The sequence below is a fragment of the Macaca fascicularis genome, chromosome 8 (genome assembly GCF_037993035.2).
Source record: "Macaca fascicularis isolate 582-1 chromosome 8, T2T-MFA8v1.1".
Taxonomy (NCBI): domain Eukaryota; kingdom Metazoa; phylum Chordata; class Mammalia; order Primates; family Cercopithecidae; genus Macaca; species Macaca fascicularis.
Window position 1 is genome coordinate 91,329,281 of NC_088382.1, and position 144,179 is coordinate 91,473,459.

Consider the following 144,179-nt stretch of genomic DNA (forward strand, 5'->3'; position numbering starts at 1 on the left):
CCGTTGTAATCTAAGGTCACTTTGTTATGGTTGTAAGGTTAATAACTGGGCAACATAGATTCTAGTTCTAATTCTTCCTGAAACCATCTGAGTGATAGTAAAGTGTACAGTTAACTGACTTGGGCCTGTTCCCCCATCCACAAAAAAGGTGTTCAGTCCACACAGTTTCTAAAATCCCTCTTAAGCCTAATAGTACGTGAGATTTTGTGCTAATAAAACAGAATATTATTTGTAGTGGCTTTCAGTGATGTTGGTAGTGGATATGGTGTTCTCTGTCATAACAGTTTGGTATTACATTAGAATGTCAATTACTGCCTTAGTTCTAGATATGTTTCTTATCTTTTCATATATAACTGAGGTGTACCTATGAGGTGTGCTGTATTCTATTTATTAAAAAATATTATTTTCCCAATAAAGTACAGATTATGTTGAATTTAGAGGGTGGACATAAAATGCATAATAAGAAAAAAAATCAACATGAAGTGCCTCTCTGAAAATATTATCCCAGCCTTGAATTGAACAGGATATATCATCCTGGATTCTCATGGCTGTCAATGCCAAAGTACTACATGATACAGGCATGTGCAACTTGGTAAGCAAAATTATTGATGCTTGTGCAAAGAAAGGTTCTCTCATATTAACAGTTTTAATATTTTACTTTGGAGTTTTATTTAAACAACCTCAGTAGTTTGGAGGACAGCTTGAGAAAGCCTTAAGAGTTTGAGACTGAATTTGATGATACTTTCTCATATGTTCGTGTACAGATAACACCGTTCACAGCGCTTTCCTACAAGACAAAAGAAAGATGAGGTATTTCAGTATAGTTGGAGAAACTAACATTTGGAAAAGTGCGAACTAAGTACTATCTACACATACATTCCTTAAAAATATTGAAAGAGAGGCTGGGCGCGGTGGCTCACACCTATAATCCCAGCACTTTGGGAGGCCAAGGTGGGTGCATCACCTGAGGTCAGGAGTTTAAGACTAGCTTGGCCAACATGGTGAAACCCTGTCTCTACTAAAAATACAAAAATTAGCCGGGGATGGTGGCACGCACCTGTAGTCCCAGCTACTCAGAAGGCTGAGGCAGGAGAAACACCTGAACCCGGGAGGTGGATGTTGCAGTGAGCCAAGATTGCACCACTGCACTCCAGCCAGGGTGACAAAGCAAGACTCTGTCTCAAAAAAAAAAAAAAAAAAAAAAAAAAATATATATATATATATATATATATATATATATATATATATAAAATATATATGAGATCTATATAGACTATAGATAGGACCTATCTGTTAGCTGGTTTTGCCATATTCTATATAACCTATATGTAGCAAATCACATATATGTGATATATTTAGAGTATATATAATGTTTATATATGTATAAAGCTAGGTATACAATTTGGAATTTGAAGTTTTTATTTAAATATTTTAAATGCCAACATTGATGCATTTTGCTATTTTTACATACTCTACATTTTGTAAATGATAATACTAGCTTACATTGATGGAGTATTTTATGGTTTTAGGGCACTAATATACACATGACAATCCTGAATTCTCTCAGAAAACCTTTGACAAAGACACTGCCTACATCTTGAAGGCAAGGAATCTGAATCTTGAAGAGATTTAATGAATTGTCCAAAGCCACATAAGTACTGGATGGCAGGGGTGGAAATCCACATCCTTGGATTCTGAGTGTAGTGTTCTTCCTAATGAACTCTAAAAGCTTTCTGTTTATTGGCTTATGTCATTATAAACAGCAATAAAATCAATCATCCTTGGTCTTCCCCTTGTGACTTTATAAGGAATAAAATGTACCCTTCATTGTAGAAAGAAAAAAAATCACTGTATTAAGAAATGAGTTTAGATTTTTGTAACCTACACACGAATCTTGCATATTCCCTTAGAACTATTTTATATTATGTAGAAAGTCACCTTTTTATTCCTTTTGGTAGAGGTGGGGGTTTGGGAGGAGGAAAATCATGAACACACATCCTTCTACTCTGGAGAGTGGGGAAGGTGACCTGGGAAACCATCTGAAAGGGAGCAGGATGGATTCCACAAAATATAGATTGTCCAATGAAAACAACCTGACTGCTCATCCCAGTACCACCACATTTTTCTAGCTGCATATCCTTAGGTAAGTCAATGTCTGAATTTCAGTTTCCTCACTGGTAAATGGGATAATAAGCCTTACCTTACAGGATGATTGTGGAAGTTGGGGAAATAATATTAATATATGAAAACATAGGGACATGGTAGTGACATGTAACTCATTCATACACCAAAAAAACACCACTTCAGCTTCTTATCCCCGGTCTAGATTTCCTTTTCATGTTTTTGTTTGGTGTTGAGATGGAAAAACAGTGAGAAGTTAATCCTGGAGTGGAGTAATGGCAACAACCCTCAACCCCTGCTAATATCTTCATTGCACAAATACATGCTTGCTTTGGTTTACCTGTAGAGCAAAGGATTAGGCTGCATAGTATTTTCTTTCTCTTTAGTTTTTTAGTTCCTCAATCCACACACATTTTATATAATACTTGTGATGATACATTTATCTCATAATTTTTTTCTCATTCTTTTAAACTATGAGAACAAGGAAAATGGCATTCATTTTCATTGTTTTAGAACAAGTTATCTGGGTGATTTTATATTAGTTGTGCAGAAGGTGGGAAGATAGAGAGGACCAGCTCACTCACCACCACCATTTTCCCATCCACCAGCTTTCTTGTTATGGTGGTTTCTTTGCCATCCCAGTTCTGAACTTGAATCAGGGACTCCTTATCTAAGGTTACTTTACTCTGAAAAACAGAAAAAACTAAATTCAGATCAGCTTGTCGTATTTCAACCCTAAAATTTTATCAGGTGGCAAATTCTTTTTAGCTGTTGTAATACTCTCAGGTACTTTTAGAATGGTGTTGACAACCCTATTTATTTATTTATTTATTTATTTTTAATTTATTTTTAATTAATTTATTTTTTAAATTATACTTTAAGTTCTAGGGTACATGTGCATAACGTGCAGGTTTGTTACATATGTATACTTGTGCCATGTTGTTGTGCTGCACCCATCAACTCGTCAGCACCCATTGACTCGTCATTTACATCAGGTATAATTCCCAATGCAATCCCCCCCCCCCCCATAATAGGCCCCGGTGAATGATGTTCCCCTTCCCGAGTCCAAGTGATCTCATTGGTCAGTTTCCACCTATGAGTGAGAACATGCGGTGTTTGGTTTTCTGTTCCTGCAATAGTTTGCTGAGAATGATGGTTTCCAGCTGCATCCATGTCCCTACAAAGGACACAAACTCATCCTTTTTTATGGCTGCATAGTATTCCATGGTGTATATGTGCCACATTTTCTTAATCCAGTCTGTCACTGATGGACATTTGGGACAACCCTATTTATTTTAAGACTTTGTCAGCAGTAAATTTGTTGGCTGATTCTGCTGAAGAAAACAGGTTTTACAATAGTAAAACTGTAATATTATCTTGAAGAACAAGTAAAATGTTCTTTCTTTCTTTCTTTCGTTTTTTTTTTTTTGAGACAGAGTTTCGCTCTCATCACCTAGGCTAGAGTGCAATGGCGAGATCTCGGCTCACTGCAACCTCTGACTCCCTGGTTCGAGCAATTCTCCTGCCTCAGCCTCCCAAATAGCTGGGATTACAGGCACGTACCACCACGCCCAGCTAATTTTTGTATTTTTAGTAAAGACGGTGTTTCACCATGTTGGCCAGGATGGTCTCAATCTCCTGACTTTGTGATCTACCCACATTGGCCTCCAAAAGCGCTGGGATCACAGGCATGAGCCACTGCACCTGGCCATGAAATGTTTGTTTTATCTTTGACTGAGTAAGCAGAGTATTATCTTTCTGCATAAAGAATTACAAATACATTTTAACTTTCAAAATAAGTGTGAAACTTCAGCCTGGACAACACAGTGAGACTCCCATGTCTATAAAAAATAAAAAATTAGCCAGGTGTGGTGCCACATGCCTGTAGTCCCAGCTACACGTGAGGTTGAAGTGGGAGAATCACTTGAGCCAGGGTAGTTGAGGTTAGAGTGAGCCAAGATTGTACCATAGCACTCCAGCCTGGGCAACAGAGACCCTGTCTCAATAAAAAATAATACTAATAATAATACATGGGAAATGAATTCAAACTCCCATTATATGAGCTTACTTAAAAGAAAGAAGGCCTCTTTCCTCTTCTTATCCCAATAATATTTTCTAGTTTTTTGTTGTTGTTGCTGTTGTTATTTTTGGAGATAGGGTATCACTGTGTCATCCAGGCTGGAATGCGGTGGTGCAATCATGGCTAACTGCAGCTTCAACCTCCTGTGCTCCAGCAATCCTCCCACCTTAGCCTCCTGAGTAGCTGGAGCTATAGGCATGCACCACCACAGTAGCTAATCTTTGTGTTTTTTGTAGAGGCGGGATCTCACTATGTTGCTCAGGCTGGTCTCAGACTCCTGGCATCAAGCAGTCCTCCTGCTTTGGCCTCCCAAAGTGCTGGGATTATAGGCATGAGCTACTGCACCCAACCTAGCTTTTTTATTCTAGTAGATTGCTAAGAATTTAGCATAGAAATCCATATTAGGCATTTAAGTCAAAAATTTTCTTCCATTTTATATGGTATAAGAATTTAAACTCATATTCATTTAGTAACCGACTATTACAGTGGCATGATAGTTCCTTTTATCAGGATATTACCCTCCATATAGTTTAACAATCCTCTATTGAGTTAATTCATTCAAATAATAAATATTTATTGAACAACTATCATGACCAAGCACGGGGTTCTGTGAAACAGACAGGAAATCCTGTTTTGGATGAGCTTACCTTCTGATGTAGGGAAAAAGACTGTAAACGATAAGTATAGAAGTAAATTAAATATTATAAATAAATAATATATTCCTGAGATATGTGCCCCTGAGATATGAATGAAAACTCTGTGTGGCACTTTCAGGGTGAGACAATGAAAAGCCCATGTCTCTTTGTCTACCTTGGTGTTGGAGAAGACCACAATGTCCACAGGTGCAGCTACAAGGTAGTTGAACCTCTTTTGGCCTGGATCCCTGAGAGATTAGGAGGAGCAGATTTCCTGATTACTCCACTACACACACACAAACTTCCCCAACGCCACCCAACACTATGTATATACTGTAAGTTAGAAATAAATCCCCATTGTGTTAACTCACTCCAGGCTTGTGGTTCGTTGTTATAGTGGCATAACCTTACCTATACCAGCTAATATGAGGTTTATTCACTGCAATTCTATGTGTGGAAAACTGCTACAAAATGGGTAAGGAAAACTTTTGTTTCTGAGAGGACTAAACAGTAATCTAGGGAAATTATTCTCAAAATGTGGTCTGCTAAGCATCTGCATCAGATTCATTAAGAGTGCAATTTTCAGGGCCTCTGGGGATGGCAGTGAGCAGGAGGCATTTTTCACAAGCATCCCAGAAGATTTCTGTCTTCACATATGACATCCTTAGACCTATGTTTTAGACAAAAGTTTCTCTTAAGGACTTTAGATATGTTTGTTAGAATTGCTTACTTACCTAGGATGGTATCTAATATTCTTATGAAATGTGTCTGAAAGACTGTTGGAGGCCTCACCTTTGTTTTGTGGCCGCCTGGTGTGATTTCCTCAAACTCTTCTCCCAGCTTAAAGGAGATCTCACTATTTTTAAAGATGCTTTTGGTTTTTATTGTGATGACATCTCCATCTGTACTGATGGTCACAGTGGGTTTTGCCAAACAGCCCAGTTTCCTGCTGGCTCTTCCTATACCTGGAAACCAGATAAAAGGAGTATTATCTTTTCATATAAAGAATTACAAATGCATTACATTACAATACAATACTTAAATCTGTTGTTGACTCCAAAAACTCAACATTCTCTGTATAATTCTTTGCTAACTAAACTAGGAGATCTGTGAGTTGAACCCATTTAATGCTGCATGAGTTCACATATCCCAAGCTAGCAGCTCCACCATTACATATTAAAATAGACTATTTTTGCAGAAAAAAAATCTGTCTCTAGTTTTTGTTTAGTGATTATTCTTTTTTCACTAGTCCAGTAGTTATTAATCTTGTTGATTTTGGGACCTCTTTGAAAATCTGATTAAAGCTATCAACCATCTCCCTACTTTTAATTATATCCACTCACATACAAACAAAATACTTTGGTACAGATTTTGCCAGACATTTAGCTCTTCACTTATATTCTTACATGTATACATATATGGGTTTTTTTCCTCAATGATGTATGTTTTTATTGTGGTAAAATATTCATAACATAAATTTACCGTTTGAAGTTACAGTTCAGTGGCATTGAGTACATCACAATGTTGTGCAACCATCACCATTATTTATAGGATTTTAAAAAAGATAAATGTTGTATCTATTGTTTTTCAACTTGCTTTTTCCCCTTATCTGTATGTCTTGAAAATTTTCCATGCCACTACTTATAGATATATACTTTTTCATAGTACATAACATTCCACAGTGTGCAGAGACCAAAACTTATTTTGTCTGTCTCCCTGTTGATGAGAAATTCATTTGTTTCAGTTTTTGTTATTATAAATAACTATGCAGTGAACATCCTTGTATATACAGTTCTGTGCAGCACATGTAGGAGTATTTTCAGTAGAAATAGCATTACATATGCTGCAATACCTAAGTTAAAATTCTAAGGGAAGATATATTGGGAAAATACTACAATGCAGTTCATAGGATTCATATTATAAAACACGATCACAGGATGTGACAGATTGGATGTGGTTCCTGAAGATAGTCACATCCTAATCCCTCGAACCTGTGAATGTTACCTTTACATGTTAGGGGACTTTGCAGATGTGGTTAATTTAAGGATCTTGAGATGGGGAGTTTATCCTGGATTATCAGAGCAGACCTCAAACATAATCATAAGTTCCCTTTTAAGAGGGAGGAAGAGGGATGCTAAACTACAGAAGAAGAGAGAGCAGAGTGAAAATGGGAGCAAAGTTTGGAGCATTGCAGTCACACACTAAGGAAAGCCAGCAGCCACCAGAGGCTGAAAAACAAGATCTATTCTGAACTCTATTCTGAAGATCCCTTAAAGCTTAGAGCAAATGTTTACAAAATAATCATTTTTAAAAATAGTTGTATTTTTTTGCTTTAAAATATTTATCAAAATCACTTGCTGTTTAGTATATGATACATGCTTGCTTTGTTTCTGTAAATTCATGGTAACTTATATGAGGGATGATTGTCACCTCCAACGTAGTTTTGCACAGAACTATATCTTGGTACTGAATCAATATTTATTTTTTCCTATGTGAAAAATTAGGGAGTCCAAGATTAATATTATTTTATACAGAGCAAGTTCTGTGCTACCAAAATGCCCATTTTTACTGGATATGATATGCAAGTAAACATAGCTCACCCAGCTCCTTCAAGTATTCTTCGAAATTTTCACAAGAAACGGACTTCCATGTTCCTTGGAGCTGGTCAACCATTCTGTCTGAGATAAGTTGATCTCAGAGAAAAGTAGTTTCAGGTGTATGTTGGTATACCCTGAAGTAGTATGGGAACTTATTTTTAATACAATTCTGGGTAGAGAATGAAATGAGAAAAGTCAGGAAATAAAATAAGGAACTCTAACCCTTGCAATGTTCCTTGAATATCATCTAAAGTAGAAAAGCGTTCTTAAATGTAAATAAATCAGGATGAAAATGGAAACATGGTAGAGTGTTTAGCAGAACTAGATATACCTTTTCCAACACTAATTTAGAATCAAAACTAAATGTTACTCCCCTTTCCTAGGACCTGCCAGGCACAAAGCAAGGTGTAAGGGCTGGGTCTGGACAGCTGTGTTTATGCCATGGAACTTTTGTGACCAGGTCTCTCTCTTTCTCTGTCCGAATATGATTCAGAAAAAGCCAATTTATTGGCTGTTTGAAGATCATTCTCATTCTTGATAGTTTGAACTAAACACCAGAGAGACTTCATAGATGGTACTTGACATTTGAAGTAAAAAGTTAAGTTTAGTAAGGGCTAGAACAACCATCTTAAGTCATGTGCACAATGAAAAAAGAGAATGGGACAGAGAAAACAGAGATCATGTTACACACACAACACATGCACACACACACACACACAGCCCTGTTACTGACACTTTTCCAGGTGCCAGCTCAACTTCCCAAAAGCTTAGAGAGCCGTCATTGCCATGAGAACACCAAATATCTTCTAAATCCTCTTTAATTTAGGCTAGTTTCTGTTCCTTTCAACCCTGACTGTAACATCTCAGTGTCCACTGATATCTGTAAGTCAGAAGAGGGGTCAACGAATATAATAGCAAATCCATCAGCTAAAGAAGAGGGGACTCCAAATGCTAAGGAAAGGACAAACATGCCCTTATACATTCCATCAGCCCCTGCGGACATCATCGCTAATTCTAGGCAGAGCTTGATGTCCATCGGTTGACACAAAGTTATTAAGAAATACTGAAGTTATAAAATTATTTTAAGACAGGAATGGGGACATGGCATTTTATAATTCCCATTAAAATGTTAAATTTCCAACTTCTAATATATTATCCAGGCCAATAGTCTTATTGATAATTATTCAACATTTGTAAAGCAACTAGCATTGTATGCCTAATATGAGGCTAAAAATTTTGCTACACTATTGATTTAATGTTCCAGATATGGTTGGTAAAGATACCATTGTTTGGCTGGGTGCGGTGGCTCACGCCTGTAATCCCAGCACTTTGGGAGGCCCAGGCAGGCAGATCACGAGGTCAGTTCGAGACCAGGCTGGCCAATATGGTGAAACCCTGTCTCTACTAAAAATACAAAAATTAGCTGGGCATGGTGGGGTGCACCTGTAGTCCCAGCTACTTGGGAGGCTGAGGCAAAAGAATCGCTTGAACCCGGGAGGCAGAGGTTGCAGTGAGCTGAGATCGTGCCACTGCACTCCACTGCACTCCAGCCTGGGTGACAGAGCAAGACTCTGTGTCAAAAAAGCAAAACAAAACAAAACAAATAAACCAAGTTCATTGGTTGGTTTTCCTGAGTAATTTGTGTGACTATGCTCATTCAACTTAACAGGTATAAGGCTGAAGCCAGGAAATGACCCAACATTGAGGGTAATTTGGGTACTAAGAGTAGGCACTGAAGGCACTAAAATTCCCAGGATTTTTCAAGAAAATGTCAAATGTGCTGCCACATATGTTGGATGCACATTGATTCCCCTCCCACAAGGAAAATTATGATTGAAGATCACCTCCTGGAAGAAGATGTATTGAGAGCGGTGTTTTTCCCCGTTGCTGACAGGTTAGACTTGCAGAAGTGTCAGTACTGAGATGTGAGACAGAACCCATGTATGGCTTCTATCTCTCAACTGTGGCTCCACCATTCATGTGTCTATCACATCAGCTCAAAGACTGCCTAATGTCAACTGGCCTAGTCATTTTGTCTACTCTGTTGTTCAGTGCCTCTTCTGTGATTGATGCTTTCTAGTGTTCATTAATATGAGAGCCAAAAATCTTCACATATTTTGCCCACTCCTATAAGTTCACACACATTCCCCTCCACCAAACATTCTTGTCTGCAGTTTTTCAGTCCTTGTCCTTCCAGGTCCCTGACCAACTTTTCAGATGATTCGCCTCCACCCATAAGTATGTATATATTCCTATCCCAAGCCATTGTGTCCTCCACATGGCATAGGGAACAGGTGTACAACTCTGAGCTTTGTCCATTGATATGATTTTCCTTACGAGTTCCTCAAGTCCCCCCCACACCCCAAGTGTCATGAAACCACTGCCCATTTTTAACTTGCCTCCACACCCTGAGCTGACTAGTACATTAAACATGCTCAGGCTTTTTCTCCTCCTTTAGTTGGTCACATGGGACCCACATACTGTCTGGAGCATGATCTGAAGGAGGGGTGCTCGTGCTGTGGTGGTGGGTGACATGGGGATCTGCACCACCTGCTCATGCAGTTACCTTAGGACTTCTGGTCTTGTTTAGGCTTTAATCCAGATATGCAGTTTGATCTTATGATGGACTTCTGCTGGACATACCTGACTTGATGACTCTGTGGGTCTGACAGAACCTGGCTCATAATGGATAGTTCCAGATACATTGTTACTTGATATTCTATAGTCAAGAATTCTGTCTCTATGGGGCCCCAGTAACACATTAGGCACTCTGTTTTAATAGGTGTATAAGTCTCTGTTACAGATGGCATGATCTTTCTTCACAACCCCAGACATTGGTGCTATGATGCACACACACACACATACACACACACACACTCTCTCTCTCTCTCTCACACACACACACACCATACACATTATACTGCATATTTTCCTCTCACCAATACCTCCAGCATTGTGGAGTTTACCAATCACATGACCCGAGAATCAGGGTAGCTCATATCAGTGCCCTTCCTTCCTGCAGACCATTTCCTGCTCTAGGCTCCACTCAAAGCAGAGAGCCTGTCATGCCAGCCAGTACATGGACTGCAGCACATTCCTAAATGCGCAGTATGTTGCCACCATAAGCCAAAGAGTCCCACAAGAATTTTGATAGAAGAGGCAAAATGTAGCAATTTATCTTTTGGAAAATATATCCTTACATGCCCTTGGCCAAGCTGGACCCCTAAGAACTTTACAAAAGTAGGAGTTGCCTCAATCATCACCAACTTTAACTCCCATATTCTGTGTCAAATGTGTCTTACCAAGGCCTCCAGTATACTGGCCACTTCTTGTTCATCCTGCCTGATAACATGATATTGTGCCAAATATCCAGACAGCCTAGATCTCATCTGATTATATTACAATAAAGAGTAGGAGTTAACATAGCCACAGGACAAAATCGGTGGCTCACAGCTGTAATCCCAGTACTTTGAGAGCCCAAGGTGTGCGGATCACCTGAGGTCAGGAGTTTGAGACCATCTTAGCCAACATGGCGAAACCCCATCTCTACTAAAAATTACAAAAATTAGCTGGGTGTGGTGGTGGGCACCTGTAATCCAAGGTACTCGGGAGGCTGAGGCAGGATAATCACTTGAACCCGGGAGGTGGAGGTTGCAGTGAGCCGAGATCACGCCACTGCACTCCAGCCTGGGCAACAGAGTGGGACTCTAACTCAAAAAAAAAAAAAAAAAAAAGTGTAAACGTATATCATTGTCTGTTCCATGCAAATGCAAATAGTTTCTGATCTTTCCCAATTGAGGTAGGAAAGAATGTGAAATATGGTCTGACTGAACACCATGTACCTGACAGTGTATTAATCTGTACTAACAAAGATAACACATCAAGTGCAGTAGCCACCATTGGGGTTATTAGATGATTTTTCACTAGGCTAGAAATACTCTTAAGATTCATTTGGATTTTGCAGTGATCAGACTCATGAATCAAATGGTGCTTTGATATGAACCACCACCTTCTGCAGTCTTAAAGTCATTTTGAGTAGCCCCGATTTCTGTCATTCCTTACTCCTCCCCTGCCACCAAATACAATATTTTTTATTCACCATCTTATCTAGGGCTGGAGAGAGGATAGCAGTGAAGAAGGTAGGAGTGTGGGGGTGCAGTTTCAGAAGCTTCCATTTTTCCTTCCAGACTATGATAATTCTTGTTTGAATTAGAAAATGAGAAAGGGGGAGCTTACTCCAACAGCCAAAGAGTCAATCCCAATTAGCATTCAGGCCCTAGGAAAATTACTTTTGGAGGAATCCAAAGACCTACCGGACCTACTGAGACCTAGACTTTGGCCAGGGTTCTGTTTATTATCTAGCTGCTGTGTGCCTTCACTCTAACATAAGGATTTGCAACTTGGTGAATCAACAATAATTCAGACCAAAGTCTATCAGAATATCTGGATATTCCTCTTTCCTCATTGCATATTTTCTCAAGTAAATGATAACAGATCTCCTTTGAGGAAAATGGGGGAGATTAACAGTTTATGATATTTCAGGGTTCTTCCTTCTGTGGGCTTGTCACCTATTGAGACAAAGGTATCCGGGTCTGAAAATTGGCTCAGATCTGGAATCTGGGCAGAGGATCATGACTTTCTACTGGGGTGCCTGTCCTTAGTCTGCTGCCCATCCATTCTTGCCTTCTTTTGATTGTGTATATGAAGCAGCACCCTTGTTGGCTAAACATCTATTTTGCCTCTATGGATTCAGTGTTATTTTAATAATCTCCATAACCCCTTCCAGGTCAAACACCCTTAGCTGTGCCTTCAACCTTGCCCCATTTTATGGTGGAGTGCAATCAATCCCCTGGTTTCTGGCAGTAAAAGTGCTGCCATCTGGCCCAGATTGCATCAAATTCTCCTCGTTCCCATCGCTACCAATAAGCTGAACTCTGACAACCCAACAAGAGCAACTACTGAAACTCTTAATGACGCTGTGGCCCCTCTCACCAGTGCATTCCTGATGGCCCAGTAAACATGAAAGAATCTTCTGGATTCTCTTACGGAACATAATTATCTGATTGCTTTTCCGACATATGTACACATATATATGCACACACACACTTTTTCTTTCTATAGAAAAGTATTGTGACTATATTTATCCATAACAGAAGTACAGATCTCATAACTTTCCTACGAAGCAGGAGAGGAAAGCCCCACCATGCAAGATTTTCCAGCCTTTTGGCATATTAAACTTGAATTATTTCAACGAAGCAATTTGAAGTGTCTTGGAGCTGGACAAGACATAGTGGGCACTCTGTAGATATTGGCATGCAGGAGAACTCAGGCCTTACTCATTCAATAAACACTTGAGTGCCTACTAAAGGAAAGATCCCTAGGATAGGTCTTTCCTACCACTGAGTATGTAATGGGGATTGAAAGAGACATCCAAAATATTTCCAACTCTGTGAAAGAGAATCTGAAACTATAGTAAATTCCTTAATGTTTCCATGTGGATATCTAGCGATACAGTAGACACCTGGAGAACAAGTTGATATTTTAGGTCAGGGGTTGGCAAACTATGACCCATATACTAAATCCAGCTGCCACATGTAGATAAAGTTTTATTAGAAGACAACCACACTTATTCCTTTACATATTATCTATGGTTGCTTTTGTGCTGCAATAGTGAGGTTGAGTAGTTATAAAAAACGTATGACCAGCAAATATTTTTTCTGGCTCTTCACAGAAAAAATGTTTGTCAACCCCTGTTTTAGAGTCTCAAGTTTGAATTTTTAAAACTGGGGATCATAACTTAACAACTACCATAGGCTTTCTTTTTTTGGGATAGAAGAATGGTGGATACCATTTTTAATTTAACAGATTTTTCATCAAAAGACATTTTTATAATTGTGTCATGGATAATGCCAACAGAAAAATTAATATAAGGAGCCAAACTCTGGCATTTTATAATAGTAACATGAGATGGTTATTAGTCAAATATACATGGAATCTTTAAAAAATCACTCTACATGCCGTAGGCAGAACGATACAAGAATCAAACTTTAGTTGTGTAAGGAAATCGAGGAAAAAAACCTAGTTTAAAAAGCTATCCTGCTCTCTGCTTCTTCTTGAGTCTAAACTCAAGTGGTTAATGAGCCTGTTAAATTATAAAGTTTCTTCAGAAATAGCCCTCAGTATCCATAAAATTCTACTTTTTTCATCACTTTAGCAATGTTAAGCCTTCAAATTTTCCATGCTGTTCTAATGCACTTGGATTAAAACCATTCTGTAAGGAAAAAAAATTTACAGTGGCTTTTTAAAGTAAAATTTATTGAAAATGGAGAAAGTTCACTAGAAAAATTTCAGTGCTGTGGCAAACAAAAAATAGCAACCTAAATATCCGCATGATTCTCTTCTTATATTGGGTGGACTTTGTAGGCAGGGCATTAAGGGAACCAGGTCATCTCTTAGTATTTTCTGGCTAAGAACATCAGGAAACTTGGCCATTCATGAGGCTCAGGGTGTTTCTGCCTTGGTGCTACTACTCAAATGCACACCTGGAGGTGGGCAGCAGACAGGAAGCTGAGCTGAATGGCTGGGATGAGGCACATGGTCTTCCAAGCAACCAGTAACGTGGCACTGCTCGATGCCAATGTTCTTCACACACTTAACCAACATTTCTTAATAGGGCTGGGAATTGTGTTAGACCATTTTTGCATTGCTATAAAGGAATACCTGAGACTGGTAACTTATAAAGAAAAGAGGTTTAATTGGTTCATGGTTCTGCAGACTGTACAGGAAGCATGGTGCCAGCATTTGCTTCTGGTGAGGGCCTCAGGAAGCTTACAATCATGGCAAAAGGCAAATGGGGAGCTGGTGTATCGCATGGCAAGAGCTAGAGCAAGGGACAGAGATGGGGAGGTGCCACATTATTTTAAACAACCAGATCTTGTGTGAGCTCAGAGTGAGAACTTACTCATTATTACAAGGGCAGCACCAAGCCATACATGAAGGATCTGCCCCCATGACCTAAATGCCTCCCAGTGGGCCTCACCTCCAACACTGGGGATTATGACATCTCAGCATGAGATTTGGAGGGTGTAAGCACCTAAACTATATCTGAAATTGTAGTGGGTTGAACTGTGTCCCCCACAAAAGATATATTCAAGCCTTAACCCCCAGTACACTTGTAAGTGTGACCTTCTTTAGAAATGGAATCTTTGCAGATGTTAATTAAGGATCTCAGGATGAGACTGTATTGGATTTAGGCAAACTCTAAATTCAGTGACATATGTTCTTACAAGAGAAAGGAGAGGGAGATTTAAGACATATGGAGACAAAGTAAAAGGTCACATGAAGATAGCATTTGAAGAGTTGCCGTAAGCCTAGGGACACCATGAATTGCCAGCAGTCACCAGAAGCTGGAAGGGAGGCACAAAAAAGATTCTCCCCCAGAGCCTTCTAGAAGCTACCAACACCTTAGTTTCCATCTCTGGCCTCCAAATCTGTAGGAGAACACATTTCTGTTGTTTTAAGCCTCTCAGTTTGTGGCAATTTGTTGTGGCAGCCCCAGGAAAGTAATACAGAGAAAAACCTCATTTTAAAGAATCTTAGGGACCTTTATGTTTTATTTTAACTTTTAATTTTTTTATTGTTTTTGAGATGGGGTCTCTCTCTGTCACTCAGGTAGGAGTGCAGTGTGCAATATCGGCTCACTACAACCTCCACCTCCTGGGTTCAAGAGATTCTCATACCTCAGCCTCCCGAGTAGCTGGGATTACAGGTGTGCACCACCACACCCAGCTAATTTTTATATTTTTGATAGAGACGGGATTTTGCCATGTTTGCCAGGCTGGTCTTGAATTTCTGACCTCAAGTTATCCGCCCACCTCAGCCTCCCAAAGTGCTGAGATTACAGGGGTGAGCCACCAAGCCTGGCCACCTTTATGTTTTAAATAAAAAGTTTATTTATTAGTAAAATACCATTTAAACTTTTTTGAAATTGTCTTTATTACACGGAATTTTTTTTGTCATTTAAAAATGATAATACTTTTCATCATATTCACCAAGGATAAAGGTAATTTTTATAAGTAATAGTAAGTTATTATGATAAAGGCTGAATAATAATGACTAAACATATGATAAAATTATATAAATTAAATTTTTTCTGAAGTTTATGTAAGCAAAACATTTTCCTTACTTCTTTAGTGTTTTTTTTTGTTTGTTTGTTTGTTTGTTTTTTTAAATCTCTCCCTCCTTTATCACCCCCTCCTGCCAATTTTCTTTTGGAATCTTTGTAATCATACAACATCTTTTGCGTGAATATTGAAGAACTTAAGATTTAGGCAATAAAATAAACTAGTTGATGCTGGTAAACAGTACCATGCTAACGCCTTACGCTGCTTTAGAATTTCAGCAGACTGCTCACTGAAGGCTGGTCTTAGGGTTGAGTGCTGGCTCGCTGGTGCTGTCTGCTTCTGAGCAATCATGTGATTCAGACAAATCAAAACAATAGAGAGACTTCCTGGAGCGATGAATAAAGACAGCAAGGTCAAACCCAGGCAGCCTGAAGGCCTATGATTCAGACCCTGCTGGGTTCCCAGGCTCTCCCACCCTTTGTTTCCTACAGCTGGAGCTGTTGGGACCCCACCTGCTGCCTGAGCACTTGCCCCCAGGCTCTCGGCCAATTACACTTTAATCAGATTATTGCAGAGTAGCAGTAACCTCATGGTTCTCAAGCCTGACTTGCATTTGTAAAAATGCCAACTCCTATGAGCCGGCATAGGTCAGAACTGCCAAGGACAAAGCCTGGGAATATATATTTCTAAAATTATTCCCAGGCAATTCTGATTCAAGTCTAAGGCTCAGCAACTAAGGACAAATGTTCTAGACCAGTAGTTCTCCAAGTGTGGCCTTTGGACTAGGCAGCATCACCATCACCAAATAACATTTTAGAAATGCACGTTCTGGGCCCCAGCCCCAGGCCTGCTGAATCAGAAATGAAAAAAGAGCCTAGTTTTAATAAGTCCTCCAAGTGATTCTGATGCAGGCTTAAATTTGAGAACCATAGACCACACTTAGACTCACTTCCAAAGAACAGAGTATGAAAAGGGAAAAATAATAGCTTTAGCAACCTGGTAAATATCACATTAACCACGGGATCAAGTTAATATCCCCAGTGTAAAGTCATGCTGACATCACGTACCCTCTGCTAGGATGCAGTGAGAAGGCATTTCACTTCTGTGGTCTTCCTAAACTCTCATAACCCAAATTTAATCTTCATGTAATCTCAAATATGTGCAGACAAAATTGAGGGATAGTCTACAAAATACTCTTCAAACTGTCAAGGTTGTGAGTAACAAGGAAAACCTGGGAAATTGTGACAGATCTGTAGAAACTAAGGAAACATAATGAGCAAATGCAATGTGGGATCCTGTCAGGCCAAAACCCAGCCACATCTCTGGCACACAACTCCAAAAGCCTGAACCGCAGCTACCAGGGGTTCCTCCAGAACCTCCTCCCCCAGGAGCTTGCTACAAGTGCCGGAAATCTGACCACTGGGCCAAGGAATGCCCACAGCCTGGGATTCCTCCTAAGCCGTGTGGGACCCCACTGGAAATCAAACTGTCCAACTCATCCCGCAGCCACTCCCAAAGCCCCTGGAGCTCTGGCCCAAGGCTCTCTGACTGACTCCTTTCCACACCTTCCCCACTTAGCGGCTGAAGATTGACGCTACCCCATTGCCTCGGAAGCCTCCTGGACCATCACAGACGCTTTGGGTAACTCTTACAGTGGAGGGTAAGTCCGTCCCCTTCTTAATCGATACGGAGGCTACCCACTCCACATTACCTTCTTTCCAAGGGCCTGTTTCCCTTGCCTCCATAACTGTTGTGGGTACTGACAGCCAGGCTTCTAAACCTCTTAAAACTTCCCAACTCTGGTGCCAACTTGGACAACATTCTTTCATGCATTCTTTTTTAGTTATCCCCACCTGCCCAGTTCCCTTATTAGGCCAAGACATTTTAACCAAATTATCTGCTTCCCTGACTATTCCTAGGCTACAGTCACACCTCATTGCTGCCTTTTCCCCCAGTTCAAAACCTCCTTCACATCCTCCCCTTGTATCCCTCCACCTTAACCCACAAGTATAGGATACCTCTACTCCCTCCTTGGCAACTGATCATGCACCCCTTACCATCTCATTAAAACCTAATCACCCTTACCCCACTCAACGTCAATATCCCATCCCGCAGCACGCTTTAAAAGGATTAAAGCCTGTTATCACTCGCCTGCTACAGCATGGCCTTTTAAACCCTGTAAACTCCCCTTGCAATTCCCCCATTTTACCTGTCCTAAAACCAGACAAGGCTTACAAGTTAGTTCAGGATCTGCGCCTAATCAACCATAATGTTTTGCCTATCCACCCCATGGTGCCAAAGCCATATACTCTCCTATCCTCAATACCTCCCTCCACAACCCATTATTCTGTTCTAGATCTCAAACACACTCTTTACTATTCCTTTGCACCCTTCGTCCCAGCCTCTCTTCGCTTTCACTTGGACTGACCCTGACACCCATCAGGCTCAACAAATCACCTAGGCTGTACTGCTGCAAGGCTTCACAGACAGCCCCTATTACTTCAGTCAAGCCCAAATTTCTTCCTCATCTGTTACCTATCTCGGCATAATTCTCATAGATACACACTTACTCTCTGTACTGATCGTGTCCAGCTAATCTCCCAAACCCCAATCCCTTCTACAAAACAACAACTCCTTTCCTTCCTAGGCATGGTTAGTGCGGACAGAATTCTTACACAAGAGCTGGGACCGCGTCCCGTAGCCTTTCTGTCCGAACAACTTAACCTTACTGTTTTAGCCTCGCGCTCATGTCTGCACGCAGCAGCTGTCGCTGCTTTAACACTGTTAGAGGCCCTAAAAATCACAAACTATGCTCAACTCTCTACAGTTCTCATAACTTCCCAAATCTATTTTCTTCCCTCAACCATTGCTCAGGACAATGCTTAAGCTGATAAATTAGCTAAAAAAGCAACTAGTGTTCCAACTTCTGTCCCTCACAGCAGTTTTCCTCCTTCACATCGCCCACTCCCACCTACTCCCTCGCTGAAACTTCCACCTATCAATCTCTTCCCACACAAGGAAAATAGTTCTTAGACCAAGGAAAATATCTCCTTCCAGCCTTACAGGCCCATTCTATTCTGTTGTCATTTCATAACCTCTTCCATGTAGGTTACAAGCCACTAGCCCACCTCTTAGAACCTCTCATTTCCTTTCCATCATGGAAATCTATCCTCAAGGAGATCACTTCTCAGTGTTCCATCTGCTATTTTACTACCCCTCAGGGATTGTTCAGGCCCCCTCCCTTTCCTACACATCAAGCTCGGGGATTTGCCCCTGCCCAGGACTGGCAAATTGACTTTACTCATATGCCCCTAATTAGAAAACTAAAATACCTCTTGGTCCGGGTAGACACTTTCGCTGCATGGGTAGAGGCCTTTCCCACAGGGTCTGAGAAGGCCACCGTGGTCATTTCTTCCCTTCTGTCAGACATAATTCCTCGGTTTGGCCTTCACACCTCTATACAATCTGATAACGGACCAGCCTTTACTAGTCAAATCACCCAAGCAGTTTCTTAGGCTCTTGGTATTCAGTGAAACCTTTATATCCTTTACCATCCTCAATCTTCAGGAAAGGCAGAACGGACTAATGGTCTTTTAAAAACACACCTCACCAAGCTCAGTCACTAACTTAAAAAGGACTAGATAATACTTTTACCACTTTCCCCTCTCAGAATTCAGGCCAGTCCTCAAAATGCTACAGGTTCCACCCCATTTGAGCTCCTGTGTGGACACTCCTTTTTATTAGGTCCCAGTCTCATTCCAGACACCAGCCCAACTTAGACTGCACCTCAAAAACTTAAAGCCTAAAAACCACCAACCAAGCAAGTAATTATCCTGAACCCCCTTAAGCTCTCTCTGATTAGATGTCCTAGCTCCTCCCAATTCTTAGTCCTTTAATACCTGTTTTTTCTCCTTCTCTTATTCAGATCTTGTGTCTTCCATTTAGATTTTCAATTCATACAAAACCGCATCCAGACCATCACCAATCATTCCATGCAACAAATGCTCCTTCTAACAACCCCACAATATCTCCTCTTAAAACAAGATCTCCCTTCAGCTTAATCTCTCCCACTCTAGGTTCCCACGCCGCCCCTAATCCCACTTGAAGCAGCCCTGAGAAACATCGCCCATTCTCTCTCCATACCATCCCCCCAAAATTTTCGCCACCCCAACATTTCAACACTATTTTGTTGTATTTTTCTTATTAATATAAGAAGGCAGGAATATCAGGCCTCTGAGCCCAAGCCAAGCCATCGCATCCCCTGTGACTTGCACGTATACGCCCAGATGGCCTGAAGTAACTGAAGAATCACCAAAGAAGTGAAAATGCCCTGCCCCGCCTTAACTGATGATATTCCACCACGAAAGGAGTGAAAATGGCCGGTCCTTGCCTTAAGTGATGATATTACCTTGTGAAAGTCCTTTTCCTGGCTCATCCTGGCTCAAAAACCTCCCCCACTGAGCACCTTGTGACCCCCACTCCTGCCCACCAGAGAACAACCCCCCTTTGACTGTAATTTTCCTTTACCTACCCAAATCCTATAAAATGGCCCCACCCCCATCTCCCTTTGCTGACTCTCTTTTCGGACTCAGCCCGCCTGCACCCAGGTGATTAAAAAGCTTTATTGCTGACACAAAGCCTGTTTGGTGGTCTCTTCACACGGATGCACATGACAGATCCCAAATTGGATCCTGGAACAGAAAGAAACACTAGTAGAACAAATGGAGAAATCCAAATAAAGTCTATAGTTTAGTTGCTAGTATTGTAGCAATGTTCATTTATTGGTTTTGACAAATGTACACATTAGATGTTAACATTAGGGGAAGCAGGATGAAGGGTGTGTAGGAGCTCTGTACTGTATTTGCAACTTCTCCGTAAAGCCAAAATTATTTCAACATTTAAAAACAAATCAAGGCCAGGCACGGTGGCTCACACCTGTAATCCCAGCACTTTGGGAGGCCAAGGTGGGTGGATCACGAGGTCAGAAGTTCAAGACCAGCCTGGCCAAGATAGTGAAACCCCATCTCTACTAAAAATACAAAAAATTAGCCAGGTTTGGTGGTGGATGCCTGGATGTCTGTAATCCCAGCTACTCGGGAGGCTGAGATAGAGAATTGCTTGAACCCGGTAGGTGGAGGTTGCAGTGAGCTGAGATCATGCCACTGCACTCCAGCCTGGGTGACAGAGAGAGACTCTGTCTCCAAAAAAAAAAAAAAAAAAAAAAAAAAAAAATCAACAAATATAAAAAGACACACACACAAAGTGTGTATCACAGATCTGCAGTATCTGCATCACCTGGAAGCTTGTTAGCATTGCAGATGATCAGAACCAACTCCAGATTTACTGAATCAAAAATGTGCATTTTTCAAAAGATTTCTTTGGTGAATTGTTTAAACATACAATAAAAATTTGAGAAGTTCTGCTGTTTACCATCACCCTGGGAATTAACATGAGCTCAATCTTGTCTGGACCTGAAATACATATCAGTTTTGATTGTTGAGCATCTGTGTACTTTTGAGACCCCCACGCTCAGTTTGCAAACTAACTCTGACTGCTAAGTTGCTGAGCAATTCCCTTGGCCTCAGTCCTTGAATGGTAACACCCCTGATGAGGCTCAGATCATATCTTGTGTTTGTGAGGCTTTTTCTTTTTTAACAGAATGGAGTTTTGCCTTTGAGCTCTTACTCTGTGGACCTGCTATCTGCCACAGACTTCCCTTGCTGACGGTCAATCTGCCTGGTATTTTAAGTACTGCCTTCTAGAAGTCTCCATGTATCTCCCATGCTGACTAGTATTGGGATTTCTATCTACTGTTACTATAACCTCAGACGTTGTGCTTTACTTGCCACATCCAACCATGACTTGGAAGTATCCAGAGATAGGACAGCGTGTAGAAAACACTTCCCAATTAACATCTCAACAAATAGGACTGGACTTCCGGGATCCCCAGTGTTTCAAAAAAAAAGAAAGAAAGAAAGAAAAGAAAAAGAAAATATTTCAACAGGATCTGAGCATAGAAGTAATGTCTAGGAGACACTAGAGGCCTGGGAATAAAACTAGAAAGGTAAACGATTTCCTCTAGGGCCAGACTTTCTTTACTTTTGTGTCAATGAAGTCTCAAAAACAAGAACCCACTGACTCTGTAAAGACAATTTGCTGATGGAGTGTTATAAAATCCCAGCCAGAATGGAGAAAATGGAAATTTCCTGGGAGCTGCTGGCCTTGACCTTCTTTTCTTGGGGAAAGGGAATGAAGTGAAATGCTGACAGTTAAACATCAGGAGAACTTACTCTTAAAAATCAGGAGAACTTACTCCTTAAAAATGTTCCTGGCCCAATCTGTTGTAAGGGAGCCTGGGGGTTCTTGCTTTATATAGGGTAACATTGGACACTCACCTTGGGGCATCTTGGCAACTATCATCTTTGGGAAACATTGTCTGAATGGGACCATGGCACAGGGATTTTTCAGGGAACAGGAAGACCAGCACTCAAGTGAGTTGGAGGTAATTGAGGCAACCCTACAATGACCTGAAAGCTAGAACCAACCTGGTGAGAGGACATAGGGAGAAGCTTATGGGATTCCACATCTCTCTGAGTCATGAATGAGCTCTGAATGGGGCTGGATACTCCCACGAGTCTACAGGTGGGGGATAGGTCATGGATAACCAATACGCAACTCTCTGGGAGTGCAGAGTGTACTCAAGTGGCAGTGATCTGCAGACAAGCCATTGGGTCACTAATTCATATTTATGCATGCACCCATTTCTAAATTTTATGTGTCTGATTTTTAATGTCCTCTTTTGAAAAGGTCTAATCTTGTTGCTGATGAACTGAGAAAAGATTTTCCCACATTTTGAGCAGAATAGAGATGAGATTAATATCTTTCACAACATCAGTGATTAAAACAGTTGCAAAATTTGGTGAGTCATGACAGCTGACAGGAGTGGGAGGTGATGAGGACAAAGGCTACCTGAGAGCATTGACCCCTTGCTGCTGTGGAAAAGGCAACCTGTGCTCTAAGGGTTGACTTCAGTGAAAACTGTAGGAAGAAAATCCACTGTTCTATCAAAAACCTTATTAAATATTCTGATATAATATCCAATTTAGGACCTTTAAGCTTAATATTTTGACACTTCAGAGTCTAAAAATTACAATGAAATATCCAGTAGTAAAAGACATTGTCATTGAAGGCAGAGCACTTCCATCTCTGGCTTTGTGATCATACATGTGCTTACGAAACTAATTAGGTTCAGGCTAGGCAGTACGTGAGTAATTTATCCCTCCCATATTAACATCAACTGTGAAATCTAAACTGAATGATGACATTCCAGCAACAATTGCATATGATAATTCTTCAGCAGGTTTGGGCAGTGTAGAGTAGCTTTCATAAGAGACTATGTCATCTCACGCTATTTTAATGATTATGGCTCTACTGGAAAGGAACACAAGGTGGAAAACTAGTTTAGTGCCTGGGCTCTGGTTCAAGTCAAAGTGAAGATGATGAGCAAGCACTATTTTAAAATTAATTTAGGAGATCATTGGTAACAGATGAGAAGTTATGTTTCAGAGATGCCTAAAACAAACACAATTCTGAAAACAAGTGAGATGTTCTCATTAGTCTATAGGTATATAAATATACCCTGATTGCAAATATGAAAAAAATTGTATAACAAAATGACTGGAATGAAGTGTACTCAGTGGTTAATGGTGATTGTCTTAGAAGGTGAGGTTATGAGTAAGTTGTTTTTGTTTCTATTTTTCAATAATTTCAGTTTACCTAAAATTGTTCTATAGACGAATAAATTCTGTCTTAAAAAATATGTTCAACAAGGACTTTTGATGCTGATAGGATTAAGAGTTCATATCAGAAATTATTGTAAAGTGCCCTCCCAATGGTACCAGGCAGAAAATAGGCCATCCAAAAGGAGTTTTATAGGAAAGAGAGAGAAAGAGACAGAGACAGAGACAGAGAGATGAGTGTATTTTGAATAACCTACAGGTTAGTACATTTACAGTGTCTAATAGGAAGTTGGTTAAACAGATATAGAGCACAGAAAATAAAGATCTGGATCAGAAAAATATGTGGTGGTCTGGAGTAGGTAAGTTCACTCTAGGTTACAGTGTAAAGTAAGAGGAGCAGATACAGAGCTATGGGGGAAACTACCATATAAGGAGGCATCAGAATAACAAATAATGGGGGCAACTGAAAAAGGGAGAAGTTTATTAGATTCCTGGAGCTGTTGTAATAAATTACCATTAACTGGGTGGCTTACGACAACGGAAATATGTTCTCTAGAAGTTCTGGAGGGTACTCTAGACGTTCTGGAGGGTAGAAGTCTGAAAACAAGATGTTGGTAGGGACAACATCTTGAAGTTTCTAGAGGAAAATTCGTCCTTGCCTCTTCCAGATTCTGGTTGTTCCAGGTTCCCCTACTTGTGACTGGATCACTCCAATCTCTGCTTCCATCTTTAAAGTTGCTTCTCCTCTTTTATTTCTTATAAGGAAACTTGTCATTAGATTTAGGGCTTAAATCACACTCCTAGGTTCCTCCCATTAGAATGTGGACATATTTTTTTGAGGGTGACCATTCAATCTATTACTGAGGGAGAGTGATCAGACAATTTGTGAGAACTATGAGGAACAAGGTCTCTTAATATCTTTGTGTGAGTCAGGCAATGAGAAGGTCTGCAGTTAAAAAGAAAAAGAAAAAAAAAACCCTGCTTAATTGTGGGTAACATACCTTTCTCCAAATGCACTTGGCACTCTTTTCTCCCAGAGTAAATACAAAGATGAATAAGACCCAATCCCAGATCTCATGGGATCCGTCCGGTGGGAGAGAGAAGTATGTAATCAAAATAACTGCAATGACCTGTTCAAGTGCTAAAATAGAAAAATACCTTAAGTATAATGGAAGCCCAGTGAGAGGTAAATGTGATTTTCTTCAGGATCAAAGAAGAGTTTACTGAGTGGAAACCCTGATTTTAAAATGACATTGTGTAATTCCAGGAAGAGATTTTATGGCCAATGGCTTAGAGGCCAGGAAGTACATACAGAGTGTTTAGGAGACTGAGAGATTGGATAACTCTTATTTTTTATTTATCTATTTTTTTGAGACAGAGTTTCATTCTTGTTGCCCAGGCTGGAGCACAATGGCACAGTCTTGGCTCACTGCAACCTCCGCCTCCCAGGTTCAAGCGATTATCTTGCCTCAGCCTCCCAAGTAGCTGGGATTACAGGCACCTGCCACCATGCCCGGCTAGAGGTTGGGTAACTCTTGGGCATATGTGAACAAGAAGTTGTGGCAGATACTAGGACTGTCAGTGGAACATAAAGGGCCTCATGCTCCATTCTAATCTAGATCTGGAAAACTAAAGGGAATCACTGGGAAGCAAAGGGATTTTTTCAAATAGAGAGGGACATGATTGGACTTCTGTTTCAGAAAGATTACATTATGTGAATGACTGATTAAAATGACAACTAAAGTCTGAAAGACTAATCAGTTTAAATTAATGAGTGTTTTTAAAATAAATTCATTAAAAATTAGTCCAGTGAAAGAGCTGGAATTAGTCTAGCTTTTTGAAAAGATTTGTGTTCAAATACATTGAAAATGGATAAAGGCTATAAATAATCCTGCCATTTTGTTTTTTATTTCAATAAGGGCTTGCTTAATTTTATGCACTTTTCTCCAAATGCATTCAACAGTCACCTCTCACAATGTAAAAAGATGACCCAGATTATTTCTCTTTTCTTTTTGAATTGTTAGAAAGTTGTTTCTAATTACTTCAAAAACTGGTCTTCTATTTTACAAGATTCCAAATAGTGTTTTAAAAGATTTTTGGACTTAAAGGACTATATTATAGGAATGTTGTCAATCCAGAGATTCATTCAGGGTCACTCATTCTCCCCACATATTCCTTATCTCTAGCTTCAAGTTCATGGGCTGCTGAATCAATCCACTTGGGAATCTTCTTTAGAAAGAAAGTCATAGGCCCACTGTCTACCTGAATGCAGCCCACTCTCATCCCTGGAGTTTTTCCTTTAGTCTGGATACACAATTAGTAAGATACCAAGATCTCACAATTTAGTGGAAGACTGAAATGTCATGAGTATCCTAGGGCTCTTGCTTTGAACCTTCATCAGTTAATGACTTCATCATACACTGTCCCCTGCAAAAAGTTACTGTACTTAGTGGGGGTATATATAGATAATTTATTGGAATGACAGTGGTTCTTAGAAGTAGCCTAATGCTTTTGCTTATGTCTCTGTTATCAAGCCAGTCACAACGTGATCTGTTTCCTGTCAATCAATTTCAGAAAAGAGATGAAAACCTGAACGTTTTGTTTATGACAAGTGATTTCTATTTTCTTTACCAAACTAGTACAGTAAATGCAGCACTGGAGTTTAGTTTCTGCCTTGACATTATAGGACTCTTAACTATTGTGTTATAAATTTCAAAATGGCCAGGTGTGGTGGCTCACACCTGTAATCCCAGCACTTTGGGAGGCCAAGGCGGGTGGATCATGAGATCAGGAGATTGAGACCATCCTGGCTAACACGGTGAAACCCCGTCTCCACTAAAAATACAAAAAAAAAATTAGCCAGGCGTGATGGTGGGTGCTTGTAGTTCCAGCTACTCGGGAGGCTGAGGTAGGAGAATGGTGTCAACCTGGGAGGTGGAGTGAGCCGAGATTGCGTCACTGCACTCCAGCCTGGGTGACAGACCAACACTCCATCTCAAAATAAAATAAAATAAAATAATACATTTCAAAATATAATTTAAGTTTTAATGTATATAGTAGCCCCACATACACATTTTCCTGTGTCATTTTTTTCACCCAAGCAAACTTCTGTGAGAAAATGTCAACCAGTAACCCTTGCATACTTTGTTTCGATGTCTTCACTGTTACTGAATCAAATTAGCCCAACATGGAGAGCCTCTTGTCTTCACATGCTCACCTCAAGTCACAGAACACCCAGGTTTCGTTTGAAGCTAGACCCTTGGCATATAGCGTTTTTCCTCAGGCTGTTATTACTTGCTCAAGCAGGTTCCTGAGAGTTCTTTGCAAAAACTCACTTGTTACTTTTATGTTTATTTTCTGAGTAACATGAGGAAGAAAGAAAGAAAAAAGTCAGAAGTTCCCACGCTTACAGCTAGAGAGAAGAAGAAAAGTGGAAGTTGAATAGCTAGTGACAATTTAGAAATAAAAGTAGCCCTTCACCAGCTCACAGAGTCCTGACACACAGACCAAGTTTAATTCAACATTGTGTATTGCAAAGTGCATTTCACCAAACTACGTGTGTTTGTGTGAACACAGGCACACCACCAGCAAATGTGGAGTTCACACATACACACCACAGACAAATGAAGGGACAATTGAAAAGTGTGCTTCTCTCTTCATTTCCCTATGTAGTCCTAGCATTACACAATGACCTTTAAGGTCTCTGAGAGTCAATGAAAATTAAGCATGTTATTGCAAGTAAGGTTTGGGACCAAATGAGTTCATTTGATCACATTCCAGTTCCTTAATTACTATGCCTTTATTTTAATAAGAGAAATTTCACATAAACTATAACTGCTCTTCTTTTTAGCAGGTACTGGCAGAAATATAGCATAAATAATTGCAACATATCCTGTGATTAATATTTACTGTCTTATCTCTTCCCTGGAGTGGGACAGTGGAATCCACAAAGCCAACAATTAAAAGGAGACATTATCACATTTTAGTCCCACATAATGTATCTATCATTTAATTTTTCATAACTCATTCATTCAATACACATTTCATATGTATGTAAGTTTTGTGCCCACAGAATTCCTGCCAGTGTCAGAAATAGGATGAGAACACCAACTTTTGAAGGAAAGGGAGTTCACTTTTGATGAGCATCTGCTATGTGACAAATAACTTGTCATCTCATTTAGTCTTCAAAACCATCATTATTGATATAGGTATTGTTATTCCCATTTTATAAACACAGTGAACTGAGGCTTAGAGAAGTGAAAGAACTTTTACAGAATTCATACAGAAAAGAAAATGGTCAAATATTTGACCCATTCAATCAAATATTTGACCTACTACACATCTGGCACTGCCCTGGGTACCCGGGATATACCATGATACCAAAAGGACAAAGATTCCTTCCTCTCATCTCTTTTCACAGTAACTGTGATTCTCAGTCCTGGTTGAGAATACACTGGAATTACTTGGAGAAGTTCTAAAACATACTGGTGCCCAATGTCCACCTCTGGTAATTAAATCAGAATCTCTGGAAATGAAACCTGAGCATAAGGATTTTCAAAAATCCACCAAGTGATTCTAAAGTGAATTCAAGATTTAGAATCTTTTCATGTATTAGATTACACTGTATGCTGTATACACTTTGAGGTCACTATCCTCAAAACACACTGTACAGAAATGCATCCAAATAGAACACATTAGAAAACTATTTTAAGGGTACATAAAAGGAAATTTGAAATTGTGTGAGATACATTCAAAGTGTTGGAGTTTACAAAAGGAAAAAATTACTTTTGGATTGGGATGAGATCATGCAAATATAACTTTTTAATAAAGGGAATGTCGAGGGGCCACTTGAATATAGGATTTACTTTTGAGTAAAGAAATGTTTCTCAAACTTTGGTATGTATCAGAATCATTCATGAAACTTGGCAAAATGCAGATACCCAGGCCCTGTGTTACTCCCACAAGGTTGGGCCTCTCTATTCTTTGCTAGCTCTGAGGATTATAACACGCACTACAGTCTGGTAATCATCAGGAAAGAATTTTGAAGACATTCTTGGCAGATAAGAAAGTGGTTGTTACTGGGAGACAAAGAAAGGCTAGAATGAGTATAGCAGGTAGTGGGGGTGGGGCTGATAATGTTAAGGAAATCTACATAATTTAGATAGAAGATGTGATGATTAATTTTATGTGTCATTGTAGCTGGGCCACAGTGCCTTGATATTTGGTCAAATATTGTTCTGAATGTTTCTGTGAAAATACTTTTTGCATGAGATTAACACTTAAACAGACAGATTTTGACTAAAGCAGATTACCCTTCAAAATGAGGATGAGCCTCATCCAATCAGTTGAGGATCTTAATAGAACAAACACTGACCTCTCCCAAACAAGAAGGAATTGTCAGCAAACTGCCTATAGGACTCAGACTACAATACTTTCCTGGGTCTCTACTGCCAGCTTCACCTGAAGATTTTGACTTGACCCTCCATGATCGTGTGACCCAGTTCATCTCTTTCAGTCTCTCTCTCTTTCCCCTCTACACACACACACACACACACACACACACACACACACACACCCTGGTTGGTTGTGTTTCTCTGGAAATCCCTAATAGAAAAGGAGAAATTAGAATAATCACAGAATACATTGACAGAGGTCTTGATGAACACAGTAAAGAACTTGGTCTTTATCTGATTGGAACCCTGGAAGTTTTCAAATAAACCAGGGGAGCCTTCAGAGTCCAGGTGTTGCCTTTGGCACTCACAGAAAGAGCAAACACCAGTTTATAGCATCAGTCAATCCCGGCTGTTGTTTTCTTGTTAAAACTGGCACCACAGAAAGAGAAGCAGCTAAGTAGAAACATGTAATTTACAGAGCAAGATTAAGAAGTTTGCTAAACTGTGAGTTTTCTTAATTGGTGTTCTAAGGAACCAGTAAGACATTCACAGGGATAAAGTGCAATGGAAGTGAAATAGGGTGCTGAAGAATGAGGCTATAGATTTCAAATCCTTCACACAGGTACCAACCTCATGTTCTGCTGTCATTTTGTGAGATGTTAAATCTGTACTTTTTGATGCAGTAACCATGAAAAATTGCGTAGTGTTTTTAAAAAATAAATCAGGTTAGAGTTCAAATGATTTAAACAACACTAGAAATTTTATAACTACATTCTTAACTTTATTTTCAAAACTTTTTGCTCACTTGTGTCCCCAGTGCCACTAGAAAGATAGGAAGAGCTGCTGAATATGAATTTGTTTTAAAATGTTGCTGAAATTATCTATGCTTATTATACTCTGTTATAGCTATGTAGTTAAGCACATTTTCTCGTTCTAGACCTGTAAAGATTTTCTTCTGAATTTGTCTAAAATCTGTCCATTTTCTTTCCAGTATATACTAGGCTGTGTTGAAATGCTACTTCATTCATTCATATACCCACTTATCCTATTCAGCATTTATTAAAGAAATATGTATTGAGTACCTACCTTAAATACCACACAGTGCCAACTACCGGGGATACAATATTGATCAAAACAAAAGATACAACCTTGTTCTCATTATAGTCTTATAATACTTTTAAATGATGTCTCAAAATGAAAAGGTAAATAAGGTGAAATGTTCCAAATGATGCTGACCCAGTGACCTGATGAAGCTGCATTGGCTTTGCAAACATGTTGAGGTTTTCTTTGTTGGTGCATGATTTCTAGAAACTTCATGGAGCAGAACTCTCATGAGTAGAGATTCTAATAGACAGAAAATACTTTTCCAGGAGACATGTAATGTGAAGTAGTTTAAAGCTTTCTTCCTTCCTCGCTTCTCCAACCTCTCCTCTCTTTCATTTAATGAGTATGTTCGAATCTCTACTAAGAACAAGGTTGGGTAAGGATACGGTGAGTGAAAACACAGTCTTTCCACTCCTAGAGTTTACAGTAAAGTAGGGGAATAGGTAGGAATTTTTTTTTTAAAATCATACAAATCAATGTAAGCTCTATTAAAAGTATGATTATTGAAAGGCACATATAGAAATGACAGAGGGAGCTCACTTAGTCTGGAGAATCAGAAAAATTACCAAACATAGGTACCTTTATTTCTATTTACAGAAAATTATCAAGTACTACTCATGCAATTGCTCAGTTCACTTAGTCTCGATCAGTGCCAGGAATAACATGATTCTTTTCTCTGAAATGCTTTATAAAATGTCTGCTATTAAATATCCCAGAAGAGGTTACTTTTCTTATTTGTATGGCCAGACAAGTCTATTACATAATTGTGAGGATGGTTAATTTTCCTTCTGAGTGGGTAAATAGTATCTGAGCTGAAAATGGATTCCCCCATAGGGCAAAAATAGAGACAACCAGAGCACTCTCTGCTATAATAACATTAAACTTCCCTTCTGGATGTACAAGTCCAAGCGGCTGTTATTTCATCATTATATGTATATTTGTCTTATGGGATACAGAAATGGTTCTCTTTAGGATCACCTGGAGAGCTGAAATACTGACTCCTGAGGTCCATCCCTAGACATGTTGATGGGTTTGATTTAACTGTGCTTTTAGAAGCTAAGTTATTCTAATGTGAAGCTATGATTTAAAACCATCAGGCAACAGTGATCTCAAACCTCAGGTCACTGTTATTCTAAATATGACCTATATTCTCTGGTGTTTGGAACAGTCTTACCTATTATTCTCAAAGTTTTGCACTCTACCCGTGTTTTGACTCCGGGAAGAGAGATCCCAGCATTCTCAGAATTGAAGAAGTATTCTGTGCCAATCACATGTTATTGATCATTATTGCTTAATACATTTCAGAGATGAAATACTTGTTTTACACAAAGTCTTAAGGCAGGGAATGTTTGGGGTACAATATGAAAAACTATGTGTGGGTTTGGAAATCCATCTAAAGACTGAACCTTGTGACACAAAGTCTAGTGGGGATGTACATTGAAGTATATTTAGCTCAAGAGACACTTAAACCAAAACAAAAATGTGCAGTTATAGTAACCATAAATTACAGTAACTGGAATGCTGAGAAAAATTTCTATCCAAATTCAACTAGACTTAAACTATAGTAATGATTCTTAAGGCTAGACAGTGATGTGTGTGTCATGCTGGACCCCTAGTGACTTCAATAGGGATGACACTATGTTAGAGAGGCCTAATAGTTCTGGGTGTCTGCTGCTCCAAGTGTTCATCTCATTCATTCATTCATGTATTAATCATTCATTGATGTAATAAATATTTAAGTATCTAGTCTGGGTCACATACTGTGCTAGCTTCTAGGATGTAGCAGAGAACAAGGCAAACGAGGTCCTTGTAATACAATGCTTGTCAGCTAATTTGGACCACAGACTAGCAAACAAGCAACAACAGGAATCTGTGACTAATGCAAGCAGAGGTCTGACATTGGGTGCGAGGGAAACTCAACACAGGGGCAGCTCACCAAACTATGGGAAGCAGAAAGGGCTTCCCTGAGAAAGTGACATTTAGGAATAGCTTGAAGAATGAACAGGAACAGTAAGAAAAAATAGAAAGTGGGGAAGCACATTCCAAGCAGAGATAACAACAATTACAAATGCACAGGGTGTGAGAAAGAGAGCAAGGTCCTTTAGGGCAGTTGGAAGAAGTTCAGTATAGTAGGAGCAGGTAGTGCCAAAGTGGGAAGTGTTACAACAGGAAACCAGAAGGGAAGAAGGGTCAGGTCACAAATACTTAAAAGAGATTAAATGATACCCTAGGGTGTTGGAAGCTGTTGAAGAGATTTACACTGGGGAGTGATTTGATCAGATTTGGATTTTAACATGTTCACTCAGGCTACTGTATGGCAAGAGAGTTGGAGGCGAGATGAAAGGAGACTTGTTTGACTGTCAGAGGAAGTAGGAGTGGAAAATGCTTGGAAGTAGGGTAGTAATGACAGTGAGGTAAATAACACTGGATGAATTTGTGAGGAATTTAAGAAGAATCGGGGGCACCAACCACAGAGGAAAGTAACTTTTTTTTTGGTCTATTTTGTTCACTGATAAATCTCAAAAGCTTTGACCAGGCCCTGGCACACAGCAGAAGATAATGAATATTTGAAGAATTAATTGGATATAGTAGGTAATTTAGAAGAATGGATTAAGAATATTATCCAGGTTTTGGGCTTGGGAAACTGAGAAGCTTGTAGTTCCATTTACTGAGCGAGGAAGGAAAAAAGGGGATGTCCAGGGGGAACAATGGGACCAGTCATGTTTTAGATATGTTTTGTTTGACAAAACTTGGAAACATGGAAATGTGAAGTAGGGAGTGAGAACTCAGGAGAAAGTTCTGGGCTGGGGATTTGTGAATCTTTAATGCAATTTTTATTTCATCAATGGAACATTTAATGTGACCATGGTGGAGATGGCTATGTAAGGTATGCAGAGGAAAAACAGAGGAGTATCTAAGATGCACCCCAAGGAACTCTAACATTAAAGTGACCTAGAGAAGAAGAGATTTCCTCTCTTTCTCCAGATACCTATTTTCCACCTTCTTCATAATATGCCGCTAGACCTATCTCTTCCAGAAGCTCTTATCTATTAACCTTGACTCAAGAAGAGAGAACCTTAATATCTACAATTTCTCAAAATTCCTTGGTGTTCTAAAATTTATGGCTAGGTGATCACTTCTTCATTTTCTACCTTAAATCTTGTTTACAACCTAACAAAGATTTTGGACACAGTGCTATTGTATTAATTTACACTATATTTTCACAGTGCTATTGTACCAATTTATACTATATTTTCACTTGATTTGGTAAAGTCATAGTCACAGACATCCAATTTAATTGTAGTTATTATCATTTTTTTTTTCCAGCAGAGCAGAATTATCAAATTCAGAAATGGGAGAACCTAGAGAAAGCATCTAGTGTCAGGCTTTTATTTTACACAGGAATTTGTACTTACTCAAGATTATTTGGCAGCAAAATGGAGATTCGAACACAGATTTTCTAGCTCGCAGTTCAGGTTTATTCCACTATTCCACCTTGTGTCTCATACTTTCATAAGTTTTAGTTTCTGTGCTTATTTAGGTTAAAATCCCTTGAAGGCAAAGACCATGTTACTTTTGTAGTGTTTCTTCATCCTCGACGTACGTAGTACAGTGCTCAGATGTAGGGAAGGGGAAAAGGAGCCCTGGGGCTGATGTTCTGGATGCTACAGGGTCACTGTTCAAAATGATCAGACAATTTCCTTGCAACATAGCAAGAGTTTCTTTCACTCATGTAACCTTGGTGTCAAAGATGCAGCATGCAGAGAATCTAAGTACTTCATTAAGGTGTCCCATTCCTTCGGCTCCAGAAGACTTCTTAACTGACCTATCCTGTAGGCTAAATCCACCTGCTTCCACCTGCAACCACACAGTGTATCAAAATCAAGTATTATTTTAAAAATCAGTAATATATGCATGTAATGCCAGTTTATGATGCAGCTATCGTGAGGGTGTCATTCTCTTTGCTCAGTTGTGCAAGGCACCTAAATTTATCAAGGACACCAAAGATAATGGCAAGGGAGTGTTGGGTTATACACACAATACCATCTGTATTTTCCGACTGGATATTAAAATAACAATAGAAGCCACATTGGAAGGCCTACTATGCAAAGCTCTGTACTAGATACCTTGCATACATAAACTTATTTTAATCCCCTCAAAAACTGTAAGGTGCAGAAACCAAGAATCAGAGATTGTGGAGGATTTTCTCAAGGATATACAGTCCCTAAATGGCAAAGTCAGGATTTGAACTCAGATCTGATTCCAAAACCCATTCCCTTCTCATTATGATACATTGAAATAACTGAAATTCAACCTTCTGTTTATCGCTCAATCATAATGAAGAATATTATTTTTATTCTATAGGAACCACATCTTACTTGTGTGGGAACTGCAACAGTAACCAACTCATCCTGCCTTACTCACAGTAGAGCATCTTTAGGCATTGACTACAATCAGCCTAGTCACTGGCTGAGGGGAAGATCAAGAACCAACCTTGAACTATGATCTAAGACAGGGAACATTCTTTCGGCTTCCCTGGGCCACATTGAAAGAATTGTCTTGGGCTACACATAAAATACACCAACACTAACGATAACTGATGAGCTTAAAACAAAATCACAAACACACAAATCTCATAAGGTTCTAAGAAAGTTTACAAATTTGTGTTGGGCGGCATTCAAAGCCACGCTAGGTCGCGTGTGGCCCCCAGGCCACAGGTTGAACAAACTTGATCTAAGATAAAGTGGTTCTGACCTTCAGCCTAAATTCCTCTCACTAGTGTTTGAGATGGAATGAGGTCAGGGCACACACTTTCATGTTTTCTTGCTACAAATTACTTGGATGAGAAATTTCCCTCTCAAAATACTAAAAAAGTGAAGAGGAAAACAGCTACTTCACCCTTAATTCTGACCAAGAAGAGAAAATTGTGAGCTAAAGGCAGTCACATGTTCCTTGGGAAAGAAACAAACATATGATCTTCGTTTAATTAGCCAGATAATAAAACCATGGATTAGTTAGTCAAAATGTATTTGACTACTCTGTGCCAAACATTGTTCTAAGCACAGGAGAGAAAAAGACAAAGGCCCAGAGCCTCAGACTGCTGACATTTCTATGTACAGAGAAAAATAGACAAATAAACATTAAGATTTCAACATTTATCCTAGAGTTTAGAAAATCTAACTTTAATTATTTTTAGAAAATTTTAAAATCCAAAGTCCTAATACTAGAAAAATGGTTCCAATTTTTCTTTTTGATTTTAAAAAAATTTACAATAAGATACTTTGAAAATGGAAACCTGGTTTTAAAGTGAAAATGTATTCAGTGACTAATGAAATTTCCATGGGAACAGTGGAAAGAATACCATCACAAAGGATAGTTGCCATCTTTTGATGGTTATTTAAAGTCTTAGATATGTTAGAAAATGTACTGCAGTTTAAAAATCAGTATTCTTTGTTACTTTGTATCAATTCAATTAAGGCAATATCCTATTCCATAGTGAAAATATAGCTATTCTGTTAAACTCCAGCTTGGAATACATTTTAAAGTGCATTCTTAATAAAAAATTTTAAAGAAGAGAACATGGAACAAAATTAAAAGTATTCAGGAAAATAATTTTATACCTAGAGACATAGAGAAGAGGGTTAACTCAAGAGTGACCAAAGACTTTAGATGTTCCAGTATTTTTTTTTCTTTTTAGAAATTAGACAAATTTAATTTGTGGAAAACTGCTAGGATGAATTCTTGAATATAGTTTGTGAGCATGTAGGAAATGAAATGGTGATTTTTAGGGGATCGTGGGTATCTTGGTAACAAATCGTGCTTTCTTAATAAGCGGAACAAAATGTGCCACAAACACAGTGCCTTGGTTTTGTAAATCATTTTTGAAAATTTTTCACAATATCTATATAAACAGGATTTTTAAAATTGTATGTATAACACTATAGTTGGCAAGTTTCATTCCTGGTTCCACAATAACACTGATTAGTGGTTGGATGGAAAGCCAGCAGGAATGCGTTGTGTCTGTTCCTGTTTAACATTTCTACAAGTGATTTGGTGAAGATATGGAAGGCATGTTATTGAATGTGTAGATGCACAAAGTGTAAGGTAAAAGTTAATGCGTTTGAAAACAGAGGTTATATTAAAAATATCTTCATTGACTGGAACGATTGGAAGGACATACTTGTCTGGCTACAGGGACAGAAAACTCATTACCATGGTGGCCTTTTCATTGGGTTTGCTAGGGCCAGAATCCAGAACTCATTGAGTGCCTGTTTTTATAGCATATATTGCAATTCATTAACATTGGGGAATAATAATAATACAATAGTCATTGTCCAGAAAGGACTAACTTTAACGGTAAAAGATAGGCCTTTTTTGTCATCATTTTCTTCAAACGAATAAAAATATAAAATATTAAAGTAGGGAAATATCCCATAGAAATAATGTAATTTAACTTTTGTCTTTCAATACAAAGATCTTTTATAACATCACACATATGTGGCTATCAAATCTTATTTATATAGATATAAATATCTATATAAATATATTTTTATATATTTACATATAAATTATTGTTTTATTTTAAATATATTTATATAAAAATTATATATATATAAATTATTTTATATATATAATGCTTAAAACCGTGCCTAGAACTTAATTACTCTAAAAATATTTGTTGATTGAATGATTTTATGGAAGGGAAGTACACATCTTTTTTTTTTTTTTTTTTTTTTTTTTTTTGAGATGGAGTCTTGCTCTGTCGCCCAGGCTGGAGTGCAGTGGTCCGATCTTGGCTCACTGCAACCTCTGCCTCCCAGGTTCAAGCTCCTGCCTCAGCCTCCTGGGTAGCTGGGATTATAGGCATTTACCACCATTTCCAGCTAATTTTTGTATTTTCAGTAGAGATGGAGTTTCACCATGTTGGTCAGGCTGGTCTCAAATTCCTGACCTCAGGTGATCCACCCACCTCGGCCTCCCAAAGTGCTGGGATTACAGGTGTGAGCCACCACACCTGGTCAAGCTCACACCTCTCTTAAGTACCACATTTCATTTCTAGAAGCTACTAATTTTTGAAATAGTCTTCCTCATACTGAGTCAAACCCATTTTTCTGTAACTCTTTACTTATAAGACACAATTATGCTTTCCTGATATGGACAAAGTAAATCCAGCTGTCTTCCAAATATTTTAAGACAGTTGACATTTTCCCTTTAAGTATTTGTTATTTTTTCCAGGTGGAAGTTAACTAATTCCTGAACCTTCTTCATATAATATGGTTTCCTATCCCTTCATCATTCTTGTCATTTTCCTCTGAATGTGTGTCAGATTTTCAAAGATTTTCTTAAAATGTGGTGCCCTGAACTAAAGAACTTTTCAGATGAAAGTTGATCTGAACACCACAGCACATTATTGTTAAGATATTAGCTGTCATAGACAGCTATATAAGCAGTAATTATTTCAGTCTGAAATCAATCAAAATCTTTAAGTGTTTTCTTAAACTACAGGGAACTCCTAGCTGACATCTGAGTTAAACATGTTAACTTTTTTCCAAAGTAAAATTATACTTTAGTTTTGTTTCTTATAGCAAGTCTTTTAGTTTCTTATTTTCTTAGTAGTAGGATAAAAATGAAGCATTTATTATAAGAAAAAGCTTTTTTTTCCTGTAAAATCATTTAAATTTGGTTTTAACATCTCATACAGGCCTATCAGATGACACTCATTTTTCTCTGTGTTCAGTCCTGAGCTTCGAAAGCAACACCCTGGTACTCATGGCCTTGGCTCTCCCTAGGCAGGAAGCCTGCAGAGGCCCTAGGTCGGCATGGGCACTCGGTGAGGGAGATGCAGGAGGCCAGCTAGGGAAGAGGCCACTGGAGCATAGCAGAGGCAGATTGCCCAAGTTTCCCTCTAGGTCAAACAGACATGAAGATTGCATGAGCATTATGATTGGCAAATTGGGAACCTTGCTTCTCTACCGCGTGCTCTGAAAGGAGGAAGAATGCTAAAGTTTTTCCCTGGAAGGGAGAAAAGAGTAAACAGACAAAAAAGCACATCAGGACACATTCCTCCCAGTCCTCCCCACGTACTGAGGCTGGAATGAATATGAGTCAGAGGGGAGTCTCTTCCGTATGGACCTAAGAGGGTGCATTGCAATTCGAGTAAGAATTCTGTTCATTCATCCTTAGGTAATGGATTTTGAGCAATTTGCAGGTCTAGGAAAGGTAACAGTAGATGTGAGGAAGACCCAGTCTCTACTTGCAGGAGCCCCCTCCTCCACCTTTCCTGCACCACAGTTAGCCAGCCCTGCCTACCCACTCTCTCTTCCGGGCTGCTGCAGGCCCTGAGCCTGCTCCATGTGAAGGCAGCCATGGCCAAGCAAAACCTGTCTGCCCTCAGGGGTCACATAGCCGAGATACTCTTGGCATTTTAGTGCATAGAAGTTGGATGAGGGCAGAGCACAGTGGCTCATGCCTGTAATTCCAGCACTTTGGGAGGCCGACGGGGGCGGATTGCGAGGTCAGAAGTTCGAGACCAGCCTGGCCACCATAGTGAAACCCCGTCTCTACTAAAAATACAAAAATTATCTGGGCATGGTGGCACGCGCCTGTAATCCCAGCTACTTAGGAGGCTGAGGCAGGAGAATCGCTTGAACCCGGGAAGCAGCAGTTGTAGTGAGCCAAGATCACGTCATTGCACTCCAGCCTGGGGGACAAAGTGAGGCTCCGTCAAAAAAAAAAAAAAAAAAAAAGAAGTTGGATGAGTACTTCCAGGGGAAGGACAGAGAAGGAGGACCTACTAGTGACAGGGGAATCTTTCTAAGGTCCTGACAATTCCACTCCACCTCCAAACTTACACACTATACTCAGCCAAACACAAACTTGATCTGAGAAGACTCTTTCTCCTTAGAAGAGAGGTTAGCTACCATAGCTTGTTCTCTGAGCATTCCCCTTTGGAGTCTTATCCCAAATTTCACCCATTTCAAGCCACTTATCAATGTATTCCTTTAAACCCCTAACAGTTCTCTCCCTGAGGGGAGTTCCAGTGATAAAATTTTCTCCATTCCAAAGAGGGACGTGACTTGGCAAGTCTAGACCAACATGCAGTTGGCTGCAGAGTAGCATTCCCAGTGACGTTTTACGCTCCCCCTAGAGTTGTTAGGATGTAAAACAACTTTTCTGAGGCAAATAAAACAAGGCTATTTAAGAGTGGTACCTTGGAAAATGCCCTGCTGGCCAACTGCTCAAATATGGGATTGTCCAAGGCTAGATCTTATGCTCTTTTTAGTTAAGGGTCTAGGCCCCACTTCCTTTTCTAGGCCAGGATGATCGGGGGCTGGTCCAAATGGAGCCAACAGTGATGTGATAGGAATGAGCTCTTTCTGCCTTGCCATGTAGCTTCTTTTCCTTGCCATGAGTCTAGTTGTCTGCAACTATAATAAATCTGGAATGGCAGATCCTTGATCTACACTTTTCTGAGACTTCAAAGGATGAGTCTTCCCCAGTAACACTGACTATCTCTTTGCAGAAATTTCCATGTCTGAGGCTCTGTTCCTAAGAGTTTAAGAAAGACCTGGGTGAGCATTGCAACACTACTGCTCCCTAGACTGGGGAGAGGTTCAAGCCATTGGATACAATAAAAGCTTATAATTTGTCTGTAGGATGAAGTGATCAACCTCTAGAGTCTAGTTCAGGAGGAAGCAATTTCATTTCTGAACTACTGAACCATAATTCACAAGCGGAAAAGATTCCCACATAGTTCAAACCATTCTTTGTAGGAAAGCAATGTTCACATAGCACTATATGGGAAAATAATGTGTTCTGTTTATTTATTTGTTCTTTCTGTCCTTCCATCGTCATCCCCAGCCAAACCACAATCTTTTATTATAAATTCATTTTGAGAAAAAAGTAATTAAAAATATTTTCCCAACAAAATAGTTTCTCACCATTCCCTCAGCTATATTTACATATGGCTGCTGCAATGGTCTCCGGACACAATGAGACAAAGACTTACAATAAAGAATATCAGCTGAAGGAAATGAAGAAATAACTAACCAGGCATAATTGCTCCCCACTGTCCTCCCCCTTGGCAGATAATCACTTCTATTCTCTAATGTCCTCATACCTTTTTATGCTGAGGTGACAGGATTTGGAGAGACTTACCCTACCTCTAAACTCAAGAGAAGATGCTGGAACAAAGCTCTAATTCACAAATTGAAGGAAAAATTTAAATGCAACACCATCTTTAAATTATAGTCAAGGCATTTCTCATCTTATTTTCCTTTTTTTTTTTTTTTTTTTTTGCTTTTTGTGAACAAATAGCCTTGCTTTATTGGCCTCAAAAAAGTTGTTTTACATTCTAAATACTGGAAGGGCCATCCTTCTGTCAGCCAGACAAAACACATTAGTGGATTGTAGTCAGTCAGAGGAACACAACTTTGACAGTCTAGACCATACATGCAATTTACTGCAGATTTTTAAAAATCTCATCTTTTATTTATTCCAAGTTCCTCAAGAATGCTGTAGGAGATCCTGAACTAGGTTTCATTAGCATCATTATCCCATTTAGTCTCCTCAGCAACAAATAAGAGAAATAGTATCTCCATTTTACAGGAGCACAGACTGCAGAGAGATTGAGTTCCCCCAAGAGCATACAAGCTGGTAGGTGGTAGAGCTAGGCAAGGACTCTGTGACATTAAAGTCCATGCTCTTAATCCTTAGGCTATGCTGCTTTTAGGTAGTAAGTGAGGAAAGCAAAAGTAACCTCCTTGTTGAACTGACATTTGGCTGCTGTATCTTCAGGGTGTTACTGTGGCCTGAGGAGCCACAATGCTACGGGGCAAAGGAGGGAAGGGGACCTGGCTACCCTTCCCTGCACACAACTTCTCTTCCCACTCTATGTTTGTATCACTTGTCTTTTCTAAGAACCTCTCACTCTCTTTTTCCAGCCCCTAGAAGCAACAGGATTTGGTGGAAAACTGGCAGAATTTTTTCTTCCTAGTCTAGTCTATTTTTGATCATTGTGAGAGCTCAGACAAGTCCTAATTGTTCTCAGTTCCAAATCTCTAAAACAGAGTAATTCCTTTCTACTCGTTTTGAAAGAATAAAATGATAACAGTATATATGAAAGTATTTCATAAATGGGAAAATAATCTATATAATAGATTGGTCCAAGCTTAAGTTTGAAAAGTTGAGAACCCACTAGCAAAAAATAAAGTGGCATAAACTCATTTTTTTCTCTTGTAGTACTATACCTAAGGTCCTAAAACATGTTGGTGATATGGAAGGTAGAGCAAAATGGCCAAATAGAAGCCTTCACCCATTGTTCTCCCTGCAGAAACACTAAATTAAACAACTATCCACACATAAATCACCTTTATAAGAAGCAAAAATCAGGTGAGTGATTACAGTACCTGGTTTTAACTTCATATCACTGAGAGAGGCACTGAAGAGGGTAGGGAAGACAGTCTTGAATCACCAATGGCACAGAGATAGAATCTGTGTGCATGGGGGAGGGAGAGCACAGTGATTGTGGGACTTCACATTGGAACTCAGTGCTGCCCTGTCAAAGCAGAAAGCAACACTGGAAGAACTCAGCCGGTGCCCACAGAGGGAGAATTGAGGCCAGCCCTAGACAGAGGTGAATTATCCATCCCAGTGTTTGGAACCTGAGTTCCAGCTAGCCTCATCACTGTGGGGCAAAGTGCTCTGGGGTCCTAAATAAACTTAGAGGCCAGTCTAGGCCACAAAGACTGCAATTCCCAGGAAAGTCCTGGTGCAGTGCTAGGATTGGAGCCAGTGAACTTGGGATACACGGTACCTAGTGAGATACTAGCCAGGGCACCCAGAGAAGTGCTTGTGTCATGCTTCTTCCAACACTAGGCAGTACAGCTCCTAGCCCCAAAAGAGATTCTTTCCACTTGAGGAGAGGGGAGAATAAAGAAAACTTTTTCTTGCAGCTTGGATACCGGCTCAGTCACAGTAGGATAGGGCATGAGGCAAAGTCCTGAGGCCCCTATCCCAGGTGCCAGCTCCCAGATACACCTGGGCTAGAAGGGAACCTGCTTTCTTGAAGGGAAGGAACCAGTTCTGGCAGGATTCATCACCTGCTGACTAAAGAGCCCTGAATAATCAGCAGTGGTACCCAGGCAGTATCACCATTGCCCTTTGGGTGAGACTCAGAGATGTGCTGGCTTCACGGGTGACCCAGTCTTTTCCCACCTTGGGTGGCTGTGGGGAGGGACCCCTTCTGCTTGAGAAAAAGAAAGGGAAAAGTAAAGGGACTTTGTCTTGGAGCTTACTTACCAGCTTGGCCACAGTAGGGTGGAACACCAAGTGTCATCTTGGGGTTCCCAATTCTAGGCCTTGGCTCTTGGATGTCATTTCTGGACCTGCCCTGGACCAGTCAGGAGCTCACTGCCCTGAAGGGAGAGTTCCACATCTGGCATTTACCACAGCCTGCCTGAAGAGCCCTTGGGCCTTGAATGAACATTGGTGGTAGCCAGACAGTACTCACTGTGGGCCTGGGGCAGTAGTGGCCACAAGAAGAGACTCCCCTGCTTGTGGAAAGGGAAAGAGTGAGAAGAACTTCATCTTGTGGCTTGGGTGCCAGCTTAGCTGCAGTAGAATAGAGCACCAGGTAGATTCCTAAGGTTTCTGACTCTAGGCCCTGGATTCTAGATGGCATCTCTGGACCTGCACAGGATCCAGGGGAACTTACTTACCTGAGGAGAGGATACAAGCCTGGTTGGCTTCACAACCTCTGATCATAGAGCCCTGGGGCCTTGAGCCTTGAGCAAATGTAAGTGGTAGCCAGGCAATGATTATAGCAGGACTTGCGTGGGACCCAGTGCTTTGCAAGCTTTAGGTCAGACCCAGCACAGACCCAGTGGGGGTGGCCACAGGGGTGCTTGTGCCACCCCTCCCCCAGCTCCAGGCAACTCAGCACACAAAGAGATACTTTGAGAGAAATTAAGGAGAGAAGACCAGTCTCTGCCTGTTAATCCAGATAATTCTTCTGTATCTTATCCAAGTCCACCAAGGTGGTACCTCTGTGAGTCTGCAATAACCACAGCATTACTGGGCTTGTGATGCTCCTAAACAGATACAGCTACAGTGACCAAACACTTAGATCACAGCATGCAAGTCCCTTCAAATACCTAGAAAGCCTTCCCAAGAAAGATGGTTACAAACAAGCCCAGATTGCAAAGACTATAATAAATATCTAATTCTCCAATGCCCAGACGCTGACAAACATCCACAAACAACAAGACCATCCAGGAAAATATGACTCACCAAATGAACTAAGTAAGGCACCAGTGACCAGTCCTGGAGAGACAGAAATACATAACCTTTCAGACAGAAAATAAGTAATTTTGAGGAAACAATGAAATTCAAGATAACACAGAGAAGAAATTCAGAATCCGATCAGATAAATTTAATAAGGAGATTGAAATCATTAAAAAAAATCAAGCAGAAATTCTGAAGTTGAAAAATGCAACTGACATACTGAAGAATGCATAAAAGTCTCATAAAGCAGAAGAATTAGTGGTCTTGAAGATAGACTATTTGAAAACACACAGTCAGCAGAGAAAAAAGAAAGAATAATAATAAAGAAAGAAATACACACACAAGGTCTAGTAAATACCCTCAAAATGGCAAATCTAAGAGTTATTGGCCTTAAAGAGTAGAGGGTTTAAAAAGTAGAGGGTAGAAAGTTTATTCAAAAGGATGACAGAGAACTTCCCAAACTTAGAGAAAGATATCAATATTTAAGTACAAGAAGGTTATAGGACACTAAGCAGATTTAACCCAAATATGACTACCTCAAAACATTTAATAATCAAACTCCAAAAGGTCAAGGATAAATACAGGATCTTAAAAGCAGAAAGAGAAAAGAAACAAATAACATATAATGGAGCTCCAATATGTCTGGCAGAAGAGTTCTCAGTAGAAACCTTGCAAGGCCAAGAGAGAGTGGCATGAAATATGTAAAGTACTGAAAGAAAAAAGAAAAAAAAAAAAACAACTTTTATCCAAGAATAGTATATCTAGCAAAAATATCCTTCAAACATGAAGGAGAAATAAAGACTTTGCTAGACAAACAAAGGCTAAGGGAATTCATCGACCATACCTGCTCTACAAGAAATGCTGAAGGGAGTTCTTTAATCTGAAAGAAAAGGAAATTAATGAGCAATAAGAAATCATCTGAAGGTACAAAACTCACTGGTAATAGAAAGTATACAGAAAAACACAGAATATTATAAAATATAATTGTGGAGTGTAAACTTCTCATATCTTGAGTAGAAAAACTGAAAGATAAACCAACAAAAATAACTACAACAGCATTTCAAGACACAGACAATACAATAAGATACAAATAAAAGCAACAAAAAGTTCAAAAGTACAAAGACAAATGTAAAGTGTAGTTTGTATCAGTTTTCTCTCTGTTTGTCACTTTGTTTATGCAATCAGTGCTAAGTTGTCATCAGTTTAAAATAATGGGTTATAAGGTGTTATTTGCAAGCCTAACGGTAACCTCAAATCAAAAAATGTAACAACAGATGCACAAAAAATAAAAAGCAATTAAAACATACAACCATAGAAAATCACCTTTACTGAAAGGAAGACAGAAAGAAAAGGAAAGACAAAACTGCAAAATAACCAGAAAACAAATAAACTGGCAGGAGTAAGTCTTTACTTATGAATAATAGCGTTGAATGTAAATGGACTAAGCTCTCCAGTCAAAAGAAACAGACTGACTGAGTAGATTAAAAAACAGGACCTGGATGGACGCGGTGGCTCACGCCTGTAATCCCAACACTTTGGGATGCTGAGGTGGGCGGATCATGAGGTCAGGAGATCAAGACCATCCTGGCTAACATGGTGAAACCCTGTCTCTACTGAAACACAAAAAAATTAGCTGGGCATGGTGGTGGCTGCCTATAGTCCCAGCTACTTGGGAGGCTGAGGCAGGAGAATGGCGAGAACTCGGGAGGAGGAGCTTGCAGTGAGCCGACATCGCACCACTGTACTCCAGCCTGCGCGACAGAGCGAGACTGTGTCTCAAACAAAACAAAACAAAAACGGGGCCCAATGATCTGTTGCCTATAAGAGACACATTTCACCCATAATGACACATACAAGGTGAAAATAAAGGGATGTTTAAAAAAAAAAAAATTCGTACCAATGGAAACCAAAACAGAGCAGGAAAAGCTATAATCATATCAGACAAAATAGATTTCAAGAAAAAAAACTATAACAAGAGACAAAGAAGATCACTGTATAATGATAAAGGGGCCATGCAAGAAGATATAACATTTTAAATATATATGCACCCCACACTGAAACACCCAGATATACAGAGCAAATATGTTTAGAGTTAAAGAGAGAAATACAGTCCAATACAATAATAGCTGGAGAATTCAATGCCCCATATTCAGCACTAGACAGACCATCCAGACAGAAAAATCAGCAAAGAAACATTGGACTTAATCTGCATTATAGACCAAATGCACCTAGTAGTTATTTGCAGGACTTTTCATCCAATGGCTGCAGAATACACATTATTCCTCAGCATGGATCATTCTCAAGAATAGACCATAAGTTAGGTCATAAAACAAGGCCCTAAAAATTCAAAAAAAAAAAATTGAAATTGTATCATGTATCTTCTCTGACCACAATGGAATAACAGGAGGAATTTGGAGAACTATACAAACATGTAGAAATTAAACAATATGTTGTTGAATGACCAGTGGGTCAATGAAGAAATTAAGAAAAAAATTTAAAAATTTCTTCAAACAGGCTGGGCGTGGTGGCTCACGCCTGTAATCCCAGCACTTTGGGAGGCCGAGGCGGGTGGATCACAAGGTCAGGAGATCGAGACCATCCTGGGGAACACGGTGAAACCCTGTTTCTACTAAAAATACAAAAAATTAGCCAGGCATGGTGGCGGGCACCTATAGTCCCAGCTACTCGAGAGGCTGAGGCAGGAGAATGGTGTGAACCTGGGAGGCAGAGGTTGCAGTGAGCCGAGATCGTGCCACTGCACTCCAGTCTGGGCAACAGAGCCAGACTTTGTCTCAAAAAAAAATAATAATAATAAAATTTCTTCAAACAAATGATAATGGAAGCACAAGATACCAAAACCTTTGGGATACAGCAAAAGCATTACTAAGAGGAAAGTTTATCAGTATAAGCACCTACATCAAAACAGAAGAAAAACTTTAAATATACAACCTAATGTTGCATCTTAACTGGAAAATCAAGAGCAAACCAACTCTAAAATTAGTAGAAGAAAATAATAAAGATCAGAGCACAAATAAATGACATTGAAACAAAGAAAACAATACAAAAGATCAATAAAAGGAAAATTGGTTTTCTGAAAACATTAATCAAATCAACAAACCTTTAGTCAGACTAAGAAAAAATGGGAGAAGACCCAATAAATAAAATCAGAGATAAAAAGGAAACATTATAACCAATACCATAAAAACTCAAAGGATCATTAATGGCTACTATAAGCAATTATGTGCCAATAAATTGGAAAATATAGAGGATATGAATACATTCCCAGACACATACAACCTACCAAGATGGAACCATAAGGAAATCCAAAACCTGAATAGACCAATAACAGTCTAACCAGGTAACAAGATAGAAGTCATAATAAAAAGTCTTCCATCAAAATGCCACTGATGGCGTCACTGTGATTTCTACCAAACATTTAAAGAAGAACTAATACCAATTCTACTCGAACTATTCCAAAAAATAGAGGAGAAGGGAATACTTTCAAACTCATTCTACGAGGCCAGTATTACCCTGATACCAAAATCACACAAAGACATATCAAAAAAAGAAAACTACAAGCTAATATCTGTGATGAATATTCATGCAAAAGTTCTCAACAAAATACTGTCAAACCAAACTTAACAATACATTAAAAAGATCATTCATCATAACCAAGTGAGATTTATCCTAGGGATCCAAAAATGGCTCAACATATGCAAATCAATCAATGTAGCACATCCTATCAATAGAATGAAGGACAAAAACCATATGAACATTTCAATTGATGCTAAAAAATCATTTAATAAAAATCAAAGTCCCATCATGACCAAAAAAACCCTCAAAAAAACCATATATAGAAGGAAAATATCTCAACACACTAAAAGCCATATAAGACAGACCCACGCTAGTATCATACTGTATGAGAAAAAGCTGAAAGCTTCTACTCTAAGATTTGGAAAGTGACAAGGATGCCCACTGTTCCCATTATTATTCAGCATAGTACTGGAAGTCCTAGCTACAGCAGTCAGACAAGAGAAAGAAATAAAGGGCATCCAAATTGGAAAGGAAGAAGTCAAATTATCCTTGTTTGCAGATGATATAATCTTATATTTAGAAAAACCTAAAGACTCTATCAAAAAACTACTAGAGTCAATAAACAAATTTAGAAAAGTCACAGTATACAAAATCAACATCCAAAAACCAGTAGCATTTCTACATGCCAATGGCAAACGATCTGAAAGAGAAATAAAGTAATCCCATTTACAATAGCTACAAATAAAATTAAATACCAAGAAATTAATTTAACCAAAGAAGTAAAAGATCTTCAGTGAAAACTATAAACCATTGATGAAAGAAATTGAAGAGGACACACACAAAAAATGGAAAGATATTCCATGTTCATGGATTGGGAGAATCAAGATTGTTAAAATGTCCATACTACTCAAAGTAATCAAAACATTGGTAGGGATTCAATGCAATCCCTATCAAAATACCAATGATCTTCACAGAAATAGAAAAAATAATCCTAAAATTTATATAGAACCATAAATTTCTCAGAATAGGCAAAGCAATCCTGAGCAAAAAGAACAAAACTGAAGGAATCATATTACCTCACTTCAAATTACACTGCAGAGCTATGGTAACCAAAACAGGATGGCACTGGCATAAAAACAGACACATAGACCAATGGAACACAAGAGAGCCCAGAAATAAATCCATAAATCTAGAGTAAACTCATATTTGACAAAGGTGCCAAGAACATACATTGGAGAAAAGACAATCTCTTCAGTAAATGCTGCTGGAGAAACTGGATATCCATATGCAGAAGAATGAAACTAGACCCCTTTCTCTTGCCATATACAAAATTCAAATCAAAATGGATTAAAGATTTAAATCTAAATCCACAAACTATGAAACTATTAAAATAAAATATTGGGGAAACTCTTCAGGACGTTGGACTGAGCAAAGATCTCTTGAGTAATACTCCACAAGGACAGGCAATAAAAGCAAAAGTGGACAAATGGGATCAGGTCGAGTTAAAAAGTTTCCACACAGCAAAGAAAACCATCAACAAAGTGAAGAGACAACCCACAGAACGGGAGAATATATTTGCAAACTATCCATCTGATAAGAGATTAATAACCAGAATATAAAAGAAGCTCAAACAACTCAATAGGAAAAAAAACTAATAATCTGATTTAAAAATGGGCAAAAGATCTGAATAGATATTTCTCAAAAGAAGACACACAAATGGAAAACAGACATATAAAAAAGGTGCTCAACATCACTGATCATCAGAGAAGTAGAAATCAAACTACAATGAGATATCACCTCACCTCAGTAAAAAATGGATTTTATCCAAAAGACAGGCAATAACAAATGCTGGTGAGGAAGTGGAGAAAAGAGAACTCTTGAACGCTGCTGGTGGGAATGTAAATTAGTACAGTCACTATGGAGAAAAATATAGAGATTCCTCAGAGAAACGAAAAATAGAACTACCATATGATGCAGCAACACCACTGCTAGGTAAATGCCCAAAACAGAGGAAATCAGTATAGCAGACATATCTACACTCCCATGTTTATTGCAGCACTATCCACAATTGCAAAATTTGGAAGCAACCTAAGTGTCCATCAATGCACAAATGGATAAAGAAAATGTGGTACACATACACAATGGAATACTATTCGGCCATATAAAAGAATAAGATCCTGTCATTTGTAGCAACATGGATGGAAGTGGAGTACATTATGTTAAGTGAAATAAGTCAGGCACAGAAAGACAAATTTTGCATTTTCTCACTTATTCTTGGGAGCTAAAAATTAAAGCAACTTAACTCACGGAGATTGAGAGTAGTATGATGGTTCCCAAAGGCTAGGAAGGGTGGTGGTGGATGGGTGGGGGAGTGGGGATGGTTATGGGTACAAAAATACAGTTAGATAGAATAAATAAGATCTAGTATTTGATAGTACAACAGGGTGACTACAGTGAACAATAATTTATTGTAAATTTTAAAATAATAAAAGAATATAATTGGATTATTTATAACACACACAAAAATAAATGTTTCAGGTGATGGATACCCCATTAACCCTGATGTAATAATTATACATTGTACACCTGTATCAAAAATCTCATGTACCTCATAAATATATACACTTGATATATACCCACAAAAAAGTTTCAAAAAGTATTGGTGTTTAAAATGTTGACTTAATCAGATAGGTTTGTCTTAGAAACCAAGATTGCCATCAAACCGGTTTTTCACATTGTGGTTTACTGTATGGTTCTGTATTGTAGCCAGATTAAACAATGATGAGGTCAAATGGAAACATACAGGCTTTCAACACTGGCTCCAAGGGCTAGCATCTAGAAGAAACAGACTGATTCTACAGAGTTCTGAAGGGAGCCGGTGACTTAGCAGTTCTGTCTTCAGTTTCTCTGTGGTGAGCTGAGCACAAAAAGAGAGCAAAGCCTAAGGTTAAGTTTCCTTTAATCTGTATCTCTCATCAAAACAAAAAGAACAAACTGAAGAGACTGCAAACATAGTACATGCTCACTCCAAGATTGAGTAAGCAGTTTTAAACTATGAGCAGCCCACGGAGAGGGCCCAATTTATTCCAAAAAGTTTTGGGAATGAAATGCGTTCTTTACCCTTGTTTTTAAACAAACCAGCAGACTCTTAGTCATAAAAACATTCCCTCCAGGTAATAACTATCATTTTCTTTAATATTATTGTTACGGGATCTTTGGGGGGTTGCTTTTCTGGCCAGAAACCTGTGGCTGGTGGCACCTTTGCCCAAGTTGTGCTCAGGCCTGCTGGGCTCATTCTGCCTGCTCGGCCTGGCAGGCTGCACTCAATTCATGCTACTGGCCTGAATCCCAAGCCTCCAAGGTAGACTGGAGTCAGGCATGGAGCTGCAAGGAACATGGGGTCTGGCCACTGGGCACGTCAGCTGCTGCCACGTGGTGGGCAGCTCCCCGTGCCAGCATTGGTGCCAGCTTTCTGCAAGGCTGCAACTGGACCAGGTGCATTGCAAACAGCTTCCCCAGCTGGCACCAGGGAATGTGGTGGTGCCCGGAAGCTTGGAGATGCCAAGACCCACAGGGACCCAAAGAGGGAATCACAGCCCTGGCTGAGGGAGCTCCCAGGTCTGGGATTCCCAAAGGGCTGCAGCTCTTCTATCCTTCTCTTTGCTCAAAACATGGCAAGCGAGGGGCATGTTTCAGCCCCGTTTGTGTTATAGCAGCTCTTTTAGCCTCACCATTCCACAGGTCCCAAGTTCTTGTTCTGCTACCAGGAAGAATGAGGCATGCAGACACTTGAAGGGTGAGCAAGACAAAGAGGAGTTTTATTGAGTAATAAAACAGTTTAGAGGAGACCTCAGTGGGCAGCTCCTCTTCATAGCCAGGGTGCCCTGACTAGTGTTCAGCTCCTAGCAGAGAGGGCAGCTCCTCTCTGCAGGCAGGTCGTCCTGACAGGTTTTCAGTTCTCAGCAGAGAGGGAGCCTCCTCTCTGCAGCTGGCAGTCCCGTTGTCTCTAGCTCTCAGCAGAGAGGAGGCTCCAGAGTGGGCGGCTCCTTTCTTCAGGCAGCTTGTCCCATCGTCTGCAGCTCTCAGCAGAGAGGGTAGTTTCTCTCTGCAGCTAGTCGTCCCGTCATCTCTCGGTCCTCTGCTCTCCTCTGGCTAAACCCGGGGCTTTTATGGGCCTTAAAGGGGAGGAAGTGCACACCAATCGGTTTATGGGTGGCCATGAGTGGGCCTAGAAAAGGTACCACAGGTCCCCACTCTGGTCCGCAGGACTGAAAGCCCTGCCCCCAGCCTTCAGGTCCTCTCTGGCCCGAAGGTGGGACCTCATAGGGACCCACCCCCTTTTGCCCAGGAGCCCGTATGCCTCCTGCCACCGTCCATGGCGCCCAGACTGCTCCCTCCAAGGGGCAACTGCAGGCCAGCGCCGAGCCACCCTCAGGTCCCCACTCAGTCCCCCAACCCCACCCACACTTGTGGGTGGTCAAGGTCTGGAGGAGGCCAAAGTGGCAGGATCCCAGCGTGAACACACTAGGCCACGCTGTGATAGTATTGGGCTCGGCCTCAACCCAGCTCTGAGATCAAAGCTGGTGCTGGGAGCCGGGGAGAGGCCAGGCAGCCAGAGCAGGCACCTTTGAGCCTGCAAGGGCAAGCGGGGGACCTTCTCAGGCCCCCAGGAGTGCAGAGAGGCCCAGGTCCATAGCCCCAACTTGGGCCTTGAGTAGCTGCAGCTGCACCTGGTCATCCCAATGTGGGGTGGACCCTGGGGATGCAGCCCAGGCAGCCCCAGACAGAGTCTCTTCCTGAGGCGCAGAAACCCGGAGCCTTCGGCGGGGTGGGCACGGCAACTGCACCGCTGGTCAGTCCCAAAGCGGGTGCCGCTCCCACTTTCCACCCTAGGCCCTCGAAATGCGGCTCCAATTCCACCTTCTCCCCAAGCCCTCCCTGCAGCACCAGTGGGCGAGAGTGGGAATGCAGGGCCACGGTTGGGAGCCATGAAGGCTCTGGGCTTGGGACTGGGTTCGCCTGGCCATATGAGGATGGCGGCGGCGCAGTCGGCTGCCTTAAGGACTTGGGGCACAGGGGATGCACTGCTGCTACTGCTGCTCCCTCAGCCTCTCCTGCTGCCACCGCCCACACCTCCCCCACTGTGGATGGCCTGCTGCTGCTATTATTAGCAAGTACTTTCAAATGCCCTAACTTATTTTATGTGACGAAGGATTATTCCCTTTTTATAGATGAAGAAACTAAATTTCATGGAGACTAAGTCACATGGCCAGTAACTGACAGAGTTAAACCTGAACCCAAACCAACTTTTTCAAAACATCATCAATGTTTTCCTGTGCTCCAGTTTTCAAACTTCATCGGCGAAATGTTGGGGTCATTTAAACCTGCTGCTTTGCATTCAGGGAAACAACTAACAACCACAAGGAAACATGGTACATTTACAGAAATCATTTATTCTTGATTTTGTGAAATAACCCAAATTGAAACTTGACTTCCTCCAACTCTTGAACCTATTATAACATACTTCCAGAAATATGCTTACTATTATGATTTTTAAAATATTCTATATGATTATAACATGTTTTTCTTTTTATTATTTTTCCATAAGTTATTGAGGTACAAGTGGTATTTGGTTACATGAGTAAATTCCTTAGTGGTGATTTGTGAGATTTTGGCGCACCCATCACCCAAGCAGTATACACTGCACCATATTTGCAGTCTTTTATCCCTTGCTCCCTCCCACTCTTCCCCCCATGTCCCCAAAGTCCATTGTATCATTCTTATGCCTTTGCATCTACAGAGCTTAGCTCCCACGTATCAATGAGAATACACCATGTTTGTTTTTCCATTCCTGAGTTACTTCACTTAGAATAATAGTTTCCAGTCTCATCCAGGTCACTGCAAATGCTGTTAATTCATTCCTTTTTATGGCTGAGTAGTATTCCATCATATAAATATGCCATAGTTTCTTTATCCACTCGTTGATTGATGGGCATTTGGGTTTGTTCCACGATTTTGCAATTGTGAATTGTGCTGCTATAAATATGCATGTGCAAGTATCTTTTGCGAATAATGACTTTTTTCTCTATAGGTAGATATCCAGTAATAGGATTGCTGGATCAAATGGTAGTTTTACTTTTAGTTCTTTAAGAAATCTCCACACTGTTTTCCAGAGCGGCTGTACTAGTTTACACTCCCACCAGCAGTGTAGTAGTGTTCCCTGATCACTGCATCCACGCCAACATCTACTGTTTTTTGATTTTTTGATTATGGCCATTCTTGCAGGTTGAGGTGGTATTGTGTTGTGATATTGATTTGCATTTCCCTTATCATTAGTGATGCTGAGCATTTTTTCATATGATTGTTGGCCATTTGTATATCTTCTTTTGAGGATTGTCTATTCATGTCCTTAGCCCACTTTTTGATGTGATTGTTTTTTTCTTACTGATTTTTTGAGTTCATTGTAGATTCTGGATATTAGTCCTTTGTCAGATGTATAGATTGTGAAGATTTTCTCCCACTCTGTGGGTTGTATGTTTACTGCTAACTGTTCCTTTTGCTCTGCAAAAGCTCCTTAGTTTAATTAGGTCTCAACTATTTATGTTTTTTATTTATTGCATTTGTTTTTGGGTTCTTGGTCATGAAATCATTGCCTAAGCCAATGTCTAGAGGGTTTCTCCCAATGTTATCTCCTAGAATTTTTGTAGTTTCAGGTCCTTAATCCATCTTGAATTTGTTTTTGTATAAGGTGAGAGATGAGGATCCAGTTTCATTCTTGTACATGTGGCTAGCCAATTATCCCAGCACCATTTGTTGAATAGGGTGTCCTTTCCCCACTTTATGCTTTTATTTGCTTTGTTGAAGATCAGTTGGCTGTAAGTAGTTGGGTTCCTGGGCTCTCTATTCTGTTCTATTGGTCTTTGTGCCTATTTTTATACTAGTACCATGCCATTTTGGTGACTATGGCCTTATAGTATAGTTTGAAATCAGGCAGCGTGATGCCTCCAGATTTGTTATTTTTGCTTAGTCTTGCTTTTGGCTATGCAGGCTCTTTTTTGATTCCATATGAAGTTTAGAATTGTTTCTTCTAATTCTGTGAAGAATGATGGTGGTACTTTGATGGGGATTGCATTGAATTTGTAGATTGCTTTTGGCAGTATGGTCATTTTCACAATATTGATTCTACCCATCCATGAGCATAGGATGTGTTTCCATTTGTTTGTGTCAGCTATGAATTCTTTCAGTAGTGTTTTGTAGTTTCCCTTGTAGAGGCCTTTTGATTCCTTGGGTATATTCCTAAGTTTTTTCTTTTTTTTTTTTTTTTTTGCAGCTATTGTAAAAAGGGTCAACTTCTTGATTTGATTCTCTGCTTGGTTGCTGTTGGTATAATAGAACAGCTACTGACTTGTGTACATTAATCTTGTATCCGGAAACTTTGCTGAATTCTTTTATATTGGTTTATAGTACTAAAATCATAATTCAGCAAGTAGCAATTGAGCATGAACTATATTTTAGTCCTACGTAATCATTCTGCGATTACATAAAAGTAGGCCAAAGTCCTTGTTTCAAGTAGTCTGCAGGCTTGTGGGAAATAATAACACAAAAAATACAAGTCACTGCTATGCATACATAATATAAATGAGAATTTGCCTGAGGCAAAAGAATTATTTAACTTTCTTTTTTTTTTTTTTTTTTTTGAGACGTAGTCTTGCTCTGTCACACAGGCTGGAAGGCTGGAGAGAAATGGCATAATCTCAGCTCACCGCAACCTCCACCTCCCAGGTTCAAGTAATTTTCCTGCCTCAGTCTCTAGAGTAGCTGGGACTATAGGCACATGCCACCACGCCCAGCTAATTTTTGTAGTTTTAGTAGACATGGGGTTTCACCATGTTGGCCAGGATAGTCTTGATCTCTTGACCTTGTGATCCGCCTACCTCTAAGCCATAACATCCTTGCTTTGAATATTTTGTCAACAAAATGAGTTCATTAAATAAAACTCTTCTATTAATTAAAAAGGCCAGTGGTCTGCTCAAGTAACTGCTTTATCATTCTCTACACAGGATAAACAGACATTCAATATGTTGGTTAAAATATAGACTTATCACCAAAAAAATAAATAAAAGAAGAACTAGCATCTAGTCTTCTTTAGTTGTTTAAAGACACATTCTATGGACAAAGCATGTACTTTCTGCATGAGAATCCAGATGTTGACGACAATCTAGTCCCTTGGAGTTTTCCATTGTCCCCCCAAAGGCAAAGTTCTGTCAACGCCTCTCAACTGCACCCTAGGCACAAGTCAAGCTTATGCCCACCCACCCTGCCCAACTGTCTCCTTAAAACAGGCCTTTCTGCCCATTTTTTTGTTCATCCAGAAAGGGAAGCTATGGTGAAGTAAGAGTCTTGAGTAAAATATACAACAGAATACTTTATAAATATAGTAAATTCAATTTTATTCTTCCTATTGTTTAAGATTCGGGATAGTCTGAGAACTTTTCCTGCTTGTCTAATATTTTTGATCCAAGCTGTTTTTTCCTGGAGGTTTCTCTTACTCTCAGGGGAGAAACAGTAGGACTTTGCTTTTGACTGCATAGCCTAAAAGCATGGCCTGGAGCAAGTCTCTAAGACGGGGCAAGAGAAAATCAACAGGATGGGGAAAGGATTGAGAAGAGTCTGTTGCTGGGTAGAAATGCTGAACTCTAATCAGAGTGCCAACAAAGATACAATGAAAGCTGGAATGAAGGCAGAGCCCACTCTTAAAGGCTCTTATGCCTTTGCTCAACCCATAGGGGTCAATGCTACCTGATCACAAGGCTTGAAAAGGGAGGACTTTGTGATAACAAATGTCTCTTCCCTAATATTTTTACCTGTGGAAACACTCTCCTGCTCCAAAAGTCTGGTTTGACCTTGAGGAAGGGGAAGGAGTTCCCTATCACATGGCTAAGATTGAATTTCTTAGCATCCTTGGGGGATAAATCTCAGAACCAGATTTAACTTCATTTTGAACAAATAAGGAATGTAACATTTCTACATCCCTAAACAGATACAGTGCCAAAAAGGTCTTCTCCATATAACATTATAGTCAAATTTTTGAACGTCAAAGACAGAGAGAATTCTAAAAACAGCAAGAGAAGAGCATCTAGTCACTTATAAAAGAACCCCCATCAGATTAGCAGTGGGTTTCTGAGCAGAAACTTTACAAGATTGGAGAGAATGAGATAATATATTCAAAGTTCTGAAAGAAAAAGAACCACAGATTCCATACCCAGCAAAGTTATTTTTCATAAATAAAGGAGAAATAAAGTCTTTCCTAAGCAAGCAAAAACTGAGAGAATTCATCACAATTAGACTGACTCTATAAGAAATGCTCATGGGGTCCTACACTTAGAAGTGAAAGAACAATATCTATCATCATGAAAATTCACAAAAACATAAAAACAACTGGTAGAGCAAACACACAAACAAGGAAGAGGAAAAGCTCAAATGTTACCAATACAGAAAACCACAAAACAACACTGATAAACAAGAAGAGAGAGAGAGAAAAAAAAAATCCCATAAATCAATTAATAGAATGAAATAGCACTAATATGTCAATAATAACCTTGAATGTTAACAGATTAAATTTCCACTTAAAAGAAATACATTGGCTAACTGGATTTTTTTGTTTGTTTGTTTTCAGATGGAGTCTCGCTCTGTGGCCCAGGATGGAGTGCAGTGGCATAATCTTGGCTCACTTCAACCTCTACCTCCCAGGTTCAAGTGATTATCTTGCCTCAGCCTCCTGAGTAGCTGGGACTACAGGTATGCACCACCACACCTGCCTAATTTTTGTATTTTTAGTGGAGACAAGGTTTCACTATGTTGGCCAGGCTGGTCTCGAATTCCTGACCTTGTGATCCACCCACCTTGGCCTTCCAAAGTGCTGTGATTATAGGCGTGGCCTATAATCCACTGTGCCCAGCCCTGGATTTTTTTAATGATCCAACTATAAGCTACCTACAAGAAACTCATCTCACATGTAAAGACACATGTAGACTAAAAGTAAACAACTGAAAAAGATATTCTATTGAAACAAACCACAAGCAAGCAGAAATAGCTATAATTATATCAAATAAAATAGACTTTAAGTCAAAAATAGTAAAAAGAGACAAAGAAGGTCATGATGTAATAATAAAGATATCAATTCAGCAAGAGATTATGACAATTCTAAACATAAATGCACCATGCACTGAGGATCCAGATATATATAGCAAATATTACTAGATTTAAAGGGAGAGGGAGACTGTAATACAATAATAGTTGGGGACTTTGATACTCCATTCTCAGCATTAAACAGATTATCTAGAAAGAAACTTAACAAAGAAATATTGGATTTAAACTGAATATTAGATCAAATTAACCTAACAGACATTGACAGAACATTTCATTTAGCAATTACAGAATACATATTCTTCTCAGTACATGAAAGATTCTCCAAGATAGACCACATGTTAGGACACAAAATAAGTCTCAGCAAATTTTTAAAAATCAAAATTATATCAAGTATCTTCTCAGACCACAATGGAATAAAACTAGAAATCCATAAAAAGAGAAACATTGAAACTATACAAATATATGAAAATTAAACAGCAGACTCCTGAAAGACCACTGGGTCAAGGAAGAAGTTAATGAAGAAATCAAAAGTCTCATGAATCAAATGAAAATCAGAACACAACACGTCAGAACCTATGAGATACAACAAAAGCAGGGAAGAGGGAAGTTTATAATAGCGATAAGCACCTACATAAAAAAAGTAGAAATATTTTAAATAAACAATCTAACAATGCACCTCAAGGAACTAGAAAAGCAAGAAGAAACCAAACTCAAAATTCATAGAAGGAAAGAAAAACAAAGATCAGAGCAGAACTGAACAAAGTAGAGACAAAGAATCAACAAAACAAAAGTTTGTTTATTTAAAAAGATAAACAAAATTGATAAAACATTTGTTAGACCAATCAAGAATAAAAGAAAGAATGCCCAAATAAACATAATCAAAAATGAAAAAGGAGACATTACAACCGATATCACAGAAATACAAAAGAGCATCAGAGATTATTATGAATGACTACACACTAAAAAACTGGAAAGCCTGGGGGAAATGAATAAATTCCTGGACACATACAACCTACCATGATTGAGTCAGGAATAAATAGAAAACTTGAACAGACCAACAAGTAATAATATCAAGGTAATAATAAAAAGTCTCTCAAAAACAAAACAGCCAGGAATTGATAGCTTCACAGCTGAATTCTACCAAATATTTAAAGAAAAACTAACACCAATTTTCTTCAAACTCTTCCAAAATTGAAGAGGAGGAAATTCTCCCTGATTCATTATATAAGGCCAGCATTACCCTGACACCATAAGCAGACAAGGACACAACAAAAACAAAAAACCTACAGGCCAATATCACTGATTAATGTACTTGCAAAAATCCTCCACGAAATATTATCAAACTGTGTGCAAAACCCCATCAAAAAATAATACACCATAATCAAGCGGACTTATTCCAGGGATGCAAAGATGGTTCAGCTACACAAATCAGTCAGTGTGATACATCATATCAATAGGCTGAAGGACAAAAACCATATGATCATCTCAATGGACAAAGAAAAAGCATTTGATAAAATTCAACATCCTGGAAAGTGACATCAGCAAGTTGGCTCACTAAAGAAGCCTAGAATTCTTCCCCCAACAAGAAAGGAACAAGTCAAGGAATAAACAGCTAAGTTTTGACTAGAGTGTCAAAGACATGGTGTTAAAGTGTTAGAGTGCAGGAGGTGAGTGGAGATGTACCTGTGGTGATTGGAAGTCCAGGAGAGAAGCATGGAGGCACCGGCCTCTGCAGCTCCATCTTCCCCACGCAGATCAGATTGGCCTGGACTCAGAAGGGACTTCCCATTGTAGGTAAAAGGCAAGTAAGCAAAAGATTCTTACCAGCCCCCATTGCCACTGAAGATACCTACAGTTTTTCCAACAGGCAAATCCCACAGTCCTCACAATTTCGGAGCCCAATTTGAAGAGCTACTGGGAATTCATACAGCTGCATTGCCCTAGATTAGGAACACAAGGTGTGACTTCCCACCCTGATTAATCCGCTGTGAGCCAAGATGCTGCAGATATCTCTTTGATATATTGATTTCCTTTCTTTTTTTTTCTTTTTCTTTTCTTTTTTTTTTTACAAGTAGGAAAAATTTTATTTTTTGGTAAAATTTACAGTGTGAAAAACAAGTAGAATAGGAAAAATGCACTTGAAGGTAAAACACTAATAATACACATTTATGAACTAGTAGTTTTATGTATTTTCTACAAATATACACAATGCATTTACATTGAAAAGCAATCCAAAGAGGAAGACACTATGCAAAGATCCATTTACATGGATGCAACTGTTTTTTCAGTCATTAGGTACAGCTGCCAGATATATTTAATATAATATATTGATTTCCTTTCTTTTGGATATGTACTCAGAAGTGGAATTGCTGGATCATGTGGTGATTTTATTTTTAGTGTTTCTGAGGAACCTCCGTACTGTTCTTCAGAGTGGATATTCTAATTTACATTCCCACCCACAGTGTACAAGGGCTCCTCTTTATCCATTTCCTCACCAGCATTTATTAGATAATAATCTTTTTGATGAAGGTCATTTTAACTCATGTGAGATGATATCTATTATGGTTTTGATTTGCATTTCTCTGATGGTTAGTGGTGTTGAGCACCTTTTCATATACCTGTTGGCCATTTGTTTGTCTTCTTTTGAAGGTATCTAGTCAGATCTTTTGGTTATAAGTCCCTCGTCAGAAGGATAGTTAGCAAATATTTTCTTCCATTCCGTGGATTGTCTCTTCACGTTGTTGATTGTTTCTTTTGTTGTGCAGAAGCTTTTCAGTTTGAGGTTACACATTTGTCAGTTTCAGGTTTTGTTTCCTGTGTTTTTAAGGTAATACCCCAAAAATCTGCCAAGACCAATGTCTTGGATCATACCTTCAATGTTTTCTTCTAGTCGTTTCATAGATTCAGGTCTTAGACACAAGTCTTTAATTCACTGTGATTTGTCTTTTTTTGTGTATAGTGAGAGATAGGGTTCTATTTTTGTTCTTCTGCATATAGTTACCCAGTTTTACCAGCATCATTTATTAAAAATACTGTCCTTTCCCTATTATATGTTTTTAGCATCTTCTTTGAAAATGAGTTGGCTGTAAATATCTGAATTTATATCTGAATTCTCTATTCTGTTCTATTGGTATGTATCTGTTTTTATGCCAGTCTCATGCATTTGGCTACTATAGAGTTATGTTACAATTTGAAGTCAGGTAGTGTGATGCTTCCAGCTTTGTTCTTTTGGCTCAAAATTGCTTTACCTATGAAGGGTCTTTTGTGGTTCCATATAAATTTTAGGATTTTTTATCTATTTCTGTGAAAAATATCATTGGCATTTTGGTACGAATTTCAATGAATCTGTAAATTGCTTTGGGTATTATCATTTTCACAATATTAAGTCTTCTAATCCATGAGTATGGAATAACTTCCCATTTTTTGTGTGTGCTCTTCAATTTCTTTCATCACTGTTTTATTGTTTTTTTAATAGATCATTAACTTCATTGATTAAATTGATTCCTACATACTTTATGTTCTTTCTTTTTCTTCTTTCCAACTTTTATTTTAGGGTCAAAGGGTACATGTGCAGATTTGTTACATGGGTAAATTACATGTTGTGGGTGTTTGATGTACAAATAATTTTGTCACCCAGATAATCAGCATAATATTCAATAGGTAGTTTTTCATTTCTCACCCTCCTCCCACCCTCCACCCTCAAGTAGGCCCCGGTGTCTATTGTTCCCTTCTTTGTGTCTATGTGTACTCAATGTTTAGCTCACATTTGTAAGTGAGAACCTGCAGTATTTGGTTTTCTATTCCTGTGTTAATTTGCTTAGGATAATGGCCTCCAGTTCTATCCATTTGGCTGCAAAGGACATGATCCCATTATTTTTATAGCTGTGTAGTACTCCATAATATATATGTACCACATTTTCTTTATTCATCCCACTGTTGATGGGCATCTAGGTTAATTCCAGGTCTTTGTTATTAGGAATAGTGCTGTGATGAACATATGCATGCATGTGTCTTTATGATAGAACAATTTATATTCCTTTAGGTGTATACCCAGTTATGGGATTGCTGAGTCAAATGGTAGTTCTATTTTAAGTTCTTTGAGAAATCTTCAGACTGCTTTCCACAATGGCTGAACGAATTTATGTTCCAACCAGCAGTTTATACATGTTCCCTTTCCTCCACAACCTCACAAGAATCTACTATTTTCCACTTTTTAATAATAGCCATTCTGACTGGTGTGAGATAGTATCTCACTGTGGTTGTGATTTGCATTTCCCTAATGATTAGTGATATTGAGCATTTATTCCTGTCCTTGTTGCCCACTTGTATGTTTTCTTTTGAGAAGTGTCTGTTCATGTCTTTTGCCCACTTTTTTAATGGGGCTGTTCGGTTTTTGGTTATTGATTTGTTTGCAAACATTTTCCCCATTGTGTAGGTTGTGTGTTTACTCTGTTGATAGTTTCTTTTGATGTACAGATGCTTTTTAGTTTAATTAAGTCCCACTTATCAATTTTTGTTTTTGTTGTAATTGCTTTTGGAGTCCTTGTCATGAAGTCTTTGGCAGGGCTGATGTTCAGAATAGTATTTCCTAGGTTTCCTTCTTGGATTTTTATCATTTTGGGTTTGACATTTAAGTCTTTAATCTCTCTTGAGTTAATTTTTGTATATGGTGAAAAGTTGGGGTCCAGTTTCAATCCTCTGCATATGGCTAGCCAGTTATAACAGCACCATTTATTGAACAGGGAGTCCTTTCCCCACTGCTTGTTATTGTTGGCTTTATTGAAGATCAGATGGTTGTAGGTGTGCAGCTTTATTTCCTGGTTCTCTGACCTGTCTCATTGGTCTATGTGTCTGTTTTTGGACCAGTACCATGCTGTTTTAGTAACTGTAACCTTATAGTATAGTTTGAAATTGGGTAATGTGATGCTCCCAGCTTCTTTCTTTTTCTTTAAGATTGCTTTGGCTATTCAGATTCTTTTTTAGTTCCAAACGGATTTAAGAATATTTTTTCAATTTTGTGAAAAATCTCATTGATAGTTTGATAGAAATAGCATTGAATCTGTAAATGTCTTTGGGCAGTATGGCCATTTTAACCATATTGATTCTTCCTATCTATGAGCATGGAATGTTTTTCCATTTGTTTGTGTCATCTCTGATTTCTCTGAACAGCGTTTTGTAATTCTCATTGTACAGATATTTCACCTCCCTGGTTAGCTGTATTTGTAGGTATTTTATTCTTTTGGCTATTTTGAAGCCAAAAAACATTAGTAGCATTTCTGTACACCAATAATGTCCAAACTGAGAGCCAATAACTTGATTTGGCTTTATCAGATCTAGGAACCTGTATTAGTCAGGGTTCTCTAGAGGGACAGAACTAATAGGATAGATGCATATATAAATAAAGGGGAGTTTATTAAAATGTGTTGACTCACGCAATCACAAGGTGAAGTCCCACAATAGGCCATCTCTTAGCTGAGGAGCAAGGAAGCCAGTCCAAGTCCCAAAACTTCAAAAGTAGGGAAGCTGACAGTGCAACCTTCAGTCAGTGGTCAAAGGTCCAAGAGTCCAAGAGCTGAAGAACTTGGAGTGTGATGTTCGAGGTCAGGAAGCATCCAACATGAGAGAAAGATGTAGACTGGAAGACTAAGCCAGTCTAGTTTTTCCACGTTCCTCTGTCTGCTTTTATCGTAGCCACACTGGCAGCTAATTAGATGATCCCCACCCAGTTTGAGAGTGTGTCTGCCTCTCCCAGTCCACTGACTCAAATGTTAATCTCTTTTGGTAACACTCTCACAGACACACCCAGGAACAATACTTTGCATCCTTCAATCCAATCAAATTGACATTTAATATTAACCATCACAGAGCCTTTGGGCAGAGACTGTGGGGTTTTCTAGATAAAGAATCATATTGTCTATGAAAAGAAAGTTTGACTTCCTCCCTTCCTATTTGGATGTCTGTTATTTCTTTCTCTTGACTGATTGCTCTGGTTAGGACGTCTAGTATTTTATATTCTTTGTAAATTGTAGCTATTACAAGTGGGATTGCTTACTTGATTTCTTTTTCATATTGTTCACTGTTGGTACATATAAATGCTACTGATTTTTGTGTGTTAATTTTGTATACTGCAACTTTACCGAATTTATTAGTTATAACCGTTTTTTGCGAAGTCTTTATGTCTTTCTAAGTATAAGATCATGCTGTCTGTGAATAAGGCTAATTTGACTTTTTCCTTTATAGTTTGGATGCCCCTTTATTACTTTCTCTTGCCTAATTTGTCTGGCCAGGACTTCCAGTATTATGTTGAATAAAACTGGCAAAAGTAGGCATTCTAGTATTATTTTAAATCTTATAAGAAAGGCCTTAAATGTTTCCCCACTCAGTACAACAACAGACTCTTTAAGGAGAAAGGATTAGGAGATACAGGTTTGCTGGGAACACAACGGGAAGAGAAGCAAAGAGGTGCAGACATTAGAGGAAAGTCATATGAATATCCCAACTGGGGGCTGGCAGTGGATATGTCCAAACTTAGAAGTGAATCAGGGGAGCTTTAAAGGCTTGAACCCACTTCAACAGGGCATGTTGGAGCCACAGCCCATCCCTAAGCACAGCACTCCAGATCAGCAACTACAGACGAGGTGACTGCGACCTCACTAGGTTGCATAAGTGGGATATATTTATGCCTTTCAAGATGCTGAAGGAACCAGCAACTAGAAGAGGGAAAAAGGAAAGCTCTGTAAAGAGCAAATCCTACCCCTTTCCTGAAGGAAAAAGACTGGGACTGGATAGTTGGATCTTGCCAATGCTGGAGTGATGGGGGAAATCTTCAAATTAAATTTTTGAGTTAATTTTTAAAAATGAACAGAAATGAATCCTTTAAAACAAAACAAGCCTTGGCAGAGTCATTCATGCCTACAATCCCAGCACTTTGGGAGGCCAAGAATTCAGGATTGCTTGAGCCTAGGAGTTTGAGACCAACCTGGGCAACATAGTGAGACCTAGTCTCTACAAAAAATAAAACAAATTACCCTTCTCCTGTCTGCAACAATCTCTCTAGCTGGCAAAAACACAGGGAATCCATCACCTTCACCCCCAGAAACCACAAAGAGCCCTGACCTTCCTCTGACCCCACTCCTAACCTGGCAGTGTCTGGGATAGCAGGTCACCCAATTCACTTTCCCCCTGTTTAAGGAGAGTAAGAAAGGTTGACAAGCCCCTGCTTAAGCAGACATTTAAAAAAGAAGTATCTATTTTCCTGTTTTTTAGACAGCACCACGCCTTATGAAGATTGTTTTGGCACCTCCAGTTCTTTGGGTTTCTGGGAGCAAAGCATCTCTCTCTGCCTGCAAACTGCACCTTCTAAAACAGGCTGCTTTTCCCCTCTCTGCAGGCAGACATCAAGCACCCACAGAAGACAGCTGGCTCTGAGTGGTCTCTTTCTAGTTAGCCTTTCGGGAAATAGTTGGTCTTAAACATAGATGCTTTCTTGAATTTAAAATTTGAACTGTATAATGACTTTTGTTCATAGCTTTGAGACACTGAAATTCCAACACGAAAAATTCCAGACAACGTTCTATTATTTACACATACATAATAAGTTCGAAAGACATTTCTAAAACTGTTCTAATTGTGATAACATAATCTCCATTTAAGCAACAGAGTGTCCTACCTGAGAATTCCAAGAAGAGAATTCAGGTGAACCTGAGGAAGGACCATGGGACTTCCACCTGCCCGTTATGCAGAGGCAGCACTTACCAATGGGTCCCCTGAGGTTAGAGGATTTCCAGGCTGTGTTAGAGGATTACTGTTCTATTTATGCTTCCTGTCTCACCATTTCAACATATGGTCAGCATTGGTTTTCCAGGGACCATTTATACTTTACAAACTACATCCAAGAATAAGAGACAGAAAGGAGTTGTAATGAAATGCAAAATACTATGATTCTCAAATTGTTTGAATTGAACCTTCAAGAAAACATGCAAAAAAGGAATATTGGCTAACTTTCATTCCTAAAGCAATCAAGTGATAACATTTTTAAAGCATCATAATTTGAATACCCAAAGATTTTTTTTAAAAAATATTCAGCTTTACCTATTTTGCTTCTGCTAATAAAATACAAATGATTTATTTAATGTTTATTCTTCTTTTACAAAGTTTGAATAACTGTAGGAATTACATTTTGATAATTTCTTTTGATTACTACTTTATTTGTCCTGAGATTATTTATTTATTTATTTTATTTTGAGATGAAGTCTTGTTCTGTTGCCCAGGCTGGAGTGCAGTGGTACAATCTCATCCCACTGCAATCTCAGCCTCCTGGGTTCAAACGATTCTCCTGCCTCAGCCTCCCAAGTAGCTGGGACTATAGGCGCCTGCCACCATAACCGGCTAATTTTTGTATTTTTAGTAGAGAGGAGGTTTCACCTTATTTGCCAGACTGGGCTCGAACGCCTGACCTCAGGTGATCCGCCCACCTCGGCCTCCCAAAGTGCTGGGATTACGAACAGGAGCCAACACACCCAGCCTGAGACTATTTGTTTTAACCATCTACTTAAATTAAAATATGCAGGACAGGTCATTAGATCTAATCATTGTTCCATTAACTCATTTTAAAGCAGCTTCATCTGCGCTTGGAGAAAACTGACTTATGTTAAGTAATAGACTCCCTCTAGTGGATAAAGATGGGAGGAGCAGACTGAGTTTTTTTTGGTTTTTGTTTTGGATTCCCCAAAAGCTAGGCTTTGTTAAGTTCAATTTATCAAGTCTCCAGCAAGCAGTGTATGAACGTCCTTGTAGTTTAATTTCATCTGCATTGTTGTATTTTATTTCCATCATGGTTCTCTTCATCCTTGAAGTCATTCAGCCAATAAATGTTGGATGCCTGCGATGTGTCAGGCCCGGCTCTGTGCACTGGAGATACAGCAGTGAGTGAACAAAACAATTTGAAATCCTGTCTTCGGGAAACTTAAAACAATATCAGATTATTATCATCATGTGCTTTCTACATGCCAGACCACGTACTTAGTGGTTTGCAATTATTATTAAATTGAGTCTTCCCAACAACCATGTTTGAAGACTGAGAAGCTAAGAAACTTGCCCGAGATCACACAGAAACTGACGGACCAGAACACCTCAGGAACGTCTCTGACCATCTGGTCAGTTACAGACAACCCAGTAATTCTGAGTGGCCCTGTCTTGATTTTAATTGTGTTTTACTTTTTTTAACTGTCTGTCTTCTCCAACTAACATCATTATAACCCTAGCACCTGACACCTGCCACTGGGTTCTCCAGAAACACCTGGTTAAATGACTTAAGGATAATGAAATAAATAGGCAGAGAGTCAAACTCTGGACTATTTGACAGCAAAGCCCTTCTCACCGATGTCTCTACTGCCTGCATGAGTGTCCAGAAAATAGAAAGCAACCCCTTCCTGGACGGCTCAGCTGAATTATTTCAGAGCTGTATGTCGGCTCCATTCTCTTAAAGAGTAGTTGAGTAAAATGAGTCTAATGTGAATGAGATCTGATTCCGTGGAAGATTTTTAAATCTTTAGCCCTTTTCCTCTTTAGAAAAAAAATAAGTGCAGCTCGCTGCCAGTGCTCATTTAATTTTACATAAACTTGCTTTTTGAGGCTGAAGAAAATCTCACTGACTTTCAACATGAAAATAAAATGTAAAAATTGTTCTTCGAATTCTTTCTAAACAGAACTAACATGAGAACTGTCTGAATCATTGGAATTGTCTATTTTGGAAAAATCATATTCATCAAATGAATCTTTGGCCAACAACTGTTCGAGAACAATGGTAGGAATACCACGTTTTTTAGGTTGACATTCTCAGTGAATGAGAATTGCTGTATTTTGTAAATGGAAATACCACCTCTAAAAACAGAATGCTATGAAGAGAATGATGGATTTTGTTTCCAAAGTCGCTATACTAGAGAGATGTAAAAATAATAATAAACGTGAGATACTTGGTGGAAGTTATCTCGGAGTAAACGCTGCAGCTGCCAGCGCCACTGGCAAGTACTAGGGGGGAGAATGGGAAAGGGTTAAACAGGTTCTCAGTTGCCAGCTCTCCTGGTGTGATACCACTAGAAGAATAAGAGAGAAGTCAAAGGTGCCTTCAACTTTTGGAGGAACGTATTCCCCTAAAAGGGCCTAGTCTGCTGTGGGCAGCAGGAACTTACCAGAGAGGAACAGATTCAAAACCCGCTAGAGATATCATCCATAGGAATTTGGCAATGATTAAAGAGATGGTGATGCAGAAGATGTGGGAATGAGTTCTTTTGGGGACATGATGAACTTTAAGCAAGTGTAAGAAGTCCAGGTAGAGACGCCCAGAGGGCAGCTGGAAGAGCCACCTGAGTTTGGGAAGGAAGAATTAGGAAGATTGAGAGTAGTCTGCTGAGAGGTGATAGTTGACATTGTAGAAGAGGTGACTGCAGAAAGGCAGGAGGATACGATGATTTAGAAACAATTCTCCTTAGAGGATCTTCTTAGTGTGGATCCATCCTGTTGGAGAGAGATTTATCAAGGAAGTTGCTATGTGAGCTGGACAGAAGTGAGCTGCCCTTGCATGTGCAGAAAAACCTGCTGTGAGTAGAATCTAATGCCAGTATAAAGGAGCTCGTTTACATGGAACTATTTTGTTATTTTATAGTAGTTATTTCATCAATCATTATATACTCTATACCATTACTTGCCACTAGCCAAGTAACTTAAGAGTGTGATAGCTATCATTCAAATCTGTTAACCTTTCTTTGTGTGTTTAAAAGTCATTAGCGTTCTGGCCAATTGCAGAATAGTAAATATTGAAAGAGTTATCTTACCATTTGAAGTGGTTTCTGGCTACAATAAATATTTGTTCAGGTTGTAACACTGCCTGGGCAATCACTAGGTAAAAAGGCAGGATCAACTTCCAGTGCTAGAACAAGCAGGAAAAATTACTAGGTGCAGGAAAAGTTGTATGGTGGATGTCTCTTAACCTACTCTTTAAGTTTGAATTTTAAAGGGGAATTATCATTGTGTGCTCACATTACACAAGGCATAGTAAAACAAACCAAAAAGAGTAAATGAAAAAGGGGTTATTTTAGAACAACAGTTTTAAAAAACAAAACAAAACAAAACAAAAACAGAAACAGGGTGATCCTGAATATTGCAAATCAAGAGGCCCAGCCTGTCATCCAAACCTCATGAAATTCACAGAAGTGGTTCCTTCCTCCTTGTTAAGCTTTTTCTGTACACGGAGTTTTGAAAGATAAGCTTGCCAGTTGATGCTCTGCAGTTCTTTCTTCATTTCACCCTGATTGTTTTCTCCACAGTCAAATTATGGTGATAACTGACAACCGACATCTTAATTAGAGAGGTCAAGATATCAGTTTCTGGTGGGTTAAAATGCTCTTAGAGTCACTATTTTTATTTTATATGTAACAACTTCCTTGATAAACCTTTCTTCAAGAGGCTAGATCCACACTAAGTAGATTCTCTGAGGATCTTTTGTCTCTGATTTCATCTTTCTGCTTTAGTGCAAACACCTCTTGTCCTACAGTGTTAGCTATCACCTCTCAGCAGACAACTCTCAGTCTTCCTAATTCTCCTTCCCACACTCAGTTGGTGATTCCAGCTGCCCTCTGGATATCTCTACCTTAATTTCCTACTTTACTTGAAGCTCAACATGTGCCAAAAAGAACTCACCCCAAATCTGCTCCTGCATCACCATCTCCCTAATAATTGCCAAAATCGCATAGATGATATCTTTACCAAGGATTTTGGATCGGTCCCCTTCCTGTGAGTTCCTGCTGCCCACAGTCAAACTGCCTTCATTCATTATTTCTTGGACTATTATAAAAGCCTTTTAACTGGCTTCTATTATTTCCAAATACACTTCTGTCTGCATGCTGCCATTCATCAATCTCTGAATCCTGTGTGCAAGTTGCCATTAATCTCTCTGCTGTTCAACAGCCTTGAGCAGCCCAGCCTGGCATCTAGGACCCTGCACAACAGGGTGTCTCCCGATATGTTCTTAAACCTAAGTGCGTGCTTCCTAAACCAGAGTTCTCGCCCTTCCCTAAACTAACCAGTCCTTCCCTGACTCCCAGGGTTTTCTTACACTATTTCTTCTTCATGATATGCCAGTCACATCTCTGTCTGTCTGGATTTCATCCGTTCTTTAAGGCCTTCCAGTTCAAAAGCCAGCGTTCCCACAAAGTATCTCCAATTCCTCCTGGGAGTTTTCCCTCCAAATCTTTATCACACCTTGTGGTCTCATTTCATCAAACTTTCCTTATTTTTGTTCTTGGTATTAGAGTTATTAGTATAGTTTCTATTAATTTAAAATGTGTCCTATTTGTTAATAAGACACATTAATTTATGTGTCTTATTCCCCCTATACCCCCCACACCCCCATGCTGGATGTGGTACAGCAATCAGGTGTGAAAACAAAATAAGTCTGAGGACCACCAAATCGCTAAGCCAAAGGGAAAAGTCAAGCTGGGAACTGCATAAGAGGTAAAGCTGCCTCCCATTTAATTCCTAAATAAGATAGCTACAAGGATTTTTAAAAGCTACATACCTCTCACAATTTTCTCACTAGGAGATTCCTTGTGGTCCCCAAGATCTTTACCCTAAAACAGTTCTGTTGAATTTCACACTCATAATGTAAATTGATAGGTACTGGAGAAAGGATAGAACTCAAAGTCATCCCTCAGCTCACCTGAGACAAATGCATATCTGATTGCTTCCTTTGCCCTATGTTTATTTTATCTTATGTAAAAATGCAGATTCACCAAGCCAGATGAATGCAAAAGTAACTATTCTGGCGCGGCGCAGTGGCTCACGCCTGTAATCCCAGCACTTTGGGAGGCCAAGGGGGCGCAGATCACGAGGTCAGGAGATCGAGACCATCCTGGCTAACATGGTAAATCCCCATCTCTGCTAAAAATACAAAACAAAATTAGCCAATGGTGGTGGCATGTCCCTGTAATCCTAGCTACTCAGGAGCCTGAGGCAGGAGAAAGTTGTGAACCCGGGAGGCGGAGCTTGCAGGGAGCCAAGATTGCGCCACTGCACTCCAGCCTGGATGGCAGAGCGAGACTCCGTCTCAAAAAAAAAAAAAAAAAAAAAAAAGTGACTATTCTGCCCACCTCTCACATGTGAATGGCTGATCAAAGATTCAAAAGAATGCAACCATTTGCCTCTTATCTACTCACACCTTTAAATTTTTTTTCCCTATTCCCCACTATCTACCCTTCCCCCTTTAAATATTGAAGCTCTGAAAATCATCTTTGGAGAAAGTCACAGACCTGTCACCCAGGTGCCTGTCCCTAACCTTGGCAAAATAAACTTCTAAATTGATTGGGACATATCTCAGATACCTTTTGGTTTACACAAGAAAAAGCAGGTGCTTTGAATCCTAATTCTAACACCCATCTGCATAGTCAGGGGCAGTTTCCTTATCCATTCTAGACTTATTTTTTTCTCATTTGTGAGAAGGGAGTAACGCTCAACTTTTTCAAATTAAATTAAATCATGTATATTAACTACCAGCTACTCGCTAAATGCTCCTCTTACTAACTATAATTATCCAAAGGGGGAGCACTCAGCCTTCCCATCTCCAGACCCCTGCAGTGCCCTTGCCCACACCTTCAGAAAACAGGTGCTCCTAAGCTTGGTTGAACTGAAGGACCTTGTCTTTAGGTGGGTCCCTTTGCTTAATACTTATCTCAGAATTTAGAAGCCGTTTGACAGACACTTTGCTGACTGATGGAGCACTAAAGGATATTTCCCCATTAAATTAGTCAGTCTCCCTTGCCTTCCGCCACGATTATCAGTTTCCTGAGGCCTCCCCAGCAATGCAGAGCTGTGAGTCAATTAAACCTCTTTCCTTTATAAATTACCCAGTCTTGGGTATTTCTTCATAGCAGTGTGAGAACGGACTAATACAGGTATTATAAATAATCTAGAGATGATTTAAACTATAAAGGAGGATACCTATGGACTATATGCAAATACTACACCATTTTATATTGGTCATTTGAGCATCTGCGAATTTAGATATCCTCTAGAGGTCCTGGAACTAACCCTCAAAGACACCAAGGGAGGATTGTGTTAACTCTTACCCCTCAAAAACGAAAAAAAAAAAAAAATTCTCAGCTTGTTGTGAAGGTTCACAACAGAAGAACGAATGCTGCTGCAGCTGAAAGAAATCCAGTCTGAACTTTATGTCAGTGAAGGTGGAGGTGAAAACCCTGAGATGAGGAGAGGGGGATCAAGCCTAATGACCGTGTAATCCTTATTAAGGAATTTAGACTTCATCCCAAAACGGAGGAGCCATTAAGCTGGTGATCACTGATTTGCATTTACAAAGACTTTTCGAATATCTACAGCCCTCACACCTCACCTTCCATCATATGTAAAGTCAGATGAATGATGTTAAGAGGTTAACACTTGAAACTCTAAAGTAGTAAAAGAAATTCAGAATGGAGAACACTGTGTTGGGAAAACCCAAGCACCGTGCACACAGTCCTCACTGCCCTGAGTCTGCCAACTCTGAAGGGGCCAGACAAGCTGCTATCACTTTGACGTCAGGGATATGAAGGTATGTTGCCAGTTACGAGACTAAATCAATGATAATGTTATTACATTGTTCCTCAACATAACATAAATAGTAACCTTATACTTCTCTTATATTGTTCCTCACAAACCCCACCTCCATTACTCCGTCATGCAAGCAAACACAATCTCTAAGAAAAAAGAAAAGGAAAGTGGACATATAGTACTGTCTAAGCACCCCCTGCCTTGTACCCCTGGAGATACAAGCTCCCAAATGTTTTTATTAGTGAGTCAATTATTTAACAGGGATATTGAAATATATTGGTGGGAAAGTATTCTCAGATGTGATAACAAAAGACAAGTATTTTATTTTCTATATGTTTGTGATTAATGAACATCTTTTTTTTTTTTTTGAGACGGAGTCTCGCTCTGCCGCCCAGGCTGGAGTGCAGTGGCCGGATCTCAGCTCACTGCAAGCTCCGCCTCCCGGGTTCACGCCATTCTCCTGCCTCAGCCTCCTGAGTAGCTGGGACTACAGGCGCCCACCACCTCGCCCGGCTAGTTTTTTGTATTTTTTAGTAGAGACGGGGTTTCACCGTGTCAGCCAGGATGGTCTCGATCTCCTGATCTCGTGATCCGCCCGTCTCGGCCTCCCAAAGTGCTGGGATTACAGGCTTGAGCCACCGCGCCTGGCCAATGAACATCTTTTAAGAGCTGAACCGGGAAGGCAACTGAAATCCAGGCCATAGTGAGTACAGGCCACCTATGGCTCTGCTGAAGGGAATGTGAGTAAGCCCATGACCCAGAGTCGTTCAATTTACAAAGGATTCCCTTGGTTTTAATACTGTTTTACTAAACTCAAATATTGGCTAAAGAGGTTATTTGAAGAAAAAATAATGTTTCAGAAATGGAAATACCTAATATAAGATGATTCCTTACGTGTAGTTTGTCATCTAGTGTTAATTTGTGGGAATTAAAAAAGGCAGGTACAATAGTATCCAAGGAGGCTTATCAGGTGGCAAAGCAACATTTTCATTTTAAGGTATCAAGTTGTGTCCTAAGACCCTCTAAGGTTCCTGGAGGTGGATGAGTAGGCGGGCATGTGAATTGGCTACTTTTAAGAAATCAAGCCAAACACGGTGGTCCTTGCCTGTAATCCCAGCACTTTGGGAGGCTAAGGCAGGAGGATTGCTTGGGCTCAGGAGTTTGAAACCAGCCTGGGCAACACAGAGACTACATCTCTATAAAAAGTAAACAAAAACAAAAAAGCCAGTTGTGGTGGCTCACACCTGTAGTCCCAGCTGGGCAGGAAGCTGAAGTGGGAGGATTGCTTGAGCCTGGGAGGTCAAGGCTGCAGTGAGCCATGCTTGGGTTGCTGCATTCCAGCCTGGAAGACAGGACAAGACCCTGTCTGAAAGACAAAAAAGAGTTACATCTAGGAAACAAAATGGTTCTCAATTCTGGCTGCTTGGTATCACCTGGGAAACTTAAAAAATACAGATGGCCAGGTGACCCTCCAGACCTGGTTAGACACTCAGGTGGGATGCCAGCAACGGCTTATCTATAAGCTCCCCAGGTGGTTCTAACGTACAGCCAGCAGAGGGACCACCAGGCAGGGGGTTAAGACTGCGCCCCCGCCGTGTCTCTGCGGAAGTGTCATTGCTTAGCTATGTCACCCTGAGCAGGGAAATTGGGCTAATTAACATCTATGTGCCTCAGTACAAGGAGGATAATAATGTTTGCTGGGGTTATTATGAGGTTTAAGTATGATCATGAGTATCAAGTGTTTAGCATAATGCCTGGTACATTGTGCTCAGCAAATGCTAATATTATTAATAACATTTTATCAAGGAAAATATTTCATGAATTACTTAAATAAAGTACCTAAGGGATATGAAGGTATTATATAGGACATACTGGAAATAAGAACATATTACCTATGGCCTATTTCCATTCCTCTTAAACAGGTAGCCTGGTGAGATTGAATACTGATACCCAGCTCCATCTGGGAAGCTTGCTACTTCTTTTCCAGTGCTTACCTAAAGTGCTTTATAACACATTGAATTATTCCCAATTTTTCCTCATCTCTGTCTTTGGGGTCAAAATATCAAATGCCCTAGCAAATTTAAAGTCCTTTTGGGTCAGATATCCTTTCCTGGATTAAACAGGGAATGGAGCCACACCATCTACAGATGTGGTGACAGTGGGCACAGTCCTGTTTGTTGGGGACAACTCCCAGAGAAAAGAAAATCACTGTAATTTATAGTTAACTTCACAATCATAAAAAAGTAATCTATTATTAGCGTAGACTGTTCTGGGCAGAATGACTGTCGTCTGAAAAGGCTCAGAGGAGGCCAGTGAAGAGTTAGTGTTCCAGTTTGGTTGGAGAATTCAAACATGACTTATGACAAATTGGATATGAAGACTAGGGAAAGAGAAAACGCAAATATATTAGGTGCTAATTTGAAAGCACAGAGGAGAATGCTGCAGTAGAGTAGCAGAAAAGCGTGAGCCAAAAATAGTTAGAAATATATTGAGCAGATCAAGTATGGGCAGGAGATGCAGGGGGAGAATTCAGATGAGAAATATGGGCTGTAGGTCAAGACTGGGGAGTCAGTAGAAAGGAAGTGATGGTTGAAATCATGGGGCATGCATGGGTTTCCTCAGAGTGACTTGACAGTCAGAAGGGAGACCACCAAGGAGAGCAGTCTACAGAGCTGTGTTATCACCAGAGAAGAAAAGCCAGCAAGGGAAACAAGAAAGGAACAAAGAACATTTCAAAATGGGATTTTTAAAAAAACAGAACAAGCAAGGGGGAAGAACTGAAGAGAGGTTAAGTTCAAAGCAGAAACAATTTGGCTTCTGTAAATTATTAGGATATCATTGGTGATATCAAAATGTGCAGAACCATTGGAAGTCAGAGCTTCAGCCAGGTTGCAATTATCCACATTATTGTGTGTAACTGGAGTCTGTTCTTTCCATTGCTATAGAACATTCTTCATGTGATTAGACCACACTTTTTTAAAAAAAATCCATTCTGTTGGTAGAGTTTTGCATTGTTTACTGTCCAGGGCTATTATAACAGGATGCTGCTATGAACATACTTGTCCAAGCCTTTTTTTGTGCATTTATTGTGGATAGGTGCAGAGGAATGGAGTTGCTGTGTCCTAGGGCAAGCTGAAAATTGGCTTTAGTAGACACCACCAGAATTTCCAAAAGTAGTTACACCAATGTACACCCCTGACAATAGCATATGAGAAGGCAAGGTGTTTCACATGCTTACCAATCCTTGGTATTGTTGGGGGTTGATCTGGCTTTTATCGTTGTTAGATTCATGGTTTACTTTAATGATTCTGGTATACGTAGTGGAGTAAAATTATTGATTTAATTTGCATTTCTTTGATGACTAACAATACTGAGCACTTTTACATTCACTTAGTGTTTGAATATATTATTTTGTGGAATATGTATTTAAATTTTTTGCTTATTTTATTGTTACATAGGAGTTATTTATATCCTCAGTATAATTTGTCAGATAGATGTATTGCAGACTCTATGGGCTGCCCTGCTGACTCTCTTAATCGTGTATTTTGATGATAGACATAATAATGTAGCCCAATTTATCAACCTTCCTTTAGAGTTAGTGCGTTTTTGTGTGTCCTGTTCATTAAGTCTTTGCCTGCCAAGGTCAGGAAGATATGCTATCTTTTCTCTTAGCTTTCATTTTTAGGATTAGGATCTATCTGGAATTGATTTTTGCATATGGTATGAGGGGGATAAATATTCTTTTTTTCCTCTTCATTACTGATATCCAAATGATTCCACACTCTTAATTGAAAACACCCCTTTCCTTACTGCATTGCAATGACATCATTATCATAAACTAGGTAGTTCTATAAGTTTGGGTTTATTTCTGGACATTCTGTTCCATTGGTTTATTTGTCTAGTCTTGTGCTAATATCACTGTTTTAATCATAGAGCTCTTTTAAAAGTCTTGATATTCCCAAACATTATTGGGATTTGGATTGCGATTCTTTTAAATCTATAGATAATTTGGCAAGGATTGCCATCTGAGCAATACTGAGTGTTCCAAACCATAAGCATGTATATTACTCCATTTATTATGATATTTTCAAATGTTTCTCAGTAATGTTTTGTAATTTTTCCTCATGGAGTTTTTTTTTTATTTGTTTTGTTTTGTTTTGTTTGAGATGGAGTCTCACTCTGTCACCCAGGCTGGAGTGCAGTGGCGTGACCTCAGCTCACTGCAACCACTGCCTCCCGGGTTCAAGTGATTCTCCTGCCTCAGCCTCCTGAGCAGCCAGGACTACAGGTGTGCAACACCGTGCTTGGTTAATTTTTGTGTTTTTAGTAGAGACGGGGTTTCATCATGTTTCCCAGGCTGGCCTTGAACTCCTGACCTCTGGTGATCCACCTGCCTCAGCCTCCCAAAGTGCTGGGATTACAGGCGTGAGCCACCGCGCCTGGCCACTCATGGAGTTTTTGCACATCTGTCCTTAGAATAATTTTTAGTTATCTGATGGCTTCTTAAAAATACCAGCGTAAATAGTATCTTCATTAAATGCTATCTTATGGGTTGCTAGCTTAAACAAATGAGGTTGATTTCCATACACTGAGTGTCTCCCCGGTGACATCACCAAAGACACGAATACTAATGATTTGTTTGTAGATTCTTTTGGATTTTCTAAGTGGACAATCCCATAGACTATCGATCACTTTTATTTCAAGCAATACACCCTTCTACTTTGTTTCCTTGCCTTGCATTAAAGCTCCAGATTTCCCTAGGCAAAATGCTTTCCCTGCATCCCCCAAAATTTTTTGTTTAAAAAGCAGAGGAAGGGCATTCAACTACAAATATTTTTGCATGTATCTCTGTGTGTATACACATACAAAAAGATAATATATCTGACTATAGCATATACATGTTAAGTCAAAGAAGTCTTGTTACTCAAATAATTTCAAATAATATTTGATAATTCATTTCTCAATCATCCTTTTTCATTATCTAAAGAAACTTTAGCTACAGAATATCCAATTGCATTTAGAATAAAAATATGTAAAAGTGACCTATTTTAAAACATTTTTAGCTTTTTTAAAATTCAAAAAACTGTAGGCAAAAAAATAAGAATCTATATTCAATTATAATGGCAAAGTTTGTGTTGTAACTTAACATAAAACCCTTAAAAGTAGATTAAACTGTAAACATTAATAATGTAAATATCAATTATATTTTCATTACAATTTTATTGAAATATTTAAAATGTTATTTATAATACTCTTCTTATATTAAAATAAATTGCAAAAACAACCCTAGAATAAAATATCAGATGTTTTAACTGCATGTGATCAATAGTATTAATAAATTAATTACAGTACTCAAATCCTAGTATCATATATATTTAGATGTACACATAATAAAGCAATGCCTACTTTGAACACTTTATAGCAGCACTTTTCATTGTATCAAATACAAGGCATTTAGAAATCTACAATAAAACTTAGTAGCCTTTTCACGTGCCAAGGGCTAAACAATAAATTAATCTTTTAAAAATATCTATGAACCAGTACAATTTTCTTTTTTTGTTTGTTCGGCCAAGGATGAATAAGATATTTATTGGTGCCTGGGCGTGGTGGCTCACACATGTAATCCCAGCACTTTGGGAGACCAAGGCAGGTGGATCACGAGGTCAGGAGTTTGAGACCAACCTGGCCAACATAGTAAAACCTCACCTCTACTAAAACTACAACAATTAGCTGGGGAGGCTGAGGCAGGAGAATCACTTGAACCCAGGAGGCGGAGGTTGTGGTGAGCTGAGATCGTGCCACCACACTCCAGCCTGGGCAACAGAGTGAGACTATCTCAAAAAAAAAAAAAAAAAAAAAAAAAGAAAAGAAAAGAAAAAAAGAAAAGAGATATTTATTGGTATTTACTGGCCAGGTTGGTGTGAGAGAGGGAATTGCAAGTCATACTGGTCTGAAAAATGTCATCTATTCTCTTACTTAAAGGCTGAATGGAATCCAGTAATGATGAAATTATATAAGGATTTGGGAGGAAACCAAATAGTTGAATATTAACAATAACACATAATTTGCCAACACAACCAAATCAGCACCAACATCTTTGAAATGTGACTATTGAAATTAGTAAAATGTTACACTGCATCAAAATATATTAGATATCTGATGAGAGTGCTTTTTAGGAACAGTTTCTTCTCTCTTATTCAGGGACTTTAAAGAAATTAAAATACATACCTTAACTAAGTGCTTTGGAAAATATATTTATTGCAGAAATGCCCACAACAATCAACTGTATCTGGCAGTATGGTAATGTGAAATATACAAAAGATAACTACCATTTTTACTTCAAAATTCACATCATGAAAAAATACAGCAAAAGTACAGAATGGTGAGCTCATTATGTATCCACTCTGTATAATAACTAGGAATCGATGACTTCAAAATATTAATTCTTACAATGTTTAATTTTGGTTGCCAACTGACAGGCATAGTGCTAGGTGTTATATGAACACTGAATGAAACAAAAAAAGTTCTCTTTAAAGGAAAAAACCTTGGTCTAGGAAGTACTCAATATATCCTTACAAATTTAAATATGGCTTTTGAAACCAAACAATTTTTTTTCCAAATAGGTAACTTTCTAAGCAAGTGTCTAGGCATACATGTATATAGCAAGACAAAATTTCAGACCATTGATACTCAGAAATGCAAAATTGCTAACTATTTCAGTTGATGTTATACTTATTTCATCAATTGTACTTTTTGTGTATTTTTCCTAAAGCTCTCACATGCCATTTTTTAAACAATGAAGTAAACATTATGTCTATTCTTGCAAACCTAGCCATAGTAAAATATGAAACAAGTTCAGAATTTTTCATCTGGACAAAGACAATTGAAACCAAGCATATCATACATCTGAAACCCATATCCATCAGTGAGTCAGCAAATCTGGGGAAAAGCAACTGTGATTGACTATGAGGCTGCTGTAATTAATCTTCATCATCTCGTTGAAAAGGTACTACCTGAATTTCTTTGGCTTTCCTTTCTGATAATGGCTGTACGTTTTGCAGCAATTATTCTTCATGACATTAAATTGAACGGTCCACCTAAAACAAATCAAGTATGGTAAATAGTTATATCTGTTACAAAAATAATTTACATCAAACAAGTACAGCAATGTGCACTATGGTCAATCATGACATTTCAATACTTTCAGTTTTCTTTTAAAAATCTACTATACTGTCACATAACTACAATGTTTAAGCTTTGGCAATGCATAGCTGAGTTTCTAAGTATATGTTTTTTAAAATACCACTTGTTTGGTATTTACTGGCAAAGTTGACGGGGGAGAGAGGGAGTCTCAAGTCATGATAGTCTGAAAAAATGTCATCTATTCTCTGTTTCTTTGTGTGTGTGCGTGTGTGTATGCACTCTTATTACCTCTTTACTGTTTAAGAATCTATGGACAGAAAATGTGACTCCAATTAATTTTCATACCACTGTCCTTCCCATTGCCTTATTTCTTTGTTGCCCTTCTCTCAGATCACTGGTGAATTCTTTGAACCCAGGTTCACTCTTCACTTCAAAAATTTCACCATCAGCTCAAAGCAAATATTTAACTTCTCTAGTCCCAACAAAGAAGGTGATGGTGGAGGACTGAAGTCCACCATCAACTATCACAGTGGTCAGCATTCAAAGAACTCTGAACACAAGCCTCAGACTCAGTGACTGTCTAGGCTTTCTCTACAGCCTTTCAGGAGTTCCTGTTACTCACATTTGAAAAGACTTAGCCATTCATCACTATCAGTCCCACATTGCCATTAGTTCTCATCCTTGCCTCTATCTCCTAATGTTTATTTTGATTTTGCACAAAATTATATAGCCTGTTTGTCTTAAAAGCCAAGTTATCATATGTATCAAACTGTTTTTTAACCCCACATACAGAGGAAAGTCCAAGAGATGTAAAGAGAAAAATGATCCATTATCTCATAATTTTACCAGTAACATCCATTAGCACACCACCAACTTCAGTAACAATAATGGCAGCTCCTGCAATATCCCAGCAGTGAATTCCCATTTCATAAAATGCTTCTGCTCCTCCACTTGCCACAATGCACATTAGTAGCTGCTGTTCCAACACTCCGGATCCTAAAAAATAGTATTCAAAAATGGTAGATTGAAAATATAACCTTTCAAATAAGGTATTCCTCCTAACTTCAGTTTGAATGTTGATTGAGATAAGTTGAACCAATCTAGAGAATACATGTAAAAAAAGATGGTATTTAATTTTAAAATAAAAATACATAAAATCCAGTTATCGTGATGTACTATATAAATCCCAAAATGAATACTCACAAAGCAATAACTTAATAAAATAAACATGAAAACAATACTTTTGCAGAAAAAAGCCCTAAAAATAATGCTATAATTCTACTATAACAGCATGCAAATATATTCATATTCATATTTTTCTAAACCCAAGGTAACTACAGCTTATTTTACACAGATATACACACACACACACACACACACACAATGCACAATAATCTCTAGGGAGCATAAAGTATCATGATATTGATCATTCCCTACTGGATGTGCATCATATCTAGACCTACAGGGATTGCAACCCACCTGGGTTCTGCATAAACCTAGGCCTCTTTTGAACGATTACTACAGGTTTTTCCTCTCACAGCACCTCTTCCTTGAAAATACAGCAAGGTAAGATGAATATGTAAGATATAAGTAAGAATAAGTAAGATACTACTTGATAGCAATTATAGTAATAACTTATTCAGTAAAGAATCATCAATAAATTTTAAAATTAATGGGTAAAATTTGGTATTTTCAGTATCAAAGTATCTCTCCACAAGATATATAATGAGTACAGTGAGAAAAAAATAGCATTTTTACAATGGTCTACCATTACCAAGTAATCAAAGTTAATATCACCCATAATAGGACAGAAAGATACCATGTGCCTCCTGAGATGATGCACTCACTGAGAAGGACAATACATTACTGCTGTAACATTCCTGCCAGAAAAGCATAATCCAAATACAATCATAAAGAAACTAGACAAATTCAAATCAGGAGCTAGACTACAAAATAATTGGCCTATACTTTTGAAAAATGTCAAGGTCATAAAAAATAAGGACCAAGCAAGTTCTAAATTAAAGGAAACTGATGCGAAATGAGAACTAAATGCAATGTATGAGTCTGGATTGGACCTTGGGTTAAAATTTTTTTCAAAATTTGAATGAAGTCTTTATATTAGTTTATGTATCAATGTTAATTTCCTGACTTTTATAATTGTACTGTGGCTGTATGAGACAATGTTCCTTTTTATTAAAGAAATACACACTGAAATGTGTTTTTAGAAGAAAAAGTTCATTATGTCTGCATGTTAATTGCAAATGGTTTTTAGTCAAACTCCTTTTGTGACTGTTTAAAGCTCTGGAAATAAAGCAGTGGGTTCTATTTACCAAGATCTTTCCAAGTTTATTTTTTTTTAAAAGTAATGATAAATTGATTACAAATGTGGTATTTATTTTGTATCTATAAAAAATATTGCACCTAAGTACATCCTTCATCTCAAAGTGATTTTTTTAAAAAAGGATTAGAATGACATAAAGTCTTTGATTTGGAATGTTTTTCTGCCTATGTTTTTGCTGCACATCAAATTGAAGAAAGAACTAGTGGGTACAATAAATTTCCAAGATGTTTGTTTCCCAAATGAATGAAATCAAATTAGCTTTCGTGGCATTATTTCAGTTATAAAGAAAGATGTGTTTCTCCCCTTTTCATATGAGATATGTGATAGTTGATATCTCATATTATAGAAAGCAAAGACCAAGATCTTTTATAAGTAATCCCTTAGTATTCTATTCAGAGAGAATCCTAGGTTAGCAGAACAACAGTGATAGCATCTAGTGGTGCTTCCATCGCTTCTAATGAACACCATGGGATCTCAAGCAAGGAGTCTTGTAGTAAGCTAGAGTATACTTTTTGTGAGCAAATATTACCAAAGAGATTACTTATACTACCAGGTAATTAAGGCTATGGTATAGATTCTACACTGTGCCTTCTGAATCCTATCTTAGTCTGATCCTCCTATACAACTAACGGGGTATATCATAAAAAACACTGTTTGGGGTCACAAAGAGTTGAGTTTGTTCCATGCTCAGCTGCCTAAAAACCATGCCCTAATCTGGGCCAGGCATAGTGGCTTATATCTGCAATCCCAGCACTTTGGGAGGCCAAGGAGGGTTGATCACCTGAGGTCAGGAGTTTGAGACCAGCCTGGCCAACATGGTGAAACTTTGTCTCTACTAAAAATACAAAATTAGCCCAGTGTGGTGGCACATGCCTGTAATCCCAGCTACTTGGGAGGCTGAGGCCAGAGAATTGCTTGAACCCAGGAGGTGGAGGTTGCAGTGAGCCGAGATCAAGCCACTGCACTTCAGCCTGAGCAACAAGAGTGAAACTCCATCACAAAAACCAAAAAACTAATTTGGACCAAGTTTCTTCTTTGAGTTTTAGCTTTCTTGTCATCAAATAGGGATACCAATTTACCTTAGATCACTGTTACAATAACTACAAACAATATTTGTAAAGCACCAAAAGAGTGACTGGCATATAAAAGATCCATAATAAAAGTACCTATGTTTATGATAAAATTATTCTCAAACGATGATGCCAGAAAATATATACCAGGTACATTTCATCTAATTAAATTTTGAAAAATTAAAGGAAATTGAGCCACAGTAATTGTTGTCTCAAAAATATTTGTCCCTAGTTAGGAACCTATTAGACTGTTTCTGCTTGTTTAAAGCATTCATTCAGATTATGACTCCCTTTAGTTTCATTGTTTTGTGTAAGTAACTCTGAAGTCATGTTGCTAAACTAAAGAAGCAGCTGAATGCAAAAAATCTTAAATCAATATCAGAACTTCTCCTTGGTAATATTTCCCTGGTTATACTTCTGAAAAAATCCTGAAGTAAAAATTAGTTTTTACTTTATCCAACAGCAAAATTAAAGGTTAAAGTTGTAAATCTCTTGCAGCTCTTTTATGACTAACAAAACCATTTTATAGCCCGTGGTTACAGTCCTTGCTTCAGGACAGCACAGTGTAGCAGCAAGTTTATTGCCCTTCCCTCAAGGGCATCATTCTGTGTGGTTCTGTAGCTACTTGACAGAAGATCTCTCTCTTTTACTTTACTCATTACTGTGTAGAACAAAAATGTATAGTAACAAATTAGTTTGTACATGGCCAAACTATATTTTTAAGGTCCCGACTCCTAAGAGAAGTACAATATTGGAGAAAGAGAAATGATCTGGGAGCCAGGATTCTAGTCATATTTCCACTCAGCTCTTTGATCTAAGGCAACCACATCACCTCTCTGAACCTCAGTTGACTCACCTATAAAATAAGGCTGGATTATTAGATGATCTTTGATCAGGTCTAAGACTCTTATAACTCAGTGATGATATTTTCAAAAGGAAAAAAGGTAGAAACAGTAGGCAGTAAAATATGTTATTCAAAACTTACAGATTTTGTTGAATAACAGCAAAATTTATTATTTTTAATGCAAACAACTATAATAAAGGGCAGCAATTATATTTAATATAGCATAACTATATTAAAGTTAAAGACCTCAAAACTTTAGCTTTTCTTGAAAATGTAAACAGACGGATAGATGTTTGCTTTTAATTTCTTCATTTATGAAAATGATTACAGAAGGACTCTGAGGTTTAGAGAGGAATAGTGGCCTGCTAATTTTGAAACTCCCCATTACCCATCTGAAAAATAAAATGAAATAAAATCAACAAGGAGGACAAATAAAACCCATAAGACCTATTCCTTCAGCATTTCTAGGAATCGGAAAATACAAATCTCAAACTACCTGTAAGCAGAAGAAAGAGCAAACAAACAAATTAATTCTAATGGAGCATTCCTAGCCTGTGGACACACAGAGTGGAGGAGAAGAGGCAGAAAAGACTTTGTAAGGGAGAGCAGGGAGGAGCCAAGGACCCACAGGGAACACAGAAAAAACCACCCTCAGAAAAGAGTATAAGTGAGACAATAAATACAAAAACACTGAGCACAGATCAGCACTTGGTAATTCACAGTCCAGCTACCGCGGGGAAACTGTGATTCTAGAGGAGAATCAGATAAGACAGAAGAGGTAGTACCTCTTGGAGACCAAGAAGTCAAGGAAAAGTTGGAACTAAGAGTGAAAAATTAAGGATCCTGCAGAAATCAATGATAAGCAAGACAAGCCAACCCTGCCTACCACAACCACTCAACAGATATTATAAAGGAAACTGCACAGAAGGGCAGAACTGACAAAATACAGAGCTCTGAACTAAGGAGCCCCAATAACAAAATGAATCAAAATAGAAAAAAGTAGAACACATCCACACAAACCTACTGCAGAACATCAGACACTGCTAATAAAAATGGGTGTCTTTTTGTTCTGAAGTCTCTCCAAAAAACCAACATTGTGAACAGTGAGAACACATGGACACAGGGAGGGGAATATCACACACTGGGGCCTGTCGGAGACTGGGGGGTAAGGGGAGGGAGAGCATTAGAATTATGGTACCAATCCCATTTCTATAAACAAATGCTTAATTTCTAAAGGAAAATATATTATTTTAAGATGTTAAATGATCTAGAACTTTAGGTGGAAAATGAAAAGAGCTTACCCATGGATAGGAATGCAAAAAAGCTTTTCCATATTGGAAATAATAGTTCTTACAATTTCTGATGTTCTGCAATAGCCCAGCTCGGTCACCAAGAGTGATTTGGTAATATCGAAAAAGGAAATGTTTTAAATAATCACTAGATTTTAATAATTGGAATTCTTAAAAAATGACACTTTTATTCAGAAGAAAATATAACATTTTTATCTCTCTTCCTAGTTTTATCAAGTTAATTCTAAGCTTTTACATATTAAAACTGATAAAGTTATTATTTCCAAGTCAGCTTTTTATAAGCATCAAAAAGAATCCAGCTCCTTAGACCATTCCCCAAAAGGTACAGAATATAACCAATTTGCCTGCAGGCATGATATGTGTAGTGAGAAATGAGCAAATATCTTAAGCACAAAAAAGTAGAAGTTAAAAACTAAATTCAATAGGGAATTTATATGCAGATTTGAAAGAAAACAGAAGTTGAAATTACATGGTAGCTCTTCGACTTCCATTTACAAAGCTGGCAAATTATCCAAGGCTTTACATTTTCCTCTGAAACATCCTGACTGAAACTCAGGACACACTTGACATCCCACACTTCACCACCTCCCATCCAACAAGATGTATGTTCACCAGGTGTGTTTGTCCTGAGCATTTTTGTAATTGTTGTACTACTTTTTAAAATTAAGTTCCAGAGTACATGTGCAGGATGTGAAGGTTTTTTACATAGGTAAACGTGTGCCATGGTAGTTTGCTGCACCTATCAACCCATCACCTAGATATTAAGCCCAGCATGCATTAGCTACTTTTCTTGGTGCTCTCCCACCCCCAACTCAGCCCCCATCCCTGGACAGGCCCCAGTGTGTATCTCCCTCCCTGTGTCCATGCATTCTCATTGTTCAGCTCCCACGTGTAAGTGAAAACATGAAATGTTTGGTTTTCTGTTCCTGCGTTAGTTTGCTGAGGATAATGGCTTCCAACTCCAACCATGTCCCTGCAAAGGACATGATCTTATTCCTTTTTATTGTTGCATAGTATTCCATAGTGTATATGTACCACATTTTCTTTATCCAGTCTATCACTGATGGCCATTTGGGTTGATTCCATGTCTTTGCTATTGTGAATAGTGTTGCAGTGAACATACGTGTGCATGTATCTTTGTAATGGAATAATTTATATTCCTTTGTGTCTATATCCAGCAATGGGATTGCTGGGTCAAATGGTATTTCTGGTTCTAGATCTTTGAGGAATCGCCACACTGTCTTCCACAATGGTTGAACTAATTTACATTCCCACAAACAATGTAAAAGTGTTCCTATTTCTCCACAACCTTGCCAGCATCTGTTAATTTGACTTTTTAATAATTGCCATTCTGACTGGTGTAAGATGGTATCTCGTTGTGGTTTTGATTTGCATTCTTTAATGATTAGTGATGTTGAGATTGCTTTCACATGTTTTTTGGCGTCATGAATGTCTTCTTTTGAGAAGTGTCTATTCATGTCCTTTGCCCACTTTTTCACGGGGTTGTGTTTTTTCTTGTAAATTTAAGTTCCTTGTAGATGCTGAATATTAGACCTTTGTCAATGGATAGATTGCAAAATGTTTCTCCCACTCTGTAGGTTGCCTGTTCTCTCTGATGATAGTTTCTTTTGCTGTGCAGCAGCTCTTTAGTTTAATTAGATTCCATTTGTCAATTTTTGCTTTTGTTGCAATTGCTTTTGGTGATTTTGTCATGCCCGTGCCTATGTCCTGAGTAGTATTGCCTAGATTTTCTTCTAGGTTTTTTATAGTTTTGGGTTCAACCCATCTGGAGTTAATTTTTGTATCAGGTGTAAGGGGTCCAGTTTCAATTTTCTCCATATGGCTAGCCAGTTCTCCCAGCACCTTTTATTAAATAGGGAATTCTTTCCCCATTGCTTGTTTTTGACAGATTTGTTGAAGATCAATGGTTGTAGATGTGCAGTCTTATTTATGAGTTCTCTATTCTGTTCTATTGGTCTATGTGTCTGTTTTTGTACCAGTACCATACTGTTTCAGTTACTGTAGCGTTGTAGTATAGTTTGAAGTCTGGTAGCATGATGCCTCTAGCTTTGTTCTTTTTGCTTAGGATTTTCTTGGCTATATGAGTTCTTTTTTTATTTCATGTGAATTTTAAAATACTTTCTTCTAAATATGTGAAGAATGTTACTGGTAGTTTAATGGGAATAGCACTGAATCTATAAATTACTTTGGGCAGAATGGCCATTTTAATGATATTGATTCTTCCTCTCCATGAGCATGGGATGTTTTTCCATTTGTTTGCATCCTCTCTGATTTCCTTAAGCAGTGGTTTGTAGTTCTCCTTGCTTCACTTCCCTTGACAGCTATATTCCTAGGCATTTTATTCTTTTTGTTGTACTACTTTTAATAGTTAAATAATTTAATACTTTGTAAAGTGAAGAATAATTATGAAAAGGAAGAGTTGTTTCTGTGAAAGCTACCACATTTCTTTGGTTCATATATATTTCTATTATCCTATGATTTACCTTACCTATTTTATATAGATTAATTATCCTCTGATTTACTTTACCTATTTTATATATTTATATAATTATAATTTTATATAAAATATATGTATTACATTTTATTATAATTTTTATATAAAATATATGTATTTTGTTATAATAGATAAGGTAAATCACAGGATAATTTTGGGATAATTTTGTTCTTTATTAAAATAAAAAAGCCTATATGGTTAGGAATTAGTGAAGTGAGGATGACAAATAAATGTACATTTCAGACTTTCATCACCAATGAAAAAAATAAAACTTTTTATAGACTTAAAACTGTCATTTTAAGGAGTTTTAGATTTTGGAGAAGGATTCAAAATGTAAAATATATCTACAATAATACAATGTGAATAGAAATTAGTCATGCACTGAGTTCATTTTAGTGAGCTACCATCATTTAAATATCAGAGAAGTAGGTCCGGGAGTGGCGGCTTATGCCTGTGAACCCAACACTTTGGGAGGTCAGGGTGGGCAGATCACAAGGTCAGGAGATCGAGACCATCCTGGCTGACATAGTGAAACCCCATCTCTACTAAATATACAAAAAATTAGCCGGGCATGGTGGCATGAGCCTGTAGTCCCAGCTACTCAGGCGGCTGAGCAGGAGAATCGCTTGAACTCTGGAGGCGGAGATTGCAGTGAGCCCAGATCATTCCACTGCACTCCAGCCTGGGCTTCAGAGCAAGACTCTGTCTCCAAAATAAATAAATAAATAAATAAATAAATAAATAAATAAATAAATCAGAAAAATAATTTCTTACTTCAAATTAGTGAAACCTTTAAGAAGATGTCTTTAAAGATCATTATTTGAGAACAGTGCTTTTTCAGACATATTCTGATATTCAAATTCACTTTATAACAGAATTATAGATTAACTTTTTAATTACATCTTTGTTAAAAAGCCATCAGAATTCCATTTCTTCAGGAGATATTATCACTGGTGTGTTGTTTGATTCCACAGGTTAAACTTTTGCTTTCTTCATTATTATTAAGAACTTCTTACATATTAGAGAGATTGCCATTCATTGCTTTTTTTTTTTGTCTTTTTGAAGAGACACAGGCAGACTTGCTAGACTAAAACTGACACCTTTAAAAGCATGCAACAAGAATATCTCCACGATTATTGTAAAGTCACTCAAAAGTACCAATGACATCATCAATGGGCATATCTTGCCACTCCTTAAAAACAACAGCTGAACAAGTTTAAAAACTGATGTTGTAAAGAATATGTAATATATTGGAGTCATGATGGAAGTGTTAAACATATCCAGGGCCCAATTTAGGTAATTAATCTATGTGTTCACACAGACAATGAGGCTTAGCAGCAGAATACAGGCCAGGGGATGTGGCAGTGCAGGCTTTCCAGCAAACAGCTCTCTGATAGCACTGCCTAGGCTCTTAACCCAGGAGACTGAAAATGTGCCAATTACAGAGCAGATTGTTACATACACAAGATCGTTGTCCATGGTAGGGACCCACCAGGAAGATTCTTATCATGGCCATAATGACCACAAGAGTTGCAAAGACCACAAAACCTGGATCACCTACCTTGTGAGGTATTTTATTTAGTTTCAATATCCTCTTCTTTTGGAGGATGAGTGATCGTAACTGTAGATCCTCAAACACTTAGCAAACATCCAAATTTCCCATAAGGATTAAATCTTTCATTTAGAAAGAATGAAGAAAGAATGGCACTTACTAGGACGCTGAGAACTCCTAGTGGAGTCACCAGCGTGGCCAGTGCAAACCCATATGCCGCTAAGTCGGCCACCTCGCCAGCTTCCGTTGACTGCAGTCTGGCCTACCACAACCATTCTTTAGGATATGCGTGGCCACCTTGACCTGCTCTCATAGAACCTTTTCTGGCAAGTCGTAGAAAGCCTTTTTTTCCCACCCCAAATGAAACTTCCTCCAGTGAAAATGCTGGAGCTCATAGCTAATCCCAGACCAATACAAAAGTCATATTTTCCACACCCTTGGCTCATTTAACAAAATGTTCCTGTGAATCAGATTGATCACAGAACAGAGAAACTGCCAGTACTGGAGGCAGAACGATGCAATTTTCAAATAGTTTGAAAATAGGACATCAGTGTGAATGTCATTAAAGGAATGGGTTGCTTCGCCATCTCCGACCTGGTCTCACTCTGCTCTCACTCTGCCTAACTGAAGGTCAATAACAGCGAGGAGAGTGCATAAGTTTAATTTGGTCTCTTATGAAAAAAACAAAATGCTGGAGGAGGTGAGATATGATTTACTCTCTTTTTCTCATAAATACTACCCTTTAGTCCCATTTCAAGTTTTAAACCCTAGCAGAGTAGCTCCAGCCTGAAAGGAAGGAGTGGCGACCTCACCCCAGTCTTCAGGCCAGCCTCCCAGCTTCCCTTCTGATCTGGCCCTGGGTACCATGGCTCACACCCGCACACCCGCACAGAGACCGCCCCGTCCTGCGCAGGCCATCCCAGTAGGAGATGCGAGCATTCCTGGTGGCATCCTTGTGCAGCTTCCTCCATGCAGGAGTGCCAAGGAGAATCTGCCCCAGGACCTCCGGCCCCACCTCCTTCAGTTCTAAGATGCATATTTTTTCACGTTAACATCTCAAAAACTAGGTTGCCTCATCCAATCTTTGGGGCCTTAGAATTCAATAAAAAGAAAATGACCTAAAAATCTGCTCTCAAATTAAGTGATTGAGGAGAAAAATTAAAGTCTAGGAAGATTCTGAACTCAAATTCCTTTGCAAGTATCTTTAAGTTCTTGCTGCACTTAAAAGAATCTCAAAGTGCAATCTGTGAAAAATGTTGGATGGAGTTTACGGAAGAAAGGTAACTCAAAACTTCAATCGGTTGTCAGAAAGAAGAAAAAAAACCACTTTTTATCTGTGGAATGTCAGCCCCTTTAAATTATCAGGCCCAGAGAGGCATTTAAAGTACACCAGCAGTCAGTCTCACTCCCCATTGAGCTAAATAATTGCATCTTGAAGCCACTTGCTATGCAGGCTGTAGACTAACTGATGCCAAGTAACCATAAAATGCCATATGTGCTATAGTGCAACAATGTATAGTCAATCAGTAATTAATGTGATACTGGTAAACCAAAGAGAATTCCTGAAAAACATTAGAAATTACCTCTTCTTCTGATTCATCCTTTTTTCTTTAAAAACTTGAGCCTCTCTTTAGTTCTCCGGAGCACTCTCCAAGACAATCTGGAAGTGCGTCCTGGGCTGCAGACCTCAACTTTGGCCTGAATAAACTCTCTATATTAATTTTGCCTGAGCTTTCTCCTTTTAGGTCGACAGCTGTCACAGAGGAAGAAGACTTCAAATGCCAATCATCCAGTTCATATAAAATGTATGTGTATCATTTTAAGTGATTCCAGCTTTAATTGACTTTTTTTCCCCCAAATTACTTTCTAGTAATCTGTCACATTTGCATCAGATCAGAGGAATTCCATAAGGAATTTTAGCTACAATGGCTAACACATAAACCATGAACTCAAACGAGGGTAGGAAGCCAGTCTTAATCATCTTCCTAGCTCCATCACCAAATCTAGTGCTGAGCCTGAAGTGTTTGCTCAATTACATTTGCTTTCCCTATTTCCACTCCACATTCAAAACTGAAGTTGAAATCACAGAACAAAGAGAAAATAAACACAGTTTATGAAACACTTAACAACTGGGGAATTCCATAGATAAACATTAAAAGAATAAAATATGAGTACACAGTATGAATTGCACTAAAACTTGGAGAATAAACCCACCTTCTTGTTGTAAAACCTGTAGTTTTTGACCATTACAAAACATACCTTTTCCTTTCCTGGTAGTGTACATCTTATCTTCCACACAACTGTACACAACTCCAAATTCTATCTGCAGAAGAAAAACAAGTTTCCTTTACCAAACCTGAGTATTTTTCACCATTAAATCAATTAATTGTTCTAAGACACTAATAAGAAAATATCACATATTACTAATAACAGATTGAAATGGCTATACTGTAGGATGCTTTCCAGCCTAATCAGAGAAAAAGGTAATAAGATCTGGAATCCTTCTTATTCTCATCTTATCTATGTGCAGACTTAATAGCACTCACCTTACCTTTCTCCCTCCTGCTCCAGAAGACAGAGCTTTTCTATTTTCTACCCTCTCCTATATTCTCTGAAAAACTGCTCCATCAACTGATACCTCTTCTCTTGGATTTTTCTTTTCATACCTTCTCACCAAGTTTCTCCCTCCCTTACAAAAGCTTCAAAATGTTATTCCCTCCTTTTCCGTTTACTGCCAATGAGTAGTCTACACTTTGCATCTCCTGTGCTCCTCTTAATACATTACAATTTGGCTTCTGCCCTGATCACTTATTCTTCTGAAAGTCCCGCAGAGAATATCAACGAACTTTCCTGGCCAAATGTATTGTCTGAAGAATTGGAGACTGCTGGCCACCATAAACCCTTATTTAATACTTAATTCAGTACCTCCATGTTTCCAGAATTACTCTTTCAGTTCTACCTTACTCACCAATCCATCTCAGAGTCACTATTTTAGAACCTCCTTCTCTGCCTCAGCCTTAAAAGTTAGGTACCTCAGGCTTTTCTTCCTTCTTCTATTGCTTCCATTTCCCTTGTAGCTCTCCATATTCATACAGATTGGCCTTTCCAGTCCACAAATTCAACTTCTTAATAATTTTGCTCCCGTCAACCCCATAATCATAGATAAAAACATATACAGCCGGGCACAGTGGCTCACATCTGTAATTCCAGCACTTTGGGAGGCCGAGGCGGGTGGATCACGAGGTCAGGAGATCGAGACCATCCTGGCTAACATGGTGAAACCCCGTCTCTACTAAAAATACAAAAAATTAGCCAGGTGTGGTGGCAGCACCTGTAGTCCCAGCTACTCGGGAGGCTGAGGCAGGAGAATGGCGTGAACCCAGGAGGCGGAGCTTGCAGTGAGCCAAGACCGTGCCACTGCACTCCAGCCTGGGTGACAGTGAGACTCCGTCTCAAAATAATAATAATAATAATAATAATAAAATATACACTTTGGAACCTAGTCTTACAGAATCTCTATCAAGGAGGTCAAAATCATTCATTACCTGGTCACCTCCCATTGCTTCCCCATAAATCTCCTCCTTCAAATTGAATCTTAAAAACACTTCCCAATTTTGGCATTTCCTTGGCTATTCTCACTGCCTCTACTTAGTTCAGAGTCACCCAAACCCCAGTATAATCTCTACATTGCTAGAATTATTTGTCACTTTCCACTCCAAAACCTCTTCTGTTTCCCAACTACCTAGAAACAAAAAACTAAATTTTGTCACATAGACTGGCCACTGTGCCTTACAGTAAGGCCAAACTAACCTCTGCCTGACACTTCCAGCACTTCCCTCTCCATGAACATCTCACCGTTCCCCACACACATCATGGTCTTCGACTTCTCCAAGCTGTTTTTTGTATTAAAATGCTTTCCTTTTTTCTTTTCTTTTTTTCCCCCCATCTGGCAAAGCCCTAATTTTCTAAGGATCAACTCACATGACCAACTTCTAAGACCTCTTCTGTTATAAAGATTTTCCCAACCCACTTTTGGCAGAATCAGTGACATCCTGTGTTCCCACAGTATTTGTTTTCACAGTTCCACCACATATCATCTTTACCTGTTCACACATCCAGCTTTGTGCTGGGCTGTGAGTTCAGTGGCAGGGCCAGCGCACAGCCCGGGGCTGATTATAAACTGAATGCTCACTTATCTCCTTTTGGACGTTCTCAGGATTAATACAACCCTAGGGCTAAGCTTCCATTTGTACTAATTTGTGTTTTATTTTCAGAAATTTCTTTAAAGTTTTTGTGTACAGGTTGATCAAACATATCAAAAATTCCCTAACAACAGGGATGTAAGATAGTAGCAAACATATTCACTACTTAACCAAACAGCCAAACAGCAAGAAAATGCAATAGCTATGGATTTTTCCCTACTGGACTTTTGACACAAGTATTCAATAATGTGTTGATCCCACAATACACTTGCTATTTTCACACCATGCATTGGCCCTTGCTAATTCTCGGTCTTTAAAGGGCTCTTTTCACTGATACCTATTAAAGCATCCCAAGCTTAAATCCCAATTTTTCCATGTAGCATTTTAGATCACACACAAACTCCTATCCCATTTCACTCTCTCACACATATAATGGTGGCTAAATACTGAACTTTCTTTTACTTGTGTGTATTTTCTGCTTACAACCCCTGATTCTCAGAAAACATTACATTTTCTTCAATGGAAATGTATCATGAACATTTTAACAGTCCCGTAGCTTATATTCAAAATAATGCAGTTATATGACTTGAAAAAGAGACATCTGAATTTATTATGAAGATACATTTACTCTTTCCCAGAAAATGAAAGCAAGGCATTTAATCAACTATACATTTAAAACAACATACCTTCTTATTTACAACAAAGCCAATTGAAACAGCTACAAAAGGAAATCTTAAAAAAAGACAAAACACAAATTTACCAAGATAAAACTTATTGTTAATAAGTTACTAAAATTAATCTTTTCGTAATATAAGTACTCACAATTTTTTTTCTATAAACAGTCTTATCCCTCCTCCCCACAATATCTAAGATGCAGAACAGTGTGTATTGTGTACAGCTCGTTAAGTAAATAGGAGGGAAGGGGACATATATAAATACATGTATTCACACAAGATGCTCCTACAGGCATGAAACATCTCTGAAAGGATTCATAAGAAACGGATAGCAATGGTCACCTGAGAGATGGGTCCTGAGAAACTGGGGAGAGAAGTGGCAAGGGTACCTTCTACTGTATGCCATTTCCTGTCTTTTGATTTTTTTTTTAAATTTATTTATTATTATTATACTTTAAGTTGTAGTGTACATGTGCATAACGTGCAGGTTTGTTACATATGTATACTTGTGCCATGTTGGTGTGCTGCACCCATCAACTCATCATTTACATCAGGTATAACTCCCAGTGCAATCCCTCCCCCCTCCCCCCTCCCCATGATAGGCCCCTGTGTGTGATGTTCCCCTTCCTGAGTCCAAGTGATTTCATTGTTCAGTTCCCACCTATGAGTGAGAACACGTGGTGTTTGGTTTTCTGTTCTTGTGATAGTTTGCTAAGAATGATGGTTTCCAGCTGCATCCATGTCCCTACAAAGGACGCAAACTCATCCTTTTTGATGGCTGCATAGTATTCCATGGTGTATATGTGCCACATTTTCTTAATCCAATCTGTCACTGATGGACATTTGGGTTGATTCCAAGTCTTTGCTATTGTGAATAGTGCTGCAATAAACATACGTGTGCATGTGTCTTTATAGCAGCATAATTTATAATCCTTTGGGTATATACCCAGTAATGGGATGGCTGGGTCATATGGTACATCTAGTTCTAGATCCTTGAGGAATCGCCATACTGTTTTCCATAATGGTTGAACTAGTTTACAGTCCCACCAACAGTGTAAAAGTGTTCCTATTTCTCCACATCCTCTCCAGCAACTGTTGTTTCCTGACTTTTTAATGATCGCCATTCTAACTGGTGTGAGATGGTATCTCATTGTGGTTTTGATTTGCATTTCTCTGATGGCCAGTGATGATGAGCATTTTTTCACGTGTCTGTTGGCTGTATGAATGTCTTCTTTTGAGAAATGTCTGTTCATATCCTTTGCCCACTTTTTGATGGGGTTGTTTGTTTTTTTCTTGTAAATTTGTTTGAGTTCTTTGTAGGTTCTGGATATTAGCCCTTTGTCAGATGAGTAGATTGCAAAAATTTTCTCCCATTCTGTAGGTTGCCTGTTCACTCTGATGGTAGTTTCTTTTGCTGTGCAGAAGCTCTTTAATTTAATGAGATCTCATTTGTCAATTTTGGCTTTTGCTGCCGTTGCTTTTGGTGTTTTAGACATGAAGTCTTTGCCCATGCCTATGTCCTGAATGGTACTACCTAGGTTTTCCTCTAGGATTTTTATGGTATTAGGTCTAACATTTAAGTCTCTAATCCATCTTGAATTAATTTTCGTATAAGGAGTAAGGAAAGGATCCAGTTTCAGCTTTCTACTTATGGCTAGCCAATTTTCCCAGCACCATTTACTAAATAGGGAATCCTTTCCCCATTTCTTGTTTCTCTCAGGTTTGTCAAAGATCAGATGGCTGTAGATGTGTGGTATTATTTCTGAGGACTCTGTTCTGTTCCATTGGTCTATATCTCTGTTTTGGTACCAGTACCATGCTGTTTTGGTTACTGTAGCCTTGTAGTAGAGTTTGAAGTCAGGTAGCGTGATGCCTCCAGCTTTGTTCTTTTGACTTAGGATTGTTTTGGAGATGCGGGCTCTTTTTTGGTTCCATATGAACTTTAAAGCAGTTTTTTCCAGTTCTATGAAGAAACTTATTGGTAGCTTGATGGGGATGGCATTGAATCTATAAATTACCTTGGGCAGTATGGCCATTTTCACGATATTGATTCTTCCTATCCATGAGCATGGTATGTTCTTCCATTTGTTTGTGTCCTCTTTGATTTCACTGAGCGGTGGTTTGTAGTTCTCCTTGAAGAGGTCCTTTACATCCCTTGTAAGTTGGATTCCTAGGTATTTGATTCTCTTTGAAGCAATTGTGAATGGAAGTTCATTCCTGATTTGGCTCTCTGTTTGTCTGTTACTGGTGTATAAGAATGCTTGTGATTTTTGCACATTAATTTTGTATCCTGAGACTTTGCTGAAGTTGCTTATCAGCTTAAGGAGATTTTGGGCTGAGACAATGGGGTTTTCTAAATATACAATCATGTCATCTGCAAACAGGGACAGTTTGACTTCTTCTTTTCCTAACTGAATACCCTTGATTTCTTTCTCTTGCCTAATTGCCCTAGCCAGAACTTCCAACACTATGTTGTATAGGAGTGGTGAGAGAGAGCATCCCTGTCTTGTGCCAGTTTTCAAAGGGAATTTTTCCAGTTTTTGCCCATTCAGTATGATATTGGCTGTGGGTTTGTCATAAATAGCTCTTATTATTTTGAGGTACGTTCCATCAATACCGAATTTATTGAGCGTTTTTAAGCATGAAGGGCTGTTGAATTTTGTCAAAAGCCTTTTCTGCATCTATTGAGATAATCATGTGGTTCTTGTCTTTGGTTCTGTTTATATGCTGGATTATGTTTATTGATTTGCGAATGTTGAACCAGCCTTGCATCCCAGGGATGAAGCCCACTTGATCATGGTGGATATGCTTTTTGATGTGTTGCTGAATCCGGTTTGCCAGTATTTTATTGAGGATTTTTGCATCGATGTTCATCAGGGATATTGGTCTAAAATTCTCTTTTTTTGTTGTGTCTCTGCCAGGCTTTGGTATCAGGATGATGTTGGCCTCATAAAATGAGTTAGGGAGGATTCCCTCTTTTTCTATCGATTGGAATAGTTTCAGAAGGAATGGTACCAACTCCTCCTTGTACCTCTGGTAGAATTCAGCTGTGAATCCATCTGGTCCTGGACTTTTTTTGGTTGGTAGGCTATTAATTATTGCCTCAATTTCAGAGCCTGCTATTGGTCTATTCAGGGATTCAACTTCTTCCTGGTTTAGTCTTGGAAGAGTGTAAGTGTCCAGGAAATTATCCATTTCTTCTAGATTTTCCAGTTTATTTGCGTAGAGGTGTTTATAGTATTCTCTGATGGTAGTTTGTATTTCTGTGGGGTCGGTGGTGATATCCCCTTTATCATTTTTAATTGTGTTGATTTGATTCTTCTCTCTTTTCTTCTTTATTAGTCTTGCTAGTGGTCTGTCAATTTTGTTGATCTTTTCAAAAAACCAACTCCTGGATTCATTGATTTTTTGGAGAGTTTTTTGTGTCTCTATCTCCTTCAGTTCTGCTCTGATCTTAGTTATTTCTAGCCTTCTGCTAGCTTTCGAATGTGTTTGCTCTTGCTTCTCTAGTTTTTTAATTGTGATGTTAGAGTGTCAATTTTAGATCTTTCCTGCTTTCTCTTGTGGGCATTTAGTGCTATAAATTTCCCTCTACACACTGCTTTAAATGTGTCCCAGAGATTCTGGTATGTTGTATCTTTGTTCTCATTGGTTTCAAAGAACATCTTTATTTCTGCCTTCATTTCGTTATGTACCCAGTAGTCATTCAGGAGCAGGTTGTTCAGTTTCCATGTAGTTGAGCGGTTTTGATTGAGTTTCTTAGTCCTGAGTTCTAGTTTGATTGCACTGTGGTCTGAGAGACAGTTTGTTATAATTTCTGTTCTTGTACATTTGCTGAGGAGTGCTCTACTTCCAATTACGTGGTCGATTTTGGAGTAAGTACGATGTGGTGCTGAGAAGAATGTATATTCTGTTGATTTGGGGTGGAGAGTTCTATAGATGTCTATTAGGTCTGCTTGCTGCAGAGATGAGTTCAATTCCTGGATATCCTTGTTAACTTTCTGTCTCGTTGATCTGTCTAATGTTGACAGTGGAGTGTTGAAGTCTCCCATTATTATTGTATGGGAGTCTAAGTCTCTTTGTAAGTCTCTAAGGACTTGCTTTATGAATCTGGGTGCTCCTGTATTGGGTGCATATATATTTAGGATAGTTAGCTCTTCCTGTTGAATTGATCCCTTTACCATTATGTAATGGCCTTCTTTGTCTCTTTTGATCTTTGATGATTTAAAGTCTGTTTTATCAGAGACTAGCATTGCAACCCCCGCTTTTTTTTGTTCTCCATTTGCTTGGTAAATCTTCCTCCATCCCTTTATTTTGAGCCTATGTATGTCTCTGCGTGTGAGATGGGTCTCCTGAATACAGCAGACTGATGGATCTTGACTCTTTATCCAGTTTGCCAGTCTGTGTCTTTTAATTGGAGCATTTAGTCCATTTACATTTAAGGTTAAGATTGTTATGTGTGAACTTGATCCTGCCATTATGATATTAACTGGTTATTTTGCTCGTTAGTTGATGCAGTTTCTTCCTAGCCTCGATGGTCTTTACATTTTGGCATGTTTTTGCAATGGCTGGTACCAGTTGTTCCTTTCCATGTTTAGTGCTTCCTTCAGGGTCTCTTGTAAGGCAGGCCTAGTGGTGACAAAATCTCTAAGCATTTGCTTATCTGTAAAGGATTTTATTTCTCCTTCACTTATGAAACTTAGTTTGGCTGGATATGAAATTCTGGGTTGAAAATTCTTTTCTTTAAGAATGTTGAATATTGGCCCCCACTCTCTTCTGGCTTGTAGAGTTTCTGCCGAGAGATCTGCTGTGAGTCTGATGGGCTTCCCTTTGTGGGTAACCCGACCTTTCTCTCTGGCTGCCCTTAAGATTTTTTCCTTCATTTCAACTTTGGTGAATCTGGCAATTATGTGTCTTGGAGTTGCTCTTGTCGAGGAGTATCTTTGTGGCGTTCTCTGTATTTCCTGGATTTGAATGTTGGCCTGCCCTACTAGGTTGGGGAAGTTCTCCTGGATTATATCCTGAAGAGTGTTTTCCAACTTGGTTCCATTTTCCCCCTCACTTTCAGGCACCCCAATCAGACGTAGATTTGGTCTTTTTACATAATCCCATACTTCTTGCAGGCTTTGTTCATTTCTTTTTCTTCTTTTTTCTTTTGGTTTCTCTTCTCGCTTCATTTCATTCATTTGATCCTCAATCGCAGATACTCTTTCTTCCAGTTGATCGAGTCGGTTACTGAAGCTTGTGCATTTGTCACGTATTTCTCGTGTCATGGTTTTCATCTCTTTCATTTCTTTTACGACCTTCTCTGCATTAATTACACTAGCCATCAATTCTTCCACTTTTTTTTCAAGATTTTTAGTTTCTTTGCGCTGGGTACGTAATTCCTCCTTTAGCTCTGAGAAATTTGATGGACTGAAGCCTTCTTCTCTCATCTCGTCAAAGTCATTCTCCGTCTAGCTTTGATCTGTTGCTGGCGATGAGCTGCGCTCCTTTGCCGGGGGAGATGCGCTCTTATTTTTGGAATTTCCAGCTTTTCTGCCCTGCTTTTTCCCCATCTTTGTGGTTTTATCTGCCTCTGGTCTTTGATGATGGTGATGTACTGATGGGGTTTTGGTGTAGGTGTCCTTCCTGTTTGATAGTTTTCCTTCTAACAGTCAGGACCCTCAGCTGTAGGTCTGTTGGAGATTGCTTGAGGTCCACTCCAGACCCTGTTTGCCTGGGTATCAGCAGCAGAGGCTGCAGAAGATAGAATATTTCTGAACAGCGAGTGTACCTGTCTGATTCTTGCTTTGGAAGCTTCCTCTCAGGGGTGTACTCCACCCTGTGAGGTGTGGGGTGTCAGACTGCCCCTAGTGGGGGATGTCTCCCAGTTAGGCTACTCAGGGGTCAGGGACCCACTTGAGCAGGGAGTCTGTCCCTTCTCAGATCTCAACCTCCGTGTTGGGAGATCCACTGCTCTCTTCAAAGCTGTCAGACAGAGTCGTTTGCGTCTGCAGAGGTTTCGGCTGTGTTTGTTATTGCCCTGTCCCCAGAGGTGGAGTCTACAGAGACAGGCAGGTTTCCTTGAGCTGCTATGAGCTCCACCCAGTTCGAGCTTCCCAGCAGCTTTGTTTACCTACTTAAGCCTCAGCAATGGCGGGCGCCCCTCCCCCAGCCTCGCTGCTGCCTTGCCGCGATATCGCAGACTGCTGTGCTAGCAATGAGGGAGGCTCCGTGGGTGTGGGACCCTCCCGGCCAGGTGTGGGATATGATCTCCTGGTGTGCCTGTTTGCTTAAAGCACAGTATTGGGGTGGGAGTTACCCGATTTTCCAGGTGTTGTGTGTCTCAGTTCCCCTGGCTAGGAAAAGGGATTCCCTTCCCCCTTGCGCTTCCCAGGTGAGGCGATGCCTCGCCCTGCTTCAGCTCTCGCTGGTCGGGCTGCAGCAGCTGACCAGCACCGATCGTCCGGCACTCCCCAGTGAGATGAACCCAGTACCTCAGTTGAAAATGCAGAAATCACCGGTCTTCTGTGTCGCTTGCGCTGGGAGTTGGAGACTGGAGCTGTTCCTATTCGGCCATCTTGCTCCGCCCTCCATTTCCTGTCTTTTGAATATCAAATGCCATAATCTAATGACTATGTGAAAATACCTTTTCAAAAAATAAAAGTAAATTTTAAGAAAATTAAAGTGAATTTTTAAAAAGAAAATGGTCTATTTTCATCATTTTTCCTGCAGCCTGGTAGACACAGGTACTGCCTTGTATAGAACTGCTGTTACTTGTCTCTATACCAACACCAAACCTGTAACTTCACATCTGAAAAGTAGACTATTCACCATTATTTTTACAGTTGCATGACAGTTTAAACAAATACTTTGAAATTTCTGACCCACAAGAGAGTCAAGATCAAGGCAAAATAGGGTCAACATAACTACTACAAATAAAAACCTCTAAATATATGAGTTTTTATTTTAACAAAAATAGGATCAAACTATACACACTGTATCATACAATCTTCTACTCTTACATTACACCATAAGCATCTTTCCACATTTAAAAGATACAACACCATCATGTATATAAAGTCTATAAAACTTTATAGATTTTAACAATTCTGTACATAGTACAGACATGTACAACTACATGGCAACTTCAGAAGTAACACTGATGGGCCAGGGGTGGTGGCCCAAGCCTATAATCCCAGCACTTTGGGAGGCCAAGGTGGGAGGATTGCTTTTGAGGCCAGGAGTTTGAGACCAGCCTGGGCAACATAGTGAGACCGCATCTCTACAAAAATAAATAAATAAATAAATAAACTAACTTGGTGTGGTGGCTTGCACCCGTAGTCCCAGCTGCTTAGGAGGCTGAGATGGGAGCATAATTTGAGTCCAGGAATTCGAGGCTGCAGTGAGCCATGATCTTGCCACTGCACTCCAGCCTGGGTGACAGAGTGTGACCCTGTCTTAAAAAAATAAAAAGGAAAGAAAAAAGTAACATTTATGTGGAATCCCACCATAGTTGGCTACTCATTTTAACTCACATGCGCAATTCCATCGGGCTTTCTTCTGGTGATATAATATACTTAAATTCTGTGCCAGGCATTATACTAAGTTCTAAGATAAATGTACCACTCATACAGTCCCATCATTAAACAATTCTATTAGGTGACATTAATATGGTCTTTTTAAAAACTGAGGCTCAAAAAGATTAACTTGCCCAAAGTCACAAAGTCAATTAAAAAACACCAGAATTCAAGCCTAAGCCTGTTGAACATAACACCCCTCCAATTTTTAACCCTGTTTTCTCTTCTGGACTGAACTCATTCTATATTGACAGCACTCCAATAGTGATCTCATTAGTTTCTTTGTCAATCTCAAAAAGCAAGGTTGTTTGCTTCAATTTTTATATGGCTCCAAGAGTGAGAAAAGAATGGTGACCAGGGCATGCTACTCCACATAAAAAGATCACACCATTAATATTTCTTCACCTCCATATCCAATGAGAAGTCTGCATAATACAATTTGCTCTATTCACTTTAGGTACCCTTTCTTAGAATAAAGATGCATAAACAAAGTATGCGATTCTCTAAAATGTATGTTCCTGCACAGAGTACTCTAAAGGGCTATCCAGGTAATATACAAAAGCAATTATATTAAACTTTTTTAAACATATCTGTGTACAAAGTTAGTCGTTCCATCAATAGGGTCAATGATCCATGTGGGGTTGTCAGTTAAGACACTTTTTCCCTGGCTGCCACAGATTCCTCACCAATGAAACTAAAAGCAAGAAGGATACACTCCTATTAACAATGTCCAAACCATGATATTTCCTTAGCTGCACAGTCTTGTATAAAATATAAAAGTCTGCACCCTACTTTTCTATTGTTGCTTCTTTGTCCCTATAAAGACTGATAACAGTGGGGGGGAAGCTTTATTTTATTTTACTGAGAGCAAAGTCATGAGAAAAATTACAGAATTCAAAATTTTTAAATGTGGCTGGGCATGGTGGCTCACGCCTGTAATCCCAGCACTTTAGAAGGCGAAGGCAGGTGGATCGCCTGAGGTCAGGAGTTCAAGACCAGCCTGACCAATATGGTAAAACCCCTCTCTACTGAAAATACAAAAATTAGCTGGGCGTGGTAGCATGCACCTGTAGTCCCAGCTACTCAGGAGGCTGAGTCAGGAAAATTGGTTGAATCCGTGAGGTGGAGGTTGCAGTGAACTGAGATTGCACCATTACACTCCAGCTTGGGTGACAGAGCAAGACTCTGTCTCAAAAAAAAAAAAAAAAAGAAAAAGAAAAATTATAAAATGTAATACCAGAATAAGTAATGGCACATGCATGTTCCTGCGCGCGCACACACACACCAGACGAGCATATTCTGGAGATGAGAAATCATTAAGGAAATGCCATGATTTAAAAAATGGGTCCAGACACTCTCTAATACTCCCATCAAGAGGCAGAGCCTACACTTGGTAACTTGTTTCTAACTAAATCTTATGGAAATCCCATAAATGATACTAGAGTTCACTGGTTTTCTTCTTTCCTATTTTCTTTTCTAGTTATTTTCTTTCATTTAAAACTGAACTGTCTTAATAACTACTATCATCATCTCCATTTATCTCTTTTTCTCTTAGCTATAAATCTTTTTATTCAGAAGAAATATACTTAGCCACGGCTTAAAACATTTTTTCTTCTCAATGGCTAAAAACACCAGGAATGGCCGATGACATGACTAGGAAGAAGTCCAGAATCACAGTGCTAACAGTTTAGCATGATAATATTTCTGTTAAATTTCTGTGCCTGTAAAAGAGCCCAAATTTCAGGATTTTCTCTCAGACTCTCTAGAGCTACTGCCACTTTACCATATAAAGAAGTTTACGATACAGAGAATGACATTGAACTTTTAAATCATGCCAACAGCAGACGTTTGTCATGTTAGCTTCCCAGCACCCAACCATTCATTCCTTTTACTATGAAGGAATCCAAATATTCCTCTTTCCTACTCCCTGTCAGCTTGAGCATATGCAAAGCACCTAAGCTCAGAAACCGCATATCCCTGCCCAGAATTTGTAATCTTAAACTAATGAGGTAAAGATAAAAGGTTAGTTAGAAAGTATTCAAACCATCAGAGTCAGGAGTGAGGGTACCAGTGGCTGCCTCAGCCATAGCTCCTGTGTCCCCTTAGATACTCCTCCTCCCTCTCATGGTTCTGGCCCAAGGAGCCCACACCCACAACATAAATCCCTTTTCAGCTTAAGCTAACTGAAGTCAATTTCTGTGTCTAAAATCAAAATGCTTGCCTAGTATAAGTGACTCCAACTTAGATTTCATTTTGTCATTTGAAATGGAAATAAGAAATACCTGTGAGATGGATACTTTTCCTTTATGGAAGAGATAAGCATTTTTTCAACTTTTTGGTCAGTAGCAGTTACCAAATCAACTGGAGAACTTTTCAGGATAATATTCACTTCATTTTTAAGAGTATCACGAACCACGTAAAAAGGGTTTTTGGCAGGCAAATAAAAAAGCGTAAGTAATTTTAAATCAAACAAAAAGATAAAACACAAAAATGATTTAAAACATTCAATCTGACTTTAAATAACATTCCTTAAAGATATTCTTGGCTGGGCGCGGTGGCTCACGCCTGTAATCCCAGCACTTTGGGAGGCCAAGGCAGGCAGATCACCTGAGGTCCGGAGTTTAAGGCCAGCCTGACCAGCATGGAGAAACCCCATCTCTACTAAAAATACAAAATTAGCCAGGTGTTGTGGCATGTGCCTGTAATCCCAGCTACTCGGGAGGCTGAGGCAGGAGAATCGCTTGAACCTGGGAGACGGAGGTTGCAGTGAGCCGAGGTCATGCCACTGCACTCCAGCCTACGCAACAAGAGTGAAACTCCATCTCAAAAAAAAAAAAAAAAAAAAAAAGATATTCTTAAGAATTTCTCATAAAAATGTTTATAATATAAGGCTTCAATAATTATGACCTTTTAGGTATGGAATTATATAATCTAACATCCTATTTTAGCTGCACAACTGTCATCACAAGACGTTTAATGATATAAAATTGAAGTACGCCGGGCGCGGTGGCTCAAGCCTGTAATCCCAGCACTTTGGGAGGCCAAGACGGGTGGATCACGAGGTCAGGAGATCGAGACCATCCTGGTTAATACGGTGAAACCCCGTCTCTACTAAAAATACAAAAAACTAGCCGGGTGAGTTGGCGGGTGCCTGTAATCCCAGCTACTCGGGAGGCTGAGGCAGGAGAATGGCGTGAACCCGGGAGGCGGAGCTTGCAGTGAGCTGAGATCCGGCCACTGCACTCCAGCCTGGGCGACAGAGCGAGACTCCGTCTCAAAAAAAAAAAATAAATAAAATAAAATAAAATAAAATAAAATTGAAGTACTCACTGTAAAGTGTTTAGTAAAAGGAAAACAAATGCAGACTGAACAAAATACATGTTTTATTTAATAAGGCAACCACACGCTTCACACCCGTCACATTATGGCTGACAAAGTTTTAATTCATACCTCTTCAGCTTGTCTTGCTGGGGTTACTGCCTAATCTATGCCTTCCTGCCAAGGATCAGCCATCTTCCGAAAATATTTAACACATGTCAGCACAAAGTAGTTAGAATTCTCTAAAAGTCTTAATTATAGAATAGTTTTCTTCACACAAAAAAAATCTTAATTAACAACAGACTTTCATTTCGTATTTACCCCCTGCCCTATTCCAGAGTTCAATTTTTTTTCCAAGATTTACTCCTAGACCAATTAAAGAACACTTTCTACCTGGATTACTTCACTACTAATGCAGAAATGTTTTAAAAAATTTCTATTAAATTGTCTCCAAATCTGTTCATACCATAACACGTTAAAAAACAAAACACAATCTCCGGTGCGTTCCTCCAAGATGACAAAGAAAAGAGGGAACAACGGTTGTACCAAAAAAGGGCTGCAGCCACGTGCGGCCTATTCCCGGCACAAACTGTGCCCGATGCATGCCCAAGGACAAGGCCATTAAGAAATTTATCATTCAGGACATAGTGGAGGCCGCAGCAGTCAGAGACATTTCTGAAGTGAGCGTCTTCAAAGCCTATGTGCTTCCCGAACCATATGTGAAGCTACGTTACTGTGTGAGTTGTGCAATTCACAGCAAAGTAGTCAGGAATTGATCTCGTGAAGCCCTCAAGGATCGAACACCCCCACCCCGATTTAGACCTGTGGGTGCTGCCCCACGGCCCCCACCAAAGCCCATGTAAGGAGCTGAGTCCTTAAAGACTGAAGACGGACTATTCTCTGGAGAAAAATCAAATAAAAATTGTACTTAATATTGCATGTTGAGTGTATCTGTGCTAGATAGGGTGGGTGTTAGACCAAGTGAGAAGTGACACACAGTATTTTCATGAGAAAGAAAGCTTATTCACGTGAATTAAACCTTAACTGTTTGTGGTCATGTCCCTGGCCTCGCAATTTGCATAACTGGGTGAAATAAAGGGAGTTTAGGCAAAAAAAAAAAAAAAAAAAAAAAAAATCAACAAAACACTAGTTTAGGAAATAGAGAAAAAGGACACAAGAAACATTTTAATAGATAAGTAAATGTCTGAGTGAAGGATAAAGTGAAGATAAAAGAAAGAACACTAGGAATACTGAAATAAAAGAAGCTTTGAAAGGAAGGAGCAAAAGGCACAGGTACTAACTAAATGCCAGGCAGGCAGGTGCTCTACAAAGGAGACGTATTTTTTAATAAGGTTATAAAGATCAAGAATTTAAGGGTTAGAGATGAGAACTTCTGTACGCAAGATAATAGAGAGAAATAACACAGTAAGAATTTGCACTGATTTTAAATTCCATTGCTCTTTCTATTATGACATTCTGAGGAAAGAAAATTCCGGGACCAAAAGAATAATAAAAAAGAAAAAAATGAAATGTATTTCTCTGAGATTAGAGAGGAGAAAAAACAACAACACATATTTGTGTTCTGAAGTGTCCAACTCTCCACTGACTTCCGAAGACTAGAATAACTTGTCGATGGCTTGACCATACTCTGAAGACTGTATCTAGCACAGTGAAGCTTTTTAAGCTGTCAGATTCCAAAAATGTGGCCTCAATATAAAGCAACCCTAGTTTTGTCTCCTTTGCAATTGAGAATAGCTAACACAGAGCTGCGTCTTGAAGATACTCAGAAATCCCTATCTTGGGACTCACATTATTTATAGGAAAAGAGACAGGAGAGGAAAGGAGGGGAAAGGACCGATACAGTGAGTTTCTGCCTGTTGCTTTTTCTTCCTGATAAAGGAATTAAAAAAAAATTAAAAAGGAGGCCACTCTCTGAGTTATATGAGTAACTCCTTAGAGATCTTCAAGAATTGTTGGTGACAGATCGAGAATCCATCTCAAAAAAAAAAAAAAAATTGTTACCAAACTTTTTTTTTCATTCTGACACCCATTCTGCTCCACTAGTCTTGACAGAACTAGACGTTTTCAAGCTGCACCCACTTTCCTGCCAGAAATGACTCAAGCCACTCACACCTCCACCTTCTAACAGCACTAATGTCACTCCGACCAATCCTTCAGGGCCCATTTCAAAAGCTACCCGCTCTTCTAGGGATTCTCCACCCAGAAGTCACTATGTCCTTCACCCTTCAATAGATGTTTGCTGAATACCTATTATATGCTGTACACTGCACCATGGGGAGGAAAACCAGGTCCCATTCACACTTACTCTCTAGGAGGGGACTCAGATACTAATCAAAAATGCACAGACCACATGCAAAATCACAACGGTAATAATAAAGGCTAAGGAGGACAAGTGCAATGAGAAGCATCTAACGGGAGCTTTCACCTGGACTTAGGCATCAGATCAGGTTTCCCTGAAGACAAGATTAAACTAAGGTGAGAAGAACAAGTGAACACGCATGAACTCACTCAACTGCAGGATGCCTAGTACATGAAGACTAACTGAAGGACCTAAGTGTGACAGCTCAGAGGTCAAGAGAATCAGGAGGGATAAAGCTGGGGAGGTAGTAGGGTTCATCCCTTATAGGACCTCAGGGATAAGAATTTGATGGGAGACACTTGAGGAATCACTTCACTGTGGCTATTGAACAGACAGGCAGAAAGTGGGTATGGGTAGACAGTTAAACTATTTACATTCAGCATGCAGTAGTGTGGAGGATAATTGGCTGGTAATCGGCTGAAACCTCAGGAGGGAAGTTTTGTTGGTGGAGAAGCTAAGGGAGTCAAGAGATATCTGTTTGGGAACATAAAACTGGGGAGACTCAGTAACAGACTGGTTATGGAGTATGAGGGTGAGGCAGAGTTCAAGGATGCCCAAATTTTCCAGTCTGGCAAGTGAATGCATCACAGTCACATCTACTGAACAGGGAGTAACAAAAAAAGAGTCAAGTTTGGGATGTGGGAAAGAGGTTGGAAAATTAAGAGTTCAAGTAGCAGAGATATGAGGCCTTGGTGAAATCAAAAGATGTCAATTATGCAGCTGAATAGACGGATCCTGAGCTCAGAAGAGAGGTTTGACCTACAGATATAAACATGTAAGTTACTTGAGTAGACAGCAACTGAGGGCCTGAGTCTGGACTTCATTGGATAAGCATGATTGATAGATAATTGTGTAGGAATATCATCCCACAGAATCAGCATGATCTAACAGTAATAGACTGGAGAAACCCACTGAGACCTGTCTGTTCAGATTCTTCTCGGTTCCCCTTTGCAGCATTCCTTCCTCCTGGGTATGGAGCAGGGCCCTGTCCGAAATGGGAGTCTTATGACTTACAATCAGACAAGATAGGCCAGAGAATTTATTTATAGCCAGCTACAAGACAGAAAGGTAGGGGAAGATCCCTACCTTGGGGAGAAAAAGCAGCAGATGAAAGGAGGGCAGAAGAAGGTCAAAGAAAGAAATTCATTTTTCTGGGGGCTGCAGTGCCCCACATTATAACAAAAGACTGTAACAAGGGCTTATGGGAGTTATGAGCCAGTAATGGTTGGTGAAAACATATATGTATATGTGTATACATATATGTAATACATTTATTCTGATATACACATATATATCATATCACAAGTACATTTCTTGATGTAAAGGGGCTGTATTTACTCACTTTCATTTTCCCAAATCCATAGACACCTGAACTGTTTCTTGCTGTTTCTGTCCTGGTCACACCCTTCCCAGCATGGGAGCCAGGACATCTTCCTCTCGCCACCTGTCCCCAGCAGTGCGACTAGCGCTGCCCCATCTCTGACGGTGACTACCTGTAAGTGATCTCTCTGCCATCTGTGGGCCACCTGTCCTTAGCAGCGCGACTGGCGCTGCCAGTCATCCGGGCGCTGCCCCACCACTTACGGTGACTACCTGAGCCTGGGATGCACCAAGTTTCTCTCAACTTTTCAGAGTAGGGAAAATGAAAACAGGCAATGATTCCACAGAAGCTGCCATACGGGTTAAGTGCGGTGTCTGCGAACCGCTACCCCAACGTCAGGACTGTTTCTGGTCACCCCAGGGCAGTTCCAGATAACGTGGCAGGCAGGGGTCACCCAAATGCAGCCTCCGCCCCAGGGGCTGACTGCGCACCGCAGACCGCGCTCGTCCCGGGCCCTGCAGGGGGAAGCACCAGCCGAACCCGGAGAGGGTGGCGAGTGGGGCGGGGAAAACAGGGGTCTCACTTCGAGTCGAAGGGCGTCCTGCTAGCTGGGTGCCTCAGTGCTTTGGGAGGCAGAGGGGCTGCCCGGGACCAAAAGGTCCCCGCTTCGTAAGCCCATCAATGAGGGGGCATGGTTGCTTTGCTGGGCCCCGCCCCGAGCTGCGCCCTGCGAGGCTCTGCCAGGCCTGGCCCAGGTCTTCACCAGCTCAGGAGACTCAGATCCGGCCTTTTCTTTCTCAGTTCTGGTTCTTCTAACTTCTTTTCTTCTGCTTGTCCTTTCTCCTCTAAATCTTTTTAAAATTCAATTCCTCTTTCTTTTTCTCTTTTCTTCTTTACTCTTCCATTCACACACCTTTTCCCATTTCTCTTCCTTTACCCTTTCTCTCATTTTTCCATAATAACATTTTGACAAAACACAAATTGGAGATATAACTTCGGTTGAGCAGCTTTTATTTGCCAAAGCAATACGTGGTAAACTTATAGTACTTAAAAAAAAAAAAAAAAATCAGTTGCCAGAACTAACTGCCCTTTTCCTCAATGATGTATTTAGATACCACCTATCGAGGACTTACTATGCTTTCAGCAATTGTGTTTTTATATGCATTATTTTTGTTAAATATTGCCTGAGGTATGTATAATTACCTTCATCACACAGATGAAGAAACTGAGGCTCAGAGAAGGTAAATGATTTTTCCTCCACAGGTCACCGGTCACACAGCAAAAGCAGAGCAGTGAAACACACTGACTCCAAAGTGTTGGGGCTCAGAAAACGACACCCCAAAATGAAGGCCTCAGAAGCAGCCTCACAGAAAAAAAGTGATTTGACCCCTCTTGCTTTCCTGTCTCTGGCCCCACATTCTCCCTCAAGGCTTGCCTTAGAAACTGGAATTCTTCTTCCCCAAGGCAGGTCCTAGAAACTCAAAAATATTATTCTAATCCCCACAACTTTTTGTGTAAAAACAGACCATAAAGAAATTATCCAACCCACTTCTTCTGATTGTAGGTCTCAAGACCCTCATTCCAGAGAGGGTCTTGCCCAATGCACAGAAGGAAGGAATGCACCAGGGAGAGGCCAAACAAAATCTGGACAGACAGGCTTTGCTGGGTTTCCCCACTCAGTCTATTAGCATTACATTATATAGTTTTGGTCCAATCCTGTTTCTGCGCAGCTGGGTATATTTTGCTTGAACCTAAACATAAAAATGGACTGTTCCCCTGTATCTTGGGTCTTCATTCTGAAGGCTCCCATGTCACTTAAAACTATGATCAAATAAATTTGTATCCTTCTCTCCAATTAATCTTTCTTTTATCAGTTGATTTTCAGCAAACATTCAGAGAACAAAGGGGAAATTTTCCCTTTGGTCCTACAAAAGTCTGCATGCAGCAAATGTACGGCACAAGGAGGTAGCATTATATGAGGTACAAGGACTAGTTTATGGTCCTTAAAATGTTTCCTCTTCTTGAAGGGGCAGCATCATGGTACATACATCATCATCACGCAAAAACTGTTGCACAGATATAATATGTCCCAGCCACAGCAGGACCAGAAAAGTGAGCTATTTGGCTCCTTACTTAGGAAGTGATTGTTTTTCTGCATTTAATCAAAGAACAAGATGTTGTCACAATCATGTTGCCAATGAAACACTTCCCAGAGATGAATGATGTGAACTGTGGACCCAATTCCCACACCCCACAAAGAGCAAGAAACTTGTCTTAATTGTCTAAAGAATGATGCCTTAGGTATCTGGTTTGGATATCTCTATTTGCCTATTAAATGATTTTTTTTATTTTTTAAAGACAAGCCTTCAGAAACTAGCTATTTCGTTCTTCATTGTCAATCATCTTAAAAATCTTGCCAACTGCATGATGACAAGTGTTAATTCATAACTAAATAAAATTTTCCAGGCTTTTGCAGAAATGTCATCCATCATCTTTTAACCTTTTTAAATGAATGTGGTCCCACTGATTTGGCAAAGCTGCTATAATCAGTATAACCAATTTGAAGCAAGAGAGATTAAATATTACCTATCTTATTCCTTCGAATGATAACATCTCAAGCTACCTGTGTCAGGTGAGCAAGAAGCCTAGCTTTTTTTCTAGAGACCTTAGCATCTGCCTCACAATTGTTCTAAAGTAACCTAGATTTTTTTCAGTCCAAAGAGGCCATTCTGCTTCCAAATGCCTGCTGAAAGTGAAATGAGGCCGGGCGCGGTGGCTCAAGCCTGCAATCCTAGCATTTTGGGAGGCCGAGACCGGCGGATCACGAGGTCAGGAGATCGAGACCATCCTGGCTAACACGGGCGAAACCCCGTCTCTACTAAAAATACAAAAAATTAGCCAGGTGTGGTGGCAGCACCTGTAGTCCCAGCTACTCGGGAGGCTGAGGCAGGAAAATGGCGTGAACCCGGGAGGCGGAGCTTCCAGTGAGCTGAGATCCAGCCACTGCACTCCAGCCTGGGCGACAGAGCGAGACTCCGTCTCAAAAACAAAAACAAAAAAAAAGAAAGAAAGTGAAATGCAAAATCTGCCGGTACACAGGGAAGTCTCAGTGTTCAGATTCGATTGTGGCAAAGCTGCAAACTGGTCTCACAAATCCAAGGGATCTTTGGTCCAATGTTGTGAAAGTAGTTCAGAAAGCTGCAGAGACCTCAGTACAGGATGCGTTACACCTGAGTTCCCAAAGGGGCAATGTTTAAAACTCTGGTCCAATCTGCAGCCACTGTTCCTAACCCTAAGAACATCTGCTATGCCCAGGTGTCATCGGGGGCAGGGACCAGCAGCACAAACTCTGCTTCCTGGCATGGTGTCCAGCTCCTCACTCTTCCGACCTTCCCTAAGGGAAGTTCCCTCTTGGAGGCCTTTGGTATCCTTTCTTGTCAGCTGACTCCCATCTATGAGAGAGGTTGTAATTACGCTGAACCTCAGAATGAAAGGCAGGTGAGATCCAATGCCCCTGACACCTCCCCAGACAGCTGAGTGTACACAAGAGAGTTCTAGGGAAGGGTGGCCTTTGTGAAGCCACAAGAAGGTCTGTTATCCTTTCCCAAAGGCAAGGATGACAGTGCTTACTTGCCCTGTATTTGCATAATAAAGAGAGTCCACCACAGAAATGAGTGGGCAATTTCCCTCCCCGGAAATCACGGGCATCTTGCCAACTGCGCTTAGTCTTTGGAGTTGACTTCTTTTAAATGACCTCTCTCTTCATTAAAACAAGTTTTAGTTTCTACATGCCAAGATATTCTCAGTTAATAGTTAATGATTTAAGTGGACTCTCACCTAATATAATTATATATACACCATGGCAGCTGGTCAGGGGTGGAGTGTCCAGGATAGCTAATAAGATCTTACATTTTGCTACCAAAATAATATCATATTCACATTGTACTCCATAAAACATTCTCAGACCAACAGAACTGAAAAGTTACCTCCTTCCTCTGATCCCCTGTGTAGCATTCTATTGTTGGAAGCACTCATTGGATGCTTAACATTTATGGTGTTGAGTATATACACACATGTATTCTTCCTCACCCGTTTTTCACAGATCATAAGTGGATTATGTCAACGTTTTTATTAGATCATAAGTGGATTATGAATGGACATCATTTTAGTTATTCTTTGACTCTCCCACAGTGCATGAGTAGGAATTCAGCAATGCTTTAATTGTTAGGCTTGGCAATTTCTTTTTCTCTTATCTTCTAAGATAAGGGTACAGCTTTTCTTAGCCTTGTAAGACCAAAAGGAACAGTAACATTTCACATCCAGAACACATGGCTCCTGTAAAAGAAGCCACAGAGGCTAAGTTTGCCTTGGACTTGGAAAAGACAGCTGAATAATGGCAAGGGCTAAGAAACTATTTAACAACCAACTGTCAATAGCAACAGTCAAGAAGACACAGCATACAAACTTTAGCAAAAAAGTGCCCAAATGAGAAATGTGAAGCAGGAACTAAGAGACTCAACAAAAGCACTTCTAGGTTATCTGTTTTTAGAAACATTAATCGAACTCTGAAAGTCAAATAAATCCCTATGAACATTAAAAGAAAACTCAGAGGTCTAATTATTCTAAGAAGTTTGCTCTTTCAGGTATTCTACGCTTGATGACTATTTCAACTGATACTGATAAAGTATGAAAAGGAGTGTTGACACAATTTTAGAAACAGGGATATGAAATGTACCTGACAACCCTAATATATTACTGTATATATAAAATTGACAGGCATCGTGATCAGGGGCAATAATGTTAGTGTGTAAGTCATCAAAATGGCCAGCATGAAAGTTCCATGTAGAAGCAGAGCAAAGAGATAGCCCCCACACCTCCTGGGCACGTGCAGTTCATTACAAATCCAAGAGCTTGTGCCTCAGGCAATGCCACAATCTGAGACAAAAGAAATCCACAAAATGGCATTAAACAAACAAACAAACAACAACAACAAAAAAACTGTGTTAACTTTCCCAAGAATTACTGGCAAAGCTCTCTTCCATGCTGTTTGAAACACCTGTAATTCCATCTTACAACTAAATATAGATTTGTTCAATAGTATTAGTGGTAATATAAGCATTAGGATATTCCTATCAATAGGCATTGATGCCTGGAGAAGACTGTCCTTTTGTTTGAGCACTTTGACTTTCCCATTCTTGATTTCTTCCATGAGTCTTTCTTGCCTACCTTCAGAATCCCAGAGTTGAATAGTCACATTTGTTTCTCCTTCTTCATCTGTCACCAGATTTATGGTAAAGTTTATAACATATGATATTTTCTTGGTCAAATAAAGGGTTTAGCACATCTATAAAAGAGAGTACAAAACTGGATTTAAAAAACAAAGTCTAGCTGTATGCTGCTTATAAGTGACATCCTAAAACAAAACAACATAGAAAAGTTGAATATAAAGGGATAAAAACAAGACATAATAGTGAAATAGTCACCAAAAAACCTAGTGAAATGATATTATTATAATTCAAAATAGGATTTAAGGCAACATTCATAAAAAGCATGTAACAATACAGAAATTCTATGCACCTGATAATATACTACTCTGCAAAACCATTGGAATTATAAGAAAAAAATGAATAAAACCACACAATAGTGTGAGATTTTAACACATCTGTCTCAAAAACTGATAGATCAAGCTGACCAAAAATTAGTTAAGTACACACACACACAAGCAAGCACACACACATAAATATGTGCATATATGTGGACAGAGGGGGACTGCAAATGATAAAGCAAACAGGGCAAAAGTAAATAATTGGTGCATTTGGGTAAAGTCTATGGAAAAGTTATATATACTATGTTTGGAACTTGCCTGTGTTTTAAATTGTGTCAAAATAAAGATCATAAAAAATCACATCCAAATAAGTAAATTAAAAACAGTAAGTTCCCATCCTTTGTGAGGAATTGGAAAAAGAACATCAGAGAAAATCTTTTTTAAAAGCAGAGAGAAGGAGATAATACAAGGGCAGAAATTGACCAGGCACAGTAGTTCATGCCTGTAATCCCAACACTTCGGGAGGCCAAGGCGGGTAGATCACCTGAGGTCAGGAGTTCAAGACCAGCCCGGCCCACACGGTGAAACCCTGTCTCTACAAAAAATACAAAAATTAGCTGATCATGATAGCAAGTGTGTGTAATCCCAGCTGCTCAGGAGACCGAGGTGGGAGAATCGCTTGAACTCGGGAGGTAGAGGTGAAAGTGAGCCGAGATTGCGCCACTGTAGTCCAGCCTGGATGACAGAGTAAGACTCCATCTCAAAAAAAAAAAAAAAAAAAGAAAAAAAAAAGAAAAAAGAAAAAAAAAGGTAGAAATTAATGAAACAGAAACAATGAAACAATAGGCGAATAAAAGTGATATATGTTTCTTTGAAAAGACAAACAAAAAATAAAGATAAACCTCTAACTATACTGTTTAAAGGGAAATAAAGAAAAGTACAAATGAAAATTGTTAAAAATGAAATGGAATGGCTAAAGATACAATAGAGATTTGGGAATATAAGAGAATAACTTGAACAACTTTATAACATCTTTATAATGGACAGAGAACACATGTATTTACATTTAAATAGCAATTTTGAATCAATTAGTACTTGCAGACTTTCTTTCCAAAAAGATAGCTAATGCCTTTCTTTCCTTTTAATTCCTAGTCTTTACTTATGATTTGACCTGAGTAATATAACAATAGTGATAAAATTTCAAATCAGAGGCACAAAAAAATCCCACTTCAATGTCACCTTTGCCAAACTGGCATTTAGAGGGGGCCGTAAAACTTGGTTTTTCTAATGAAGGATTCATATAAAATCTTTACATATATTTCCCTAAATATAATTTTTAATACATATTTTCGCACAATTAAAAATGCAGGTAAGTATACAATAAAAGGTCTTCTCCAATGTTTGTTTTCCATCAAGTACTTTTCCTTACAGACAAAATTTCCAGGGTCTTGGGTATATTTCCAGAGATGTTCTATGTTATATATAACAGACACAGCACACACACACACACCCACACACAAATATTTTATACTATATATACTGTTCTGGACCTTTACTTTTCCACTTAAAAATAGGTATTTGACAATATATATTGGACATCCCTCCATAATAAACAGTTTACTTTTTTTAAAAAACTTGCTTCATATTCAACTAAATGTTAGCATAGCCTAGGATATGTTCTAGTCACAAACAATCCTCAAATCTCAGTGGCTTAAAACCACAAAGTTGTTTTTTTGTTTTGTTTTTTTTGAGACGGAGTCTCGCTCTGTCGCCCAGGCTGGAGAGAAGTGGCACGATCTCAGCTCACTGCAAGCTCCGCCTCCCGGGTTCACGCCATTCTCCTGCCTCAGCCTCCCGAGTAGCTGGGACTACAGGCGCCCACCACCACGCCCCGCTAATTTTTTATATTTTAGTAGAGACGGGGTTTCACTGTGTTAGCCAGGATGGTCTCTATCTCCTGACCTCATGATCCGCCCGCCTCGGCCTCCCAAAGTGTGGGGATTACAGACGTGAGCCACTGTGCCCAACCCACAAAGTTTTATTTCTAGCTCCTGCTACATGTTTATCATGAGTTGACCAGAAGTTCTATTTCATGTCTACACTACTAGGGAACCCAGACAAATGTATCTGGCTCTATCTGGTCACTTTGGCAGTAGGAAAGAGAACTGTAGAAAGAATCACTGAAATGAAATAATTTAGTCTAAAAGTGGCAGATGTCATTTTTGTTTACAACATTGGACAAAGAGGTCACATGGCCACCTATAACCAAAATGGAACCAGGAAATGCTGAAAATATTTGAACATCTCTAATAACAACCAGAGGATATATCATACTTTAAAAATTGGTTTTCTACTGATGATCCTTTGTTTTCATTCTTTACTACAAATAAGCACTATAATAAAAGTGCACATATCATTTTTTACATGTGAATATATCTATAGGATATATTCCTAGAAGTAGAGTTTTGCATGTATCTTTAGAAGTCCACCTGTGGAGAATTAGTCCCAGTGGAATGAGCGAGCCGAGTGTCCGTGTGGTTGAGTCTCCGAAACCGGTAGCACTTGTAGCATGGCTGACCAACTGACTGAAGAGCAGACTGCAGAATTCAAAGAAGCTTTTTCACTACTTGACAAAGACAGTGATGGAACTATAACAACAAAGGAATTGGGAGCTGTAGTGAGGTCCCTTGTACAGAATCCCACAGAAGCAGAGTTACAGGACGTGATTAATGAAGTAGATGCTGATGGTAATGGCACAATTGACTTCCCTGAATTTCTGACAAAGATGGCAAGAAAAATGAAAGACACAGACAGTGAAGAAGAAATCAGAGAAGCATTCCATGTGTTTGATAAGGTTGGCAATGGCTATATTAGTGCTGCAGAACTTTCTCATGTGATGACAAACCTTGGAGAGAAGTTAACAGATGAAGAAGTTGATGAAATGATCAGGGAAGCAGATATTGATGGCAATGGTCAAGTAAACTATAAAGAGTTTGTACAAATGATGAAAGCAAAGTGAAGACCTTGTACAAATGTGTTAAATTTCTTGTACAGAATTGTTTATTTGCCTTTTCCTTGATTGTAACTTATCTGTAAAAGGTTTCTCCCTACTGTAAAAAAAAAATGCATGTATAGTAATTAGGACTTCATTCCTCCATGTTTTCTTCCCTTATCCTACTGTCATTGTCCTGAAACCTTCTTTTAGAAAATTGATCAAGTAACACGTTACATGTGGCTTACTCTGGATATATCTAAACCCTTCTGCCCATCTAAACTTACATGGAGTTGGTCAAATGAGGGAACATCTGAGTTATGCCTTTTTTTAAAGTAGTCTTCTTTAGGAACTGTCAGCATGTTGTTGTTGAAGTGTGGAGTTGTAACGCTGTGTGAACTATGGGTAGTCAACAATATGTACTTAAAAGCTGCACTATTGCAAAGTGGGTGTATTATCCAGGTACTTGTACACCCTTTTTTTGTACTGCTGGTACTGTACCAGAACCATTTCTTTACTTGCTTTTAAAACTTTGTTTAGCCACTTAAAGACAATCTGCTTATGGCACAATTTGCCTCAAATCCTTTCCAAGTTGTATATTTGGGAGGCTGAGGCGGGCAGATCACAAGGTCAGGCGTTCAAGACCAGCCTGACCAACATGGTGAAATCCCATCTCTACTAAAAATACAAAAAAACTTAGGTGGGCATGGTGGTGCATGCCTGTAATCCCAGCTACTCAGGAGGCTAAGGCAGGATAATTGCTTGAACCTGGGAGGTGGAGGTTGCAGTGAGCCGAGATTGCACCACTGCACTCCAGTCTAGGCAACAGAGCAAGACTCTGTCTCAAAAAACAAAAAATTACAATTTATACCACCCTGCCCCCCTAAAAAATAAAAGAAGTCCACCTGTGGCATGGAGCACCCCAGGGATTCAGTTTATCCACACTTGACATACAATGAACATAGATTATTACAATGTTTCCATTTTGGGGGTGGCAGGTGATATTTTTTAGAAATCTTTCAGAGATACAATTGACTACAGCTACATTCTCTGAGCTAGAATAGGAAACAGGTATGGCTACAATATTTTATGTTTTAATTCTTAGTCCAAGTATTCTCATCAATTATTTAATTTCAGTCAAGTCAGAATTATAGTTCTGGATGTTGCACCAAATGCCAGGATTAGAAGATGGAATCCTCTAATTATTTATTTTTACTAGATTTCCCAGTAGGCCCACGGGAAGTTGTGTCATATTAAAATATGATTCTATGATCACATTAATTTGAAAATATCAGGTTAATCAAAGTGGATTTTTAACCACAGAACTTTTCACAGCCTCATAATATGAGTGCCAAAACTGGAAATTTGTAACGGGGGAGGAGGATGGAGCAAGATGGCCAAAGAGAAGCCTCCAAATTGTCCCCCCAACAGGAACATAAAATTGAGCAAATATCCACACTAGTAAGTACCTTCAAAAGAAGCAAAAATCAAGTGAGCAATCCCAGTACCTGATTTTAACATCATATCAAAGAAAAAGGCACTGAGGAGGATAAGAAAGGCAGTCTTGAATTGCCAATGTCACCCCTCTCCCTTCCCCGGTAGCCCTGCGTGGCATGGAGAGAAAATCTGTGTGCTTGGGGAAGGGAGAGTGAAATGACCGTGGGGTTTTGCATTTCAAGTCAATGCTGCACATAGTGAAAAGCAACATGGGGAAGAATTCAACCAGCATCCAAACAGGGAGGATTCAGACCAGCCCCAGCCAGCAGGGAATAGTTCACCCCAAATGGTCAGAACCTGAGTTCCAACAAGTCCCATCACTGCAGGCTAAAGTGCTCCAGGTCCTAAATAAACCTGAAAGGCAGTCTAGGCCACAAGGACTGCAATTCCTGGGAGGTCTTGGTGCTGTGTTGGGCTTGGAGCCAGTAGACTTGGGGTGCAGGTGACCCAGTGAGATACCAGCTAGGGTGTCTAAAGGAGTGCTTGTGCCACCTATCCCCCAACCTCAGGCAGCACAGCTCACAGAGCGAGGAGAGACTCTTTCTGCTTGAGGAGAAGAGATGGGAAAGTAAAGAGAACTTTGGCAACTTGGATACCAGCTCAGCCACAGTAAAATTAAGCACCAATCAGAATCTTGAATCCCCTCTTTCAGGCCCTGGCTCTCAGATGACATTTCTAGAGCCATCCTGGGTCAGAAGGGAACCTGTTGCCCATACGAGGAAGACACAGGACTGGCAGGATTCACCATCTGCTGACTAAAAAGCCCTTCTTGGGCCTTGAATAAACATCAGCCATAGCTGGGCAGAAGTCACCATGGGCTTCTGGCAAGACCCAGTACTGTGCTAGCTTCAGTTGTGACCCAGCACAGTCCCAGTGGTGCTGGCCAATGGGAGTGCATGAATCACCACTCTCCAAATTTTAGAGCATAGAAAGAGAGACTCCATTTGTTTGGAGGAAATCAAGGGAAGAGAACAAGAGACTCTGCCTGGTATAATCCAGGAAATTCTACCTGATCTTACTGAAGGCCACCAAGGTGGTACTTTGATGAGTCTACAAGAGTCACAGTATTACAGGATTTGGGGTGACCCCTCATGCAGATTGGTGACAGTGACGAAAGACTTAAATCAAAGCACAATTCTCTTTGAATACTTGGAAAACTTTCTTGAGAAGGATGAGTATAAACAAACTCAGACTCTGAAGATACGAATAAATACCTAACTCTCCAATGCTCAGACATTGACAAACATCCACAAGCATCAAGACCATCCAGGAAAGCATGACTTTACCAAATGAAACAAAAAAGTCACCATGACCAATCCCAGAGTGACACAAATATGTCCTCTGACCTTTCAGACAAAGAATTCAAAATAGCTGTTTTGAGGAAGCTCAGTGAAATTCAAGATAACACAGAGAAGGAATTCAAAATCCTATCAGATAAATTTAACAGAGATTCAAATAATTTTTTAAAAATCAAGTAGAAATTCTGGAGCTGAAAAATCAAATGACAAATTGAAGAATGCATTATAGTCTCTCAACAGCAAAATGGATCAAGCAGAAGGAAGAATTAGTGAGCTTGAAGACTGGCTATTTGAAAATATGCAGGCAGAAGAGACAGAAAAAAGAATAAAAAAGAAAGAAGCATACCTGCAAGATCTAGAAAATGCCCTCAAAAGTGCAAAACTAAGAGTTATTAGGCTTAAAGAGGAGGTAGAGAGATCAGGGTAGAAAGTTTACTCAAAGAGATAATAACAGAGAACTTTTTAAACCTAGAGAGCAGTATCAATATTCAAGTACAATAAAGTTTTAGAACACCAAGCAGATTTAACCTAAGTAAGACTACCTGAAGGCATTTAATAATCAGATTCCCAATGGTGAACGATAACAAAAGGATCCAAAAAGTGGTAAGAGGAAAGAGACAAATAACATACAATGCAGCTCCAATACATCTGGTAATAGACTTCTCAGTGAAAACCTTACAGTCCAGGAGAGAGAACCATGACATGTGTAAAGTGCTGAAGGAAAAAAACTTTTGTCCTAGAAAATTATATCCAACAAAAGTATCATTCAAACATAAAAAAGAAATAAAGACTTTATCAGACAAGAGAAGGCTAGGGATTTCACCAATACCAGACCTGTCCTACAAGAAATGCTAAAGAGAGCTCTTCAATATGAAAGAGAAGGATATTAACGAGAAATAAATCATTGAAGGTACCTAACTCAATGGTAATAGTAAATACACAGACAACTACAGGATATCATAACACTAATTATTGTGTACAAACTACTCATATGATGAGCAGGAAGACTAAGACATGAACCTATCAAAAATAGTAAGTACAGAAACTTCTCAAGACATATACAGTATAATAGAAATGGAAAATTAAAAAAAAGTGGGGAGATAAAGTATAGAGTTTTTATTAGTTTTCTCTTTGCTTGTTAGTTTGATTGTTTTTGCAATTGGAGTTATGTTGTCATCAGCTTAAGATAATGGGTTATAAGATGTCATTTGAGGCCAGGTGCAGTGGCTCACGTCTGTAATCCCGGTTGGGAGGGCGAGGGGGGTGGATCACCTGAGGTCAGGAGTTCAAGACCAGCCTGGCCAACATAGTGAAACCCTGTCTCTACTAAAAATACAAAAAATTAGCCAGGTCTGATGCTGGGTGCCTGTAATCCCAGCTACTCTGGAGGCTGAGGCAGGAGAATTGCTTGAACCTGGGAGACAGAGGTTGCAGTTATCTAAGATCGCACCACTGCACTCCAACTAGGCAAACAAGAGAGAAACTCCATCTCAAAAAAAAAAAAGATGTTATTTGCAAGTCTCATGGTATTTAAATTAAAACAAAAAACTACAACAGTTACACGAAAAATAAAAAGCAACAAATTAAAATATCCACCAAAGAAAATCACTTTCATAAAAAGGAAGACAGAAAAGAAGGAAGTAATCAAGAGAAGACCACAAAACAACCAGAAAATAAATAAGAAACTGACAGTATTAAATCCTTACCTATCAATAATAACATGGAATATAAATGGACTAAATTCTCCAACCAAAACACAGAGACTGGCTAAATGGATTTAAAAAACAGGCCTTGACCAGGTGCGGTGGCTCATGCCTATAATCCCAGCACTTTGGGAGGCCAAGTCAGGCAGATCAGCTGAGGTCGGGAGTTTGAGACCAGCCTAACCAACATGGAGAAATCCTGTCTCTACTAAAAATACAAAATTTGCCAGGCATGGTGGCACATGCCTATAATCCCAGCTACTCGGGAGGCTGAGGCAGGAGAATAGCTTGAACACGGGAGGCAGAGGTTGCAGTGAGCTGAGAGCACACCATTGCACTCCAGTCTAGGCAACAAGAGCAAAATTCCATCTCAAAAAAAAAAAAAAAAAAAAGCCTCAGTAGTCTATTGCACGTAAGAAGCACACTTCACCTATAAAGACATAAATACACTGAAAATGAAAAGATGGAAAAAAATATTCCATCCAAATGGAAACCAAAAAAGGAACGGGAGTACCCATACTTATATCAGAAAAAATAGATTTCTAAAAAAAAAAAAAAACAGAGAGATAAGGAAGGTCATTATATAATGATAAAGGGATCAGTTTAGCAAGAGGATATAACAATTCTAAACATATATGCACCACACACCGAGGGTATATATTTTTATATATATATAACTAGATTTATAGGGATAGACTCCAACAATAATAGCTGGAGATTTCAACACCCCACTAGCAGCACTGGACATATCTTCCTGAGAGAAAATCAGCAAAGAAACATTGGACTTAATCTGTACTATAGAACCAATAGAACTAATAGATATTTACAGGACGTTTCATTAAACAGCTGCAGAATACACATTCTTCCCCTCAGCACATGGATCATTCTCAAGGTTAGATCATATGTTAGCTAACAAAAGAAGCTTAAAATTTTTTTTAATTGAAATTATGTCAAGTATCTGCTCTGACCACAATGGAATAAAACTAGAAACAATAACAAGAAGAATTTTGGAAACTATAGAAACACACAGAAATGAAACAATATGCTCCCGGATGACCAGTGGGTCAACAAAGAGATTAAGAAGGAAATTTAAAAATTTCCTGACACAAATGTTAATGGAAGCACAACATACCAAACCTTGTGGGATACAGTAAAAGCACTAAAAGAGGAAAGTTTAGAACTATAAGTGCCTACATCAGAAAGTAGAAGAACTTAAAAAAAAAAAAAAAAAACCACAACCTAACCCATCTTAAAAACTAGAAAAGCAAGTGTAAACCAAACCCAAAATTAGTAGAAGAAAAGAAATAATAAAGATCAGAGCAGAAATAAATGAAATTAAAATGAAGAAAGCAATACAAAAGATTAATTAATCTAAAAGTTGCTTTTTGGCAACAAAATCAACAAATCTTCAGCCACACTAAGAATAAAAAGAGAGAAAACCCAAATAAATTAAATCCCAGATGTAAAAGGGGACATTACAACAGATACTGCAGAAATTCAAAGGATTGTTAGAGACTACTACAAGCAAATATATGCCAATAAATTGGAAAACCTGGAAGAAATTGGTAAATTCCTAGATGCATATAACCTACCAAGATTAAACCATGAAGAAATCCAAAACCTGAATAAGACCTATGACAAGTAATGAGATTGAAGTCATAATAAAAAGTCTCCCATCAAAGAAAAGCCCCAGGACCTGATGGCTTCACTGCTGAATGTTACCAAACCTTTAAAGAAGAACCAATCCTACTCAAACTACTCCAAAAACGGCCAATATTAACCATTATATCAAAACCAGACAAAGACACATCAGAAAAAGAAAACAATAGGTCAATATCTCTGATTAATATTGATGCAAAAATCCTCAACAAAATACTAGCAAACTGAATTCAACAACACATTAAAAGGATTATTCATCACGACCAAGTAGGATTTATCATAAGGATGCAAGGATGGTTCAGTATACACACATCATTCAATGTGATAAATCGTATCAACACAATGAAGGACAAAAATCATATGATCATTTTAATTGATGCTGAAAGGCATTTGATAAAACTCAACAATAGGCACCTACATCAAAAAAGTGAAAAAACTTCCAATAAACAACCTAACAATGTATCCTAAAGTAGAAAAGCTAGTTCATGATAAAAACCCTCAAAAACTGGGTACACAAGGAACATACCTCAACACAAGAAAAGTCATATACAACAGACCCACAGCTAGTATCAGTCTGAATGAGGAGATCTGAAACAAGGATGCCCACTTTCACCACTATTATTCAATATAGCACTGGAAGTCCTAGCTAGACCAATCAGATAAGAGAAATAAATAAAGGGTATCCAAATTGGAAAGAAAGATGTGAAATTATCTTTATTTGCAGATGATATGAACTTATATTTGGAAAAACCTAAAGACTCCACCAAAAAACTACTCGAACTGATAGGCAAATTCAGTAAAGTTTGAGGATACAAAATCAATATACAATAATCAGTAGCATTCCTATATGACAATAGCAAACAATCTGAAAAAGAAATCAAGAAAGTGATTCCATGTATAATAGCTACAAATAAAATAAAATACCTAGGAATAAATATTATCAAAGATGAGGACAAATATAATCAAAGATGAGGACAATCTCTCCATGAAAACTATCAATGAAAGAAATTGAAGAGGATACAAAAAATGGAAAAATATTCCATGTTCATGAATTGGAAGAAACGATATTATTAAAACGTCCAGGCTACACAGAACAATCTACAAATTCAGTGCAATCCCTATCAAAATATCAAAAACATTCTTCACAGAAATAGGAAAAAATCCTCTAAAATTAGTACGGAACCACAAAAGACCCAGAATAGCCAAAGCAATCCTTTGCAAAAATAACAAAACTAGGGAATCACTTTACCTGCAAATTACTTACAGAGCTATAGTAACCAAAACAGCATGGTACTGGCATAAAAACACACACATAGAGCAATGGAACACAAAGGAGCCAAGAAATAAATCCATATATCTACATAGAACTCATTTTCGAGAAAGGTGCCAAAAATATATATTAGGGAAAGAACAGTCTCGTCAATAAACGGTGCCTAGAAAACTATATCCATATTCAGAAGAATGAAACTAGATCCCTATCTCTTTCCACACACAAAAATCAAATCAGGCCAGGCACGGTGGCTTATGCCTGTAATTCCGACACTTCAGGATGCTGAAGTGGACGGATCACATGAGGCCAGGAGTTTGAAACTAGCCTGGCCAACATGGTGAAACCCCATCTCAACTAAAAATACAAAAAATTAACCAGGTGTGTTTGTGTGCCACTGTAATCCCAGTGATGGGGTGGCTTAGGCAGGAGAATCACTTGAACCCAGGAAGCACAGGCTGCAGTGAGTCCAGATCACACCAATGCCCTCCAGCCTGGGCAACAGAACAAGACTCTGCCTAAAAAAAGAAAAACAAAATCAAATCAAAGTGGATTAAAGATGTAAATCTGAGACCTCAAGCTATGAAACTGATAACAGAAAACACTGGAAGGACTCTCTAGGAAATTGGTTTGGGCAATGATTTCTTGAGTAATACCCTATAAGCACAGGCAACTAAAGCAAAAATTGACAAATGGGATCACATCAAGTTAGAAAGCTTCTGCCCAGCAAAGGAAGCAATCAACAAAGTGAAGAGACAGCACACAGAATGGGCGAAAATATTTGCAAACTATTCACCTGACAAGGGATTAATAACCTGAATATATAAGAAGTTCAAACAACTCAAGAGGAAAAAAAAAATCTAATAATCCTATTTTTTAAATGGCCAAAAGATCTGAAAAGACATTTTTCAAAAGAAGATATACAAATGGCAACCGGGTATATAAAAGGTGCTCAATATCATTGATTATCAAACAAATGCAAATCAAAACTACAATAGGATACCATCTTAACCCAGTTGTATACTTTTATCCAAAAGACAGCCAATAACAAATGCTGGCAAGGATGTGGAGAGAAGGCAACCCTGTACAGTGTTGGTGGGAATGTAAATTATTAATACAGCCACTATGGCGAATGGTATGGAGCTTCCCCAAAACACTAAAACACAGCTACCAAATGATCCAGCAATCTGACTGCTAGGCATATACCCAAAAGAAAGGAAATCAGCATATTGAAGCAATATCTTCTCTCTTAGATTTATTGAAGTTTGGAAGCAAATTATGTGTACATCAACAGACAAATGGATAAAGAAAATGCAGTACAAATACACAATGGAGTATGATTCAGCCATACAAAAGAATAAGATCCTGTCATTTGTAAGAACTAGAGGACATGGATGGAACTAGAGGACATTATGTTAAGTGAAATAAGCCAGTCACAGAAAGACAAATTTCACATATTCTTACTCATTTGCGGTCACTAATAATTAAAATAATTGAACTCATGGAGATAGAGAGCAGAATGATGGCTGGGAAGGGTAGAGGGGAGGCAGGGGGAGTGGGGATGTTACAAAAATATAGTTTGATAGAGTAAATAAGATCTAATATTTGATATCACAATAGGGTTACTTCAGTCAACAATAATTTATAGTACATTTTCAAATAACTAAAAGTGTATCACTGGAATGTTCTTAACACAAAGAAATGATAAGTGAGGTAATAAATGTCCCACTTACCCTGATGTGATTATTATGCATTGTATGCCTGCATCAAAACATTTCCTGTACCCTGTACATGTATATATGAACTATATACCCATAAAAATTAAAAATTAAAAAATTTAAACATTTCAAAATGAGAAATATAAATCCAGAAAAAATTTATTATAATAATATATGAGTTATTTTCACAATATTACACTAGCAGCAGATGTCACTTTTCCAGATGGCCTTTCTTTGTTTCTCTGCCATACTCTCTTGTTTGTGCAAAGACCAATCTAGCACCCAACACTGTCAAAGCTAAATAAATGTTTGTTGAATGAAAAAAAAAAAAAAAAAATACACCAGGTAGTTCTTCAAATTTATTTGACCATGGAGGTAATGTTTTACGAACTTCTGTCTAGAGAGCCTAATTCTCAACAGAACATATTTAGGGAAATATTGGCTTACAGTATTAAAAACATAATTCAACAAGTAATTATTGAGCATGAATTATATTCTAGCCCTATGGTAATCATTCCATGCTTATAGAAAAGTAGGCTAAAGTCCTCATTTCAAGTAGTTTGCAGGTTCTTGGGAAATAACAGGAAATATATAGCAAGTCACAGCGGTTTACACAGAATATAAATGAGCATTTGCCTGAGACAAAATTATTATTTAATATTCAATATAGATTCTGACACACTCAATTCAAGTGTCTGTTTTGGTGACCAGTCACAATTTCAGTTTTAAGGATGTAAAATATTTAGTAGAGGAGAAGAATCCTTTCAGTCTAAAGTGTTCCCCAAAGAAATTTGAAAGAAACAAATGTTATCTCAGTCGATTCACACCTTTAATTTTACTGTTTTCTCCTCCCACAGAAGTGAATAAAACAACTGCCTGACTAAAGAGTAGGTATCTTGGCCGGGCGCTGTGGCTCAAGCCTGTAATCCCAGCACTTTGGGAGGCCGAGACGGGCGGATCACGAGGTCAGGAGATCGAGACCATCCTGGCTAACACAGTGAAACCCCGTCTCTACCAAAAAATACAAAAAAACTAGCTGGGCGAGGTGGTGGGCGCCTGTAGTCCCAGCTACTCGGGAGGCTGAGGCAGGAGAATCACTTGAACGCAGGAGGCAGAGGTTGCAGTGAGCTGAGATCCGGCCACTGCGCTCCAGCCTGGGCGACAAAGCGAGACTCCGTCTCAAAAAAAAAAAAAGAGGAGGTATCTTATGGTTTAAATGATTAAAGATCCACTACCAAAATAGGGGAAAAAAATAATCTCTGGAAACAAGTTTCAAACTAAAAATAGGTATTTTGGACTTTTTATTTCTGAGTTTTTTATTCAGCCACATCACAAATGTTTAGATTGACAAATATGATCCAAGTAAAATCATCAAATAACGATCCCCTTAAAACAAATGTCATTTTGATGCAATTAATTTTTGATTATTCTTTGGCACCTGCTAAGCTTCTTTCAAATGAAAAACTACTCTTGCTGGCACGTTACTGGTGTAATGCCCTCAAATATGTTAATATTATTCATGATTTTGTTCTTAAGTACATTTTAACTGAATTATCTTGAGTTAGGATATAAACAAAATGACTTTGACAAATGTTGGAAAAAGAAATTGATGTAATTTCTTTAATGCTTATTCTTCTATTACAAAGTTTGAGGAACTATAAGAATCACATTTTGATCATTTCTTTTCGATACTATTTCCTTTTTATCTGAGACCATTTAATCATCTGCCTAAATCAAAATGTACAGGATAGGTCATTAGGTCTGCATGTTGTTTCATTAATCATCATTTTAAAGCAGCTTCAGCCGTGCTTGGGAAAGGCTGACTTGTTAAGTAATATACGCCCTCTAGTGGATGAAGATGGAGAAGAAAGTATTTGCGTCTTAGGGCTAGTGAAATTTCTGAACACTAATTCTGTTTTCTAGCTTGGTTTCCCAAAAAATGTAACACTTTGAGGCAAGGCATGGTGGCTGATGCCTGTAATCTCAGTACTTTGAAAGTCTGAGGCAGGAGAATCGCTTGAGGTTAGGAGTTCCAGACCAGCCTGCGCAACATAGCAAGACCCCACCTATACCAAAAATTAAAAAATTAGCCAGGTGTAGTGGCACATGCCAGTAGTCCCAGCTACTTGGGAGGCTGAGACAAGAGGATTGCTTGAGCCCAGAAGGTTGAGGCTGCAGTGAGCCATGATCCTATCACTCACTACACTCCAGCCTGGGCTACAGAGTGAGACCACAATCTCAAAGAAGAAGAAGGAGAAGGAGAGGAAGAGGAAGAGGAAGAGGAAGAAGGAGAAGGAGAAAGAGAAAGAGGAGGAGGAGGAGGAGGAGGAGGAGGAGAAGAAGAAGAAGAAGAAGAAGAAGAAGAAGAAGAAGAAGAAGAAGAAGAAGAAGAAGAAGAAGAAGAAGAAGAAACACTTTGTTATGTTAAATTTACAAAGGCTCCATCAAGGAGTGTATGGATTTTCCTTGTGGTTTAATTTCATCTCCATTGTTGTCTTTTTGTGCCATCATGGTTCTCTTCATCTTTAAAGTCAGTCAGCCAACACATATTTATTGGATGCCTGCCATGTGTCAGGCATAGCTCTACGCACTTGGGATGTAGCAGTGAGTGAACAAAACAATTCAAAATCCTGTAATCGTAAAATTTAAAACAATATCAGATAATGATCATTGTGTGGTTCCTACATACCAGACCACATACTTAGTTATTTACAATTATTATTGAACTGAATGCCCAAGAACCCTGTTTGAAAACTGAGGAGCTTAGGCTGGACACCGCGGCTCACGCCTGTAATCCCTGCATTTGGGGAGGCTGAGATAGGTGGATCATCTGAGGTCAGGCGTTCGAGACCAGCCTGGCTAACATGGTGAAACCCTGTCTCTACTAAAAATACAAAAATTTGCTGGGCATGGTGGTGGGTGCCTGTAATCCTGGCTACTAGGGAGGCTGAGGTGGGAGAATCACTTGAACTCAGGAGGCAGAGGTTGCAGTGAGCTGAGATTGTGTCATTGCACTCCAGCCTGGGCCACAGGAGCAAAACTCTGTCTCAGAAAATAAAAAAAGAAGAGGAGGAGGAGGAGAAGGAGGAGGAGGAAGAGGAGGAGGAGGAAGAGGAAGAAAACTGAGGGGCTAAGACACTTGCCAAAGATCACACAGAAAATCTGAGCCTTGTGGCCTTGTTTTGATTTTTATTATAGTATTTTTAAAATTTTCCCCTGCAGCTAAAATGTATGCTCTATGAGGGCAGGGACGGTGTCTACTTGTTCATCACGATAACACTGGGACCTGAAGCCTGCCACTGGGTTCTCCAGAAATACCTGGTTAAATGACTTAAGGATAATGAAATAAATGAGCAGAGAGTTGAACTCTGGATTAACTGACACCAAAACCCTTCTCACCAATGTCTCTACTGCCTGCATTAGTGTCCAGAAAACAGGAAGCAACCCCTTACTGGATGGCTCAATTGAATTATTTCAGAGCTGTATGTCGGTAGGCAAAGAAAATGAGTCTAAAATGAGCAAAATCTGGTTCTTTAGAAGATTTAAAAATCTTTGGCCAGGCCCAGTGGCTCATGCCTATAATCCCAGCACTTCGTGGGCGGATCACCTGAGGTCAGGAGATGGAGACCAGCCTGACCAACATGGAGAAACTCCTTCTCTACTAAAAATAACAAAATTAGCTGGGCGTAGGGGTGCATGCCTGTAATCCCAGCTACTCGGGAAGATGAGGGAGGAGAATCGTTTGAACCCGGGAGGCAGAGGTTGCAGTGAGCCAAGATCGCGCCATTGCACTCCAGCCTGGGCAACAAGAGTGAAACTCCGTCTCAAAAAAAAAAAAAAAAGAAAAGAAAAAGAGAAAAATCTTTAAGCATAATCTCCTTTGCCAATTCTCCAGAGTTTTACCACTAGAGAAAACAGGAAGAAGCCAAAGTGCCTTCACCCATGAAGGAACGTATTCCCCTTAAAGGCCATTCATGATCTCAGGCTGGAGAGTGGAGCGGGACAGAATTGAGCTTCCCTTTCACTTGCTGAGAAGCTGGCTGTGAGTAGACTCTCAGGCCAGTATAAATGGGTTCATTTCCATGGTAATATTTTGTTATGTATTTTATAGTAGTTATTTCCTCAATCATTATATGCTCTATACCATTATTTGCCAGTAACCTAGTGACTTAAGAGTATGATAGCTATCATTCAGATTTATTAACTTTTCTTTGTATGTTTGAAAGTCATTAGGGGTGTACTGGCTTAAGCTAATAGCAGATTAGTAAATATTGAAAGAGTCATCTTGCCATTTGAAGTGTTTTCTGGCTAGAATAAATGTTTGTTCAGGTTGTAGCTCTACCCAGGAAATCACCAGGTAAAAATACAGGATCAACTTCCAGTGCTGGAACAAGCAGGAAAAATTACTCGGTGCAGGAATGGGTTTTATGGTGGATCTCTCTTAACCTATTATTTAGGTTTATATTTTAAAGGGGAATTATCTATGCCTACTCCTACTACACTGGACAGAGTAAAACAAACCAAAAGGAGGAAACAGAACAGAGGTTATTTCAGGACAACAGTTATAAAAATAAAACCAAACCGGGTGATCCCAAATATCACAAATCGGGAGGCCTAGCCTGTCATCCAAACTTTATTAAAATCACAGGGGTGGTTCTCCTCTCCTTGTTAAGTCTTTTCTGTATGAGGAGTTTTGAAAGATAAATTTGCCAATTGATTCCTTGCAGTTCTTCCTTCATGTCACCTGATTGTTTTCTCCATAGTCCAATTGTGCTCTTAACTGATAACCAGCATCTTAGGTCAAGATATCGGGTCCTGGTAGGTTTAAATGCTTTCACTCACTTTGTGTGTGTGTGTGTGTGTGTGTGTGTGTGTGTTTGTGATGGAGTCTCTGTTGCTCAGGCGAGAGTGCAGAGGTGGGATCTTGGCTCACTGCAAGGTCCACCTCCCAGTTCAAGCAATTTTCCTGCCTCAGCCTCCTGAGTAGCTGGGATTATAAGCACCTGCCACCATGGTCAGCTAATTTTTTGTATTTTTAGTAGAGATGGGGTTTCACCATGTAGGCCAGGTCTGCAACTCCTGACCTCAGGTGATCTGTCCACCTCGGCCTCCCAAAGTGCTGGGATTATAGGAATGAGCCACCGTGCCCAGCCTCAGTCACTATTTTTATTTTATACATAACAACTTCCTTGACAAGCCTTTCTTCAAGCAGATGGATCCACACTAAGATCCTCTAAGGAGGATTTTTTACCTCTGATCTCATCCTTTTGCATTTCTGCAATCACCTCTTTTCCCATAGTGTCAACTATCACCTCAGCAGAAAATCTCATTCTTCCTAATTCTCCCTTCGCAAACTCAGGTGGCAATTCCAGCTGCCCTCTGGGCATCTCTAATTGGACTTCCTACTGTTGCTTGAAGCTCAACATGCCCCCAAAAGAACTCATCCCCAAATCTGCTTCTGTGTCACTGTCTCCCTAATATTTGCCAAAATCCCATGGATGATATCTTCACCAAGAGTTTTGGATCTTTCCCCATCCTGTGAGTTTCTGCTGCCTACAGTCAGGTTTCCGTCACTCATTCTTTCTTGGACTATCCTAAGTCTTTTAACTGGCTTCAGTCATTTCCAAATATACTCCTGTCTGCATGCTGCTATTCAACAATCTCTAAATCCTGTGTGCCAGCTGCCATCAATCTTTCCACTGCTCCACAGCCTTGAACAGTCCCTTGGCAAATTAGAAACTCCTCAGCCCAGCTTAGCATCCAAGACCCTGCAAAACAGGTCCCTCCCGAGAGTTGCTTAGATTTACCGTGCATGTCCCTTAAATCGGAGTTCTCACCCTTCCCTAAACTAACCAGTCCTTCTCTGTCTCCCAGGGTTTTCTCCTGATGTTTCCCCTTCATGGTATGCCAATCCCCCTCCAGCTTTCCAGATTTCATCCATTCTTTATGGCCTTAAATTCAAAAACCAACTTTTCCATGAAGTATTTCCAATTCCTCCTGAAAGTTTTCCTTACAAATCTTTTTGGTTTTGTCTTGTTTTGAGACAGGGTCTCACTCTGTTGCCCAGGCTGGACTACAGTGGTGAGATCACAGCTCACTGCAGCCTCCACTTCGCAGTCTCAGGCAATTCTCCTGCTTAGCATCCTGAGTAGCTGGGACCACAGGCACGTACCACCACACCTGGTTAATTTTTAAAACTATTTGTAGAAACAGGTGTCTCCCTGTGTTGCCCAGGCTAGTCTCAAACTCCTGGGCTCAATCAATCCTCCTACCTCTGCCTCTCAAAGTGCTGGGATTACAGGTATGAACCACCACACTGGCACCTCCAAATGTTTATAGCACATAATTGGTCTTATTCCATCAAACTTTCCTTATATTCTTCTTCTTAGTATTGTAGCTAATTATATTAAATCACATATATTAACTGCCAGGTGCTCACTAAATGCTGCTCTTATTAACTATCATTATCCAAAAAGAGAGCACTCAGCCTTCCCATCTCCAGACCCCTTCAGTGCCCTTGCCCATACCTCCAGAAAACAGGTGCTCCGAAGTTTGGTTGAACTGAAGGACCTCGTCTTTAGGTGAGTCCCTTTGCTTAATACTTATCTCAGAATTTAGAAGCCGTTTGACAAGCACCGTGCTGACTGACGGAGCACTAAAAGATATCCCCCATTAGATTAATCAGGCTCTAGGCTTTCAGCTGGACCAAAATAGCCCAATTCTTACCCAATTATTATAAAGCTGTTCTTGGTATGGTGAAGCCCAGCCAACAGTGTTTCAGAACGCATGGAACCATGTTACAAGCAAGTATCCAAAAAAGTGAAAACGCAGCAAATGCAGTGACACCCAACCTTTTCAATCCTGAATTCCTAAGGCAGAAAGTGGCATCGGGCTACATCCCCTAAGGTCTCCCTGAGGTCAGCTGAGAGGTCTCATATTTTGATCTCACTGGAGCTTCTTCGTGGTAATGACTAGGGAGAGTAATACAAGATAAGATCTGGTTTACCTGGCCTGGCCGTAACACATGACCACTTGTCAGATAGATGTATCAAATAGTCTTTCTATGTGGTATTGAGGCAGGAAAATAGGGGCTGGAGGGAGGGGATGTAAGGCCAGTTCACACTTCAGCTATAACAGGAAATATCCTCTCCATAGGGCATATGACTAAATGACTTTGTAAGTTTACTTTATCCTCTCCATTTACATAGGGCTTATGGCAAGTAACAAAGGGAATTATCTCGGCGGTATTTAAACTCCCAAAAATTCTGTAACAGGGCCTTTGAGCCCCTGTGCTCAGGCCCGCTTCCACACTGTGGAGTATACTTTCATTTTTAACTAAGACCCTCCATTCTTTCCTTGCTTTGTGCATTTTGTCCAATTCTTTGTTCAAGATGCCAAGAACCTGGACACCCTCTACCGTTAACAGTGTAATTCTCCGGTTCAACCCCATTATGGTGATTCTCACAGGCAGGGTGGTTGTAGTACAGATAGAAAAATGGAAAGTGAATTTCCTTTTATGGAAATATTTCAAAACAATCTAGGGGAGGCCTTCAGTCCCAGGAATTCTCAGAATTACTCTCTAAAGCTGTTGTAAATTAATGCCTTCGTAGGGATTAGCTAGTAGGTAATGAAGACAACTAAGGTGGAAAGGTTTGTGGCCAAGCAAGAAAGGGCACAAAAGAAGGTAAGGATTTGTTTTATCATCCACATTACCGTTTCACATGAGCTTTCTAGCAAGTACATGTACCATGAATTGAATGAAGAGCAACAAGGAAATACAGTTGTTTCTTTTATTTATATTATATTTTATTTTATTTGAAATGGAGTCTTGCTTTGTTGCCCAGGCTGGAGTGCAGTGGCACAATCTCGGCTCACTGCAAGCTCTGCCTCCCTGGTTCATGCCATTCTTCTGCCTCAGCCACCAAGTAGCTGGGACTATAGGCGCCCGCCACCACGCCTGGCTAATTTTTTTTTTTTTTTGTCTTTTTAGTAGAAACAAGGTTTTTGGGACAGTGTCTCACTCTGTCACTCAGGCTTGAGTGCAGTGGTGCCATATGTCACTGTAACCTCCAGCTCCTGGGCTCAAGCATGTTCTTTCCTCAGACTCCTTAGCTAGGACTATAGGTGCATGCTACCATACTCATCTAATTTTTAAAATTTCATATAGATGGGGTCTTGCTATGTTGCCCAGGCTGGTCTCAAAATCCTGGCCTCAAGTGACCTTTCTGCCTCAGCCTCCTAAAGTGTTGGCATTACAGGCAGGAGCCACTGAACCCAACCAACAGTTGCCTTTTGATGGAAAAGTAAAAAGTCATTCACTAGTCAACAAACACAGTAGTTTTCTAATTCACAGGTATGACTTCCTCTCACCTGCTTCCTCAAACAACACATACATACACACAATACATGCACACACACACACACATACGCACACACACACACACACACGACCTTCTCCAGGTTTGCCAAGGGTGCTTACTCTGCACCAGTTGCCAAGAATACCTTGTTCTCTACAGAAGCTGAGTATAATAACTATTTTTCTATTTGGCTATCTACCTGCGTGTTTCTGGCCATGTCTCAAAAAAGACTTAAGATGGCTTATGTGGATATGTCATATGACAAGAACTTAAATTAGAAGTGAAATGAAAATAGGAATAAAAATAAACCAAAGATAAACCCACAGTAGACAGAGAAACAACTAAAAATCATAATGTTCCACACATCTGCTACCAGTGGACCACAAATTTGCCTCTAAGCTTTCCAGTGGCCAAGTTTGAAGAGAAGCCTAGTCAATTATATAATTCCTCTCTATAAGAGGGATTCCCAAATTTTGTGTGCATCGGAATCACCTGAAGAGTTTATAAAACTAGAATCACTAGGCCCCACTTACAGAATTTCAAATTCTGTAGATCTAGGATGCGATGCTGGAACTTATAATTTCCTCAAGTTCCCACTGATCTTTCAGGTAATAACAAATGAATCACTCAAGACAACAATAGTTATTTTTGATATTAAAATCATATAGGATTTTCTTCTAGGAAGTGACAAAGAGAACCTTGTAAGACACAATGAACAAACATAGAGATGATTTCAGAGGTCATGGGCTGTTGCTTACAATAAACAATAACTTTCAAGAGAGACTTTTACAGAGCTGTTTAAAAGTGATTGTGTTGAGATTTGGTGAAAGTGGGGCCAAGACAAAAGGTATGTTTTACATGAAGTTTTTTATTTTATTTTATTTTATTTTTTTACCAGTTTGTCTTGACCCAAGGTAGGAACTAAAAAGGACTTTAATTAATCTCATTATCTTTCTAGCAAGCATAAACTTAAGAACCCCTTAGTAAATATGATAGCAAGGTATACAAGCTGCAGGGCCTTGGCAGCACTGTTTCTCTACAAACTATAATGTGGTGTTGGAAGAATGTAATCTAGTTAATCATATCTTTAAAGTTTATTCTCCCTCAGGGTTTGCATCGTGATGGAGGGAGGAGGCAGAGAGAGCGGGAATGGAAGGAACTGAGTTCATCACCACTATGGCAATTGCTCTTTGTGAAGACCTAAGTCTGTTTTTAGTGGGCCCAACTCACCTAAAGCAAGTTTGCCTATCCTGCTGCCCATAGGCTGCATGTGGCCCAAAATAGCTTTGAATGTGGACCAACACAAATTTGTAAACTTTCTTAAAACATTAAGACTTTTTTGCTTTTTTAAAGTTCATCAGCTATCATTTGTGTTAGTGTTAGTGTATGTTATGTGTGGCCCAAGACAATTCTTCTTCCAATGTGGCCCAGGGAGGCCAAAAGATTGGACACCCCGATACGTTCTCAATATGGTGAAGTTCTCAGTATACCTGAATTTTGCATGGTCACATAAAGTTACATTCACTTTGATTTTAGAGCTGAAAGGACAGAAATTTTATTATATTTTTCATATCTCATATCTGTCCCTTTGAATCTGAAGTGAATCTGCAAGACTTTGGGGTTATTCATAGTTTGGCTTAAAAAAAAAAACAAATCAAGTACTAGATGGGCTGGTCTTTAGCTTTTCTGGGAAAGGGAAAAATTGGGGTGGTTCTAGGCAATCTATTATTTGCAGGCATGCATAAATTATGGTTGTCAAACCTGGGTACAAGATGGCATAAGAGGTGTCGTTAGGTATTGACCCCTCAAATATTCCACAAATATTTATAGAGGGTTTGTTATTAACCAAGCACTGCACCGGATGTTGAGAATATAAGAATAAGCAAAGGAACGCCTCCATCCTCCATGGTGTTCACAGGACCATCTTTACCTACAAGAGGCAGTTATAACAAAGCAGGTTAGCTGTCTGAATGAAGAAATGCAGAGCACTCAGGAGAGGAAATACATCCACACTTCAGTGGTCAAAGGATTCTTGCAGGAAACTAAAAGAAAGCCAAAACCAAATATGTGGGTAATATGTAAATAGATATTAAACATGTAAAGGTAGGTTAAGCCTGAGTTAAGATGAGGTTCGAGGGGAAAGGTAAGAGAGAGTATTACGATAAACAAAATAAAGCAAAATGAGCCAGCTTGTTGTGAAGATTCATAAGCTAGAAGGCGTGCTGTGGAAGCTGAAAAAAATCCAATCTGACCTCTATGTATGTGAGGTTGGAGGTGAAAAGGATCAGAGACAAGGAGCGGGGACCAGATCGTGAATGGCCTTCTAATCCAAATTAAGGAATTTAGACTTTATCCAAAGAAAACTGAGAAACCATTAGGCTGGTGATCATGTATTTGCATTTAAAAAGATTACTTTTCTCTACATCCCTCAAACCTGGCCAGGCCCGGTGGCTCATGCCTATAACCCCAGGACTTTTCAGGCTGAGGCAGGAGGATTGTTTGAGACTAGGAGTTTGAGATCATCCTGGGGAACAACGCAAGACCCAGTCTCTACAAAAAATTTAAAAATTAGCCAGATGTTGTGGCACATGCCTATAGTCCCAGCTATTTGGGAGACTGAGCGGGGAAGGTCAATAGGTCAACTGAGTCTATCAATTAGAGGTTACAGTGAGCTATGATGGCACCACTGCACTCTAGCCTGAGCAACAGAGCAAGACACAGTCATTCATTCACTCATTCATACACACATACATAAAGTACTTTTTAAAAAAAAAAAAATCCCCCACACCTCACCTTTATGTGTAAGCTCAGATGAGTGATGTTGCCAACTCTGAGGTAGCTGGATGAGTACTGCCACTTTGAGGTCAGGGATATGAAGGTATTTTACCAGTTATGAGAGACTAAATCAATGACAATGTTATTACACTGTTCCTCAATGTAAGCAATGCATACTTCTCTCATACTGTTTCTCACATACCCCACCTCCATTACTTCATCATCCAAGCAGTTTCTGAGGAAAAAGAACAGGAAAGTGGGCATACAGTAGCATCGAAGCACCCCCTGCCTTGTATCCCTAGAGATATGACAACCTCCCTGAAAGGTCAGCAGGTATTTGTAAAAGTTTTTATTAGTGAGTCAATTATTTAATAGGGATATTGACATATATTGGCAGAAAAGTGTTCTCAGGTGTGATAAGAATTTTGTTTTCTGTATGTTTATGATTAATAAACATCTTTTAACAGCTGAACCTTTAAGACAACTGAAATCCAGGCCATAGTGTATCCAGGGCGCCTATGGCTCTGCTGAAGGGAATGCTAGTTAACCCATGACCTGGAGTAATTAAATTTATGAAGAATTCTCTTGGTTTTAATACTATATTACTAAACTCAAATATTGGCTAATGAGGTTATTTGAAGAAAAAATAAAGTGTTTCAGAAATGGAAATGCTTCATATAATTCCCTGTGTGTAGTTTGCCATCTAGTGTTAATTTGTGGAAATAAAAAAGGCAGGTACAATAATTTCCAAGCAGGCTCATCAGGTGGCAAAGGCATGGCTTACAGCAACATTTCCATGTAAAGGTATCAAGTCATACTCTAAGACCCTCTGAGGTTTGTTGAGGTGGGTGAGTGGGTGAGTTGGCTACTTCTAAGAAATCAGTTACTCTTGGAAAACAAAATAATTATCAATCCTGGCTACCTGATATTGTTACCCGAAAACTTGAAAAAAATACACAGATGGCCAGGCGACCCTCCAAACCTGGTCAGTCAGATCCACTCAGGAGGGACCCCAGCAGTGGACGGTCTGTGCGCTCCCCAGGTGGTTCCCATGTGCAGCTGGAGGGGGAGGATCCCTGGGCAAGGGGGTTAAGATTGCAGACCCTAGCTGTGTCACTGCAGGAGTGTCACCACTTACCTGTGTCACCTTAGCATGGAAATTGGGCTAATTAAACATGTGCTTCAGTACAATGAAGATAACATCTCCTGGTGTTATTGTGAAGTTTAATTATCATCATGAATATTTAGTGCTTAACACAACGCAAGGTACAGTGCACTCAACAAATGCTAAATATCATAAATGACATTTACTATCAAGGAAAATATTTTAAGAGCTATTTGGAGGAAGAACTAAGGGATATGAACATATTACATATGACATATTAGAATTTAGAACATATTACCTATGAAATATTCCCATTCTTCTTAAACAGGTAGCCTTGTGGGATTGAATGCTGATACCCAGCTCAATCTGAAGGGTGCCTCCTGAGATGCATGTTACTTCTTATCCAGTGCTGACCTAAAGTGATTCCCAATTATTTCCAATCTGTCTTTGGGTTCAAAATCTCCAATACCCTAGCAAATTTCATGTGTCTTCTTGAGTCAGATATCCTCTTCTGAAGTAAACAGAGAAGAGAGTCACACCAACTACAGACATGGTAACAGTAAGCACAGCCTTTTGTTGGGAGCAATTCCCAGAGAAAGGAGAATCACTGTGACTTTATCTTCACAATTATAAAAAAAATTAACCTACTATTACCATAAGCTGTTCTGGGGAGAAGGAATATCACCTGAAAAGGTTCAGAGGAGGCCAGTGAAGAGCTAGTGGTCCAGTCTGGCAGGAGTATTCAGTGGGAATGTTAGGTGGGGCCAAATGATTAAAAAAAACTTGGCTATGAAAAATTGGATGTGAGGACTAGGGAAGGAGAAACATCAAATATATCAAATGCTAACTTGAAAGGGCAGAGAAAAATGAAAACAGTTGAGTAGCAGAAAATTCTGAGCAAAAATTCATTTGTTTTATTTGAGACATATTGAAATCAAGAAGAGGGCGGTCAGAAGGGAGCATCTAGGAAGGAGCTGGAGAGGCGGTGGCAGGGAAGGGGTGAAATTCAGAAAGAAATTATGGGCTGTAGGTCAATATTTGGGAGTCAGTAGAATGGATGCGATGATAGAAGTCATGGGGCATGCATGAGTTTCCCTAGAGTGACTTGATAGAAGAGAAACCACCAGCCCAGCCCGGTAGTGCAGGCTTTGTAATCCAGAACTTGGGAGGCCAAGTGGGGAGGATCCTTGAGCCCAGGAATTTGAGACCAGCCTCGGCAACACTCCATCTCTACAAAAAAAGATTTTGTTTAAATTAGCTGAGTATGGTGGCACCTGCCTGGAGGTCCAGCTACTCAGGAGGCTGAGGTGAGAGGAATGCTGGAACCCAGGAATTCAAGGTTGCAGTGAGCCATGATCAAGCCACTGTGCCCGTCTGGGCAACAGAGTGAGATTCCATGTCAAAAAAAAAAAAAAAAAAGAAAATCCATCTGTTACTGGTAGACTTTTGCATTGTTTACCGTTTAGGGCTAATAGAATGCTACTATGAAAATAGTTGTATGTGCCTTTTGGTGATATATGTGTGCATGTATGCTGAATAGGTACAGAGGAATGAAGCTGCTGGATCCTATGACAAACAGATGATTAGCTTTAGTAGCTATCACCAGAGTTTCCTAAAGTAGTTATACCAATGAACATCCCTGGCAATAGCATATGATGTTGGGGGTTTATTTAGTTTACGTGTTCACTGGATTTATTATTTGCTCTAGCCATTCTGATGTATGTAGTGGTATAAGATTGTTTTAATTTACATTTTTTTGATGACTATTAACATTGAACATTTTTACATTTGTTTATTGTTTGAATATATCATTTTGTGGAGTATGTAGTAAAATTATTTGCCTATTTTGTAATTGGATTTTTTTTTTTTTTTTACTACACAGGAGTTATTTATAGCCTCAATATAATTTCTCAGATAAGATGTATTGCAAACTCTGTGGGTTGCCCTTCTGACTCTCTTAATGGTGTATTTTAATGATAAACCTATTAATGCAGCCCAATTTATCAGTCTTTCTTTAGGGTTAGGGCTTTTTGTATCCTGTTTTTTGTACCTTGTCTTTGCCTACCAAGGTATCTTCTAGAAGCTTTCTTTCACCTTTTATTTTTTAGGTCTAGGATCATCTGGAATTGATTTGTGTGCATGGCATGATGGGACCAATATTTTATGTTCTCCTTTAATATGGATATCCAACTGCTTCCATACCACTTACTGAAAAGACGATCATTTCCTTACTACATTGCAATGACATCATTTTTATCAACTACGTAGTTCTATATGTTTGGGTTCATTTCTAGACACTGTATACCACTGGTCCATTTGTCTAGCCTTGTGCTAATATCACTGTCGTAATTACAGATCTTTACAAGTCTTGGTATCTAGTGGTCTAGTCTTCTAACATAGCTCTTCAGCTTTAAAATGGTTTTAGCTATTTTGGGCTCTCTATGGTTCATATGCATTTCAGTCCTCCCTCTTTACTCCCTCCCCCAAGCATTATTGGGATTTTCTGGAATCTGCAGATAAATTTGGGAAGGACTGCCATCTGAGCAATATTGAGTGTTCCAAACCATAAACATAGTATATTATGCCATTTACTATGATCTTTTACATTTTTCACAGCAATATTTTCGTTTTGTAGTTTTTCCTGTGTGGAGCTTTTGCATGTCTGTCAGAACAATATCTAGGTATATGATGGCTTTAAAAAACATTACTGTAAATACAATCTTCACCAAATTCTATCTTAAGTATTGCTAGCTTATACAAATGCAGTTGATTTTTGTACACTGACCTTATCTCTAGTGATATCACTAAAGACACTAATTCTAACGGTTTATCTGCAGATTTTTTTGGATGTTCTAAGTGGACAATCACATAGACTATGAAATATTTTTATTTCTAACAATCAATCCCTCTATTTCTCTAATTTCCAGCTAAGGTTATAGATCTGCCTATGAGCAGTACTTTTACCAGTATCTTATACATTTTAGTACATTTATAAAACAAAGGACCATTAGATAGTTGAAGATGCTAAAAAATGAAAGAGAACAAATAAAAAAGACAACCAAAGAACAAAAAGCAACTAAAAACCGAGGAACTTGACAGGGACAATGCAGGACCTAGAATATGTTTTAAAATATATAAAAGAATATCATGAGAAAGATAACATATTTAGTCAATGAAATAAGAACACAGTGATTTTTTAGAAGTTAATAGGTTGGAAGATAAAGTTATGGAAATCTCCTAGAAGCTAAAGTAAAGAGATGTTTTTTGTTTGTTTGTTTTGAGATGGAGTTTCACTCTTATTGCCCAGGCTGGAGTGCAGTGGCTTGATCTCGGCTTAGTGCAACCTCCACCTCCCGAGTTCAAGTGATTCTCCTGCCTCAGCCTCCCGAGTAGCTGGGATTACAGGCACCCGCCACCACGCCCAGCTAATTTTTGTATTTTTAATAGAGATGACGTTTTGCCATGTTAGCCAGGCTGGTCTCAAACTCCTGACCTCAGGTAATCCACCCGCCTCAGCCTCCCAAAGTACTGGGATTACAGGCGCAAGCCACTGCGCCCAGCCACAAAAAGATGTTAAACAGAGGAAATAAGTTGATAAATGTAGAGGGTTCAACAACTGAAAAACAGAAATTCTAGAAAGAGAAGAGACTAAGGAAGGGGGGAAGTTACCACAGAAACAAAACACTAAAGACTGGATGAATTTCCAGCATAAAAAGACATGAATAATTAACACAAGGAATGAAAAAGATGTAAGTCAGTGATCATCACAGGGAAATCAGAAAAATCCAGATAAGAGAAAATCCTAAGATCTTCAACAGAAAAGAGTACACATCGATGGAGTGACCGTCAGAACAGTGTCTCATCAGCAATGCTGAAAGCTCTGAGAGTGAAGCAATGCTTTCAAAATTCTGAGGGAAACATTGCTGCAACCTAGAATTCTAGACCTAGGCAAACTATGAATGCAGCAAGCAGGAACAGACATCTGCTGATACCAGAGATCACAAGATTTTACCTCCCAAGTACTTTCACAGGAAGCACTTGGAAGATGGGCTCATCAAAATGAGTTAAGAAAGACCCAGAGTATGAAAATTCAGCATAGAAGCAGAGGGCAAACCCTGAAGGACAGTGCAGCACACCTGGCCAGCAACCAGTTGAAACAGAAGAAAAGGAAAAGGGCCCCAAAAGGGTTATCTCCAGAGAGAGAAAAAAAATAGTTCTCACAGAACAGAATACTTGAGTATGGTGAACAAATAGAAAATAAAGTAGTTTTACAATCCTGGGAGAAATTTGTTAATTTCAGAAAGTATAAAAAGTTGCAGAGGAAAGAAACTATAGTCATAATACACTACTTGTTAGCTAACCAATTAATAAAAGTCGTAAGTTAAACAATGGACATAATTTTAACAAAAAAATTTATATATCACTATTGTAGAAGGGTGGAAAGGACAGAAAAGTAACTCATGGGGTCTGCTTCCATAATACAAAGTTAACTGAGATGAAGTGAAGCCAATATATAATGATTTAGCAGAACATAGCTATCCTTTTCAAAGATGGAGGTAAATACCAGCAACAACTGCTAAAAGAGTTTGAGGAGATGAACTCGGGAGGGATAGAATGGAACAGGAAAATGCTGGTTTTCATTCTGAACTGTGTAGCAGTATTTGAAATTTTAAACTATGTGTGTGACTAAATAGTAATAAAAAGTACATTTTTTTTTTTTTTTTTCTAAATGAGGCAGGGTAAACATAAGGAACTGAGGTAAAAGGAAAGTTTAAAATAATTATTTTTGTTTTCTTGAAACATGGTATTTTAGGCTCTAGACTAGATCTTAAAATTAAGGACAAATGAGTGGAAATAATACATATCCCAGGAAAACTTCTGATTGAGCATTGTAAACCAATTCTAAGAAAGGCTGGTAATTCATAATAAAGCCAAATAATGCTTCACAAGTATAGGATAGAATGAACACAATTAAGTTAAAAGGCAAGTACATATATTTTATGTACATATATTTTATGTGTTCAAGTACATATATTTTATGTATCTGTGTATGTATACACATGCAGAAAGATACCCTGACTACAACATATACATGTGAAGTCTAAGAAGTCCTGTTACTCAAAAAAGTATTTTCAAATATTGTTAGATAATTCACTTGTCATTCATCCTTTTTCAGCATCTAAAGAAATTTCAGACACAAAATATTCAATTGCATTTAGAATAAATAGATGTAAAAGCTATTATAAAAAAAATGTAGGTTTTTAGAAAAGTTGGAAAGATTACAGGCAAAAAATAAGAACGTTTATTAAATAATATTTGCAAGTTTCAAATATTTGTAACTCAACACAAAAACCTCTAAAAGTATGTTGGGCACAATAGCTTACATCTGTAATTCCAGCACTTTGGAAGGCTGAGGCAGGAGGATCACTTGAGCCCAATGAGACCAGCCTAAGCAACATAGGAAGATTCTGTCTCTACAAAAAATAAAAAATTAGCCAGGCATGGTGGCATGTGCCTCTGGTTCCAGTTACTAGGGAGGCTGAGGTGGGAGGACTGCTTGAGCACAGATGGTTGAGACTGCAATGAGTGGTGATCATGCCACTGCATTCCTGTTTGAGCAGAAGAGCAAGACACTGTCTTCAAAAAACAAAAACAAAACAAAGCCTCTAAAAGTAGTTTGAACTATTAACTTTAATAATGTAAATATCATGGCCTGGCTCGGTGGCTCACATCTGTAATCCCAGCACTATGGGAGGCCAAGGAGCCTGGAAAACATAGGAAGACTCCATCTTTACAAAAATAAAAGTAAAACATTAGCAGGGCATGGTGGCATGAACTTATAGTTCCATAAGAGACTCAGGAGACTGAAAGAGGAAGATCATTTTAGCCCAGGAATTTGAGGATACAGTGAGCTATGACTGCACCACAGCACAGTCAGAGTGAGATCCTAAATCTAAAAATAATAACGATAATGGGAACAATAATACAAACACCAATTAATTTAAAGTTTTATTCATGATCATCTTAATTAAAATAAATTTAATTGCAAAAACAACGTGCAACCTTAGAACACAGCATCAGATTTTTTTTTTTTTTGAGACGGAGTCTCACTCTGTTGCCGAGGCTGGAGTGCAGTGGCACGATCTCAGCTCACTGCAAGCTCTACCTCCTGGGTTTATGCCATTCTCCTGCCTCAGCTTCCCAAGTAGCTGGGACTACAAGCACCCGCCTCCATGCCCAGCTAATTTTTTGTATTTTTAGTAGAGACAGGGTTTCACCGTGTTAGCCAGGATGGTCTCGATCTCCTGACCTTGTGATCCACCTGCATCGGCCTCCCAAAGTGCTGGGATTATAGGTGTGAGCCACCACGTCCAGCCAAGAATACAGTATCAGATGTTTTAAGTACATGTGATCAACAGTACAAACATAGTAATTATAGCACTTAAACCTTAGTATCACACATCTTTAATATATTAGATATAAACAACAATAAAATCACTCCCTACCTTGAAAACTTTATAGAAGCACTTTTCATTTTACAACACAAAGCTCATGTGAACCTACAATAAGTCTAGTAGTCTGTTCACATGCCAAGGGATAAGGCTGAACAATAAATTAACCCTTTAAAAATATCTATGAACCAGTACAATTTTCTATTTGAGTTCTGCAGAGCA

The 144,179-nt window shown here is 39.1% G+C and overlaps 1 protein-coding gene, 2 non-coding genes and 3 pseudogenes across 6 annotated transcripts in view; 2 read left to right on the plus strand and 4 right to left on the minus strand.

Moving 5' to 3' along the window:
- Positions 1–637: 637 nt before the first annotated feature.
- On the minus strand, positions 638–64,515 carry FABP12 (fatty acid binding protein 12). Of its 4 annotated transcripts, none has more exons than XM_065519405.1 (6): positions 64,429–64,515; positions 20,189–20,247; positions 7,437–7,602; positions 5,629–5,801; positions 2,706–2,807; positions 638–787 (listed from the first exon to the last, which is right to left on the minus strand). In XM_065519405.1, the coding sequence occupies exons 3-6, from the start codon at positions 7,507–7,509 to the stop codon at positions 713–715; spliced, it is 423 nt and encodes a 140-aa protein (XP_065375477.1). In that variant the 5' UTR covers positions 7,510–7,602; positions 20,189–20,247; positions 64,429–64,515; the 3' UTR covers positions 638–712. The 4 variants fall into 4 exon arrangements, with proteins under 4 accessions (XP_065375477.1, XP_065375476.1, XP_065375475.1 ...); XM_065519404.1 differs by lacking the exon at positions 7,437–7,602 and adding an exon at positions 15,817–15,942; XM_065519403.1 differs by lacking the exon at positions 7,437–7,602.
- Positions 64,516–87,487: 22,972 nt separating this feature from the next.
- LOC102116828 (magnesium transporter NIPA2 pseudogene) lies at positions 87,488–88,578 on the minus strand (annotated as a pseudogene).
- Positions 88,579–104,402: 15,824 nt separating this feature from the next.
- On the plus strand, positions 104,403–105,032 carry LOC107130642 (small ribosomal subunit protein eS26 pseudogene; annotated as a pseudogene).
- A 6,781-nt stretch (positions 105,033–111,813) lies between these two features.
- Positions 111,814–112,921, minus strand: LOC102117535 (sodium/bile acid cotransporter 5-like; annotated as a pseudogene).
- Positions 112,922–115,703: 2,782 nt separating this feature from the next.
- On the plus strand, positions 115,704–116,159 carry LOC102117913 (calmodulin). The gene has a single exon (XR_006700436.2). It is a non-coding gene; the product is annotated as a calmodulin (transcript).
- A 26,105-nt stretch (positions 116,160–142,264) lies between these two features.
- Positions 142,265–144,179, minus strand: part of LOC101925922 (inositol monophosphatase 1) — a 24,331-nt gene continuing 22,416 nt past the window's right edge. Inside the window, exon 9 of the transcript XR_006700435.3 lies at positions 142,265–144,179. This exon is cut by the window's right edge and continues 1,122 nt beyond it. This is a non-coding gene — a transcript (inositol monophosphatase 1).

Excerpts from the sequence above, each read along its gene's own strand:
- FABP12 (XM_065519403.1), bottom strand. The coding sequence starts at position 64,475 with ATGGTCCTTCCTCAGGTTCACCTGAATTCTCTTCTTGGAATTCTCAG. Across the intron at positions 20,248-64,428 it reads TCTCTTCTTGGAATTCTCAG|GATCCAATTTGGGATCTGTC; the intron begins GTAGGACACTCT and ends TTTCTGTTCCAG. Across the intron at positions 2,808-5,628 it reads CAGGCGGCCACAAAACAAAG|AGTAAAGTAACCTTAGATAA; the intron begins GTGAGGCCTCCA and ends TCTGTTTTTCAG.